General features: G+C 41.9%; 5 protein-coding genes and 1 long non-coding RNA gene across 10 annotated transcripts in view; 1 reads left to right on the top strand and 5 right to left on the bottom strand.

Annotated features, from left to right (window-relative positions):
- Positions 1–14,829, bottom strand: part of slc12a4 (solute carrier family 12 member 4) — a 15,522-nt gene extending 693 nt beyond the window's left edge. The window contains exons 1-24 of the mRNA XM_029846198.1: positions 14,577–14,829; positions 8,234–8,331; positions 8,010–8,141; positions 7,558–7,704; positions 7,100–7,154; positions 6,700–6,830; positions 6,347–6,588; positions 6,021–6,229; positions 5,767–5,931; positions 5,566–5,664; positions 5,415–5,472; positions 5,139–5,313; positions 4,902–5,020; positions 4,722–4,820; positions 4,435–4,554; positions 4,119–4,223; positions 2,960–3,128; positions 1,724–1,919; positions 1,401–1,570; positions 1,157–1,288; positions 883–990; positions 576–763; positions 337–470; positions 1–220 (exon numbers count right to left, since the gene is read on the bottom strand). The exon at positions 1–220 is cut by the window's left edge and continues 693 nt beyond it. Coding sequence (XP_029702058.1) covers positions 129–220; positions 337–470; positions 576–763; positions 883–990; positions 1,157–1,288; positions 1,401–1,570; positions 1,724–1,919; positions 2,960–3,128; positions 4,119–4,223; positions 4,435–4,554; positions 4,722–4,820; positions 4,902–5,020; positions 5,139–5,313; positions 5,415–5,472; positions 5,566–5,664; positions 5,767–5,931; positions 6,021–6,229; positions 6,347–6,588; positions 6,700–6,830; positions 7,100–7,154; positions 7,558–7,704; positions 8,010–8,141; positions 8,234–8,331; positions 14,577–14,712 — 3,279 coding nt within the window. The 5' untranslated portion in view covers positions 14,713–14,829 and the 3' untranslated portion in view covers positions 1–128. The remainder of the gene's footprint in view (positions 221–336; positions 471–575; positions 764–882; positions 991–1,156; positions 1,289–1,400; positions 1,571–1,723; positions 1,920–2,959; positions 3,129–4,118; positions 4,224–4,434; positions 4,555–4,721; positions 4,821–4,901; positions 5,021–5,138; positions 5,314–5,414; positions 5,473–5,565; positions 5,665–5,766; positions 5,932–6,020; positions 6,230–6,346; positions 6,589–6,699; positions 6,831–7,099; positions 7,155–7,557; positions 7,705–8,009; positions 8,142–8,233; positions 8,332–14,576) is intronic.
- A 5,712-nt stretch (positions 14,830–20,541) lies between these two features.
- On the bottom strand, positions 20,542–39,740 carry slc6a2 (solute carrier family 6 member 2). Of its 3 annotated transcripts, none has more exons than XM_011609695.2 (15): positions 39,452–39,740; positions 38,699–39,035; positions 37,648–37,779; positions 34,817–35,054; positions 28,674–28,812; positions 28,349–28,483; positions 27,472–27,575; positions 26,182–26,306; positions 25,146–25,258; positions 24,475–24,603; positions 23,854–23,953; positions 23,564–23,664; positions 23,060–23,227; positions 22,725–22,796; positions 20,542–22,606 (listed from the first exon to the last, which is right to left on the bottom strand). In XM_011609695.2, the coding sequence occupies exons 2-15, from the start codon at positions 38,982–38,984 to the stop codon at positions 22,583–22,585; spliced, it is 1,866 nt and encodes a 621-aa protein (XP_011607997.1). In that variant the 5' UTR covers positions 38,985–39,035; positions 39,452–39,740; the 3' UTR covers positions 20,542–22,582. The 3 variants fall into 3 exon arrangements, with proteins under 3 accessions (XP_011607997.1, XP_003969582.1, XP_011607998.1); XM_003969533.3 differs by having other exon boundaries at positions 39,501–39,739; XM_011609696.2 differs by lacking the exon at positions 39,452–39,740 and adding an exon at positions 39,122–39,397.
- Positions 39,741–46,595: 6,855 nt separating this feature from the next.
- On the bottom strand, positions 46,596–55,355 carry lpcat2 (lysophosphatidylcholine acyltransferase 2). The gene is made up of 14 exons (XM_003969532.3): positions 55,045–55,355; positions 54,568–54,710; positions 52,882–53,099; positions 52,694–52,806; positions 52,196–52,256; positions 51,663–51,721; positions 50,825–50,859; positions 50,693–50,747; positions 49,905–49,987; positions 49,492–49,617; positions 49,259–49,412; positions 49,054–49,152; positions 48,191–48,332; positions 46,596–48,119 (listed from the first exon to the last, which is right to left on the bottom strand). The coding sequence occupies exons 1-14, from the start codon at positions 55,153–55,155 to the stop codon at positions 47,941–47,943; spliced, it is 1,578 nt and encodes a 525-aa protein (XP_003969581.1). The 5' UTR covers positions 55,156–55,355; the 3' UTR covers positions 46,596–47,940.
- A 736-nt stretch (positions 55,356–56,091) lies between these two features.
- Positions 56,092–66,538, bottom strand: mmp2 (matrix metallopeptidase 2). The gene is given in 13 exon segments (NM_001037869.1): positions 56,092–57,183; positions 58,254–58,363; positions 58,590–58,749; positions 59,138–59,274; positions 61,532–61,658; positions 61,776–61,934; positions 62,159–62,332; positions 62,886–63,059; positions 63,526–63,699; positions 64,337–64,465; positions 64,992–65,140; positions 65,897–66,123; positions 66,280–66,538. Coding segments are annotated over 13 exon segments (1,977 nt in total). The 5' UTR covers positions 66,433–66,538; the 3' UTR covers positions 56,092–57,079.
- Positions 66,539–69,051: 2,513 nt separating this feature from the next.
- On the top strand, positions 69,052–119,923 carry LOC115252093 (uncharacterized). Its single transcript, XR_003890533.1, has 3 exons — positions 69,052–70,844; positions 73,176–73,258; positions 117,044–119,923. It is a non-coding gene; the product is annotated as an uncharacterized lncRNA (long non-coding RNA).
- On the bottom strand, positions 105,500–110,399 carry irx6a (iroquois homeobox 6a). 3 transcript variants are annotated; one of them, XM_029846421.1, is made up of 7 exons: positions 109,838–110,399; positions 108,672–108,944; positions 108,188–108,297; positions 107,696–107,988; positions 106,923–107,582; positions 106,647–106,758; positions 105,500–106,486 (listed from the first exon to the last, which is right to left on the bottom strand). In XM_029846421.1, exons 1-6 carry the CDS (start codon positions 109,901–109,903, stop codon positions 106,652–106,654), a joined length of 1,509 nt encoding a protein of 502 aa, XP_029702281.1. In that variant the 5' UTR covers positions 109,904–110,399; the 3' UTR covers positions 105,500–106,486; positions 106,647–106,651. The 3 variants fall into 3 exon arrangements, with proteins under 3 accessions (XP_029702281.1, XP_029702280.1, XP_029702283.1); XM_029846420.1 differs by having other exon boundaries at positions 105,500–106,758; positions 109,838–110,398; XM_029846423.1 differs by having other exon boundaries at positions 105,500–106,758; positions 108,672–108,894; positions 109,838–110,398.
- Positions 119,924–144,179: the final 24,256 nt, after the last annotated feature.

Below are 144,179 nucleotides of genomic sequence, written 5' to 3'. Positions count from 1 at the left end.
TTTACACTAATGTGTTGCAATATTCTACAAGAATATAATTAACCTCTTTTGCATTCAAAAGTCCATTCTTTACAGAAAAAACTATTGTGTTTGGGAGAAGTTCCTCGCGACCACTGGTTAATATTTGATCACGAGTAGATGGTAATAACCTCTCGACCTCCACCTCGGACCAGAAGCACTCTCTCCAGGCCTTCAGTCAACACTTCCAGAAACTCCATATCTGAAGTGCAGGTTAAAGGAGTAAAACCCCCTAAACAGCTTCTGTTTTTGCATCAAAGAAACTCTAAAAAACTGAAAGGAGACCTTGCATTTTCTGATTATGTTGGCTAAGGATACAGTTCTCATCTCCGTCTGTGTTTCGTGGCGGTCCTGGCATGTTGAGCAGCACTAATCGAGCATCGTGGGATCTGTTGACTATTACCTCGTTCAGCTTCACAGCCGTATGCATCCGCCTCACATTAGACTGATCCCTGGAGAGCAACAAGAAGTAGAAACACAGAGCAATATGGGTTTGTGCTGATGAGGAACCTTGCTGATCCCTTTTTACTGGCAGAAGATAACTGGATGCTACTGACGGTCTGAGGCTCATTAGCTCTCTGAAGTTTTCAGGAACACTGCACTTGTTCCTCTTCTCTGCCTCAACCTTCTCTCTCGTCCACGTCATCTGCACCTTCTCTGATGGGAGCTCAACCACGTCCTCTTCCTCGTCTGAGTATAGACTTCCCATGCGAACCAAAGAGTGTCTGTCCTTAACCAGCTGGGCCTGCGAGTGAGCGCAGCGTAACGAAAATTGAAATTGTCAATTGTGAGAAAGTGAGATTTGGAAACAAAGCCACATGTGCGCTGACTCGCTTTAAAAAAGAAAAAAAAATGAAATCCTACCTCTCTTTGTCTTTCTGCACTGGAGAGCCTCATCTGCCTCAGCATCTGTGACCTCTGCTCCATCATCAACGTTCGCTCATAGCAGTATGCTGAAATATCGCTGTCATGCTAGCACACAATAAAACCCAACATGTTAATTCATACTCGGACAACAAACAATATAATGCTGGTTTCAGCTGAACTTTTCAGGGCTCACAGCCGTTTCTAATATAACGAGACATTTATATATTTCAACCTTTGCTGGAATTGCATTAGTGTTAATATTGATTCTTACCATCTCCACCACCTCGACCTCAGCCTCTATTCTCAGCTGATAAAGGAAAGTGGCCAGATCTCTCTTCATCTGGATGCTATTGTCATCCATCTGGGCAACAGTGAAGATGCGCATCCTGCATTTCCTCCACACCTGTCAGTCAGTATAGCTTAAAGTTGGAAAAGAACCAACATTCTTGCAAGGAACAAACTCTATTATCGTTTAGAAATTCTGAAGTTTATAGTAAAGAAGTCTATCATCTTACTTTATGCTGTTTGAGGAGGAAAGGCAGCAGCATTAGCATCCCGCCATCGTGGACAATCCACCACACGTCAATGTTGCCTTCTGTGAAGCGTTCGTGGTTGCTCGGGTAGAGAGACACATTTTTGGGTACCATCAAGGCAAGATGGGCAGCTGTGGTGCAGCGGACTGTGCCTGTGTGACAATGGTATTACAGATAATTATGTGGTAATTACCTCAGTAAATAAATTCCATCTAAATGAGGGTTCAAAAATAAACTACAGAGTTTGCCTGTAAAACAAATTGCATTATTGCACAACCTTGTAGGTATAACAGTGAGAGGCTTACTAATGAAAGTCTTCCAAGCCCGAGGGTCTTCACTCTGTCTCCAACCATATGGCCAGCCCATCACCACTGTGTTGTGCTTCATTCCCCCCAGACCGCAGGACTGGATCAAATGGATGACGCCCTCCCGCACTTTAGATGCCACCACAACCTGACAGAAACCTTTAACTCTCTCAATCTCCATCATGTTTTTAATTGCCTACAATATGAGAAGGGGGCAAATAAATAAATCAATAAAAATCAACGACTTGGAGAGCAAACTCATTATAACCATAAAAGTGGTAATCTGGAACATGCTCTTTTTCCTTTTCCCCCCCTCATTGACTCTATTCGAGGCTCTTAGAAAATGATGCTGTCTAGAGAATAAATCATTTACTTCAAGAACAGCTAAAGAAAGTCAAAAGAGGCAGGCCAGGATCCCCACCAAACACCAACAGATCCAGGTCGAAGAGAATTTTGGCTGAAGCTGAAGAATTTTGGACTTTTTTTTTTTAGCTTTTCAAAGATGATTTACCTCTTATCCAAGAGGCTTCTTCAGTGGGAGTCTAAGAGTTATATACAGTGTTGATTTATTGAATGTCATTTATTACACATAATTCCCAGGAGGATCCAGCCTTTAATACTACAAATTACCACCAAGACAGAAGTCAGTGAATAAGCACAGCGTCTAACTCTGAGATTCCCACCAGTTAATATAGAATTGAAGAAGCATCTTGGATTACGCCAGGATTCTTTATTAAATCAATGGTGATGTGATGCTGCAGCACAAACCCTGCAGATTCAGGGACTTCTCTTTAAGTCTAAATGTTAACGACCAAGTAAGAAGTTGAGTTGTGTACTCAACAACAATTGAACTGAATACAACTTTCTTGTGTAATAACAGTAGAAATTACGTAGGAATACTCATTTGTTTGCATAGACGGCTAGACACTTGACTTCTGTTGCTTTCATTCACATCACATTATAATAAATGTTCCGACACCAGGCTATTATTTCTTGCTGAATCGGCTCATTGGAAACGCATTGTAGAGATAACAACAGCGAGTTGATTACAGCCATGTCCTTTGATTAACGTGACAAATATGTTAAAAAGGCAGCGGGGGAAGAAATATGGCAAATAATTACATTTCACAATGCACAAATGGGACCTCATTTATAACAGTTGCACCAGCTGGAAACGCAGAAATGCCACAAAACACAGCAATGCGTGGACAACGGGCATTATTCGATGGTGCTCACCTGTTCTGCCGCTTGCATTTCGCCATAGCTTTCCAGGAAGTTGCCCTGAACGACAGAGCCCACGATGGTCAGACCCTTGCCTGCCTTCAGCTGGGAGACAAAAGTGAGTAGTCGGGGATATTTGACGTGGAGGTCTTCATCCAGCTTCAACAGCACCAGCAACTGAGGCCTGTTTCACATTCAGGGAAAAAATAGTAAAATAGAGACAGCATGTTTGAAGAGATCTTGGACATTTTCATGTTACAAGAATAAATGGAATTAACGTTAATTTGATATCCAAATTTTTGGGAGAACCCTGGGATGGTCTGGCGGAATGCCCGGGAAGTATTCCTACCTTTGAAACCTCCATCACCCCTAGTGACCCCACTTAGGAATAATTGACAGCTAATCAAAGGTGGATCGATGTGTTTTTATGGAAAAGGTGACAGGCATTTACTGTAACTGCCCAGCCAGCAAAAAAACATTTATTCACCATCTGTCAACACAAATAATGGCAGCAGATCTCTTAAACACATTTTACCACATGGAGCATCAACCTTGAGGGTTTGTACTATGGAACATTGGAGTAAAAAATACAGTGATTGCAAATGAGAAGTAAATTCATGGGACTGAATGGAAAATTATTTGTCTGCAGTCAAAGGGCGTCAAATGGGAGATGTTTTATTTTTCTTTGAATGCCGCATGACAGCTCCACCCCCCCACCACCCCACCTGCTGTGAGTATGTTTTCCCTGGTTCAATCTGCCCTTGTGTTGTTTTAAAATATAATTCCGGGTGGGTGGCGGTCGCACATCTACCAGACACTCCTCTGAGGATGATTTAACACCTGGCTGTCACAGTCTACTCCCTCCGACACCTTGTTGTTTTGTTGCTTCATCTCTGGTTGTTACTGCAATTTGGGTTGTGTGTCATGCAACGGCATCCTTGAACAAATGCTCATTCAAAGGCACAACTGACCAGAACGCATCATGTCATTGATTTTTTTTTTCTTTTCATGCTAAATTTCATGCGAAACCTGTAAACATTTTTGTTCAGATTGTGTATCTCTCACTGTTTATACATCTATTGCGTCTGTTGAGCTGGGTGGGGTGAAGGCAGCTAATATATGCCAACAACCTCAGAGAGGAACCATTGCGACCCCCTTCTGTGTGTAGCCGTACCTCCAATTTTTGGTGTGGGGGGGTCCAACCTCCAGTCTTAAGAGGGCATATCGGGCACCACTCAGGGACAGTCCTCTTATCCCGTCTCCCCACTCTTTCTCTGCTCTAATGTGTGAAACACAGAGTCAAGACTGTCATTTTAAATGAATAAAACACATCCCATTATGTGGAATGATGTTCAGCAATGTTGTTTGTTTTTGTTTATTATGTTATTTCACATACGCCATGAAGCAACTCGATGTAATTAAAGTCAATGCAAAATAGCAGAAGGTGCCATTTTTCGGTGTTATTAATCTATCAAAGACTCCAAACGTACCCCTGGTACTCAATGTACTTATAGATCATCCCTGCAATGCCCATGGCCACGATAGCATAGTACCAAGAGGAGATGAACATCAGAGCCAGACACATGCTCATGCCCAGGAAGGACAGTGCCCTATGGGTGAAACATGCCTGCGGTTATATTTGTGCTCATATAAAAACAAACAACCTATTTACAAAAGGAACAGGAAGAGAGGGATGCTATAAATATCATTAAAGACTGACACTGTTTGTCAGCAAATAAAAGGAAACCACTCTAAACCACATAAAAGGGACACTCACCAGTGGTAATACCTAAACCTCGGTCTCCAGTTGGGCGTGCGTAAAAGGGTCTGAACGGCGCACGCTAAGTTTACAAAGAGATAGCACATCAGGAAGAACCTGTGAAAGACAAAGAAGGTTTTTCCTCAGTTTACTCCTGCCATCAGCTTTGTAGGTGGCATCTTGGGAATGTCTGCTTACATTGAGAGGATTGGAGCGACCATATCCAGAGAGGCAATAAGGATGCCCAGTTCAGCTATGAGCCCAGTCAGCAATAATGCCCATGTGGGTTCTCCATTGGTCTTTCCATGACCAAAGACCTAGAACAACATTAAGGAAGCTCATTGCTGTTTTAATCTAGTTACATAGTTTGATTTTGGGTGACATTTTTTGTCAAATGGAGCTTTTTCCTATCATTTTCAGTGTGTGCTGTCCTACCCTTAGGAAAGGGATAATGTTGTCTTTGGCGATAGCCTGCAGAAGTCGTGGGGCCCCGGTGAGGGACTGTAGGCCGGCCCCGACTGTAGAGAAGAACGAGCCAATGACAATTACCCATGGAGACGGCCAGGAGAGGGTTCCTACCACCAGGGTTTTACTAACAGCATCCCCAAACCTGCAGACAAACACTGACTGAATTAAACTTTCAACAGTCTTTGTAATTTTCATATAAAATAGTCCAATCAACTTTCCTAGAAAGAAAAGAAAAGAACTTACTTGTCCCTTAGCACTACTCCTTCAATGCAAGAGCCAAAAAGGACCACAGAACTTAAATCTGGATACAAGAGGTCAAGGAGATGACGCAAACCCATCAACTAAATCTAAATTTCCTAATAAAATGACATGTTGTGATCCAAAATAAGGATACAAACAAGCGAGGTGGTAGTAATAGCTAAGATAGTTCCCACTGGGATTGCCTTTTGAGCGTCACGGAGATCACCTGATCTGTTGGATCCTGCCATGATACCTGTGAAAAAAGAGACAGCGCATTTTTAAAAATGACTTTGACAGACTGTTTAAACCTTTTGGTGGGTAAAACAAGACAGTTTGCATGTTTTCATGAACCTACCCGTAGCAGATGGGAAGAAGATCCCCACGAGGACAGTGAATGACGTAGCAATGTCCGCTGACACATACATGCCAAAGTTTTCAGTGGCACCGTGGCCATTTACTGACTGCAGCGATGGTTTTTCTAAGATCTCCCCTTTCTGTAGGTAGTTCCCCCACAGGTTTTCTAACAGAGAAGAGTATTAAAGCATCACTGCTGGTCGTGATATATTCAGCTAATATGACTTTATTTTGTAATAAGTTACTTATTTTCACCTCTAATAGCTCCACTTCCCAGCCCAGGGATGCCCTGTATCTCTGACAGATTGTTCTGGAGGAAGTACTCGTCACACACGCTCATGTTTCCAGGCACACAGAACCTTTCCCACAGCTGACTGGGCACCGTGAGGTTTCCCGTCACCACAGTCTTCGAGCACACGTCAAAACGATCTCTCACCAAAGTCCTGTTTCCTAACATGCAGATCCTGCAAAGAAGGGAGAAAAAGCAAGTTTTCCTTTAAAATCCATATTCAACTAAAGTCTGAAGAATTCATTTATTTAAAGACAGATGCTCCCTTTAGGATCTGGCTCTCGGAACTTACGGGAATTCCGGCGGATGAGTCAAAGATTTGAATGCTCCAGCATAGATGGAGACGATAGATATAATGACACAGGTGAGGAAAAGAGAGGCCAGCTTGTTGACATACTTCACTCCTACAAAAACCACCACAGCCATCAGACTGAGGCAGATGGAACCGTAGACTCGCATGTTGTTCAGCATGGCACTGTCAGTCCCGTGTGGGTCTGTGGCGTGAAATATGGCAGCCTGGGGCACCAAATATTTCTGAAGGAAAATAAATCAAATACTTTACATTTGTAATGGAATGAGGAATGCTATATTTTAGACATAAAAATTTGATCTACAATCAAATCAGTTTTCTTTGAGCAAACTAACCAAGAAGATTTCAATAGCCCCCAGGATGTACATGGCAGAAGCAAATGTGGTGCCCAAATAAAAGCAGAGCCCTACAGCTCCTCCAAACTCGGGACCCAGAGAACGTGAGATCATGAAATATGAACCTCCAGCTACAAAAGAAGAACATCAAGAAACAAACAGATAAATAAAACAATCAGTGCTACACAAGTAGGCAAAAGTCCATTAGCTGAGCTGCATGGTGTTGATCAAACTGTGAACTGCTGCTGCCACCAAGTGGAAGACACTGTAAGTTTTACTTTGAATACTAAAAGAATCAGCAAACTGAGAAATTTATGCACTTCTAGTAAGAAAATATGCCACCTAATGCCATCTGCTGTGATAAAACTGCAGCGGGACTTTTCATTATCAAAGTTTTTACCTGGGACAACACCATTGGTAGCGATGGCACTCATGGATATGGCCGTGAGCATCGTCTGCAAAGAAAAATAAAAACTTCAATTATTATGACATCAGGGCAGCTCCTGTGCACCACTTCCACAATTGGCTATTCAAGGTGACAGTCGTCGCTGCTGGATTTGAGGCTGTGGAATTATCAGTGTTTCTATATGTATCTGCGGCAGAAGTTGTCAGCCTCCATGTCTTTTATTTTAAATGTTAACAGCTATGGCATAGACACTCAAACAGCAGGTATAAACATATGCTACATTTTCAGATTCTAGTTTAATTGTGGTTGTTTACATACCGCTGGATCCACATTGCAATGCAAATTTAAGCTCTCCTACCTTGTACAATCTCTCTCTATCTGTATATATGTGTGTGTGTGTGTGTGTGTGTGTGTGTGTGTGTGTGTGTGTGTGTGTGTGTGTGTGTACTAACGCAAGAGCAGCACATGAGGACGATCAGGAGGGACTGCATGATGCCGGCCATCCCGACAATCCATGTCAGTCGAAGGAAAAGGATGACACCAAAAATGTTCTGGAGACACGGCAGGTAGACTCCCATCAGTGTGCCCATGTTGGGAGACTGTAGGAGGACAAAAGCGAGAGAGGAAGGGGTGGGGTGGGGGGTGAGAAGGACCATGTGTGACCAATAGTGACCATGACATTTCAGGAAACAAGTGTATTGATCATTGGCATTGATTGGTGTACTTTTTAAAAGGTCAATCGATCGTGTTATCAGCGCTCTGCATGTATTCTGCTGCACACAGCCTTAGCTAGGCTGCAGAGAACACAGAGGCTATCAATCAATCAGCGAGTCCTAATATTAAACTTGAATTGTAATAGCGAGGAGTGAATTTAAAAGAAAAATGAGGCACAGGACACACTGACCTTGGGTGCCTTCTTGCATGAGGCCTGAGCGCTCTCCTCCTCCTCATGCTCCTTCACTCCCTGTGTGATATTGGTGTAGGTGACCAAACGGCTGAGCAGAGAGGAAACCTTGGGCCGGATGTCCATCTCCTCCTGGAGGAGAGACGAGGACTTGAGTCAGCAAACGATTTGGTTCCATCACCTGTCAACTGGGAAATATTAGGAAGGCAAACACCCCAACAAACCTCAAACAGAGCAAGGTTCCTGTCATAAAACTCATTCTTCTTGCCTCCAGGGTCAGCGCCGCTGAGGAATGGGCTGTCTTCGGTATGATTCCCATGGTCTGTGAAAGCCAGCAAAGAGTCTCATCAAAGCAGTGTTGCACAGTTACAAAAAGGTAGAAACAAATATAGGACAAGCTTATAAATATACAAAATAATCTACTTGAAAAAAAGAACGTGACATTTGCGACTCCCATTTATGGAACCTGATACAACACTGTCAACGATTGCAATTAACCATGCAAATGACTGGCAGAAGGGCAGAAAAAAAACAATATAAAATGAATAAACTGGAAACTTGTGATCAAATCTCTTATAAACAAACAACAGCTCACTAGAGGTTCAGGTGCCAGATCATTTGGGTTTTATTTTTCAATATTCAATCACTTTTTAATTAGAATTAGCAACCTAAAAGTCCACAGGTAGCAGTAATCTATAGAAACACAATTTATGCTGTTAGTAAAAGGCCAGCGCACATGGACAAATCAGTGCCCAGGTGATAAACAAGCACATAATTAGATTTTCCTCTCATTAACTTCTTTTTTTTGAAGAAAAGAATTAAGCAGAGATGAGCATGGTGCCTGAGGCAATTATAGAACGCAAAGGGCACTTCACAGCCTTGAGACACACACACACACACACACACACACACACACACACACACACACACACACACACACAGACCTTATTACCTAACAATCACAGTTCCATCCAACCAAAGCTCATTCTTCTCCAGCCACCCAAACACGTTCTGCCATCCCGACATGTGGGCATGAAAAATATTCCTCAGCTCCACTTAGATTAAGCTGATTGGACTTGATCTGTGGTGCTCACTCACCTGCGTTCTGCGTCCCACTGCTGCTGCTTGGACTGTGTGTGAGCATAGTGTTGTTGTGTGCAGTGCACGCACCACGATACAGCAGCCTGTGTTCTAGCTGGGGGAATTGTCGATTACTATCTGGGACACCCACTCACGCTGGCAGACTGCTCATTGAGGGGCATGGGCAAAAACACAGGGAGGAGGAGTGGGGAATAATAACTTTTAGGGGCGTTCGCTGTAGCGGACCCATGCAGAATACGGTCAAGACTTAGACTGATGATCAGAACTTTACTGGAAATGAACATAAGAGCTGACAGGATAAACACACTTTTTAAAAGCCGTACAGGGCACCGTCCTTTGTTATGAAACGGGGCCATTGTGAATTGTGAGCTTTTACTGCCAATGAACGTCCTTTAAGCATCAACATGTTTCATCCTTTGTAACCTTTAAGAACATCCGTAAATTACCTGTAAACTCTGAGGATACATGGACACAATTAATGACTCTTAATCTTAATGCACATTAACCTTGCGCCTCCACGGATGAGAGACGCACAAAACAGATAATGTGCACATGCCAGCGTTTTGAGGCAAAATGATTCTTCCTGTCATTGCTGTTCATTACCAATAGTATTCAGGGCTGTTTTTACACAATGTAACATGGTTACATTTACATTACATTGATTATTGAGGGTCAAGCCTACCCTGATACCTAAACCCGTTGTTTGAGCTTATTTTGCAGGCATGGGGGTTCTGCACCCATGTACAAACATCAGTTATGTTAAGTAAAATATTTCCACTCTGTTGAGGAGGGACTTGTTTCCAACTATTGTGTTCAATCATTTTCTAAAAGGAAAAAGGAAACAGGGAAGGGTTATTGGTATGAGGGCAAACTGCAGACTTCGCGCCGCTGGAGCGACATGAGAAAAGTTGCCAACAGTGCCCTCTAGTGTCACCCTGCTGTCATTGGCAGGAGATAAAACATCTGTAAGATAAGCATGAGAGCAGAGATCCTATGACATTGATTTGACCAAAAGAACCATTTGGAAAGTGGTAGGATCGACAGTATTTAAAAAATTTTCTTGTAGAATTTACTGAATTTCTGATAAAGTTTGCTTCTGCTTCAGTCCAAAAATGTCCCTTTGGCACTGTGTCCCAGCAGAAAGGAGGGGTTTCTAATAACCTGATATTAAATGCCTATTTAAAAAGATTAAAACTCATTAAGCTTGTTATAAGAACACAGAAAGGAGCCGTGCTGGGCGCACAGAGCAGCTCAGAGATTCCACAACAACATGTTGAAACGTGTCGATTCTGGCCTCAGCCGGCAGACGCGAGATGCATAGCGCAGCTGAACTTTGGGTGGGGATTGGACAGAAAGTCCTCAGGCAGCGGTGTGCACAGCATAACGCGTTCTAATTGTAAAGGATGCTGCAACTTTGGTCTGCAAGCCCTAGATAAAAAGGAACATGTGCCAGGACACGTTCAAGGCACTGCTGAGGTATCCTTGAGCAAGGTACTGAAGCCCCAAATGGTCAGATAGAGTCCTGTGATGAGCTGGCAACTGTTCCTCTTGACCGAAAGCACCTGGGATGGTCTCCAGATGGACTGCATATTTACTTATTGTTTTTTAAATGTTAGTGTATTACACCATTTCTAAAAACACCTTTCAACCATAATCATGTCCAACTGTGTCCACAAAAGCATTTCATTTTACCTGCACTTGTACCAGTGAGAAAAGTAAGCCCGTGTTTTTCTCTGTCAGCATTAGTTTTTGGCCTTAAGAAAGTTTATTAAAATAAAAAAACAGTCAGCTGAACAAAAAGTCAGGAAAATTCCATATGGACGTGATCCTTCAGCACCAGAGAGGTCTTTGCCAAAAAAAGAGGTTATTTTAAGAAATCCGGAGAGAAAGTCAGAAATACACAGCGTCTTTAAAGCTGATTAAGCGTGAACAACAAGTGCGCTGCAATTAGGTTCTTATGAAAAAGCCTCTTAGCTCCTCTTTAATAAACATTTGAGACTGAACACGGAGAGGCAGATAAGTCGGAGAGCTTAGCCCATTTTACTCTGTACTAAAAGTTGGCAACAATGTCAGAACAATCATTTGTGTGAGTGTGAGAGCGACAGTGAATGAGAATACACCCCATGTGCATATTAATGACTGTCTTTAAGCTTTTAGGCACTGTAAGGAGATGCAGTTTAACAGTTTTAAAATCATAATGCAATTTGTTATCCAAGTCGGCCTGGTGTCATCTGTTTGACTCACCACGTCCTCATAACCCTTTCCCACAATACTTCCCACCCTCACCCAACCAAACCTTTTGTGGACAGGAGACCAGATCCGTTAACAACAATAGAGACTTAGTTTCCATTAGTCACACGGGCGCAGTGGAAGTCTAACATTAGCAAAAAGCATCAGGTACACGAGTCAGTCCAGCATTTTTCAGAATGCTTGATTGTGATGATTTCAATGTCAATTCAATGCCATTCAAGTTGACTCATTATCTGAGTTCATTTTACTTCCCAAACTCCATTGTGCTTTCAAATAAATGTCTTGAACTGTGCAGTTACCCAACAACACAAGGTGGAAGGTTTTACTGGCAACATTTTAAAAGGCACAGCAGCATGTCCGACGCCTGCATCAAGGGCAATTTATTAGTGAGGTGGAACAAATAGAAAATAATCAACAGTGACACTGTGTGACAGTAATTTTAACCTTGCTAACAAAGGCTCGTCCCCACAGTGAAGCCCATCTACCACTTTATTTCAGTGGCAGTTTCCGACTTATTTGCATCTCAGCCCAGTAGAGGAATGCTAACCTGCTGAGCCGAAGAGCAGGGTGCGTAAGTTGTGAAGTGGGTTGATGAGGACAAAAGGAAAGCAGCTCACTCTGATACCTTCAGGGGGTAAAGGTGGGTGGGGGGACTATTACGCCACAAAACAACTCTGCTGCTGCATGTGGGGCTAATGAACTCGAACCAGATCATAGATACACCATAAAGAGATACATTTGCATTTATTGTATGTTTTTCCTCCTGCCAATTTTCTGTTACAGTGAAACCATTTTAAATGTGTTTTAAAGAACTCACAAAAAACCCACAACTCACAGGTTGCACCTAAACCTATACAGGCTACAGACAGATTACTAAAAACCATGTACAAAAAAAACCAACAACCACAAAATCACCTCTAACGTAAGGATATTTCTAGTCCTCACTTTCACAGCTGCACTCCCTCCTTATGTGGATTCTCAGGACTTTTAGACATTAATATTATTGAATTATTTACCAGCAAGTTCATTCCAAACATACTATTCGTAGATAAGCTTGTACATCCGTTATTTAAGTGCCTATCTTATTGCAGACCTCTCTAATACAGGACAACCCTGTTGAACTTCAATGAACGAGTCAGCCAGAATCAAAGCAGCAGATATAAATGTCTGAGGAGTCGATTAAAGTTGTGTTATGTGATGTTAATTATCATATTCACCATAGCAACCTTATATGGACCGTTGTCAACGCTGATTGAGCTGGTTGCTGCTCTGCCCCCAAGTGGCGATAATAGACAATTACCGCAAATGCGATCATAAAAAAGAAAACTCATATCAGCCTGTATTGATCACACATTAGCATTATGAGGCTTGAAAAAAAAAAAGTATTTTATGTTCTAACTACAATCAAGTACTAGTTTTACAATATTTAGAAATGTGTAAAAACATGTATTATGTTTTTTTTTTAAAGAGATGGAAACAAGCCTGCCTCTGGTTAATGCTGACGCTATAAAGTGATAATTTATGAATAAAATCAACACAGACACACTTCAGGGCAGAGGTCTCTGACTGTTGCTTCAGAGTTTCTGGTGTTGCACGAGAGTGCTGCTCCCCTACAATGACCACACTGTTGATCCACACAGACGCTATACTGACAGGACCTAACACACCCAATCCCACTCATGTAATTACACACACACACACACACACACACACACACACACACACACACGCACATCTGCACATGGAAAAGTACTGTATATGCTAAAGTATTTGGTTAATGTCTAAGAAACTGTAGCACTATTGTAGTCCTGGCTCCTAAACTAACTTTAAACTGTGTCAAGATGCCGAGTAAGCACAGTTGCACAGGTTAAAGTAACAATGCCTTTTTTTCTGCAGGTGTGAGGAGCTTGACAGAAACTCTGGTGTGTTTAGCAGCCTCACATCTTGTTGTTCCCTTCCTCCCCCTCTCCTGACATCACTTCGCGGCTCAGTTTGACAGCTGTTACTGTTGCTGTCAGTGCTGGGCGGGAGAACCTCGACAGCTTACAGCCCAGGGAAACATCCATGAACTCATCAAATCTTATATTATATATCTTATATTATATTATTATATTTACAGTTCCCACCCCTGTGTCCACAAGTCCACATTGGACACAGTACAAAGTTCTTGAACAAACAACACGCCAGGATTTCTGACACACTGGGCTGTCAATGAGCTCAGAGTGTTATGTTTATAAAATTCAATTTTCTCCTTGAGAGCGCTGTAAACGGGCGCCTTGCATGCATTCCAGAGGCAGACACAGGCAGCTACTGTTGGACACCGTGTGGAAGGATTCCTCCCTTTTGTGATTCAGACATGGGTCGCTGCGAGCTCTGCCATCGTTCAAAGCTATTACCTCATCTACGTGGAGCAGTGTGTGACATGCAGACTTGCCCAGTGAGGCCACAGGAAGCCTTTCTCAGTAAAGCGTGGGTGCTCCACGAACCCCACCCATGTGTGCCTTTCATTAAAAACTCCTTCTACAGTTGGTTCAGTCCCTCAACATGAACTAACACTTCTCCCCCAGAAGCACTTCTCATTCTTCCTTTCAACTGTCAGGGACACCCCCTCACCTCCACACACACACGCACGCAGACACACACGTAATACTGGGAAGGGACCTGTGAATGACAGAGAGGCGAGCTGAGACAGACAAACGTGCCTCTGTGCTGTCAAGCGACCGATCTCTGTGAATCTAAATCCCCCTCCTGGTACAAAGAGAGCTCCATCTTCTGTACAACTACCCACTTAGGGCCTTTCCTTGTTGTGATGTGACCCACCTCTCCTCCCCTCCTCCGAGGATCTCACCCCCACTGTGCCACAGCTCTCGCCGCTTTTGTCATTTTCCCCTTTGTCTCTCATCTGTCCATGAATTCTAGATTAAGATTCTTTACAACTCCGAAACTGTTTGGAAAAAGTCTGTGAAAATTGAGTCTGAGTTGTCTGGATGAAAAATGCCTTGGAAAACCATTTTCTGGCTTTGAGGAATTGCCATGGTAACCAGATAACCAGCTCTTCAGAACCCTGTTCAGAACCTTCTCAGGAAGCAGTATCTTCTCTTCCCACAGAAAGTATCTGACTCAGAAGACTGTTTTACCACATCGTTTTAAAAAACTGACTTTTCAGGGTTTGGGAAGAAGAAAAGTTTGAATAAAAGTTGAATAAAAGTGGCTCACCATCAATGCTGACAGTATCCTGATGATCAGAGTTGTCCTGGCCAGTGTCCCTGTAATCCACACAGTTAATCCCCTCCAAGCTATCATAGCTGGACTGAGCTTGATCCTTCACCGGTACCACTGTGAAGTGAGGCATGTTTTCATTACTCTCTCCGTGCTCAGATTTAACATAGCCGGCTAGCCCGTTAGCCAGCCTCAGTGCAACTCCCACTAATGGCAACTACATTCCACTACACTGCGCTCACTTCCTCTGAGGGGCATTATCATACCGCCCGCCCACAGCCCGCCCCTCCTGGCCTTTTTTTCTATTAACAGAGAGGGTCTGATGGGCTCAAGGATGTGTTTGGAAAAGGATTCTGCTCCCTGAAGCTCTGAGCTGTGTCGTCATGAGTCATACAGAGAGAGAGAGACAGAGAGAGAGAGTTGGGTTAACCCCCCACCCTCCCAACACACACAGGCGCACACACACACACCACCACCTCTTCCGTCTGTGTCATGACAAAGTGAAGCTTGTGTCCAAGGGTCACACAGACAGCCCTCTGTTCATTTTCCAAAGCACTTAGACAAGCAACAACATGGCAATTCCAAAAGACGTGTTGATTACTAAAATGCATGGGGGCAAAGGAGAGGGGAGAGTGGAGAAGTCAACATTTTAAAAGGTGGTCAACGATGTGTTCAAAAGTGAGCTGAGAGGAAAAGGCTGTGAGGCTGAGCCTCAGGTCTCCAAGAACACCCTCATAACATAAAAAAAACTCTAAAGCAAAGCTGTCATTAGAGCAGTTCAAAGCTTTTTTTTACCACTGCTCTGTCTGGACCGCAGCAGCTCTGTTCCACTCTTGGAAAAAGAAAAACTAAGCAAACTGTAACTTGATCGCTACAGTACCTTGGTCGATTTGCACAACAGTTTGAAAATTTAGTAAGCTGTTAACCGGAAAAAGGATGAGTAACCTTTGGCTGCTAGTTGGTTTGGCAGACTAATACACTTGAGGTGACACCAACCTTATAAGGTCATTTGACTGGCTCCTGCAGGGCCTCGAAGCCGGCAGAGTCAGTGAGCAGCAGGCAGGAAGGCAAGCCTGACGCACTCTTTTCTTCTACCGCAATTGCTCAGCCTTGTGGAAAGACATGAAAACAGGAGGGGCAGATCCCAGGAAGCTGAGGTCCAAGAGGGTCAGCTTGTGGGGGGGTGGAAGTAGACATATAACTGTTAAATATGGTATAGAGGGAAACTGTTTTGCACTTTTTCGAGAGTAGTTTAATGAATTGTAAAAAACATAAACCAATGACAAGGAGTGAAGTGTCATCTTAACTTGGTTATGGATCATTTACTCAGCAGTAACCATGTTTTGCTTCCTGATTTATTTATTTCATTTGCAATAAACCTTTCTTCCACTAGAGGGTAGCATTGGTCCTTATATATCAATTTGTCCGCTCTCAAGAAACAGTTCAGACACTTTGCAGAATTACATATATTATCCATTCACATTCAGTTTAATAATTTTTTAGAATCGACAAAACCATTGAAACACAAAGAACGAGAAATGGAAATAATCAAGATCATCTTATAGGTTGGTCATAATTATGACCTCTCGACAATTAGGTCCTCTAGACATAAAGTCATCACATGTTGACATCACAACAACTGCGAAGTCTGCGCGCACTTGTGTGTGTGTTTGTGTGTGTGTGTGTGTGTGTGTGTGTGTGTGTGTGTGTGTGTGTGTGTGTATGTGTGTGTGTGTGTGTGTGTGTAACAGACAGAGCAACTACTTATTGGTACTGCCACAAATTCAATTTGATTTTGAATACTGGTATTGCTCAGCAGTAAGCAGAAAGACACTTTCACTGTTATCTACTTGTGATTTAATTAGTCCTCAGTTAGTGTTTGTTAATGTTTGGAATTCAGTTCTGGAATTGATGTTTTGGAATTGATGTTTTGTTTTGATATTTACATGTCCAGCTACGTTTGGTGCCCTGATAGTTTCCTCAGATTTTACTCCAACCACATTTTTCCCACAGTGCTCTTTTCCATGTTTGGAGAGAAGAAAAAAAACTTCAAATACTGCCTGAGCGATTTTCTCTGTATTTTGAATGAATGGTACTTGGGTGCACGGCTAAATCTAATTGGTTGTGAAAGCTCAGCACCCCTGTCTTTCTTCTGATGACATTGATTAAGATTTTCTAATACTGTGCCCGAGGAGACTTAAGTCGATCCAATTACCTTTTGCCGCCATCATTAGCGAGGCATAGCTCCGGGGGCCCATTCTCTTGGTCTGTAGCGCTGAAGAGCTGCTTCTGTGGACAATGAATGCTATGCAGGCTGACTGCTGTGGAGACTGAAAGGTTGCCAGTGGCATTACGGTGTCGCCTCATGCAGCAGCTTCGCTCTCACATTGGGAGCAACTTCTTTTGCTGTTATTGTTTTCACCCTGTTCTCTAGATTTTTGTGCATTGTGGAAAAAAATAATACAATTAAGACTGCAGTAGGCAGTTAAGGGACATTTTCTTTTGTTTTGTTTTTTTACTAATGAATAAATTAATATATTTTCTTAACTGCCTAAAACATTCTTTTTCTAAGGTTCTGTCCATTAATGAAGCTTGTTCAGGTGCCAACTGAGGCCCCTGAAACGTGACATTAAAGCACAGATCTCTCACACATACACACACACACAGAGGGACAGTTATCAATCTACATTTGATACAATAAACCATTATTGTGCTACAAAGATCTCTTGTTTATTATTGCCTAGATTTGAATCTTTTGTCCACAAGGACAGTTCCCCCCGACACACACACACACACACACACACACACACACACACACACACACACACACACACACACAAATACACATGTGCGCACAGGAAATCTGCTGCTGGTAGACATGATAACATCAGGAGGATCTTTCTGTGACAGCTTGCAGACTTTAGGAAGCAACACAAACTGGATTAGAAATGAAAGCATGTAAAGGGAAAGAAAACAGAGGGAAAGAGCTAGAAAGATGAAAAATGAGAAAATCAGATGGGAAAGGGGATAAACTAGCAGACATCTGGGGAGGTAAATACAGAACCCCAGGCCTGGACAAAAATAAACCTTGGGTCTTCACACACACAGGATGTGCTAGTCTTTTTTCCCAGCATGCTCTGCTGTGTCTTTGTAGCTTGCATGTCATCTAACATCTGGGCTTTCGATCTCTGCTAAATGTTGCCATTTAGAAAAAGAGTGTTTGCTTTAAGATTAAATGGATCATTTTTAGTTCAGGGGGATTCATCTACAACAACACTAATTCATCAGAAAATGAGTGATGTTGCATGGAAGTATGGGACTAACCTGTTCTGGGTTTCCTGTGCATCCAGTGCAAAGTTTTTTGTTCTCTCCTCCCTCTCATGAGACTCACCTGGGCAGGTGGGAGCACCAATCAGCCAATCAGCAATCAGTTCACTTTAAAAGGCAGGTTGTGGCTTCCCTCCAGGGTCAGGTAGCTCTACACGTGTGTGCCAGCACCAGTTATTCCTTGTGATGGTTGTAGTGCTCATCTCCTGTGTTTTTCTCTTGTTTTGTTGCCTCCTGACTAACTTCCCTTGCAGCCACTTTTGTGTCCTTTCCTCACCCCTGGAGTTTCCAGCACTTTTTGGTTGCCTCTTTGTATATTTGGTTGTTGCTTCTGGGTTTAACTTGCTCTTTCAAACTTAATCTTCAGTCTCCTGTATTTATATCCCATTACATAATCCACCTGCTACCTTTCCCCCAGATCACAACATTACAATATACAACCAGAGAAGTATACAGCACCTTATTTGTCCCTAAAAATAGCAATAGTGATATAGTACATCCTTATGGATCATATGAAACTTTATAAACTCAGGCTGTAATTAAACCCTTCATGAATAGTGTTCACTGAATGCCCTATCAGCAATTATCTTAAAAATTAATTGCTAGTCATTCTTAGAAATAGAAAATAATTTAAAATGAAGATTGCTGAGGACCATTAGTCTTGCAGAACAACAAAGGAATGTTTTGCGCCCACCCCCACCGAATGAAAAGGGGGTCATAAAGGGAATCTAAAAGGATATAATCTCAATCTAAGGAGGGATATGAAATGTATTTACTGTCAGGCTATTCCCACACAGCTTTCCCTTACAGAAAGTGCTCTGCTCTTTTTGATGCTGGATTCTCACAGTTAGCCTTCCTTCCAAGCACCAAAGGTTTTATTGCCATGTCACATGGGTCACAATTGTGGCAATCGGATTATGAGTGTAGAAGTCTTCAGTCTTAAGAGGTGAATTACAAAATGGCTCTCCTTTGCCTCAATCACATTAGTGCTGCACAGAGCTGCCAATTATGAAACCCTCTGCAGTGGTCCGGTTGACTTTTATTAACGAAACAAATCTGAACCAAGTTTGTGGTTTTGACCTTTTTGCAGCATTAAATCCATTGAGCAGTAAAACAAAGGCAGTTTTATGTATGTCTTAGTGTATGTGCTGTATTTTTGGTGACAAGCAGACCTACTCTATTACCATAGTCACAATCCTCTACTTCAAACACTCTAAATATTATACCATTTATTTCTGCATGAAATGTGACAGTTCAATAACATTACAGCAGCTGTCCATCACAACCGCATCTTGGGTGTATCCTTGTAGTTTCTTGGTGTTTTGGTTTAAGCAGCACTCCGCTGCCCGAGACCTCAGAACGGTTTTGTCCATGTATGCGAGGCGTCCTCACAGAAAGATCCTCTCTTCCTTCAATAATTCTTGTAGATCATTTTACTTAGAGCTTTGATTACCAAATCTTTTGATTCCATCCTTTGAGAGATGAAGGAATTCTACAGAAGTGGGGGACATCTAGGACAAGAATCCAGTCCTCTTTCACATTATTCATACCTTCATGCTGTGAGACAGCAGAGGGAATCGACAAAGCACATAAGCCAGACTGTGTGTGAGGGTGACTGAGTGCTCGTTGATAGTCAAAGGATTGAGCAACATCAACTCAGTCGTTAGGAAACTAGAATCCCACAAAGCAACTTATCTAAATCATTGTACACCTTCACCTTTGGCCCACTAAAGCCAAGCAATAAATTAGCGTGAAACTTTTTGGTCGACACCCAGCATACATCATCCTTCTAATTTTAGGCAAGTGATTCACCCTGAGGAAGTAAAACATGAAATCTTTTACTGGTTGAACACTGAACACGTCACAAATAGAAATAGTGAGTACAAGCATCTCTCTAACGATGACCCTCAGGGGGAGAAAGAACACGGGATTGTTGACTGAAGACTCCCAGAGCAATCCAGTCAATCCAGTTTGACCTCAACCTCACTAGTAGAGGGCACACGAATCCATAGCTATGTAAAGGTCAAAGGTTATCGTCTATATATATGTGCTGCATGTGTGTTTATATTGTCCTGGGAATAAATCACTTTGGAATGTTTCCTAATGACAATAAAAACCTGGAAGTACCCTGCAAATCCAATATAAGGAAAGCAGCTGAATATTATTTTGGAAGCATATCCTCTGAAACTTAAACTTAAGGGTATGTATATGCTGGCTCTGATTCCATTTTCTTATTTTCTCAATACTGTTTAAATAAATGAGTGGGCTGTGGTCCCTACAACAATAATCAGTCAAACGCATAGTCTCAAAAAAGTGGAGACCAAGTACAGACTTACTGACTTCCCAGATCCATACATGATGGAGGTTCTCAGAGAAAAATTGAATTTAAAGAAAGGTGGAGGGGATGCTGGGATTATTTCTGAAGTCGCTTTGTTCTTCAGAAAACATAAATGGGTAAAAACGTTGATGTGGTATGTAAATGGGGGTTTGTGTGTGCACTGAGACCTGACGCTCAGCTGTATAAAAGATGTTTGAGATTAACGGCACAAAAGAAACAGAAAATGTGGAAATGAGCCAATGTCACAGGTAGTTTTCAGTCCCAATAAACCACTTTAAATCAGAGGGTTCAGACTTTGTGTGTTGAAGAAATCCTTTATTATCATACTGCATATGCTTCAAACTTCTTTAAAGATAACTGTCATTCACTTCAACAGGACATTGGTATTGTACGCAGTATTCTTGTAAACATCGTCCGTGAATGCAGGGGTGTATTTATTCATATATGTGACACTGTAGCCCAGGGTTACAATAAAGTTTTTTTTTCCCCTAAATAGTTCAACTATAGTTCCACTATACATTAAACACCATGTTATGACTCGACAGTTACATTTAAAATACTTTAAATTCACGTTTTGTTATAAACAGCTTGATAAATACAAGGTTATGTATAACAAAAGACTATATTGTTATATCTTATATATATATACTTTATGTGTGGTGTTAATACTTTAAGTAGAATTCCAGAAATTCAACATTTCATCCAATAAATAAAAGGATCAAATACATTTTTCAAAATTTCATCTCAGCACTGGATATGAAAATGGATACCTTCATAAGCCAGAGACATAAATGTGTGAGTTATTATCCTGCTATTGACATGATACAGAACATACAGTGATGTGACACTGACAGTTGACAGTCCTCTGTACTGTATAGTAACATCATAATCACACACACACACACACACGCACACACACACACACACACACACACACACACACACACACACACTTGTTATCTTGCTGTCCTCTAACAGGAAAAGCCACAGAATTTCCTCAGACAGAAGGAAAAGTCTATAAAGGAAAGTCACACAACAACAGTACAAAACAGTAACAGTGACTAACAGCCTTTTGATTTACTTGCTTCAGCATATCCAGTGAGCAGCCAGACGAGCTGGGGGTGCTCAAACAGAAGGCCAAGCAAAATCATCTTTGGATGTGTGTTTTTGCACCACCCAATATAGACATCACATATATGTAAAGGTGAAATCATTGACTACAAAGCGTGGAGAGAGGTGAGATTGGGAGGAATTGAAGCTCCATCTGAACTGAGCAGAATAACCACAAACTCACAGACGCACAATCACTCAGCATATAGTTGCCATTGCTCAGCGCATTGAAAGATATTTCGTTCATGACATGGATGTCAAGCTTAGCTCATAATTCCAAAAAAACTCCTCAAACTTGAGAACCTGCCTACATCTGACCAACCCCTCCCTCCTTCCACCCTCTTCCCCAGTGGCTAAATATAGGACCCTACAGCAGATATCTGGCACAGATTTGTGCAATCATGTTTTGTCTTTAGGTTCATATAGGAGCTCTTTGGAATGGTGCATCTTCCCTTTTCTGTTACAGCAAGTACAAGAATCGACACTGAAGCACACGATCACACCTGGCTTCTCTTCGATAGGCATCATCTGGCTGGCCTCCAGCTCTTTGATTAAGATAACAAAGTAGTAGATAAAATCATTACACTACCGCTCATAAACTATAGATTAGTTGTAATAATTCCTGAGTTAACATATCTTTTAATATATATCTATATATATATATTTTCTCTCTCTCTCTCTCTCTCTCTCTTATTAGATCGTTAAAAGCAAAGGGTCTAGCTTGATAAGGCACTGACGCAGACAAGCAGCTCTGTCAAAGTAATAGCAAGGAAAGTATCTTTCTTCCAACAAAGAAAAGCAACAAATAATAATAACATACTTAACCATAACAAACTGGGACATTTGGGTCCCCAACAGTATATTAGTCCAGGTGGAAGCTGGAATCTTTTGGTTTCGATTTTAGCTACATAAACTATACAATGATGATTAAAATAGTATAAAATCCACAATCACAGGTGGATAACAGTACATTTCCCATTGGTTGTCCCTCCCTTGGCTTTAGCTGTACAGGGTAACTGAAGTGTTAAAAGGCATACTTCTGAACTCAAAGTGCTTGAAGCCACTAGACAACAAACAATGCCTTGGATAGTAAATGCACAGAGAGAAGACAGGAGGCAGCTGGGAGAGGATGGAACCTGCTGCTGTCCTGGCCCATCCGACCCACAGGGCACAGAAGAACTCCAGATGTTCTGTGACCAACTGACAAAGGAATCCTGCACATTCATCATCAAATGGCCAGCCAATGTCGGAGCTAGAAAGACAGTTTTACAAATGATCTATTGGGCTCTGGTTAGACAGTTATTGATTATTATCAACACTATTGTCAATCAATGCTTTCATATCCACAGAAGCAGAAAAAATGGCCTTACTTTGAACTGTCGGACGTTTCCTTCAGCCACCAAATGATGTTCGTGCTCTGGAGTGATGCAATAGCCTATCCTCTGAAACACATATGTTACAGCACATCACTACACTACACTACCGGTACTTTTAAAAATCACTCAAATTCAACTTAAATGTATTTTTTTGCACAATTGGCAAACTTGACTCAAGAAGGTATGTGCAAAATCGGTGAAACACTAATTATCTCGCAGACATTGAACCTCCACCAAAACTTAGACAGAGCTGGGACAGGTCTGAAAGCCCCCCTCCATCCCCGACTCACCCAAACTAATTTACAATCTTATTTCGCTGCAACACCCACCTCCTTGAATGATCCTGATAAGCTGAAGAACTTGTATATGGCGTAAAACGGGACAAACAACATGGAGGACATGGCGACTCCCCAGCCAACAACGTTAGCCCAGTCAGGGAAGACGTACTCATCATACTTCAGGCCCGATGAGGTCAGAGTACTGGCTATTACCACAAACTGTCACAAAGAGAGACAAAGAAGTTAAATACTCAAGAAGACAACTGAAATATAATTATTAAACTTTGATGCAGTTGTATCCCCCCAGAACACCCAATTCATACTTAATATGTGGATTTTCGCATCTTAGTGAGTCTCTACTTTTCTCAATCTATGAGCCTTTTGTACCTGCAGGCATTTTTGATCCTTCAGACGAGTTTATTGTTTTTAAATAATTAAAGTGATTTATTGGCTTAATATGAGTGGGATGAGCCATTATTCCAGTTCTTCTTCCAGCTATTCCAGTCCACTCCAACTGGTCGAGTACAATAACTGCAGTGCTTTTGATCCACTCACCAGCAGAAAAAGTGGACTGACAAATTTCCAGCACAGCCTCCAGTACAGGCCTGGCTTAAATCCCATCATCCGCTCGATGTCTTCACTGAAGCGGTCCACGCCTGGAATGAGCATAGAAAGTTTCTCTCTAAACAATAAAGTTATTTGTGATTGAAGCTGACAATTAGCTATCTAATCTCTAATGTCTATATATATATATATATATATATATATATATATATATACGAACAATGGTTTTCATTATTATTAAATGATGTTTTACATGAATGGCAAAGGTAGAATTTGTTTACCATAAAACCAAGACACTCCAATGGCCTCAATCAGGACACCAAATAAAATGGAAGTCCCTGCTGCGTACTTGTCTAACAGGGTCAGGACGTAGATGCCGCCCTGGAGAGGAAGAAAGACACGAGAAATTTGGACATAACTCACATTATAAAAGTGTATTGATAGTTCATTTTGGCCGGGGTCATTCCTTGTTTACAGTGAACAAAAAGGCTCCTCATGAACTGTGAGCCACTTTCACTGTGTGCATTAAATGATGCGTATCACATTTACTTTTCTGATTGGGTGTATTGATCAATTCAATTAAGGGACGAAATCATGCGCATCACGAGCACAATCGTTATCTGTCTCAATAACTGATGAACTCTGAATAAGAAGTACAGAGCAGGTTTCCTCCCCAAATTCAGCTGTAATTAAATTATTTTTATCAAAATAAGATTTTTTTCTTTTATAAATTAAATCAGAAAATGTTATTAGCGATGTTCAATACGGTTTAAATGACATTTGTTATTTATCCCAAAAACAGGCCGTTCTCGCTAAATCTGCCTACAAAAACCACGTGCATGTCGGAATCATTAACAGGTGTGTTTGTGCGTAAGGCATGCTTTTATGACATGTTTACTGACATTAGTGACACAGAGCAGGGCGAACAGGAAGGTAAGGAAGGCTGTGGCAAATGTGAAGAGCTTCCTGTGTCTCTTGAGGATCTTGAATTCATCTGTTAGGCCTGTGATCACGGCCTCCATGCCACCCATCTGGTGGAGAGAAAGAACTTGATCAAAGACTAGTCGTCCCTATGGGCCTGGATCATATGACGATTAAAGGACCTCTTCCATGAGAAAATTATGGCTGCACAACTTCCATCATCAAATTTGGACATGTTGACTGTCTCAGTACATTATGAGCCAATAAAGGAGGATTATCAAACTGTACAGTAAGTTTTATTTGATGTTCTCTGATCCAGGGTACATTTTTCCCCAGGAGACGATAAGATATCATAACCCTAACCGTCCTTAACTACTGGCACCTAAAACCCAAGGCAGTGCTTATCTAAACACCAAATCCCTACGTGTACGTTGAAAGCATACAAACTTTCATATAAAGTGTGTGTTGTTAACTTAGCTGAGGTGTGCAACAATTATAGCATTCTCTTTACATCGATCAAGTGACCTAGTCACAAAACTATCATGACACATTTCAGTTTTCATTGATCCTCATATGTATTTGTTTGTTTCAGCTTTTGGTCATAAGAGCATGGTTCAGCTCTGTGCAGCAGCTGTGATGTTCACTGACTCACCGCACTGTCGATGCCCAAAGTCAGTAACATAATGAAGAAGAGGATGGCCCAAAACGTCGAGCCGGGAAGTGTAGAAATTGCCTCTGGGTAGATGATAAACACCAATCCTGCCCCTGTACACGAAGAGAACCACGCACAAATAATTCATAAATGGTACCGATGTATGCTGTACACTTACATTATTTACCTCTACTGACTTTTTTAGAAACTGGTAAAAACTCAGGTTAAGAAATAATAATTTAGTTTCCAGTGAAATTGAGAGCAAAAATTGTATTTATCTGTATGTTAACATGCAATAAGAAACTATTGCCAATTACTGAGAATAATAATAATATAAAGAGAAAACATTCGGGTCTAACTGACTCGGACCCAAGGTTCTGTGTATCTGAAGGACACTTAATTCCCTTTGAAAAACATAAATGACTGAAATATACAGAGACTGAGAAGTTTAAGTAGATTAGGATGTCATCTGGCTCCAAAATGAGATTACAAATTTGGAGAATATGTATCATTTGAAGACAGGGCCTCATAGTCTCAGTGACTGCAAAACAGCAACTCTACAGCAAAAGTAATATCGACTGAAAGACGACAAAATGGGCTTTTACTACATTTTTTTAGCAACCCTCACTTGTGTTTCCATTTTTAAAATACAATATCATCAATTCAAACTGGGCCTTGTAACGTCATAAACAGATATTACTATAGATATTTCAGATATTGTGAAGAATTTCCTCACATATGGAACATTCTGTCTCAGTAACATAGTTTTATTGTTGAGGTTACGTACATACATTTTCATGTTGTGTATTAAGTTTCCCAAATAATTTAAAATATCTCCTTGTTGCTCAGTCATGCTGATTGTCTCAGTGATGTTCTGAAGCCAGTTGGCTCATCATGCAGGAGAACTCTCATTAAGAACAAAAACTGCAGATCCTCTGAACTGCATGTGTTCACTTTCTGTGTTGAAACTCCTGATTCAAATGATCAACACCAAAAACATTTTTTACAAAGTCGTGACTGGAACGGCAGCACTCACCCTCTGTTGCCACATCCTCTATGCTAACCTTGTGTTTGTCGGCCATGTAACCAAGCACAGAGAAGATGACAAACCCTGAGAAGAAACTGGTGACGCAGTTCACTGAGGTGGTCAGGAGCGCATCCCTGCCGAGAGACACGCACAACAGGGCTTTTATTACCTGTTAAACACTGGGTCAAATCTGAAGTCACAAAAAAAAAGCGCTGACAAAAGTGTAAATCATGTTTAATTAAATGGGTATTTGAGATCTACAGATTCTAATGACTTGTTTCCAAATGCTTACACACTACTTCCCTTTTATCCCCCTGGCTAGTCTTCTAAGGGTTCTTCAGCTGTTGGGACTAATAAGATTTTGTTCTTAGCTCCCTCTTGGTGGTAATTAGTGAGCTGTTCTGTCTCTGATAATCTGCAATATGTGAACATGAATGGTTCAAGTTGACCCCAAGTTGTGCTGCTTGGGACAGAGGACCATTCAGCACCACTGCATTAGTTATGAGGCAAAAACATTGAAGACAAAAAAAAAGGTTTAATGCGATTACTGTAAATTGTTATGGTTAAATTTGATTGCTGTAAATTGAGTAAAAAAATCACTTTATGCACACGTTGAAGTCCAAACGCTTTCCTAATCGTGATGTGGAACAAAAACACTGACAGACCTTGATGTTGCTTTGGATACTGTAATTTTTTAGACATGCCAAGTTCACTTTGGAAAAGCATATATGAAGGCTACCAGATAATCCAGTTACATGACTGTCCCGAATAGGAGCTCTATAAGGGATGCCTTTAGCATGTGGGAAAATTCCAGTGAGAATGCAGTGCAAGTGATCTTCACACATCATACAGAAAGTGTGAAGTACTGGGAGATGGACTGTTAGGAACATCTGTGTCAGCAGAACAATGTTATCTGCTGGGTGTGTCTGCAATAATGACTCCACCAGCTGGGAAGCAAGGGTAAAAAGTTTGCAGTCATGGTGGAAAAACACCATATGTAAAATCTGTTCCTCCGACTGCACCACTGTAACATATTACAATAGCAAATGAGCCCAATGTGCGACCTCGTATTTTTTCTGAAGTAGAGCTGCTCACGTCATCGTTCAGCCTTTGGCCATTATCTTGCAACCCTTCATGGTCTGCACTTTATCTCCCCTGGGAACACCTGGCAATTTGTGCAATTTAAACAGATTAACATCCTTTCCTGCCCCGGTGAACATGGTGGAGGAGGACGAACCCTCACAGATAAGCAGATGTCACAATGCAGTCCAAAACTACAGACACAATTCAGGCTCTTACCTGTAGCAGTTGTTGTCAAATTTGTTGTAACTGGCAAATGCAATGAGCACCCCGAACCCTGCTCCTAGTGAGTAGAAAATCTGGGTGGCAGCATCGATCCACACCTACAGGGTAACCAGAAGAGTTTTTTTAAACCTGTACATTTTATGTAAATTATGGAGCAATTTTTTTTTAAATGTCTTTCCTTTTATGTGTTATTTGTCTGTTACTGCTCTATAATTTATGTACTTTCCTTCTCTTTAGAAGGAAGTTTTTGACATTATGGTTGCTACATTTAAAAGCTTTGGTCTTACAGATTTGTGGAATCCAGTGGGGTTTTTTTTCAATTGCTGTGTGTTGCAACCTTCCCAAATGACTTAATATTATACATGAGGATTTTTCTTTACAGGGTTGAGTGAGGAGATCTCATCCAATGACACCAGCATGCTGATGGATAAGTGATGCTAAACCAGAGAAGAAGGTGTGTGAATCCTTTTAGTTCTAGCTCATCTTCATGCCACCCACTGTGCTTAAATTCTTTGTATGTGCGTGTGAGACTGTGCCATCATTATGTATGTGTTGAATTAATGGACGTTTATGAGAAACCAAACAAGGGGATACATCTGGAGTCGATCTTGCATATACAGCATTTAGCAACAATGACCAACTGAGCTACAAATATGAGGAGCTTTCATGAACTTTTCCAGAACCCTTAAGGTCACAGTGCACACATGGGCTCAGCTAAGGAAGAATGACATGCTCCACTTCAGGGAGTGATAATAATTGGCAGCTCTAAAGGACTCCTGTTTAATTAAAACCCCAGATGTGAAGAAGGAAGTGTAGCGGAACACATTAACAATCCCATAGCGTGGATTGACGGCCGTAAACACTTTCTCACCTCAAGATTGTTGAGCCGCTTGAAGTCGATATGGAGGTAGGCTTTAATACCTTCCATTGACCCGGGCAGGGTTACGCCTCGGATCAACAGGACAAAGAGAACCACGTAGGGCATTGTAGCTGTGATGTAAACCACCTGAAATATACACACAGTGAACAAATAGGATGGAAATAGGGTTGTTCACTACACCATGGGCATTTTCTTCCAAAATAAAGTTCCATTGTCAGGCTTTAATTTTAACCCAATAGATATAAAGCACATATAAGACTGTTCCTTTGATCAACTTAATAATACAGGGTAAAGGCTTTAAAATCAAATCCTTTACCTTTCCTGAGGACTTCACACCTTTCCAAAGGCTGAAGAACAGAATAAAAACCACCACAACCAGACACAAGCTCAGGTCCCAGCGAGGCAGGCCCAAGTCATGAATGCCCCTACTCTCGTGCAGATGGAGAACACCTCGTCTACAGAAGCACAACACACAAACATCAGAAAACCATGCTCAGATGTGCTTACAGCAAAGATCTCAAGCTGGAGTTTGGAGTGTGTTTTGGGTCTCCCTCCCAAACTCCTGTCAACCTGTCAGTGATGATGGTAGATAGTGGGTCATCTACCATTCTCCTAAAACTCACTGCCAGATTAAAGTGAGATAAAAAAAAGAAAGAAGAAAAGAAAGTGAATCTCCTCTGCTCCAATTTTAAGATTTTTCAGATGTGAGCCCCATCTCCTGAATTGAATTTGATTTTTCGTATAAGTTTAAACACACGCTGCTGAGGTTACTCTGCTTGAGGTGTGGTCATCCATAAAGTCCTCAAATCTGGTTTGCTTCAGAATTTATTGGTTTGTTTAAGAGAGATAAGGTCTGGGTGTATGTTACATTCCTGTCATACTAGAATGGCAATGGAAACAAAAAACATTATTACATCCCCACAACTTTAAACCGTATATTATCTATAATCTATATACTTACCGACTCTTTTGGCAGGGCAGTAGATAATATTTCTTCTGTGTCAACTTTTATTAAACTATTTTTGCAGATACATATCACTTCTGGACTTAGTCAATACAATCTCTTTGCAAAGTAATTACTTCTATTATTTGGTATATTTTGTATATGTAAACTCACTTCAGCATTTACATGCAGGTCATTTTATTCTGTATTATATTTCATCCTGCAAATACAAGTTGACAATAGAGGGCAGCATTAGCCACCAAATGCTACATGTGCCCTGTCATTTCAAATGTCATTTAAATGTTAATGCCTGATTATATAACAGCACTTAGCTGTTGTTATTCTCATAATTTGGACTAAATTCAGCATCATTGTTGTTGAAATGGAACAAGCTGTTGACACTCTTTTGGATATCATTGTTGGTTTTATCAGGGAAGGGTGCTAACTTCAACACACCGGCGACAACATACACAAAAATCATCACTTGCGACCAACAGGATGTGTTTCATTGGATACCGATACTCTGTTTTGTTTGTTTGACATTCCACCAAGACCTGCGTCACGAAAGATTCAATTAGGCTGGCATGTGATGTTATGTGTTGATAAACAGCAGAACCTGATTTGGATCTGATACCGAGGTTGCTTACACTACAGCCTAACAGAAACAACTGAAAAGTTGCACTACTCTGGGAAAAAGGAGTCCGAGGGGAATCCGCGAATGTCTTCAGAATCTACTTATCTATGGTTGATAATAAATTCAAAGCTATACGGTCTTTAGGGATGCAGATAGTCGCATGAAGAGGCGGTTATTTGGGGAGTAAAATTTACAGCCAATGCTTTGACTTGGAGGAATAGTGTTGATTTTGTGTTGTAATGCCCCAAGGCCTCCTTGAACATCTGATAGCATTGATAGTGCACTGCCAGTAAATCCACACTGAAACATAAATCCAAATCCCTGTAGACCAGTTACTTTAAACACATTTACTCTTATCATCACTCCCTAAGCTGGTTATGCTATGATCCTAGCACTCAGTGTTACTGTTAGCAAGACTCTGCACAGGGTTTCCTGGAGCCAGCTCAATGTAAAAAAAAATAGATGTGTGTGCCAGAAAAGAATAGCTAAAAAAGGGATAGTATTATTTGTTAAGTGCTATTTAAGGTTGAATTAGATGGTGTGTCACAAATGAGTCATTAGTTTCTTGTTTCAAATTCAGGTTGACAATTTTTATCATTGACCAGAGAATTCGGGCTCATTTTTTGGATCCTTTCTCTTGTGCAATAATTATAATGTAAAACCCATATAACAAAAAAATCTGTCATTATCCTGAAACTAAGCTTTTGCATCTTTTATCCTCTGGAACAGTTTTTTCAAATGTCCGTGATTTCAAGGACAGTGATTTCATAGCTGTTCTGACAGAAGAAAAGCTTTATAAGGTGCATATGTTCAGCAACTGTAGCATGTTCATGCTGTTACACATACGGCAAGCTACATGCTATTAGGAATGAAGGTTGAAGGGCTGAAAAGTGGTCAGATTTCATCTCAGTCATCACTTTTAATTAAGTGTTGAGATGATCCTGTAACGTCTTGGATGCTACAGGCTAGAAAAGTCAAATAAAGCAGACAGAATTCACCACATAACCTTGAGTACAGTTTCTAAGTTAGTCTTACATAAAGTGTTTTCCTGATGTGACATGAATGACAATCTTGATTTATGTCAGACGTAATCACTTAAAAATTTAGGTCAGAATTATTACACCTTTTGAGTTAAAGAGACCAAACTAATCAGTTATCAAATCAAATAGGTTACATTAACAGCTTATGACATCCTTCCTTTTGAGAGCACTTGATGCTTGACATGCTGCTATAATTAGAAGATATACATTATAAGTGCTAAAGTGGAACCTACTACTGCAAATAAGGAAATGTTTTCATTTTTACATTTATTACTGTGAGGAAAACAGTTGTAACAAGGTTTTAAAGTGAAACAAATTCAGCTTATCAGATAAGCATCTGTGGTTTTTGTGATCCTCAGAAATAAAGACATTCACATAGGATCACTATTCAATGAAGCCAAAATTTTGAATCCATGTTTGCCAAGTCAGTATTTGCTTTTAGGAATTTGGTGGCTAAGAGGAAGCCATGCATGATTAATTTATGTTTATTCTTGTCTTTATTCTAGTGTCTCCAGACAATCGGTCTTGACCATCAGTTAAAACTGTTATACAGTCATTTCAAAACATTTTCAATTCTGTCACTCTGCAAAGAATATTCACTTGTTTGATTTTTTGTTTTCTAAAGGTTTTCCTAGGAGTGCACCACACCCCTCACCCTGAGATCAGACCTAGCAATGCTTAAAGAAAGTGACTACCTAGAGACAGTGGACAGCTTGAAGTCATCAAACAGCTAAGATAAATAAGTATATCACGAAAAAGATGAGCAGGACAGAATCTTATGGACATCAGACGTTGCTCAAGACTTCAAGACCAGACCAATGTGTGTACTGAATGGATGGGCTACAAAAGATTTTTTTGACTCAGTACCTCATGCATGGATACTGGAGTGGCAGGATCTGTACAAGATCAACAGGCCTCTAAGAATTCAGCAGGGGTGTGGAAAATTAATATAGAGGCCAAATTAGAGACCACTGCACAAGCTAGCATTAAGTGTGGCATGCAACAAAGTCACGCTGTGCAAAGGTCTGAATCCTGACAGTAAGATCATTACAGTGACTTAGATACTGCCTTGGGCAAGTATTAGCTACAGCACCTCCTCTATATGGACATCATCAAAAGGTATGCCAATAGTTAGCAAAACACGGCCTCACTGATCTACTACTATTTGGAATTGTGCTGCCGAATAGTAACAAAGAGAGGTAGGGTAGTCATATAGGGTCAGACTATTACATTAGGAACAGTGCAAATATGAAGGATAGAACAAGTACCTGGGGATACTGCAGCTGATTAGAAAGAACAAGATTTGTATGACATACACTTAGTGTACAAACTGGCAGTCAGAGGATACCCTGCTGGTACAATGATTTGGTCAACAGATGCGATAGAGACCACTGATATAAAACAACAAGGTTTCAAATGATTCTTAGGCTATTCCACCCCAAGTCTAGCACTCTGCGGTTGTACATAGAGCTGCAAGACCAAGGCCGAGTCTTGGTGATTGTCACAGTGCATTTCAGAATGCACAACAAAAATCGATGAGGATATCAGAAAGATGGTCCCCAGTGACAGATTGTTAAGTGAATACCTTAGAAACCAACTGTGAAAACCCAATGGAAGGGAAGGAAAGTTCTGGCCTTCAGAGAAGGACAAACCCCTTCATGGCATGTAACAGCACTGAACTGAGGAAGTGGCCAATATCAGAAAAAAAGCTGCATATTGCTGGGCAGAAAGACAAGACATAAGCAGGGATCATGGTTGCAGGAGACCAGGCTCTGAGATCAAGCAGCTTAGATGTGGGCATCTATCACATTGGACAAAATCTGAAGGGGCAGACTGTGCAATAAAGGCTTTGACCATGTGTTACAACAGTTAAGTTTGACTAGAGGTCAAAATGGAATACAGCTCCAAAGGGGGTGATCAAGAGATCCTGTGGAAATTCCAGATAAATATTTACAGAAGGGTGGCAATTCCAGGTGATAGGAACATAAGTAAATAAAAGAAATTACAACATCTGAGGACATCCTAAGGAACAAACGGGAAAAACAACGGAGATTTCTGTGCAAAATGTGCATTGCTAGAAACAACATAGGGACTTTAAAAGACCCCTCTGGCAAAGAACCTGGGCTTGAATGAGGAACAGATTGCCAGGGGAAAAAGAGTAGGGGAATTGATGATGTTTATACAAATGGACAGCTGGTGGGGTTATTGCCCTATTGGGTCCTCTCAGTTATGTGGTTAAATTAGCAAAATTTGGATTTTTTAAAATAAGTAATTGTATATATCATACAATGTGTTGCTGCTGTTTATCCAAGTATTTATCTATGACATCTCCTATCATGCCCTAATATTTGAAAACAGACAAGTAGGGGGTATTTATATTTTATATTTTTATTTTTTTTATTTTTTTTATACTTATATTTACATAGGTTGCAACATGTTACGTCAACCGAGGCAGCGGGCCATTAACCACGAGTACACTATTAAAGTAAAGCGGACCTAATATAAAGTTTTGCTTTATAAAATAATTAGTATATATTGAATAAAACATCTGGAATATGCTTACACGTTTGGGTAAGAATATGAAATGAATGGAGAAAAAGCTGCTTAGGCTGTTTATAAAGTTTTCATAGTTAGTCTTGACAAATGATGCAATGTTTGAGGAAATATTTACCAAATAAAAATAGATCGGTTAAATGCTTTTTTTTGAATGACAAATAGACAAATATTACTGTGAGCTTTTTCCATTATGCATTGAAAGTAAACAACAGTAAGATGGAACATTCTTTCTTTCACTTTCCAAAACCTGTGATACAGAAGATTCAAGAGCTGTGGCACTGCTCCTGAGCACAAGACTAAGAGGATTTATTCTACCGAGCGGAGCCTCACTCCACGCTTGATTTTCTCTTTTGTTGCTCGACAGGCTGCAGATTTCTCACATGTGAACAGAAGTAATATTAAGTATGAGGACTTCTGGATGGTGATAGAAGTGGAACTTTTATGGAACTTGTGTGCATTCTGAGTGTCCCTATAGTTCACATGGCCTCTTCGACTTCTCTGAACTGCACAATCACTTTCCACAGAGGTTAGTAAAGAACAGACTGTCTGAAACGTAAACATATGGAGCTTTTGTGTGCACTTCAAAGAGTCATTTTGAACTTTTTATGTAAACTTTTTTATAGGAAAACAGTTACGGCCAGAGACACCGTGTCCACATACTTATATTTAAGGGCTGTAGCTGGTTATTCTCAAGCTTGTGTTAGTGTATACTATAAAACCAGGTGCAAATCGGGACCATATCCCTGTTTTAGCATACTCGTTTCCATCCCGACGGCCCTCGGACACAGACCAGAACTGGGGAAAATAAGTTGGTCACTTTGTGTTGCCGGCAAGTTGGAAACGCAGGTACGTAGCCCATCAAGACATCTTATTTAGATGTTTGACACAGATGTTTAATGTGTTGCAGCGTGCACCTGCCGACACTTCTAAAGTCCCCCCTACGCCCTTGTACAGTCTATTAACACGATGAGAAATCACCATTTCCACGTGACATGTTAGTTGGGTTGCAGCCAGCTTAACACTCGAGCCAAGTTTTTCAAGTAAATGAGTAAAACAAACACAGATGCTTATCCGATAAACAAAACACGCCTTGACCAAACAGTGACGGTTTGTTTGTCTTAGTGTTGTTTTTCGTCAGGAGCTGTGGAAATGAAATATTTGGTAGCAGAATTATTATCACTGCAGTGATTCAAGAAGAGAATGTTCCATCAGAGTGTTTGATCAAACTATGGCTGAGAGCACACACACACACACACACAGACACACACAGACATAGACTAACTCACTCATAGAACTCTGCTGCCGGGGTGATCTTGTACTTGGCGTAAGACGTCCCGTTGCCGATTACCGAGCCATTGATGACTTGGGGGTCGGTGCAGTTTTCACTGTTCCAGCTGTTGTCACATCCTAACCACGGCAGCTCATTGGTCATGGAGGAGAACAGGTAGTAAAGGGACCAGGCAATGATGACATTGTAGTAGAAGCCCACATAGAGCGCTATGAGGATGACGGTGTAGCCCACACCTGAAGAACACAGATGTCAAGTATTACTTAAAAGACCAGAACAGTCAACTACGTGGGCATCAAAAAGTCCATTTCAAGGCTGTTGAATTGTAGTTGTACATACATTGTATAATTTATTTTTCTGAAAAGCATCTTTTGTCTTTTTCCCATCGTAAACTTTGACAAGAAGAGATATCAATCTACACAGATCTCAACCGTGATTAATGTTTATTTATAATCATAATCAATAAAGGGGTCTCAAACAGAAAAATTATAATTGTATCAATTATCCAATGATTAACCATAATTGTCCAAAAAAATGAAATTTCCCATAACTGAAGGACAACTGACGAGCTTGCACAGTTATGTCCTGTCCTTGTCTCGCTGTCTCGTTTTCGTAAATATGGGGACTAAAGCAAGACATCAGCTGGACTGAGATACATATAAACCCTTCCTCCAGTGTACTTTCACTTTTTCAAAACTTTTCACAAATCTGTCCAAGACATTTTCAAATGATGGGATAACCTGTTTTCATCCCACTGGAATGTGATGTCGTTGCAAGAAAACAGTCAAGCCATACAGCATGAATTTCCCATTTGAGACAGGAAAAGACTTTTAAAGCCTCCAAAGTGCTGCTGCCAATGAAAGCAGTCACAGTGTCAATTTAAAATTTGCAACTGGAAATTTGTATTTGCTATTATTTTGAAATAGTCCCTGCAGCACATTAAAACGCTTCAAGCATTTGAAGATGCTTGAGTGTGACAAAATCTTGTGTAAGCATAGTTTTAAATACACGCAGACAACTTTAAATAAAGACTTAACATACCTGGACAGACAAGACTGACAAAACAGTTCTCTTTGCATTTTACTGCAGTACAATTTTTTACTGCTTTTGAGCTTAGCATTAGTCAGGGGTTGTAAATTTCAATCCTGGCCACAGCCCTGAGCAGTAGATGAAGTGTTGGTAAGTAGATATGGGCTGTGTTCAAAACACTTCATAAATGACAAGTGGGAAAAGCCTGTGATGTAAAAGCCTGTCCAACGCCGCACCTGTAACCTCAAGATATAGAACAACCATTGTATCAGTGGAAACGCAGTCTTAAGTTTGATTCCCAGCTGACTTTGCATAATTTCCATTACAGTTGACTGTGAAATGATAAATTCATACACAGGATAGCGATACTATTTTAGCTTTTACATCATTTATTCATGTGAAGACTGTTTCACTGTAAATAAATATGGGCTTAATTAAGAACACATTCAGTGTTTGGTGCTATGGGTGTTATCCCCAGTCACCCTTCAAATGCACAGATCAATACATCAATATTTCACAAATTGCTCTTTCAAATTGGGTCAAATTAAACTGAACATCGCAGGGTGCTGGAAGTGCCATCTGTTTAGATGTAGCAATGGTGGCACATTTTGCTTCTTGTAGAATGTTTTGAAACCGCAAACCTGTTTTTTTTGGTGACTGGCATGGATTATTTGGACTGATTTGGGGGAAAAATGACAGAACTGAGCAAGTCGATATATCTCATCTAAAAAACTGGAAAAACTGAGCACCCCAGGATACTGCTGACATCACCCTATTTCTCAATTTCTCACCCTGGCTTCCCGGGGTCTTTGGGATCAAGTTTCAAATGAAAACCTTTACACGTAGAGCCTGGCATAGGGAGACCGAAGCGTATGTGTCAGATTTACCCCCTTTCCAGTCGTCTGCAGGTTTCCCTATTATTATTACAATTATTTCTTGCACTTAAGTAATATCTAATTTGATTTTAGTTAGAATTTAGAATTTATCAGTTTCGCTTTAATCTATACTGAGCAGTGAGCCTATAATTTGCATCGGTGGAACCCTACTATTCCACAACTATTCCATAACAAACCAGCTTGGACTAAAGATTCATACATCTAAAATGAACTCGTGCATTATGTAAAACTGCATTGTAAAATGTCATGGCATTCTGTGTTTTATATGTTCCACATGGTTTTTTTTTTCATAACTATAGATGGTTTTATCCATCAGTTATCCATATCTGGGTCTTCAAGGATTAAGGGAATAGTCCAGTCTAGGTACTTGCAGTAAATTTTTAAATTAAACATAATTTATGAAAAATAATAGCAGGAACATCGAGTCCAATCAACTCCTTCATGTGTGATTAGTGGATTTATTACTTTAACTGAAACTGGAACTGAAAGGTTTTTTTGGATAAAAACAACTTCTCATAAACTTCTATCTGGCTGTACATTTTTCTGGCACCAGTTAGTCTTATAATGCATGTGTACTCTTGATATGGTCCTGTTTAATGCAACCAACATTTGCAATAAATAACAGTTTGTTGTAATCAGAATGTCACATGAACTGAACATTAGGACAAAGATTTGGTCAGGCAAGTACAATAAGGCAAAAAGTTAAACAATCCAAAGAACTTAAACAGAGAATAAAGTGATGTGACAGAGAGGACAGACACTTTGGAACCTTAAAGGGGAAAGAACAATAACAAAGCATTGAGGTAAAGGGCAAGATAGGGAAAAAACAATTTAATAAAACTCTAAGTGCAGTTTAAAAGGTTAGACCGAGTCAGAAGTTCATTTAGGTATACGAGCATCTCACCTTTAAAGACGGGGCAGATTTTCCAAACTGTAGCTGCACCTTCTCTGTTGTACTGACCCAATGCAAGTTCCATGTAGAACAATGGCATCCCCGCAATCACCAAGAAAAGGATGTATGGGATCAGAAAGGCTCCTGCAAAGGAAAAAAGATGAACACGAACAACACACACGCACACGTACACACACACACACACACACATTTATAAGAGCATTTTTAAGGGGAAAAAAGGGAGAAGTACACATCATTGTAACATTGTTGGAAAAACAATATGTTATAACATGACCAGGAAGGTTCACAGTCCAACCAGCTCAAAAAGGAAATGACCTGTCATGATCATTTTTTGAAATACTGTCCAACACAAACATTGTCACATTCATCCCCCCCAGCACTGCACTTAATCCATTTTGCTGTGGGCACATGTTGACTTTTAGCAAGTGAAAGCACGCACCTTCTAGTGAGTGCTCCGCTGTCATCACTGAACCAACACGGTGAGGAACAGTGTTTCCTTCACCCAGCTCCACACATACATGTGCATGTGCACACACGTGCAGTCGAATGTTTTTCTCCCCTCTCTTTCCGAGTGCAGTGCTATGTTTCAGCACTTTTTAAACCAGTGCAAGTTCATCATTAACTTTATTCAGACTGACTGTTCAAACTTTGGCACCAGCATTTTGTAAAGGATTTAATTAGTTAAAAATGAATGGCAACTGATTTAATAATAAATAATCTTAAAATAGAATATTACAATATTGAACTATTTGTAATGTTTATATTTTTGATTAAATATTGTATTACATTCAAACCAGCAGCAGGTGTGCAACAGCTCAAGATAGAAATATATAAACAAACATCATACTTAAGGTACATAGAGAAGTCAGCAAAGAAATGTTTCAGCAGTTTAAAAAAAGGGCATCAGCAGTAAAGATACAGCTTTGAGAAATCTGCACTGATTTTAGCATCCTGCTGGCGCTTGAGCACGACTTTGTGTCTCGTAACTGTTTTAAGCATCATTCACTCCCAACAATCTACAAAAATTATAGAGTTTACTCACCCCCTCCGTTTTTATAGCACAAGTAGGGGAATCTCCAGACATTTGCCAGGTCCACCGCGAAGCCAATGACGGACAGTAGAAAGTCAATTTTCTTTCCCCAAGTTTCCCTGTTGTCCTCGGTTCCGATGTGCCCCACACGGTCGCTGGGGGAAGGGATGATGGAGGAACTGGTGTACTGGACCCCATTCTGGTCCTTTACCAGTATCAGTTCAACCTCCTTTTTCTCCGCGTTGCACTGGTTTAGCGGGGCCACCGACGAGAGCTTGTGTTCTGGCATAATATTCATCTTCTCTGGTGCCTATGATGTCCAGGCTGCTCTCACGGCCCCCTGTGGGTTCTGGAAGAGCAGATAATCAGAGACGGAGTGCTTAAATAAGGTCGGGAATCACGTTGACAACAAACGAATAAAGAATTGTTCTCCACCGAGATTAGAGCAAAACGTCCGCGCACATGGGCTGAAAGGGAAACACTGAGTTTGTACGTTAAGTTTCACAACGGGTCTCGCAAGAATTAGGAGTTGCTAAAAACCCGGTATGCTTAAGTCAGTATATTATTAACATGAAAATAAATGGATCTATAGTCTGATATAGAGGAGGCTTCAATGACAGAGCATTCTTCTTAATGTCACCGCGCGCACTGAGCGCACTGTGCGCAAAAACGGATGTTCACTCTACTAGCTGATACTTCTTGACACAATCAAAACAGCACTTGTGAATAAATATATAAAAACAACAGACTGTTTAAATACGTCACCTATGTCGAAATAATTAAAAGCTTGCCCCTGAAGGGGGTTTGTCCATACTTGTTCAAGCTAAGAACACCTCTCCATGACCGCACGCTGCGGTTGTCCAGATGCGTCTGAGGGGAGACAGCCCATTCTGAAAGAACTACAAGACTCGCCTTCTTCGGCAGAGACTATATAAAATCGTCAGAAGCTTTTAAATCGGTTTCCTCTCTCTCTTCCACGTGATATTTTATAATTGAGCACTTTCTCTCCAGTTTGATGTGAAGTTGACATGCTGGGCGCTTTTCGGCGGCGCTTAAGTTCCCGTAAACGTGCGCATCTCCGGATTTGTCCACGGGAGCGAGTTAAACAGCGATCTATTGGTGACGGAGCACACGACACATTATGACATGATCCATTTGCAACTTTTTCTAATAATGAAACATTGTCACAAAACCTTCACGTGAACTTTGTAATCGTTTGGTGCGTTTAGGGGTTTAGTTTCAAGCGCCTCATCGTATTATCAGGCTTGAATTTTACATCACACAGATATTTGATCACTTTCCCACAGTTTTATATTACTACTTGAACATCCCATACGACCAAACTTTCTGATATTTTAATTTGGGCAAGTCTATCTGTTTCTTCTCTGTGCTAACCAGATTGAATTACAGTTTTCTAAGAAGCCGTAAAAGCATTGTGTTCCATGTGTAATTCAATTTTACCGCAGCTTTTGCCAGTGGCAATGATTTCTATTAGATATGGTTGATCAGTTCATGCCATTAAAGTCAATGAATGTCCTTTTTGCTCTGCAGTGCTTGTTTTTACAAAACCCTAAGAGGGTTGGTTTGGGCATTTGGTTGGTGAAGATTAAATAACTGCAAAAAAGCATCAAAAACAAACAAAAAGAAGTTTTAAAAAAATCAGGGAATCATTAACACTGCTGTGTTTCAAATTTGAATGATTGTTCTGCATTTTCATGTGGAGGTGTGCAGAAGCAATGAATGCCTGAACAGCTTCTACTAGGTGGGGAATGTATTTCTAAATTTATATTTCGGTTTACTTGCAGTTGTCCATGAGAAGTGACCAGTGAATGTATGGTAAGTGCGTGTTTTGAGACATACTGAGCACAGACACTAACAAGTGTAGCTTAACCTCTAACCTGAAGGGGAGTGCACAGCTCAAGGCAAAATAATGGCTTTTACCTCGGTCATCTAGGAACTCTGAACGCTCTGAGATGTTGACCTAAGGGATGAAAGCCTAATAAAACTAGACGGGAACTCTCAGCAGTCACCCGATGACCCTTTAAATTTAACCCCTGCATTTGGGCAGGGTCACGACGACAGTTGCCGCTTCTGCTCCCGTCTGATCTTTAGCATGGTCGAGAGTTTTACAAGCACTCTCTGCTCCATCATCCCAATTTGTGTTACTAAATACTTCCACTCCACTATGATTAAGAGGCAAATACACGTGTGTGTCTGTGTGTGTGTGTGTGTTTGTAGAGACACCCTGTTGAGTAAAAGTAGCCTTGTAAATTCTCAGTTATTATATCATGTGTTTCCTTAAACAAAGCTATATTTTATCATCAAAACAGCACATCTACCCTCGTTCACAAGCAAACAACACCTCAGTGTGACCTTTTATTCACCTCTCAGTATATAGATTACCTTGATGTCTTTTTTCATCCCCCTTCTAATGGCTATGAACTCTGCCCTCAGTAACAAACGCTAATGAAGCGACTTTGCCCCTGCTTTCCTGTCTAAGACGTATTCACTCTGACCTTTTCATCACTCTGAACTTGAAGTACCAGGTCATTACAAGATTGGAATCAGGTCCCAGTATGAGCGCTGACTGGAGTTTATTATGTTTTGCAAATAATTACAACTTGGTTTTGAACTCTCCTGGCCTCAACGAGGGAGGTGCGTCATTAGGCTTCCTTGTCAGGGCTTCAGTAGTGTCTAAAAAGATTTAAGCACCTTGGCAACGTAAAGTAATATTGTCGCCATATATTGGAGAAGAAAATGGAGAAGAAAACAGCAACCTCGTGCGCAGTTGTAAATTTTGATTTCTCAACATCTGGAAAAAGTGTGATGCCAAATGCAAAGTGAAACCTTCAGTAACACTTCATTTTTACTTAACCTGAGCTCTACGACACATCTACGAGAAATATGCCACCATTAAAGACACATTTTGGACATGTATCCTGATGATTCAGATTCTTCATGCTGCCATTGAATTCTGAAAGAGAAAACACTTGTGACAGTGATTGAATATGTTGTTTTTTTTTGTATCACAGGAGGAAAGATGAGATGGGGTTTGTTTGAAACGTATAAACACTCCCGCTTCTTATATGGAAAGTCACTGGCAAGTAACAATTAAATATCCTTTTGGCATTTTCCACAACCTAACTCACTTTTAGATAACAACTCAAAGAAAAAGGGGAACAAAGGAAGAAATACAGTGAGAAAACAAACCTGGCCTCCAAATCTGAAGCCAGATATGAGATAAGGCCAGCTTTGGTTCATACAGTTCCCCAAACATCGCCCTCATCAGGAATCTTCTCTCTTCCTATAAACTACCACAGGAGATGAAGAACAATCCCTTTCCTGAGAGAATAATAGGGGTGAAAAAATCAACAAGGTGTCATTGAGTACGATAAGGAAAAGCAACAATGGGGTTCAGAGGAACTCCCGACAGATCTGACGGAGGCCGCTTGCCAGGTGTAGGGCCGGGGCAAGCCACGGGTGATTCGAGATCTGTGCGTCGAAATGTGTAAATATTGACACCATTCGGGATCCATCTTGGTAACCACCCATCAGAGTTCAATGAACCTTTTGCACCGAGCAACTGGATGGCCCTTCAATGGCAGAAGGGCCGTGGGTTCACCTTCATAGAAGCATGGCAGGCTGCCAAGCATTGTTCCAATTCAGAGAATGTTATTGCAAATTATGCGGGAACATCCAAAATTTAACAAAATATTCTCATCATGTTGAATTTGATTTGAGACTCCTTCTCCCATGTGCTCATCCTCCTTTAGTCAGATTGTTCAGTTACAGAACTGTTGTTCTTGGATTTATCTCCCCCATCACTACAGCCAACACCATCATACTTTTCCATCCATCATTTCAAGATTCCTGGTACACACTTGAAATAACTAGTTTCTTTCATTTTAAATCTTTCCATTTCAGATGAACTCCATCCAAGCAAACTGTACGAAGAGTTCCATATAAGAATATATTAAATAAATAAATACACATAAGACTGTTTGAGGATATTGTTCCTGTAACAAACACAAAGATATTCCATTGTTTTAAGGAGGAAGGTTTAGCTTATAAGAAAGATATATGGTTGAATGTGGATTAGACTATTTCCATTTTATACACCAACAGGCCAATGCAAGATTTTAGTGTAAAGCCTTCTGTAACTTTGAATCAAAATGATACATGTGGCACAAAGTGTGAAAAATGGGCGCCCCCAGGACTGATCCCTGTGGTACACCACAAGACAGATGAGGCTAAATTTGATCAGAGAGGAAGGAGACAATCCAGTTTACAAATGAGTCAGGGTAAGAAGATCAACTGCATTAAAGAGAACTAAGGTCAAGAAGAGGTACAAAGCAATTAGATGCATGAGACATCAGTGTATCATTGTTAACGTACACTCAGGACAGTCGAAGCTGACACACGAATCCGTTGTGTTTTGATAGCTTTGCTAAAACTGGTAGTTTGCATAGTAGTCTTTGGTTTTCAGGACAAACAGAACTTGAGCTAATTTACCTCATTATAAGATGGGTATGCCCGAATTAGAAAAAGACTTAACATTTTGATTTTTTTTAAAGAAATACTGTACTGTAGCACCAATTTGTGTTGCATTTTTAAATGAAAAATTCAGTAGGTAAACAGAGTTGTTGACTGCCTTGCTTATTTGCCAAGTTTTTGTCAGCAAATTCTTAAATACAATGAACGAGTCATGTACTGCGTGGGCATTGTTTGCCGCAGTTTCACATATGACAACAACTCTTTAAGACTGCCAGAGGCGTGACTAATTACAGCAGTTGCTGAAAGCAAGTCTAAATTTACAAAGATGAAAGGAGACTTTGACACTTAGGGTAGAGCCTGAGTGACTTTATAAAAAAAAAGCTGTTGTTGCAGGAAGTTGGGATGTTTGTCCCCTACTTCAATCAACACGAGATTGGAGGTGGAGGGACATGCATGGAGGGACATGCATGAACATACAGCCATGTATAAAGAAAAAAAGAGGGACATCTAATCACAAATGGTAAACAACAGCGTTATATTTGCATTAACATATATGATGGTCCCTACATGTTGGATGGACATATTTTTTGTGCCAAATGGAAAATGCTCTACAACTTTAATCTGATTTTCTGGGTACAATTACTGAGATATGCTAGTAATTTATGAATACGTGTTTTCTCTGTCATATTATTTTTAGAACAAGAGGCCCCTAATTTGGACATATTACGTCTATGTAAATGATGGCAATGATCTGTGAAACAAGCATAAATTATTTAGTTCTGAAATTACGCAGTGGAAACTACAATTAGCTAAGGCAGCACCAGCATGACTGACTCGTTCCTGCAAAGTTCTACAGGTCACCTAAGTAGAATATGTGGGTTTTAAGAAAGTGAACAACAATCTGGCTTGCATTACTACTATGGGGTGTGTTGACCATGGTGTAACATCAATGCCAACAACTAAAGAAGTATGAAATCATATCAGGATGACAAGAAGCAGCCTGCCAATAAGTGAAACAAAGAATAAGCAGCAACTATTTAAAACAAAAAGGTGGATGAACCGAATCTTTACACAAGCAACAATACTGCTCAAGATGCAGAAAGATTTCATGAGCATTTTGACCTTGACTCAAATGTGTCTGATTTATATTTACGTGTGTAGTATCTCACAAATAAGCAGCTAAAAAGGTTGTACAACAATGCTGTAGTGAACGATGCTAAACGAATAGCACAAACACATCCACAGTATAATATGCTCCAGAAAATACCAGGAAGAGGTTTGGAGTGTACCAAGATGTGACAAAACTGGGAGCGTGCATGAGAAAACCAGAAATGACCAATACAGAACAAAAATGCACAAACTACTGCATTTACATTCAAAGACGATCGAAATCCTGGATCCTTTGACCGATGCTGAAACCGTGAAAGGTTTTTCCTGGTAAAAGCACCTGAAAGGGAGTCTAATAGGAATGATTAACGAGTGGGCTGCCCTGTTTATCTTTCTACTGACTCAAAGAAGGTTTCCCATAATGTGTGCAAAATTTAAGTCTGTGTAAGGAAAAAGATTTATGGTGGGAAAAAATGATATGGACGACCAACTTATACTGTTGACACCTTTATTTTAAAGCAATTTACAGTGTGAAAGTGATTGTACCTCTGGTTACCTTGGCAGGACGAGAAGGAAGCAGCTGGGATTTACAATATCTTTGTGGACAATGCCTTCATTTTGCAAAAATATCTGTTGAATAAGCAACTAAACCAGCTGATTCATGATTACTATCTAAGTGAAAACTGCCTCTATAAGAGTGAAAATGAATGAAAATTAAAAACTTCAGACCCCTAGAAAACAATCTCAGCCAGGGTTTATCCTCATTTCCTCCTAGACAGATGGGGTACCTGGTCAAATGGATGTGCACAGTAGTGTCACATCAGTTTAACAGAAGACCTGTCGTTTCTGACCTTTCCATCCAGCCTGGCACAGAAAGTCCCTCATCCCCATGAAGCCCGTGTCCAGTATGGTTCTGCAAACAGAGGCCGCTCACTCACTCCAGGTCCTGAGGAGACCAAATCCGATTTACCAACACATATCTCCCACAATCTAGTGCGACAGGATTACCCTCCAGGCAGGGCTGAAATGGATACAGCAATATACAACAGCCATGCAGAAGCAAGAGGGGACGGGGAGGAGAGCCGGAGCTCCGAATGGGGACAAAGTCACACTTTGGTAAGCACGGCAACAATGTCACTTAATTGATTTCGTGCCATCTCATCAATTTTGATTCAAATGAAATGAGCCTCCGTACATTTGAAAAGGTTAAAACAAATTGAAGGTGGAAATCACAGCTGGTAATCACAGTTTGTCCACCATTGGGCTTTTAATGAAGCAGCCCACTCTTCATCACTCATTTCTGCCTCCCGTTTGTCCAGGGCCAAGCATAGGGTTTTGGTGTATGTGTTTTTTGGTGTATGAAGCCACATTCATGGCCACATTATAGCTCCTCAGGAAAGGGTAATGCCTTTATGATAATACTAATGATACTAATACAGCACCTTTCGGGGGAATGATGCTTAAATGGTGGGTTTTTTTCGGGAGTTGGATTTCTTCCTTTGTAAAAAGTCCTAACAGACCAAAGAACCTACCTCCATTTGACCTGGGATTCTTCCACGTGTCTTTGGGTGAACTTAGGCAAATATTTATTCATTTCATACTTTTCACTACCCTGTAAAGGCTGTTCTGGTGAAGAATATAAGCACCAGCTGTAAAATATAAGCAACAATTGCTGTCAGCTGCTGAAGCTTGAAGTAATCAAAGGTGTCTTGGTGGTCTCCTCCCAGGTTTGTTTTTTATGGACACACACACACACACTTGCATTCCTATCTTTGTGAAAACCTCCAATACGCAGCTCCTTACCCAACCATCCCAACTAACCCTAAACTTAACCCTTACCTAATCCCAATTATAATCGAACCTTAAACCCGTGAATTACTCTCAAACAAGCCACATCACAAACATTTGTTCATTTTGAAAGTGCATGTGTTTTCTCATTCTTGATTAGTAAAATATTCATTCTATTAGCTGCAGGACTGCAGCACTATATCAGGACAGGTTAGTGGTGTGTCCAAGGTCAAACACATCATTAACACTGGACATGTTTGAAGAAACGGTGTGGATCAGGCAATCAGGTGACCTCGGTGAAAGTGAGTTGAATATTACAGAATTCTGTGACTTGAGACTTATTTTTCATGAAATTTTTGAGTTGAATAAATCTGTGTTAAGCTTGTGATATTAACAAGCACAAAGCAATGTCAGCTTTTAATAAATAGGGCTTTTCAACAAGGTTCTGTGTTGAGACGAGAGTGCTGTCATTGGGACACAGTGGAAAGACGTTCACATAAACACACACAGCAGATTTGTATTTCAATTAGTTTTTGTTTTCGCACATTTTAAGGAAAGATCTATTTGCACTTTTACCTCCCATTGGAAATACAGTGGGTCACAGAATGACATAACACTAACAAATAAAGTATATTACAGCTTTTGAATGTTATTTATTTTATTATAATCTTAAATAAATTGTTAAAAATATACCTATTCATGAAATATTTGACAAATGACTTACAAAAAGATAAAGTATGGAGGCGGGGGTCTCGTAATGCTATAAAGGACAAAAGAAATACAACAGAGAATAAAAGCGACGGACAACTGCTGCCACCTAGCGGTTACTCGCACACCCACAGGCAAAGGCATCATTACAAAACACTACAAATCCCCACAGTGGTGAATATAAATACACAGGCAGGGTTACAATCGTATGTCCTTTTATTTTAAAACTTTGCAGTGCTAACAAAAAATAAAAACAAATCCACATAATTGAAACCACCTAGCAGAATAAATAACAATGCTGCTAGTTAATTTGAAAGCATACCCCACCGGTACATGCTGCTGCGAACAAACCCCGTTGCCTTTTTGCTCACAAATTGCCCTATTTTCGGTGGCTTATTTGCCGTCGTAAACTTAAAGCAGCGTGGACGCATCTGCTGTCTCAGCAACAACAGTCTTCAGTAGAAATGCAAATGGGAACACATGCAAAGCAAACCTCCGGCTAATTATACATCCGCCTCACAATGTCAGCGTCCCCGAGCGCTAGAAAAGAGTTTAAAGCGCAGGGTGAACGCTCTTTGCAGATGTAGAAGAACGTCTGCGGGTGAGCAGAATTCTTTAAATTTACTGTACACTAATTAAAGGAGAAGTCCTGGAACGCTTCATTATATTTATGAAGTGTTGGTTTCTCTTTCTTCTTTTAGCAAAGGGAGACCAACATGTACGAGAGGCAGCACACAGTTCAACCAAGCAACATTAAAGCACGGAAAAGGGGCATCAATGTCATGGGGCAGATCAGAAAAAAGACATTTGGTGATCACAAAACACTTACTAATTTAAGATTTTGGGATTAGATAGACCCAGTACAGAGGTTCATCAGAGGATTAGGTTTATTTACTTATAATTAATGGATGTGAACATGACAACAGCAATGTGAACACAGGTTTTCTGCTTACTGGCTTGTGGAAGTGGTTCGATAAAAATGTCTATAAGGCACTAAAATCGAAAGCAGAAGCAGTGTAATAATAATAAAAACCAGCATCATAAAAAGGCAAACACGTCACACAAAATATGGCTCGACTCAAAGTCGTCAGGGGACAAATGACACCTCAAAATGTTCCTCTCCAGTGTACGACAACTTTTGCGTCCTCCCCTCTGTGTCAGTCGTCTTTTTTGTCAGAAATGCTGTCTTCCTGGTTTTCCCTCAAACTGGCCTGACCGGTTAATTCCAGCTCTCCTGGACTGGCCTCCTGGATGGCCTGGTATCTCTGCAGCTCCAGGTATGTGGTGAAGAGTTTGGCGTACTCAGGGTGGGTGATGGCGAAGGCTTGAAATTCGTCTGAAAAACAAAATTTGGGTGAAAATGTTAGAAAAGTGGGGACAGATGTTAAGCTCACAGCCTGTACTTACTGAAGGTGATGAAACCAGAAGCGTCAGCGTCGATCTCCTTGAAAAGCTTGGCCATGTTTATGTCTGACACGCCCAGAGCTGAACGCAGCAGGGCTGTAAACTCCTCTCTGGTGATGCGTTCATCCCCGTCTGTGTCAAAGAGCTGCGCGAGAGAGGAAAGACGAGAGGTTGTACAAGGTTAAGAAAAGGTAGCAATATAATGGCATTGATTCTATTAAGCCCGACAGGGAAAAAACAGCCTCTTTCACTCATTTCACTGAAACACCAAAGCATATTTTGTTGTTTTTTTTCAAAACCACATCTGACCTCATGACACAACAGACACACAGTGTTAAGATTAGATGAGTTTGTGAATGCTGCCTCTGTTCTGCTGCTCTCTGCTGCTCTTCAGTAACAGCAAATTTCCGCTTTACTGTAATTTAGTACTGAAATTAAGTCCAATACTAATACCAGTCAAAACTTTTCTCAATAACATTGCTTTTGCAACAAGCATTGGTTTAACTCGTGATGTCAACTGAAAGACTATAAAACTAATAAATGACCAGAAATTATGAGAAACTCCCATATGTTGATTTATCCCACAGTCAACAAGTTAGGTCAAGAAATCTGGAAATAATCACATCGAGAAGATAAAATCAGATCAGCAATTTTACAATTTCATTACCTCAGTATCAAGATGTGACATCATATAAAGCACAAATCAAATACTAAAAAGTGAGCAGTTATGCCTGGATGACCAAAGCTAAACATTTGTGCAGATCATCATGAGACGTCCTGCCATCCTCTCAAAGTCCACCTCACATTAGCTGACAGAGAAAATGCTGAAATTCCTCTTGGAAACTGATGGATGTGCCTCATCGTACCTGGAAAGCCATTTGAAGAACATCCTCCGTGTTCGCCGGCCGGCAGAGAATCGTCACGCCGATGACGTACTCTCTGAAGTCTATGGTGCCATCTCCGTTCTTGATGGGATGGGGGGACAGCAGTAAGGAGAGAACGGTGTGAGGGATAGTTTTACATTCCCTGTGCTGAGACACCATTCTTTAGTGCTTCTGTTGGCACACTCACTCTGTCGAACAGTGAAAAGAGCTCCTCCAGGGCCGAGCTGACAGGCAGCTTCAGGAAGTGAGCAAACTCCTCAATGGTGATGCGTCCTCCTCTGCACGAGCTGGCCATGGCTGCGAAGCTCTCCAGCTCCTTTCTCATGTTGTCCCACTTCAGGCTGAGGAAGCAGGGGAACACGTGTTACTGTCACGGTATAATCTGTCTGCCTTTGCCATCATCCAAAGAGCTGCTCCTACTTGAGTTTACGACTGATTTTGGTAAACTCGACCAAGCCGGCCTCCATGGGCAGCGTCAGCTCGCCAGCGGAGATCATCAGACGGCAGTCCTCGTAGGTGTGGTCCGTCACGGGGACTCGAAGAGCTCTGCACACATGTCAACCCTGTGATTTAGTTGAATTTCACTCCTGAATATGTCTGACTTCACTGCTGTCAATGATCTGGAGCATAACAGCTCTCAGAAGCCACTTGGGACAGTCAGTAGGTTTAATTTCAGTATAGACGCAGCCCTGATCGTTATCTATTGAACTGATCACTTGTTTTATTTTTTTACTCAAATTCGATGCAGTCAGGAGTTGTTTGTGACAGTGACATGACTGTGCATTCATGCCAACCGGAGTACAATGCGCTCTCAAAAGCAGTAAAACACTCACTGGGCCATCGCCTGTCGCACTCTGCAAGCAAACAGAGCCGGAGTCTTCTTCTCCTCCTCTGTGGGGATTTGTGGAGGCAGGAACTGTAAAACAGACACAAACGGACCAAAAAAGGTCACAGTTACTGTCAGGAATACCAAAAGTGGTCCGCTTGGTATTCTTCAACGTCTTGGACTAAATCATAACATTCAGTGACTGTACATCATATTTCTGGCTCAGTGTTAGTGTTAGCCTGCAACATTATGACTGATTTAAAAGCTGTAGATGAGAATGATGCCATAAACAACCATCTGAATCCAGCTCGCCAGGAAAAAGCCCAAAGATTTCAACAACTAATGGAAAAAAATCAATCAATCAATCAAATCACCGAATCTTTGCTTCTGGATGAACATCCCTCCACTTTAAGGGAGGTTTTTACTGGGACCTTGTTCCCTTGGAACCACGTTCAACACAATTCTGTGATTTTCAAGAATGGACGCCTTAATGTCGAGCAGACGCTCTCACACTGTACTCACAAAACTTGTTACTACGGTAACTGCAGCACCACCAACCAAGTCCCTCATTTATAGAGCTCCACTCCATTAGCAAATAGTGCAGTGTCCTTGTGCTCCTCCCTGCTTTTAACTGACCTCATCTCATGAAAAGTTACATTACTGTACCTGCAGTCAAACCAGCCAGTTCAATATATTTCTCTGTTCCCTGTGTGTTTGCATTGGCGTTGAGAGAGCATGTAGTTATCATTTATTACCACGTGTGAGTCTATAAACACATGGGTTGCGCCCACTGACCTCTATCTCAACTGTGGTGTAGAGCTGACTCAGCGTCAGCAGCAGCAGCGCCCTCCTGCAGAACACACACGTATAATGCAGCTTATTTCACCCATAGATATGTGACATGGAAAATGCAGGAAACACACTTACGAGCCGAAGCCCTGCCAAGTCCAGGTCACCGTATCCTGAAGGAAGAAAGATTATGGGCTATTAACAGTGCGATGTGAACACCAGAGTAGATCCCTAATAGCTCTGGGACATCTGTAGCTCGCCACAGTAAACTGAAAACTGGATGAACCTTAGAACATTGGACCCCAAAACTGTCTCTTTGGTGCATAAATGGGTCTGTTTGGTTAGTTCTCCGCATGATTGCGTCATATCTTGTCTCTGCCACCAAAGTTGTTGAATTCCTCCGTACAGGTTCCTCCTGTTACTCACATGCTTGCATATTGTGACAGCATGGCTTTAGCATTAACTAAGTTAACAACCGTATTAACTTTTACTGCTGTTGTGGAGTGTTTGCTGCTTATGCCAACTCATATTTGCTGAGTCACTTCTAGATGAAACTTCGGTATTTAACCAGCTTTAATCCAAAGTCAACGCTCCCTCATTTCTTCACACTTAAAATGATTGAATGATCGAAATTAAACTTGGTCAACATCACCGATATTACTATTGTTATTGCTGGGTTATAATTCTATCTTTGAGAGGTCATCTGTGTAGATTCTCTTTGAGAGGTCTTATCTTCAGCGAGCTGAGCACCCCTCAGTTATTTTTCCTCTCATTTTGACGCTATTGCTCGTAATTGATGGGCAAAAACATCATTCCATTGTGGGGTACTTAAGACTGAATGATAAAATCCGAACCTTCACTACCAGGATGGGAACAAATACTTTGTGCTGTTTAGAGTGCGTTCTCTCTGTGTTAACAGGATGTTTGCTCTTCGCTCTGCCAACATAAACTTTGTGTTTTGATGGTCATCACTCACCAGAGTGTTGGGGTATCTCATCAGCACCGGCTGCACAGGGACCCCTGGGATAAATGCACCTAGCAGAGAGGGAAGGCGGAAATATCTGTGGTCGACTTTATCTGTGGCTTTAACTCAAATGATAAAATGGGAAGTAATCGACTGGAGTGTCTCCAACAGGAGCCCAAACGGAGTGGAGGAGTGAGGAGTCGGCAGGAAACAAGCGGAGCACCGATATGATGTGGCGGTGCCACGAATGAAGCCACGAGGAGACTTAAAGAATACGGTAGTCAAAATTGATGACAAAAGGCTGACAGATGCAGCTCAATGAACTTGACAAACCCACCAAGACGGGGCTGATGGTGCCATCGCCTCCAGCCTGGGGGAGATGATGAATGTATGATGCAGCAACCAGGGTTGTTTCTGCACAGCTGATTTGATTTAAGTGGAAGTATTGTACATTGGCCCAAACATTCTTTCATTTGTTCAGTCTCTTAAACTTTAATGTCTCCGCTGTGACAGAAAGGGTAAAATTACATTTTAATGCCTCTCACCTTGTTTGAACGTGATAAGACAGGATCGATTTGTGCACGTTCCTTCTGGAAATATCAGAACCTGAGTAAAAAAAAAAGGCAGTTAATAAAGGAACAACATTAGGACCTAATGTAATACCATCATGTGTGAGGGTTGTGGCTGGGGTGGCGCTGACTCAGAGTCTGATTTATGAATTTATAAACCCAACAAAGTAGCATAGTCACCCTGCAGCCTGAACACTGACGACTACTTATGTTTCTTATTTAAGGGACCGTCAGACAACCACTCATCTACTCATTCAAAACTCAAAACAGAAAGAGCAGATTTCAGGTTTGACGAGGTTTGACCCAAAAAAAAAAGAATATCCATAATATACTTCTATATCCATGTGCGGTACACTGATGCAAATCAGGGATTAAAAGCATATGAGGATTTATAAAGATTGTTTATTGATTCTAAAAGTTAAGTGTGTTTCTTTCTGGAGCAATGATGCTCTGAGCTCATACGTGTCTACTGACCTGAGGCCAGTGGCCCGCTGACTTCGCTCTGCTCTCGATCTCCTGGATCGTGTTTTTCCTGGAGTCTGGGTCCTTTCTGGACACCAGCACCGGCTGGAGACAGCGCACGAGCCCTGCACGCGCACCCACAAACATATTCAGAGATAGAATCTCGAGCGGTGAAGCGGCAAAGCGAAAAAGCATCTCACGGCCAAAGATGGGCGTGGCCAGGTTCTCGACCCGGGAGACAGTAGAGGGCAAACCGGCGACAATGCACACGATCCCATCAAAGAAGGTGGAGTGGGGGGCCACGGCCAGGATGGGGGCCTCGCTGCTACTGACCTGGGTGCCCTTAATCACCACACGGAAGCCCATGCAGAAGAAGTATGCCCGCCCCAAGGCGGTCATCACTCTCCGACACATGAACCTGCAAACAGGCGGTACCGTGGTCCATTTTAAAGTGAAGATCATGAATGATTAATCTAACATTTACTCAGTAGTTGTTACAGGATGTTCTCCTTCCTCGTAAGATTACTATCTGTTAAACCTCAGTGATGGAAGAGCTGACAACACCGTTTGGTTTCCGGTTATTTGTCATTGCAAAATTCACTTTGAAACTTTGTAAAGTCCCCCAAATTTCTGCCACGAAGACATGTTGGGTCATAAAAATGTGCCGTCATGTGTCCACAGGTACAAACCTGTTAGATATGAGATAGGAGTTTCAGTACAAAGCAAATTTAACCCCTTTTTAGACCTATTTATTCATCACACCTCCCCAAATTTAAGCTTCAAGAAAGATTCTGTGTTTTAAACACACATATTGGGTGGGGGTTTAACTTTGGTAATTCAGGAAAATGACTTTTTTTTCTCAGTTCCTCTGTGCTGAAAACTCATGCAATAACTCGGCGCTTCCCTTTCCGAGAACTCGCGGTGGGGGGGGGGGGGGGGGGGGGGGCTCAGTTTATGAAATGTTTTTTGCTGATACGATCTGCAGAACCATGACTCTGCAAAGGCAACTACACATTCTTCAAGTCTTGTCAAGAACTATTATTTTGAGAATATGCTGCCTTTGCTGGTTAACTGCTTCTGAATCTGCTTCTGGAGCCAGGAAATGTACCCCTCCGCTGCTCCTCCTGCCAATACTTCCTGCAGGATAAACCAGTGCGGCGCTGCAAAACTAGGAAACGCTGCAATGCTGAAACTGAAATATTCTAACGGCCGCTAGAAGGTCAAACTGGTCTAGATTGAACAGAACAGCAAAGATTTGCTTAACTTGGTGAAGAGTTGGAAAAATCTGCGTTAGGGATGCAGATTTACCAATTAAGTATGGGACATCAGATGTTCTGATCAGATTATGTGAGTTGACACTGGCGCCAGGACAAATTAAGTCAACATTTGCAAAGTTTTAATTAAAAATGATAGAATTTTCTGAATTTTGGTGTGCTGGATGTCTTCCATTCCTGCTTGTGTGCTCTCTCTCAGTCCCTGTATTAGAGGGTTGTCACCTGGTGCTTTTCCTCCCACCGCCCCAACGACATGCACGCTAGCTGCAGGTGAAGCAGGTGAGCAAGTGAGCAGGTGACCTGTTCCGAGTGTATTCCCGCCAAACAGAAAATGGAAAGAAGGACTTTTATTCCAATGACTTGAATGCAAGGTGGAAGCATGAATGCATCCAGCTGCTGCAGCAGCTTCATCACACATATTCATGAACTGTAGGAGCAGCAGGGTTATTACATAATCCGCTTATATAATTTTGTCTCCCACAGTTGGGAAACTGTGAGACGATGGAGATTTTTGTCTTGCTATTAAAAGAGCACCCATGTCTGCCTCCCTGGGAAGGACGGTCCACACTCCTGGGCTTTTTAGACCCTTGTCTGTGTTTGCGTTCCACTTACTGTCTCCAGCCCTTCATGGGCTCCACGGCTCCTTTCAGAGGACGATTCAAGGTTATGATGAGAGCCACCGGCCAGGTCACCATGAGGACCAGCGACATGAGGATGGCACGGACAGGGACCAAGACGATTCCCAGGAGGACACACTGTATGGAGAGGGATACGCGCGCGCGCACGCACACACGCACGTACACAATGTAAAGCTGGCTGCAAGGAAGTTAAGCCTTTCTGTTAACATTGTTATTTGCAGAAATTAGCATGTTTTTCTGCGGGGTTCTCTGGAAAGCACACAAAGGCTCTTGTTCTTTGTCGCCCACATAAACGACCTTTACAAGCCGATTTCTACACCGCTGTCGGAGATTATGGGCCTGCGCGTCAGTGTGTGCGTGTGTGCAAGCGTAATCTCGCACAGGATGTGAAATACAGACAAAACAGCGTTGGCGAAACGATTCGCTCGACATGATCGTGGAATTTACTCACTTTAATGACTGTAGATTTGCTTAGCTTGGTGTCTTGAACAAACGGGTTGATGACGGCGGGCAGCAGCAGCGACTGCTGCCGCGGCAGAGCGGACACTCGCTGCGGAGGCATCGCGGTCCTGAACGGAGCCAAGTGACAAGATCTGCTTTAAGCATGGGTGCCGGGCTGTTGCGGCGCCGTCATGTTATCATGCCACTTCCTCGTCGGGGGACACCGCTTCACCCCCCAGCAGCAGCAGCAGCAGCAGCAGGTCAGGCGAGAACTCTCTCTCACACACACATACACACACACACACACAAACACACACGGGCTTCAAAGACGCGCGAGAGCGGAGGACAGCGACGTGGCTCAGGCTCCGCCCCCGACGTACGAGCGTCGACTGAAGTCGTTTCAAGCCGAAATTGGGGTTTATTCTTACGGTTTTCCGATTTAATGAGACGATATTTGTGGGACTACACCACAAGCAAATATATAAAAAGCGTTCCTGCGGCATTTTAAGGAATAATGACTATATAGTGACATTGTTATAGCACATATCTTCGACGCAGCTTTTAAATCTCCACACGGGGGCGCCGTTTCACAAGCGATTTATTTTTCATTGTATCGCGTTCGATAAAAAATGAACATTCTTTCAAGAAGCGCTTTTTCACAAGGCTACACTAGGATTTGCATGCCAAATAATACCAATGGGTTTGTCAAGGAATGTTTCACTTTTGAAAGGACGTTTACAACTAAGTAATAATACCGAATAGTGCAATAAAAATAAATAAGAAAACATTTTAACAGTTATCAGTTTTGTGCTAAGTTTTGTTCTATATGTTCATTTATATATTAAACTACATTCAACTATTTTCAATGTAATGCTCATGAACTGTTTACTTTTATTCTTTTATGTAATATTGTCATTATTTGTTGTTATTACCAATAAAGGATGTTCTTTGAGGTTCTTTAATAAACTGCCAGTACTATTCAAGTAAAACAAACAAAAAACGCTCTTCCCTTAGTTAGGCTGCCTGATTTGCACGCTAATTGTTGTTCACTTATCCACATTATATTTTTTATTGATGACAGTAAAAAGTGCACAAGTATTGCAAACAACACAAAACACAATTACTGTATTGTTAAAGTCCACAAGAGGAAATACACTAATACAAAAAAAAGATGATCAAAAAAAAATGCTATGGCAGTACTCTTGTCATGATTCCATCATGCAGCTCACCAATACAGAGGCAACCCGTGCCTCTAAACGTTCTGTAAGATGAAAGAAAATAAATGAGGAGCTGCTGTGGCTTTTCTCCACATTGAGCAGTTCTCTGGTACAGTTCTAGTACAAAGTGCTATGATGTATGCCTGCAACCACTACTGTTAGTCACCTAGAAGTTATATAAATGTATGCATATATACTTCTGTTGGACTATCTGCAAAAGCAATGTCTAAAGCACCATTTTCGGTCAAACTTAACGTACAACTTCTCTTTTTTTCCCAAATGTATTGCACAAAAACAAGAAAGCCTTTAATCAAAACTGGCACATTAACAACACTTGTAATGGACATAAAAGTAATTCTAAGCCAATATTTTTTTTCATTCAAAAATGTCTTTTTTTAGCCTTTTTTAAGTAAAATTTACATAAAAAAGCAATATTTCGCAGTGCTATAAAGCACTGTGCTCAATGCAAAGAGGACATACCTGATGTCTGAATGACAATCAAAGAAAAAACAATATTATTAGACAATAAAACAAGGGCATATGTATTGTATTAAATCTGCATCAGCATAAGAAATGTGTCACATGGTACTACAGCAAATATCCAGTTGCTTATAATCAGCCTGTGTGTCTGCTCCTGTGGCGTCTTTCTATGCACCCGGAGGTTGATTATACAGGCTGGAAGGCGCATGTCTCCTGCGGAAACATGCTGGAAAAAAAACACAAAACTGTGCAATGCACTGACCGCAAGTAGAGTGTGATACAAAAGCAATGTCCATGTAAGGCCAGTTGTCGTATCAGGAGTCAGCTGCGATGCATTCTTGTAAACGCTCAACAACCGAGCCAATCTTTTCTGATCTCTCCCAACTTGACGATCTTCAAGCTGTTGTCTTCCAGTTTGAAGTAGTGGTTACCCTTAAAGAAGTAGCTGTAATCTGGGAAACACAAGCATAGCACGCAGATTAGCAACGTTTCCGGGGTAAAGCAGACCAAATAGGTGATGAGTATTGAAACAGGCTGCTCCTGCAGAGGTAGGGTTAGGGCGCAACGTCGCACTTCTCTCTACTAATCCTCAGGACCAGGAAACACACAGAGGTCTTCTGTAAAGTGCACAGTCTTGCTTTATGAGAATGTTTATGCTGCTGTACGATTACAGTCGTGCCTGTATGTCAGGAGGGCAGTAATGGAAAACCCCCTGCTTGCACGCCACAGACGAGAACGTTCGAACCACTGCAGCGGAAGTTTACCAGCTGCAATCGTGATTAAACCAGCCCATCCATGAGCCCCTACCCTCAGAAATAATCCTTTTAAAAAACAGGCTCCTCCAAACTGTCTATAGCCCCGACAATACGCTGCATTATTGTTTGCTGGGTTGTGCCGTAGGAGAAATGACCAAAACCAATGCACGAGTGGTGACAGAACACGTATTTACAATAAAAGAAAAACAACCACAACATTCTTTTTTAACCATCTGGCTTTCTTGGACCCATCATTTAAGTCATTATTGCTTATTTATATTCTGGTTATCACAAATAGTGATTACTACATCGCTACAATTATCTTCACATAGTAAGAGCCGTCCAATTGGAAAGCTTTTTATATAAAACATGTGGCCTGATTATCTTCAGCCATGCTGGCTGTTTACGGACAGTAACAACCCTAAATAAGGGCAAGTGACTCTGGGAAACTGGATAGATGACAGAAAGCTAAATGCTATCCTATATTTTCATGTTTAATGACGGCAGATAGCTCAAAGATTTTCTAATTTTACTTTACTTCTATTTGTACTTTAAAAAAGATATATATTATTAGAAATTGCAATATTTAATGGCTAATGAATGTGTATTCATACAGTATAAACCTGGTCTTGTAATATGGAAGAATGCTTTTCCAGCACCAATCAAACAATTGAATCTTTTCATGTTTTCATGAAGTCAGATGTTGATTATAAGTGATACAGAAGATGATCCACTTTAAAAATGAAGAAGTTTTTTGTTCTTTTTACCAATGCCATTGAGACTGAAGGCAGAGTCGACATCATCTGGAATCCCATTCCAGGATTCACCGATGAGTTTGGGAAAGCTGGCCTCCATGGTCTTCCTGTCTTCATCATATCTGTAGCAGCAGCGAGATTCATTTCATGGATTGTGACTTATCACAAACATGCGCATGCACGCGCATGCACACACGCACTCTTAAGGCAATAAAGGTTTATTATTCAACACTATAAATCCCAGTGTGGTGCAACAGTGACGCTGCCGTGGCTGGCAGATCACAACAAACACTAATTACATCCAGACAATAAGCTGTATGCTTATATTGATGTTTTTCTCATCCTCACCTCCAGAATTTGTCCCCAGCAAACAGGTACGTCTTCTTGTTCTTCCTAAAGTTGAAAGCAGCATCAATGTGCTGCAGGTCAGAGGGGAGGCCGAGGCTGGACAGCTTCTTGGGATAGCCTCTCTCCAACGCATCTGCTTTGTACACCCACATCTCATTTCCTGTGTGGAAACAGCAGATAACAGCTCTAATAACGCATGCTTCATGTCTGTCTCTCTGTTTGTCTGTCCAGTTGTCAGAATAAGGACTCAGAACTTCAGGTAACTAGCGCTGATGTTGATTTATACAATGCTGATAAATGCAGCATCTGCTTTTTTCGCCCCATCGTTGTCCCCGTTGTAAAAATCAAAAGAATGTGCCATAAACCACTCTTAAGTCAAACGGAAAATCCCAAGTATCCGAAAAGTGCAGTGGTCGGCACTGCTGCTTCTTCTAATGTTTCGGTTTGTTGGAAAGTAAAACCGTCCACATTAATCACAGAGCCCGAACTGTGGCTCGCACCGGACTGCTGCAGCTTGAAACATGATTTGAGCTGTTTTTCAAGCATACCTGCGAAAAACACCGTTGTTTCATCCACTGGGTTTTCATAGGCAGCGTCGATCTTGGAGGGCAGGTCTGGCCAGTAGGTGGCCACCAGCATGGGGCCAGTGGGCTTACTTCCGAAGTTGACTGACCTGAACAGGAACCTGGCACGGAGAGAACCAGTGAGTGAGCATAAAGTTGATGAGCCTGGAAACTGTGTGTGTGTGTATATGTGTGTGTGTGTAGCTGTTAGTGCGAATGCTTGACGGGCTGAGCCAACCACAATGGTCTGATTCATGAGCATCTGGTTCTCGTTAAAACTAAGGCTGCCGACGCCAGCAGAACAAGTCCGATCTTGACTGGTTTTTAGTGCACAGCTGCATAACAATAGCAGCTTCCTCAACTCTTTTCCACTGACCTATTTATTTTTTATTTTCTTTAAAAAATCAGCTAGTTCCAAACTGCTTTTTTTTTGCCATAAAACAAAATGAAGGTGAGATCACTCTAACAAAACAATGATGTTGTTCAAATTCCATGATCTTCTGTGGCAGCTTTGATGTGTATTCCTAACCCACATAAACAAAGTACCGGTACTTAAATTAACGATGTATTAAATATTACATTATCATTCATCTCTAACAGCAAAACCGACTGATGAACCTTGATGAATTTATTGAACTAAATGAAACCAAAGCCCTAGCAGGATTTCTTTCTCAAACAATGGTAACATTCCTTTCAAAACACTGGTTTGAGGTTTAAAGTCATCAAGTACGTGTGTGGTCCACATGGATGGCTCGACACACAGTTTGAGCTTAAAGTCCTCCTTTAGTTCATGTTTCCAAGGCTGCAGATCTAAAAATACTTACTTCGTTGTTTGGTGAAGGCTGAAATTCTGTGTTGCTGTGAAGTAACATAAATTCAGATGATCTCCAAGGAGGAGTTATTACCTATCACTCTCAACCTAGGTCTGAAATCATTAAAATGTTGGCATCAACGTGTGAGTTTATTGAGAGCCTCTTACTGTCTCAACAGCCTGAAGCTCGTGTTTATTGGGCTGCTCCATATGTTTAACCATGCTAGATGCTACCAGGTTGAAGTGAGGAATGATATCTGCTGGACTTCACTCACAACCATTGGTTGCCAGGATACAGATATATAAGCACAGGTTACTTGTAGCATTCTAAGCCAGTAAGCTTTCTTTCATGCTAGGAGACTCAATAATTGCATCCTCCTCAATTCCCAGACACCTGTTTTTGCTGAGCTGAGGGAATTCTAGCATCATTACCTATTGTATCATGTCCAGATTTGTCCCGTGCACACCATAAACATGCCAAGCCAGCAGGTGGGGGAGGGTCCTGCTTTTAAAGTGTGAAAGACTAAGTAAGCACTTGAGGGAAGACCACACTTGTTCTTTGAAGCTTAACTTGGCTGGTGTCAGAGGAATATCAAATCAAAGGCTGCCTAAGTAAACTGTGCTTGTGCAAGACAGCCAGCGGGCTCGCTGCGCTGCCAAACATGAGGCAAAATAGCTTATTATTGTCAGGAATGTCTTATATAAGTCATTATCTTCATTTCAGTAATTGTGTCTGCATGCCTGCTTCAGCTGCTGGGAAATGTCACCCTGCTCTCACGTCTTCCAGAGTGCCCATGAACTAAAAAGACAATAATCAATCTCGAAAAACTTCCAGAGCTATTTTAAGTTGAATCAACAAACATTGATCAGATGTCTAAGTCTTCAGACAAGTTTCAGATCAAATGAAACTGGTAATATACAGATAATCCGATAAGCACCGTGTTGCTCTTTTTTCCTGCTGGTTCCGAACTCAGAGGGTTGGGCTGACTGTTAGAGCCTCTTCAGTGATGCGGAATTTTGGCCTGTTTGTCTTGGACTCCTTTCCAAAATGGCCACGACATACAGTGAGCGCTCTTGAAATGTGATTTGCAAGAGGAGACCTTCACTATCGAAACCACAGCTGTTTCTGTTCAAATAAACCTTTTAAACAAAGGCATATCCTCCCACTGGAAAACGCGCTGACTCGTAAGAACTGCACTCGATCAACACCCGTTCACAAGGTCAGTAAACATATCGAGCTCACACGACTTCAGATTCTCTGGCGCCGGTGAAAGAAAGGCCTGTAGACAGTGTTTAGACCTGATGACTACTTTGGTCGACGCTGTTTTGCCAACTTCCTGACACATCACAGAGTGAGTCAAAACACCAATATGAACAAAACTAAAAAACCCTCAGTTTTTCAGGGAAATTATTATGAAATCCAATTTAGGTTCCCTTATATTTTCTTGCCTATTTCAAAATCCCAGACATGAAATTCCTGCTGTGGGGTTTTGAGATAATGAGCAGATGTTGCTCATTAACTGCTGATGTCCTTGCAGACTCATTGTCCATGTGTCCCGTCTCATTACCTGTCCTTGAAGAAGAAGGTTTCACCCCTGATTTGAGCAACGGCATCAAAAATGACTGCTTCTTTACAGATGTCCATGGGGGTAACTGGACCCTGAGTTGGAGGAAAGGGCTTGTCTGTCAGGACCCCTGGAGATGAGAAACTGGCGCTCACCAAACACATACTCATCCATACTCAAATTCTAGGTTTAATAGTTGTTATCTGATAGCTGATAGTTTGTGCTGTGTACATGTGAGCCTTCGTACCACCATAGAGCTCCTGGATGCCTTGGATGTCATCGTGAGAAAGGCGGAAGTCTTTGGTGAAGGTGTAAACGGGGGCCATCAGAGCTCCAGGGTCCTGAGAGTGCTCCAAACCAAGGGCGTGACCGAACTCATGGGCTGCCACCAGGAACAAACTGTAACCTATAAAACACACAAAGAAATGGCAATTCCATCCCAATGGCCAATATTGGCACTGCTCTACAATTATTTATCCAGTGTTAACAACCAGAGGACATTAATAAAGAGTTACTTTTACTTGCAAAATGGGGAAAATGGACAAGTTAAACTTCAAGAAGGAGTTACAACCTATGTCTCAACGTGTCTCTGTTTTATCAGCTTTTAAAATGTCCACAAACTCGTCGCACCTTGATCGGGACAGAAGCCCCATTTGCGGTCGTCATCATAGCTCTTGGTGCTAGCGCACCACATCTTGCCGTCGCTGCGCCCGGACGAGGTGCAGGACTCGTAGGTGTTTCCCAGGAAGGTGAAGGGAAAGACGCACGGGCTCCCCTCTGCGTTTCCTCCCACGGTGGACATCGCTGTTGGGAACGACAACAGGATCGTTCACCGCAGAGTCTGATGAACCGCTTCGTAAGCAGCATTTTCCTTCAGAACAGCTGGTTTGTGATTCATTGTGAGCGGAGAAGATGTGGAAAACAGCTCTGGCAAGATGCGCACACATCAATAAGTAATCCGCTGGGCAATAAACCACCAAACTACCGCCCACTGATTTTCTATCAAAGAGAAATAATGTTTAATCTGGCATAAATCCTAAAATGTCATCTCATCTGTGCTAAAATACGTTGCTAACGAGAGGCCGATGGAGGCTGACTTTGGCTATTCCTCTCTCTGCCAATCTATCTCCAGACCTTAAAACCAATCCTACTGACAGAATGGAAAACAAGTCTCGCCAATGAACATTAAAGTACTTTTACAGACGACCACAAGCAAGCCCCAGAAACCACAGCTGGAGCAGCGGGGCACGCCAGACTGACCCGTGCCAGTAAAATGCACCATATGACCCTTGAAGATCACGGGATGGTGCGTACGGACAAGGAAGCAGATAAGAATAGCGTGTTTTGGTTCTCATACCTGTTTCAGGACAGAAGCCAAAGCTTTTGTCCACATCGTAGTTCTCAGTAGTGGCGCACCAGCGGTAGCCGTCGTCCCTGCCGGATGTGGTGCATCCGTCATAGTTCTCTCCCTGAAAGGTGAAGGGGAATTTACACGCTGCCCCCTCAGCGTTACCACCCAGGGTGAAGAGCACTGCGAAACAAAGGTGAGAAAATGCAAACCTATTATATAGGTTTTTGTTACAGGCAAATCAGAGCTGTTCAGTGAAAACGAGACTCAGGCACGATCGAGTGAATAAATGCGGGATGGATGGCATCAGCGCAAACTAGTTCTCATCCTATGAAACAACTGTACATGTGTACTTTGGCGCTTCGCTGTAATCGGCATGAGATCATGTTAGGACCATGGACAGCAACATAACACAGATAAACAAAATGTTTAGCAAAACCCACAGTTGTAAACTGGGGCAGTGACTTGGAAAAGAAATGTTCCACAATCCACTCCAAAGGAAAAAAAAAAATTCCTGGCATGAGGCTCAACCTACTTTCTCTCCATCCAAAATCATCTGAGCAGCTTTGGAAAAAGCCCGAATCCAGAACCCGGCATAACTCTTCTCCTACGTCAAACAAAAAAAAAAAAACGCTTCTGAAGAACTCACGTTCGTGGGGGCAGAAGCCGTATTTGCCGTCTTCAGAGAAGTTGTAAGTGGTGGAGCACCACAGGAAGCCGTCGTCGCGGCCCTGAGACGTGCAGCTGTTATACTCGGTGCCCATAAACAGGAAGGGGAACTGGCAGAACTCTCCGTCGGCGTTGCCGTATTTCACCTTCACCACTGCAGGAGAGGATCAAGGATCAATGATTTCCAACCTTTTAGAACAAGTGCACGTCTTCAAAAGAAGAAAAGGGCCTGTCTCTTAAAGGACCTTAAAGGACAAACAGAATATATTTCCTCCCTTTTATTTAGCTCTGCTGTGTGTAGTCTTGTGTGTAAAGTCATGACAAAGGTAGTGCTGAGTCTTGACACATGACTGGAAAGCCTTTAAAAATGGCAAACAGTTCAGATGTCGGTAGTAGAAGGTATAAATCCTGCACAGAATTCCTATTCAAATGTTCTTCCTAAGCGTCCTGAGACTTCTTTTCGTGCCGAGAGATAGGAAAATGGGCTAAGAGATTATTTCTGAACAAATGATGAATTCAGCGGAGAGGCTGTGAATAATGGGTATCATTAAACTATCTGGGTCAATGTGTGCAGTTTGAATGCACACAGCAGAGATTTTCCCTTTCTACTCAGCTTCCAGATGGCTCAGATTTCTTCTATCGAGCGCCAGGAAGTTCAGATAAAGTTAATTAAACCTAAACAAAGTAGCTGAAAGTCAAACACGTTCTAAAACTGTCTAAATATGCATTAATGTGGGGTTAAATGGGAGCAGAGGATACGTAGAGACGCTTCCTTAAAGCACTTGTCCTACCTTGTCCCTCTCCCAGTGTCCACTGCTCATCATCATCAAAGTGAGAGTCGCCGCCAATTCCTGCTCCAGGAGCAAAGGCGTGAGCCAGGAGGCCGTCCTTGCCATCAAAGGGGTACCCATCGCCGTGTTCTGTGGAAACCAGTCAGTCTTAGTGGAAATAAATATTTTCTGTTTAAAAGCACAGATGTGGCAGATGTTCGGCCACTGTGCAAAACCGAGAAGTGGCCCAACTATAAACCCTTCCAAAAATGGGAATTTTATGTTGCCATCTGTTCAGGGAGTTAACTTATATGATCGTAATGATTACAGTGCATACATTCATGCTTAATAGTTATGCGGCAATGTGATTAATATCTCACATTAAAGGCAGTGAGCAAGGATGGATGCTTCCATGGTTAAAGACCTCAGCAGATGAATAAATATTAAGGACTGGTGACATTATATTTGTTTAAATCTGTTATTTCTGGGTCTGTTTCTGGTGGAGTTTAATTCTAACATGTGTGAAGGAGAGCCTGTGCCAGTATTTCTCGAAATATTTGTGTAAATAAATACTGTGCCTTGAATAATATGGGTATTTTCGCGTAATATATGTGATTTCTGACGATCCTAAAGAGTGGAGATCCAGTCTGGTGTCTGCGTACGATCGGCGCGCTACCATTGCGTCCAAAATTGATCATGATGTCGGCCTCTCCGTCCATGATGCGCTCGAATGTGAGCGGGGTGACGTCGCTCCACACTTTGAAGGCCCTGAAGAAGGCGTCGTTGATGACTTCCTCGTCCAGATCGGGACTGTATCCCAGGATTCTGCGGAGTGGAAAGCAGGGTGTGGCGTCAGAACGTTCGCGCTGACCCTTCAGAAGATCACAGAACGAACCTCAACGCAAGCAGTCATGAGTCACCAAGGGCAAGAGGCAAACCCCATCATACATCTGTCTGCCTGTCTGTCTGTCTGCTTGCCTGCCTGTCTGTCTGCTTGCCTGCCTGCCTGTTTCTCTGTCTGTGTAGTCGCCTCCTACAAACGGAAAACAACCAAAATCGCTACATTGGTTTCGTCTCCGTGGGCTCAGCCTTTCCTAAAAAGTTCTAAAGAGACTTGACACATACTGTGTAGGAATGCTGCTGCTAGCGAGACACAGTGAGTGCTGGGTGGGGGTGGGGTGAACTGGAAGGTTGGGGGGCGGTGTCAGGCTGTGGTCAATCTCTCAAGCAGCCTGTGGAGCTTTCGCTGCCTTTGTGCACTCGTCTCTGGGAATTACAGCTGATTAAATTGCGTGTTGCAGCGAGACACATTCCAGACCATAATTCTTAATGCTTATCAGCTGATTCTGGGTTGGGTGGGGTGGAGACCTTTTATTTCATTACATGTTGTTTTTGTGATCGGCAAACACGATGATGATGACGTCCAGATGTGGCTGTGCTAACGCATCCCAAACTACCCTGGTAGCCGTACGGTGCCAGTGTCATGCCAGATCTGGTGATGTCATCGTTACGCTTTCCACCTTTACGTGCACGCTTGCCTGGATCTTTGAAAATCTCTGTAGGGAATGTGAATTGGCTGACCTGTATGTGATGTCTTTCTTCTGCCACATGGGCTTCCTATGGAAGAAGTTGTAATTGGCCACATCTGGGACGCCGCAGCGAGGCTTTTTCATGATTTCCACGGTTTTGGCATCGATTTCTCCGGTTTCTTGCAGAGAGAAGAACTTTTGCATTTTCTTCAGCGTGTCCTTGAGCACCATGAGGTTGCATCTGTCTTGTGGGCATCCATAAAACTTATTCAGATAGTGCTAAAGGAGAAACACCAACCATGAACAAAGGCAATGTCAATCACCCACCCAACCAATCAATCAATCACTCAAACAACCAACCATTCAGTATCTATGCCACCTGTTGGCTGACCGTAGGTAAGAAGGGAATTTTCTGGAAATGCTGCGTGAACTTACCAGAGCAACTTCTTTGTCTGTTTTTGGTGTATCGTCTCCAGGAAACCTGATTATGGGGGACGGTGCAGCGTAGGTCGCCTGAAAAGCGACGAAGTGCACTAAAAACACTTTTAGAACAATCCGCCGACAGCTGAATATGGTCGACAAGCCCATCGCTTTGTCTTTTAACGATGCGTCAACGGAGGTGGAAAAGGCTTCACTTCGTCTTTGCCTCTGCAGGACTGTTCCTCTTTTCCTGAACGGGACACCCTGCACCTCGGCTCAGGCTCTATGAACTTTCTCAGTTCTGCTGGCACACGCACTTTTCCCCCCGCGAATCCGATGTGCGCAATCGCCTGACCGAGAAATACGAGCAGGACGGACACAGACGAAAACAAGCGTAATTCCATAGTTACTCACAAGTTTGATGGGGTTGTTTTTCTAAAAAAAAAAAAGCCTTAGCTTTAGCTTCTTTTACATCATGTGATTTGAAAAACAAAACGAGATATTTGGGCCAAATCTACCAGAGAGATGTGATGGATTATAATAATTACAGTATTGTTTTATGTTGACAGATTCTTGCTTCTAAGAATCGGGCAGTAACACCATTAACTTATACAGCATAAACATTTCCCAAAGCAGTTAATTCTACATTTCAAAGGTCCCACAATAATCTGATCCTTTTCACTTGCTGAGTTTTGTTATTGTTATTTTGTTATAACAATGCTGTTACAACAAATGCTGCAGGAAGTTGCACATCGGGCACTGAAAAGCCCCTCATTAATCCTGTACAAAGATATATGACAGGTAAATACCGTAACATTATTTCACCCCGTAGGTGGGAGCGGGTTATGTTAGGCGGTCTCATGACATCTGGTGGTTGTATGTGAAATCGCAACCAACAAACTTTTTAGCCCACTATTTATTTATTTATTTATTTATTTATTTATTATTCGTGTTTAAATGTTTTGACATAATGAGCATGTTTTAAATTGGAAATAAAAATAGCCTTATGGATACGTCTGTAAACTCTAATTAAACGACTGCTTAGATATGTATTTTTTATTGATGAATTAATTTATCTATTTATTTAAATGGTTAACTTCAATGTATTATTCTGTTTTTACTACTGTACTTCCATTATAATGATCATTATATGAAAAAACGCGTTTGTGACCCTGAACTTTGGTCTGAACCACCGTTTAGAGTCAGCGGAAAGTGCAGTTTTACTCCCCTCTGGCGGCGACTAAGCACATCGCAGCTGCCTGCTGCCTGTCCTCGCCGTCTCTGTCTTTGGCATAGATATGAGATTACCTCTAACTCTCTTTGACATCTCTTTGTTTCTGCTCTTATGTATCGTTCACAGTAATCCACCACGACTCTTAAATGGAGAAAACTGGGAGCTGATTTTATTTTTTTTTGCAGACATCTGACAGATGGATAGCTTGCAAACAGGATTTTGTGGTATATCTAGCAAAGCAATTTCCCTTCCCTTTTGCCAGAGTACAGTTAATTTTTCATACCCGGGGCTGCTGTTGGTGGTTGCAGAGTGAATTTAACATCCATTTGCCAACAACATCCAGAGCCTGTCACTTTGGAGCAGGAGCTTAATTTCATGCACTGATACATGCTGCCATGTCCTCCAGCTGACACACTCGCAGTGATCTCAGGCAGAGCCAAGGAAAGAGAATGGCTTCCGATTAAATGTACATGGGCCTGCCTCTCCAAATAGAAAATGCTGAGATGTGAAAAGCTGAAGCACAGCTACAGTAATTGAAAGCCTTTGTGCATATGAATGCAATTTTGCAGGTGAAAGTGGCACACAGAGATTGAGACGATATGCTCTGATTTGCATGTAAATTGTTTTCTTTTCCACTGGATGCTTAAGCTTTGTCTAGATTAGAGTGCCTCTTAATGTGTGTGTGAGCGTGTGTGTGTTTTGTAAACTCGGTCAGCCGTCAGCTGCGAGTGCCTCTTTTTCCTTTGTATCTGTTTATTTGCTGAGGCTGCTGATTTTCGGTACAGCTTTTCTCGATTAGAGCTAATTTGTTCCTCAGCATTTACACTACCAAGCATGCACACGCACATGCTTTCTGTGGTCCTCCTCCGCACAAACTCTTGTCATTAATTATGAGAAGAAGTAGCGTCCTCCGAGCACCGGTACGGCCTCCTCTTGCGACTGGGAACGGGACATTCTGGACGCAGAGGCCAGTCGTGTTATGGCTGTCCAGCTGGCTCCGGATCCTCAGGCTCGGTGATTGACCCAGGTCCAGCTGAACAGATCGCGGCCTGCCTGGATGTCACCGTGTTCCTCTCACCCTGGGCCTCAGACAGATCCTCTGATGGGTCATCAAACCAAACTCCCTGTGTGGCTGGCGAGGACCGAGGCCATGAATGCTAAATGTCGCTGTTGCTCTCTGCTTGAGAAGAGTTAGCCTGTGTGTGCAGTTAATACTGACACTGAGCGGTTCTGAATCAGTCTAGCGACGTAGTTTGTTTTGTGTTTTTATGTGCTTTGCAGCAGTAATTATGCAACGGCTGCTGAGTAAATGAATGCCACCGCAGTCCTGTCGATAAATCTGTTTCAAGATAACTTAATTTGGCTAAGCACTGTGTTACAGAATACTGCGACACATATTATATCACTGGGTTTGAAGCATTCTGATGATGAATTATTGAGCCTAAATCCATTATCTTGAACATATTTTATTTATGAATGCACCAAGACACTGGAGGACTTGAACACTGCAGGGTAATTATTGTTTCACATTGTGTCACCACTCTTCTCTCAGATGCAATTGCCAGAGCAAACTGCAATGAATCAAAGAACTGCGAGTTTTGATTGACATTCAGTGCGCGCGCAGGGCCCAGAGCGACATTAGCCGAATTGCTTTACTTAATGCTTTTTCCCACATTCTGTTTCTCTTTTAGCGCGCCTTGTAAACACTGATGCAATAATGCATTCCATTATACAGAGGATGGGAGACAAGTGTCTCTCGTGGCTCCTCTCCATCTCAATAATAGGTCAACAGCTGTATTTAAAAAATTCATCACATTCTTGGCAGTCGCAAAGGTTAGCCGCAACACGCCGAGATGCAATATTGGAGCCTTGGTTCGGCTGCAAGTCTCTGCGGGGGCGAAGAAGAGCTGCCTTTGATGAGTACAGCATGTAAATGATTTGTGTGTGTTTATAGGACACGGGGCTGGCCCTGCTTCGCTCCAAGGCGGCGGTGCCGGCACCGCTCTGTGGCGGAGGCTGGCAACGGCAGATGGAAGTAAACAAGTGAGAGGAGGGCTGACCCCGCCACGGCAAGTCTCCCTTGGATTTTTGTCGCACGATCTACGCGCGTGTCCTGAACTACGACAATATTAGCTGACTGCTACTGAGCGATCGGGGCCTTTTCTGCCGCCTGTTTTAGCCTGACTGCTGAACAGCTTGTTTGTTCGCACCATATTACCTGACGCAGAGCAGCGTAATGTTCAGACAAACACGTGGACACAAATATTGATGCGGTTTTCACATCCGAAACAAATTTCTTGCAAGGATCTCTCAAAGTATGAAGACAAGCAGATGAAAAATGGATGTCTGCCTGGGATTGCTTTTAGTAATTGTAAAATATTCACACTGGTATTTTTGGAGTGCTGTGGTGTTGACGCGCAAGCTGACACACAGATGAATTTTTCAGAAATGATCTGATTTGGCCCCGTCACAGCGAGCGCACGGCCTCTGGAAGTCAGGTGCGGCGCTACCTGGATCCTGGGATTTCGGGGGGGGGGGGGTCATGATGCAAGTGGGTGAAAGTGTCTTTGAAATGTTTCTGTCTGTCTGATGCTCTTGACACTCAGAGCTGTGCCGTTGATCAGCCATTAAGCTGTTTGAACACGTCGGCTGGCTTAAGGCATCTGGTTGCTTAAAGCTTCTAAAATGCAAGACTGACATTGGCAAATTTAGAATTCTGTGTGAAACATGGAAAAGAAACATCACGTGTGTGTGTGTTTTTTTAAATGCACCTTCAAATATTGCACTGTTGAACTAAAACTATATTAATATAACTTTATATTTATTGGCTGGACAGAAAACACCCCCTTGATTGGGCCTGAAGAGAAAGAGATTAGCACATAAAATTGGCAGCATCTTGATGTTCAGTCATATAAATGGCCATAAAATTATTCCACAAAGTCAAGAAAGGTTGCAATGTAAGAACGCCTTCCAGTGACCTTTGACCTACGAGGCGGTATCAGTAAAAGAAACTGCCGTCCGTGCTTTGTCATTGTTTAACCTCTTGCTAAACAGGCACAATGTCAGACCCCCTGATGCAAAATAGCACATGGTTAAGCTGGGTATAAACATTAGCTAGGTTACATTTTGATTAAATCAACACAAGCTTTGGAAATGCGATCTTTGATCAGTGAGGTGAGGTCACCGACAGCACGACCCTCCCGGCTGGCAGTAGAATCGACAGTACAAGCACGTTTAATCTGTTTGCGGTGAATTTGATTTGATTTGATGTGTATCTTTTGGCCTCCTTCCTTTATGTAAATTTCACCAGCTGGACTTAATCTTTTTTCGTCTCTTCTCCACTCGGGTGAGTTATTTGAAGTGGTTAAAAACAAATCCCAACAGTGTTTTTACTGAATCTGCTTCCTGGAAGATAACAGTTGTACCTCCAGAGGACCCATCTACTGTAGCTCTTTCATTATTATGGTTTGGGCCCGCTGTCACAAATTCCAGACAAAAGTGAATTTCCTATTCCTTGTCAATAATGAGCTCAGTATCCCCTCCAAAGGGTAAGAAGCATAATTCAATCAAGACTTCTCTTTTTTCTCTTTGACCCCGACTCACCCTGTGAGTATAAGAGAGGCTTAAATTACAGGGTTTTTTTTTTTTAACTTTACCAACGAACCCTCCAGACTCCCTCTAATACAGCATCTCAGGGACGTATTTTCACTGTCCAAACATGTTTTAAACCACACAGCAAAGTAAATCTGTGATGGCTTCAGCAGTTTTTCAGCCCTTCGCATTATCTTTTTATCACTGCGGTCTATTTTAAATTCCTCGTCACATACGTATGTGAAGTTTGCATTCCGCGCTCCCCCACCTCGGCTTGAACCGTCACGCGTGTTTCAAGGCAGTCGCGTTGTGTGATGTCGCAGCAGAACGCCGCTGATGTGCGAGCTACCGTTTTGGACTCGGAAGCCGTGCCTCCTCCTGTTGCCGCTGCCTGTGATCTCACTCCTGTTGGCTCGCGTCTGTCCGCAGCCCGGAGGTCTCGTGGGCTTTAGCTACCGGATAGCGTGCCTCGCCACCACCATCCACGTTGGCAGGATATTGAAAATGACCTCTGTCAGGAAACAGAGGCCCGGCGGCTGTCAGGGAGCCGCGGTCACGCTGCTCCAAATTACCATCTCACCTTTCCCCTTTAATCTTAATCTACTAAAAACAAAGGCTGGTGATATTTATGATGTAATCTCAGGCATCACATATTATAAAATGATTTATAACACTGTAAGATTTCTATTTTTCGTTAAATATTGCTAGAAATACATCAGTTAGCTCTTTTGATATTACTATGCAAACCTGACAGATGCATCACAATTATAATTTAGATAATATTCCACACAGAATCACTTTTATAACAGCGGAAGGGGTATTTGGCCATATAAATTAATTAAATTTGTCTCTTTTCTAAGTACACCAATGCATCAAGCCATTATCTCTGCGACAGATGAATCATATTGGATATTACGCGGGACAAATGTATTCATGGTGCATATTTTTCTAATTTTTCCTGTCCGACCATCTGTGCGTGTGTCACGTCTTTCCAAGATTAATCCGGTGATCCTGCTGGGAGAGAGGGCAGGTGTTTTCCTTTTCTCCCCCCGCTAACACACCAGCTGATATCGAATCATAATCCAGCACAATATATTTTAGATATTTGTAACATATCAAGGACTGATTTCCATCACTGGACCGTATTAGGCACTAGTGAGTGTGTGTGTGTGTGTGTGAGAGAGAGAGAGAGAGACTAAGCTAAAGGGGGCAGACCATAATCAGGAGTGCAACACTTGTGAATATCAGTGACATCTGAAACATTAGTTTATGCCCTTGGTCCTGGGTACTAAGTCACTGTTGCAGAATGAGGGTTAGGGGGAGGGGGTGGATGAGGGGCCTACAAAGGTCACCCTTTGTTGACGCCACCTTCCTTCTGTCCACAGCACAGTAATTATATTTCATAGGAAAGCTCAATGTCGTGTTTTAAAGCTGCCACCACTCCAGTAGCTGCAGGTCCAAGGGAAGGCTGAAGATGATTTACAGGGACAACATGCTGTCCGGTCTGTTCCAGCCTCTGTTTTACACGCGCCCTCTTAGATTCACTTATGTAGAGTACTTGTCTTTCCCAAGGCAATAAGCAGGACGAGTGGAAGCGCAGACAGATTGCAAACTGGTGTTAATGACCGGCCTGTCAGGCAGAATCTGTACTACTTAATCTCCCGCTCCTGCTGCACATGATCAAAGCTAACACAAATGCAAATAGCGTATTGATTTCTTCAGCACCCGTGCGTTTGCAGCTTTATTACTCCTATTGCTGTTAGCCACAGTTTCAATCAACAACTCGAACCCATTATCATTTAAACAAGCTTCAACAACTGACCTGCTCTTGCCAATAACTTGTTCGACAGTGAAGAAAATATCTTATTTTTGTACAGTAGTTTTATTTGATTCAGAAATGATCTAAATATTGATAAGGAATGTATCAACTGACACAGTAAAGCACACATCTTAGTTATAATACCAGTACCATCACTTTTGTGATCTAAATTATTAAGAGTCTATATATCAATAGTCACTAGAGATGCTGTTTTTAACCAGAATTTTTGCTATAGCTAATTCAAATTCTTTGTTGTTACCCTTAAAGAATATGGCCGGACAACAGAGAATTTCAAGTTCCGTTCCAGAAATGCAAGCAGCGGCAGTGAACTCTCTGTCACAATGAAACAGGTGATTAACACAGCCAGTGGGAGATGAAAATGATTTTCTTTGGCTCTGAAAAGCCCTTGTTTGGAATTGTCACAGGTCACCCTCTCAGCTCCCAATATTTGCAACGCATTATCATAACGAAGATACATTTCATGCATTATGAATCAGGATGTTTCTGCCCACAATGCACTAAATGATATTTGGGTAAAAAGAAAAAAAAAACACTGGATCAGACCTGACTGATGTCCTCAAGGTTTTGTTTGGAATATCAAGATTCACGTGGGAGTACCAGGGTTACGTTTCCTTTATAATCTTACTGTTGTCATTGTCAAATATACTTTATTCTTCCAAAATACAAGAACTAATTTTCTCGGTCCGCTTGGGGGCAGCAGAAACAAGCTGTCAATACTTTGACTTATCAACCACCTTCTAGGTCAGACAAGACATTACATTAAGCAGAGGTGGAGGAAGGATCAACAAGTTGGACTTGTGTGTGTGTGTGTGTGTCTCTGTGTGTGGGTGTACAGTCAGTTTATAATTTAATATAACTTAACCTTAAATATATACCTCTATTGTGTGTTTCTGCTGCTACATTCATCACTTTATTCATCTACTCTTAGTTTAATGTACACTAAGGCCAGTCAACATTAAATAAAGCATGTGTCTCTCCTGACTTTGTAGAATAATTTTATGTCGTGGAGAACCGGATCAAAATGATCAAAATTGCCTGTATGAAACTGGCTCGGGGGCAGAATTCTTTGGTGCATTTATCACTTTGAAAGACAGAACTGCATTGAGAGTATGTGAAAAAAAAGGCCTTTTGGGGTCTATTAAATGTACCGGTAATTTATGGAAAACCTTTTCTTTCTGCTATAATGTCAGTCTCTCTCATAGTGAGATTATCTGTGTTATCTGGGAACATAAAATAATTAGACAGTTATTTTAGGCATTGGTTTTATTAGTGAAATGCAATAATGAGTCACCATTTTCCACATTCGTGTGTTTGCCCTCCTGTGTTCTTTTCCCAGATGTTACTACTCAAAACCACCTTCTTTGTTTCATTTGCAGGAGATATTTTACCATTTTGCTAAGACCTATTCTGTTTAAACAAAAACAGAGAGGAATGTAGTGTGCTGAAAGAAGCTATCGTATGACGTTGTTGTTATTAGTACCATATGACTGTAGTCCTGCAATCTCTTCAGCAATGGTGTCTGATCAAATCGTGCCCAAATAATAGCCGTGCTTGTGTGTGAATGGCTCCCTTTCGTGTTCTAATTGATGACTACTGGGCGCACTCTGATGGAAGCAGTCTGCCGGGAGGAAGTAGCAGCCAAGACTACGTCTTCTGTCAGATCGCTCTTTCAACTTCAGGCCTGCGAGCTGCTGACACGCTCGGACTCTGCATGGTAGTGTACTCCAGTGCCTCTCGCCTTCCTTCCTCTGCTCAATTCCAGAGACCTGGCAGAATCTACAAAGTCAACATTACAGTCTAAAGAAGGGAAATATCCCGCTGTTTTTCTTTCACAAATGTGTGCATTCTCAGGTGATTTGGACTTACCTCTAAATGGAAACAGTGTTGCTTCTTTCCTTTCATGCAGCCACCAAGCAGTAGAGCAGCGTGTCAGACCACGTTCCTCTAGATAATTTCAGGCATTAGAGACCAAGGTTCAGACCTCTCGAGCCCCCCTTTGTCGACACAGTCTGGCCTTCATTTGGCTGAATTATTGGTTGCACATGGCTAAAGTGGACTTTGTGTTTATCCTCACGCAAAAGGTGTGGAGGAAATTGCCGAGTTTTCTGTCCTAAGACAAGTCCTGAAGGCGATTTCCGAGGCTTGCTTTGCACGCGTGGCCTGGAGTCAGCTCGGTGGCACTGGGAATAGTGGGGCTTATCATGACAGGGGTCTGGCAGGCCTTCATACAAGAAACCTGATATCAACAGTGGGGTGCACACGGAGCCCTGAGGGCTCTCTCACACCATCCTATAGGAGATTACATTTGCTACTTTTCACCTTGTTTGCTTCCTTTTGTAATTTACTGAACCGATAGTTCACTCAGTCATCAGGAAGGCATTAAAACCGATTAAACAATCACACAAAGTAGGTGCTGTAAAGATTAGAAGTGTGGCTGTAATGATTTAACTACCTGCATAAAAAAAATTAACAGACCTCTCCCAATTTAATGTAGTCTATGTTATATGCAAGACTAATCCGTAACTTTTTGGAAGAAAGCAATATATTTATAGATTTTAATCTACATGGGCAGGTTTTTAATGTGATGCCGAAGGTGAAATTCTAAGAGAAGTGCTCCGTGAATCATACGCTTGAACTGAAGAAGCAGTTTGCAGTAAAGAATGTACTGCAACAAAGCCAGATTCAAGCAGGCGCGCACATGCACAGACGTTCTTTTATTATGTGTTTATACATCTTCCTATGTGTGTGCTCTTGTGCCCTGGGTGAAGATGAAAAGTTTTTTGGACTTGTAACCCCTCTTCCCCTGCCGGTAATCACCCCAGAGCCCTGTAATCCGTGGCGCATGCAGATGCCGCCGGGGGAATATTACTGTTCATAATATTAATCTGCTCTCAAATTCCTTTCTGTTACCAAGATGAGGGGCCTTGTGCACCATGTTCTTATGGGTATTAAGTGTGCTACAAGAGATTCATCGAGAGGTAGATTTTGACTCGTCAGGGATCAAGCCCAGCCTGAGGTCGTATCGCTGCTTTAAGGAACACCCGCAAGCAGGCAAAACCCATCTCCATATTCTCATAAACAGCCTGACATGAAAGACGCTGTGCCACAGCGGGGACACAAATCCACACCCAGCCCACATGAATCATGTCAGCCTGATCCAGAGGAGGGTTAAAGCCTCTTTAAGGTGCTTGGTCCCTGGCTGTGATACCTGTCTTAGCAGCAGGTAAACCCCCGTGCCACAGGGCTAAGGAGAGCGGCATTGTCTCCACCGGGCGATCAAAGGCACAGCAACACGCCACGCAGTCCTAAAACCACAGGAACAGCAATGAATAGAGCCCCCGCCAAATGGATTGAAACCTTTAACCCATTCAATTGCTCCTCATCATCCTGTACCTGGAATTTGGCATTATAATATTTTGTAGTTGTACAAGGCTTAGCACGGCGGTGGATTTGGGGCTTTTGAAAGAGCTCCGGCACAACAGGGGAATCATGCTGAGCTTTGGGAATTTCTGATTAAAGTAATTGTGGCCATTAGCCGTGCATGTTTTTAATAACAGAGTAGCTGTCTCCGAGGTGTGAAGACACACTAATGGGAGCTAAACAACTCAATGACGACTCTTTTTTTTTTATTTCTGAGGATTGTTTATGTGCCAATCCATGTCTGTGAGTATACCATTAGCTAAAAAAAAGAAGAAATCACATTTATGAAAATGTCTTTATTGCATGTCCCGCTTATTTTTCTCATGTGCATGCAAGATGTGTCTGCAGCTGTGGAATGGTATGCATTGTGTCCACTGTGTCACTAGGACTATTCATGCAATGATGAACAGAGCAGGCCGAGGATCGTCGGTGCCAGCGGTGTGTAAAATCTGCCAGCAGGACTGACACTTTGATGACGGATACCTGAAAAGACATTCACGCCTTTGAGAGAGACGGATTATTTGTCTAGTGTTACTCCAAACACTAGGCGACACTGCGCAGGGATCCCATCCTCCCCCCACAGTGTACGAAAACCCATGTCTGAAGTTAGTCTGAGGTAAAATGAACAGGGAGGCCTCTGCTACAATGTTCAGATCATTTTGATGTCTGGGAAATGCACATTCAATTATAAAGGCAGCGCCGCATGTAAAGCTGTTTGTTCAGTTCCCTCAGCAACAGCCAGGCTGAGAACTTGTAATGGAAAGTTGTTCTTTTGAAAGAGTGAGCATTTATACATGCCAGGTGTTTGTGTTCTGCCTTCGCAGGAGATTGGATGGAAATCTACATTATTTCTACATTACGTTCTTTGCCGTGTCTGATCTTGTAGAGGGGAACAAAGAAAGATGGAGGAATTTGTAATGCAGCGTATTGATCGTGTTCGCTGGTGTCTCTGTGTTGTTCTCCTGTAAGTGGTGTGGAGTGTTACGACCCCTAACTTCTCTCCACAGGGGTATTAGTCACCATTAGCTGTTCTAAGGTCACCTTGCAATGAGCCATACTGTCCCGGTGGAGGTGACACTGTCCGAGTGTCACTTGGCATATGGAGACTTCTATCTTAACCTTGACCAAAGAAAATGTATTTTCCAGTAGTTAAAGATTTCCAATGGGGCCTGAGGCTATAATGCCGGCAGGATTTTACTGTCATACCCCCCTCTGCTTATCCTGCTGCATACCCTGTTAGCTATCAGTATAAATGCAGACCACCAGTCATGCATTAAGTGCATAATTATTCCATTTCCAAGATAAATCTGGTGTATAGTGTCATATCCATCATGGCTGTCACCTTCTACACTAAGAGTAGGGCACTAAATGAAAGCCTTTTTGCTCATATGCACTTCTATAAAGTCATCAATTTTGAGCAGTCTATCCATTGTTTGGTTTGACAGACATGAGTTAATAATGAATGATCAAGCAGTGCCCCTCAAACATGAACAGCCAGAATACACAGAGGAAGAGGGGTGTGGGTGTGTGTGTGTGTGTGGCAAGGGATTTCACAAGAGACAGGGCTACAGTACATAAATTCCTCATCTACATTAACTATCTTTTTCAAGGTTGCTGTTCCAGCAGTAGTCGCAATGTCAAAAATTTGAAGAGATCAATATTTGCGAGCATGTCTGATCAACAGGAGGACCCGTATACAAGTGTTAACAAAGGGCCCAGGCCATAGCAATGCTGGTTTACAGCTTGTATACACTGGGTTATGATGCTGAAACAGTGGTTCAGCCCCCAGCTGGTGCCCAAATTGGAGCTCCGATCCTAGTCCTAGTCTTGTTTCACAGCAAATAACATCACTTGTAAACTCAGGATGGACATGGAAAAGAGATTTAGGCCTTGGACACAGGATGATGTTTATTTTTTTCTGTTATCATGTATTTTTTCATTTAACACGGGATTTGGCATGTAACGGCTGATAAAAAGCTGCAGCAAGGCTTCTGGGCTGATTGAAAGTAAAGCAGGTTATGTGAAGTACATAATAGGAATATTTAAGCAATATTGGGGTTATTTTGAAAGGCTTAGTTGTGGACAGGATTACAGAAATCACTGAGTTCACAGCAGTTTTCACAGGAGCCTTTGGTTTGAATCCACGCCGTGACGTAACGTAAATCTCACATAAGCAACTCTGCAGTTTATCGCAAGCATCCATCCTGGTTTCTTTTTTCATTTATTTACCTCATGAAAGGACATTTATCCATGACCACATGGTTGCATCGTATTGAGCATGTGGTTTAACAAATCTGGCCAGGTTTGTTAACTGATATTCATTTTTGATAAAAGACACATTAGAAATGGATCTCGCAAGTGTATTTGCGAGGTATTATGGATATCAGTTTAGAATTATGCCGGATTCTGCACAACAGAACGTCCAAATGGTAGCTAGCCGAAATGAGAAGATACGTCACGTGTTACATGCTTCACTGCTCCTGTTGCATCTACTGTAATTGATTCTTTTCAGTGATTTTAAAACGCTGAGGCCCCTGCCGGCATTGCATGTTTAAAAAGGACTGGAGGCCGGTCACGCATGACTAGCACCTCCACATACGTTGCTTTCTTGTAATTCAATCTGGTCCGTCTGCACTTTAACAAAGTGATTAGCGGCCCAGACGCAGAAGCACCCCAACTTCCTGTCCTGACTTATTTCAGGCATCACCTATTTTTGATGTCATGCAAAATCACAAACACCTATTCATTTATACATTAAGCCAGATAACTCAGTGTTGTTTTTCTTCTATTTTGCATGACCAAAGCTCAATATTTCAACAAGGTCTAAACAAAAGGAACTGTCCTTCTCTTTTGAGAAACAAAACAAAACACATTTTGGCTAAAAAATCTATTAATCTATTAATTGTTATTTCCAGAACAGATCATTCGGAGGTCAGGCTTTGTCTGCTCTCTTCACCCTTAAACAATCACGGTAGAAATAATGCACACACAGTGCAAAAAAAAAAAGAATGCGTCAAACACACTACAGTTCAGCTTTATATGTGCTGGTAAACAACAGAGAAGTTATTTTAGAAATGAAGCAATTAGGCAGATCCAAAATGAACACAACCCCCCCGTAAACCAGCACATGGCAATGTCATTTGCATGCCTTTGAATAACTAATCTCTGAGGGGAGTTCCTTCAGATGGAATTCTCAATGCCATGCGCCCTTTGTTTTAAACACAGCAAACAAACAAACAAACAAAAGCACCGCAGGTCCAGAGTTACTTCAGCTGCCTTCCCCTCTACACCCACCTCCCCAGAGTCTTTGTCAGATGACCGACAGCTGATTGACGGTGGCTGTGCCGGCCGCGACTGCGCACTACCGTAAAAAAAACCCACAGATGGAGCGTCCTCTGATGAGATAAAAAGACGAAGCAGGGAGACCAAAAAGTCAAACAAAAAACAAACAAAAAAACTAAATATGACCTCTAGTTCGGTTGAGCTTTCTTTTTTGTTTTTGAGTGTAATTAGAAACACCATCCATCATGGTCACAGCATTTCTATTCATGCTGCTGATTGGGGACATGACAAATGTATGTGGGAATAAACGGAGTGTCAGCCCGGGGAGGGAGATGGATGTTCTCGCAACGGGGGAGAAGCAGGAGAAATACAGTTAGTGCTGGCTGAGGGCCAGGCCTTCTGTGTCTCTCCACACATCGCCCCGGGGGCCAGAGGCTGAAGCACGCCCCGCTCCCGGACCCCCGTTTACTTCTTCAGTACATGATGTCACAGTGATCCAAATTTCCACAGCTCACAGGTCCAAGCCCCAAGTCTCACATCATTAAACTGTCCCTCCATGTCAAAGTTCTGTCTGTGACTCCTGTGGGTACACAATGAACATTTGGACTTGTACTGGTTTGTGTTGGTTGTTGTCATTGTGAATCCAATGTAAAAACACAGAACATTAGGAGAGGACAAATTAAAGAGGGTTTAGCACAATGCTGCTCTTGGGTCTGTTACACTGTGTTCTGGTGCCGGAGGGCCACCGGTCCATTCATGTGTAAAGCACAGTGAACAGTGCATATGGTTGCAAAGTTCACTCTGAATTAGACACTATTAGACAATGTTTGACTGACACATGGCGAACCCTGTCTTCTTCTCACATTATCAGCAAACTCCCTTTGATCTTATTATACAGCAGACAATTGTTATTCTAGAAATGAAGAAAAAATAATAACGTTATAAAGATTAATGCACCCTTACGCCTCGTTCTTCCATCCTCCCATTTCTGCACAGACCCTGCACTAATATAAATTTGAATTGGTTTTTCAATTATTAGAGTGCCTCGGTTCACTCAGGCTAAACAAAGAATTTCAATCAGATCCATTGAGATGGAGTTAGATTATGAATTACCGCAATATCCAATTTAATAACTCCGATTTCCCTTTATTGTTTTTTCTGTTGGCATTGTATTGCTTTAAATGACTGAACCAGGCTGGATGATGGGCTGGCATTGACACGAATTCTGCAGCCTCGCCTGACAAAGACGTACACAGGGCCCCCATCAATGGTTGAGAGCAGGAATAAACCAGGCCTTCTTCAGTAATGATGACAAAAAGTTGAATTCGTAGTTCCACTGACTTAGTGGAGCAGAATAAATGTGGTTAAATTAATTATAGAGAAAATTATTGTCTGTGTCAACTCAAATAGCTTCAAAAATAACAGTGATTATTGTCAGTTTGTCAGTTTAACTTCAATTAATTATATTTTAATCACATTTCATCACAAAGCTTGTTCATTCTGCACTATTCTGTCAGCTCACCGCCTTTATCTCCAGTTTGAAAGAGCAAAGAAATGATCTCCGGCTAAATATTGAGGTATCTGGTGATATCCAGCACGCGCCAGCTTAATTCTTAAACGGCCGATCTTTGCTCACAAGGATCTCTCGGCTCTCTTTTTCAAGAAAGAGAGCATGTCATTCGTGTCAAATCAATTTTGAAGTCTTAAAGTGATTGAGCTGCATAAACAACCTGCACAGGAAGTCAGAGTCCCTGTCACATGCAGACACTTTAGTTTGGAAACAAAGAGAGTGGAAAAAGGGATTGTGATCGCAGCTCCGTGGCATATTGGAACAAAAGCCCCACCTGAATGATTTATCTTTCTCCCCACTTTGAAGCAAGAAACACTGTCTCCCCACTGCCTGTGTTTGAGCTGCATTGGCGGAGTACCTGGGGAGGGCAGCACCAAGCGAGACAGTCAGCTGTGAAGCTCTTGCCCTCTTATTTAGTCTATGCAGAGAGACGGTGCACACAGAAAGGAGAGGGAGTGCAGCGGTTCCAGCCTGAGGCTATCTGGTGTAGGACTCCCTGAGCTCGAGCAAAGTGCGTGAGACATTTTCAAAACACAGATGCATTTTGTTACAGACGAAAAGAATAGATGAGGAGTAATAGCAACTCATGAAAATTAGAAAACGCTCTGATGCATGCCATATTTCAACAGGATCCCCAGCTGATTACATCGTGTTGAAATAACCAACTTGATGCTTGCCATGTCTTGCCGCCATTAAAGCAGAGACAGTCATGCTAAATAAGGCTATTTGATACAAATATGTCATTTGAAAGCTCCGGTGGTACCTGACAGCACATGATGTAAGAGCTATTGAATTTGTAGGAACTACATCTGCTGCTTGCCAGACTAAAGTTTCCATTTTAGCATTTCTGGGGGAGGAAAAAACCCCAAAACAAATGATTTTCCCTATTTATACAAGACATACAATATTCTGAAGACATCTGCTACGTTATTAATTTCACATAAATCTTAAGCTCCTCTATGCTTGAAATGAGGCTTCATTCAGGCTGAATTAATGAAACATGATTGTAAGTCCCTCACGTGGAAAGGGCTGTCACACAGTATTGAGATGCTCATAATCACTATGTAATCTCGCTGTATGCCAGGGGAGGGCGGCGCAGAGGCCCCACGTAAAACAAAGTCTCGGGGAGATCAGATGCTCCATCTGTATCTGGCAGGGTAAAGAGGCAGGGAAATCTCTGGAAAGAAAGGGGAGAAAACAACCCAGTGGTCCTCAAGACAGCAGACGCGAGCTGTCATGTGTACTAATTGTCGAGATCAGAGTGCTGCCTGTTTGGTTGAACTTGGGTAATTGTGCATCTCTGGCAGTGGAACACTGATGGTCTTCCCACGACTGAGCGTCGCCAAACAATCCCAGCATTTCACTTTTCACTCTGTGGTATGTGTTTGACATACATTTCCAGGAAATGGTTAAATTTGTGTTATTTGGAGGCTGGCTTAGCTTTCGGAAAGACACGCAAGCTAAATAGAGTGTTCCCTGGGTGAAATCCTTGGGTACCTCACACTTCCATGAATGACACTGTAGCTAACAGGTCTGCGTGCCTGCTTTCACAACTTGTCATTATTTTTTTAACCCGCTCCATGGGTGCCACTTGGCGTGCACAGTATAATTCCTGGCTGCTGTGGCTGAATTCATCACGCTCATCTCCGGTGTGCCGATGCGTTTAGTGTCAGTGACACAGACGGCAACAGTCAAAGCACTTTATCGTACAGACAGCCTCTGTTGTCGTCCTGGCCAACAAGATGACCAAGTGGTGCTTGTTACCCTTTACATTATAGCAAGACTTATTACACACCTGCACAGTAAAATACTTTTATGGAGACATTCTTTAAATTGTTCTTTAAATTAAACACTGTCACACCAAAACATGGCAGTGAGTCATTTAAACCCAGTGAAGAATAATGCACTTCATCCCCTACATCAGTCAAGGGAACCCTGGGCCTTATCTACCATCCATCCACTACCTATGCTCCATCCCACTCTAATTATTTTTCATGCAACACAAGAGGAGCGAGTGACACAAAAACACAATTGAAATTGGGATAGACCTCATCTTTGTTTGGCTGTGCCCACGACTTAATTAAAATGCACTAGGAGCTGTGCTCCTTTGTTCCCTCTGTATTGCAGCATTGTTCATCAGAAGTGAGCAGCAGTACAAATAATCGAGTGCAAACATTTCCTCCGGTGTAGCCAGCCCTTCCTCTAGAGGTTTACCCTACTTTACTTTTCAAACTGACAGAAATGGGTTGTCTCAAATCTGCCACGGCATCGCTTCATTAAAGAAGTAGCCTGCTTTAAAGCAAATAAACAATATACCCACCCACCCCAATTGCTGATGCCCCCCCCCCCCCTTCCCCCCATGCACACACACTCACACACAAGCACGCAGACACGTGCATTCTTGCCACCCAACTGATCCAAAATGTGTCACATCCCCAGCAATCTGTAATTTTGGACTCCAGAGGTTAATTGCCTGCCATGACATCAAAGGAGAGTTTTGATGTGTTTTTGAGGGCTGTCTTTAGCCAACTTAAGGGAGTAAAATGGATAGAAGAGTGTACAAAGAGGGAGGGAAGGGGTGTAGCAAGAGCAGACGGAGAGGAGGGCACACGAGATTTCACTCGCGGCATAGCAGTGCCGGCGTCTCCTCAGGTAATCCTGCCTCTCAAAGGCATTATTGAATTTTCTTGTTTTTCTTCTCTTTGTCAAGGCAGGGAGGAGTGAGTGTGTGCAGAGGGAGTAAAGGGGTTTGTGTGTATGTGTGTGGGGTGTGTGTGTATGGGGGGGGTGTTAAACAGAGAGAGCCTGACTTCAGAAGGGTCTGCAGCGGGTGCTTGATTCTCATTCACCTCTGCCGATTCACGTCAAAACACAGTCAGACCTTTTAAGGCACTCAGTCTTTGAAGTGAGAAGAGCGCCTCAAATCCGAGCTCTCCGCCACATATGCCCAGGCTGAAAAATTAGCAGCCATGCCTGCTTCTTTGAAGTCCTACGGACATGCTCTACTCCCCATGTTCTAACAGCAAAATCAGAAGGTACGCCGCCCGACTCTGAGATTGAGGATAGTGTTCATGCTCGGTACAGACGGCAAAACAGCCAACTTGTCTCTGGCTTTTGTTCAGTCAGATCATGAAAACCTTCACCTTGTTAGTACTGTTTACCCAACCCTTCAGGATGGCTTCGCACCGTTGAATCAACAAGTCAAATAGTCAGTTGTGACAAAACCTCTCTGTGATCTGTCTGCCATGGATCTGAAGAGGTTTGTCAGAATCAAACCAACAGCAGCTGCACATTTCTAACAGGCCAGAAATTCTCTGCTAATAAAGCCTGTGGAGAACCTCTGCCACCTGACTACCAGATCTCTGTTGCTGATAAAAGGTAAAGAGATCCTCGTCTTTAACCTGTTCAATGCAAAGTGACTGTAACTAAAAGGGCAACACAAATGAAAAGGCAGAGTATTTGCCCTGAGGGAGGTGTTAGAAAAGAGCTATGGACTTAAAAGACTTCATAAACCTCATAGAAGCTGTTGGAATATAAGGCTTTTACATAAAAAGAAAAATAGTGCAGATCTAGATATTTCATAAAGTTGCTTAATCCCCTTTTTTCTAACCTACTTTGTGAAAAAGCAATTAAGAAAATAATTTGCATTCTCTTGACGTAATGCAATCCTTCTTCACTTGTAGGAGGGCCATCGAGAGTGGAGCATAATCTGCACAATGTGCTGAAGCTGCTTATCCTATTGTAATCTGACCTGATTGGAAGGGTTTGATTAAAAGCGAAGGGGGCCACACGCCTCCTAATCCCACGGAGCAACGCTCCATGACCCCATCTAACCTCCACAAATACCAGACCCCGCTTGTCAAGACGGCTCAGTGTGCGGCACCAGACGGTGGGGTGTGCTTGTGCGGGAGTTTGAGGCCACTAATCCCTCAAGCTTGTCTTGTCCCTTTCTCTTCTCATCCTCATCAATGAGACTTTCTCTCCTCGGAAGGAGATTTGGGAGCTGACTGCTATTTTGGTGGTAGAAAGTGAAATAGCCCCTAGGGACTGTGTAAAAAGTGTGACTTAACGTTAACTGTCATAAGACGGGTTTTCGGCTAGGCACTACAGATGGAAGCAAATCCGTATCTTGCAACGAGGGAATCGGCTGAGCCAAAGCCTTGCTTAGTGACACATCTTGTTGTCAGAGGGTTCGTCTAAACAGGTATCACAGCCGTAAGCTGTCGTATCACTGTGCATCATTGGCATCCTCTGAACTTAATGTCATCATATCATCCAAACAGTTTCGAGAGGAAGCATCAGCATCAGGGGTTTCAGGGAGAAACATCATTTTAGTGTCAGCAACACAGGAATAACATCTGGATGAGAGTGCACCTGTGTGTGTTCAAACAAACGTGCATTTAGGCAAACCCCCCACATCCTCAAGAGCATCTTTAAGGCGCTGTCTTTGCAGTGAGTGTCGGAAGTTATCTCTAAAGCCCCTGAACTCCCTCCTGTTTGGTGTCTGACTACAATTGAAGAAATTGTCAGGTAGAAGCAAACTAAAAGTGTGGTTGAGAGTCAGGGAGATGAGGGGAAGAGATCAGTTCACTGCCGGTGTCAGTCTCAGATGGTTTCCTGTTAGAGCACTTTAAAAAAAGGGGGTGGGGGTTATGTCAGTATGCAGTGTTTTCTCCACATAGAATGCATGCATGCTAATACATATGTTTTAAGGTATCATGGTGTTGTAGTATCGCTGCAGGAGTCCAGGAGTTCAGTTCTCAAAGGGAGCAGTTGGCTGCTGGGTGGGTCCGGTTCAGGTGTCAGAAAGAAATGGAAAGAAAGATTAATGACCTCTCTGGAAGGAGCACCTTCCTCTGGTCTCCTCCACCTTACCTGTCAGGGAGATATCCGCTAATGTACAGATGATCGCCTAGGACAGATAGGCTGATTTTTTTCCCCCCAAAGCCTCTCTGCTGATTAGTGTGGCGTGTCCTGTGGAGATGCCACTGATTGATGGGGCGGGAAGGAGACAGCAGACTGCTTTTGATTCCCCTCTTCAAATATTTCCCCTTATTTATGGCTGTGTCTCCAGCAAAAGAAATGGAAAACAGTTTAAGTTTGTCATGAATTCCACTAAACAATGAGGATCTTAGAATCGTAGATGTTATTTTGTTTGCAAGCGCTTGCGTAACAATTTGTACAAATAGGAAATATGTTAAACCCAAGAAATGAGGAAAAAAATATTAAGAGAGCACAATCCGTGATATACCGTAGTTTGGCTTCAAAAATCTGTCAGTCAACAGTAATGCATCATTCTTAGAAGCTCTTGACCTTTGAATGCCCGCCTATGACATTATATGCCATTAGACTCACCATGAAGATGACTGCCAATCAAATGACCAAAGTTGGACAAACAGGTAAAATGTTGAGGAAGTATATTAGAGTTCAGCAAATTAAACTGCATTTTCCCTAATAGGACAGAGTTTTGTCATTTTTAACCCATTTCAATGTTGTAAAAGTAATTTTACAAATGGCAATAAGCAATTTATATTTTAACAATTTATAATAACCAAATCAAATTTGAAAATAGCAAATATTTCATGATGTGCTGCTAGCAGTGGCTGATTTTGCAGTGACTCTTGTAGCCATGATTAAAAAATAATAAATGCAGTTTTTCCCCCAGATTTGTGTGCTTCTTCAGCAAATAAATGTAAATAATTAACAATGCAATTTAAGACTAAATTACTATGCTATTTTGTGCCTGCCCGTGCCTCTGGGGTCTAAAAGGAGGCAGAAAAATTGTTGAGCAGTGCCAGTTTTATGAAGCACTTCTAATGAATTGAATATTCAGTGTGTTTAAGGTAGATTTAATTAGAGACAGGCACTCAGGGAGAGTTTTGTTTTCATCAATACTGTCAGCAGGGAGAGACAGGGGCCGTTGGCAGGAATATGCAAGAGTCTCCTGTATAATGCTTTTCAGAAGCTTCTCACCTTACATGCTCACACAGGATCAAGCAGTGAGTCTTTTGTACAACTCAGTTCAAGCACTATTGCCCATCTACTACCAAAGCTATTTTGTGCTTGTCAGAACAGCTTATTTTCCTCTCCCTGATGGACACATTTTTTGGCTGTCATCACCATAGTTGGAGTCCTTTATTGCATAAACATGTTGACAAATGGGCCTTTGTAAACTTTGTTGCTAGCAACATTTATTCGGTAACAAAGCAGTTACTTGAGCTGCTCCCTGGGCTTGCTTTCCATTCAGGCTAGTGATCATTTTTCTGCTGCCTGTGGCCCCTGGGCTGTTAGCCCACCCATAGTGGGAGGCTCCATGAAGGAACTTATTTATAATTGCAACAGAGGAAAGGTTTGCTAAAAGCATTTTTTTTCCTTTGGTGGAGTTAACTGGCACCAATAGGTTGGTCTGCAGCCAAAAGGTTTCCCTATTCTTTAGTTATGTGTTACTACGATTTCTCTTGGCAACATGGAAAAAAAGTGAAATTGGCACAGAGAATAGCCATGAGCTGGGATCCTGATGCCAAAATTGTCATCCATGTTTTTACTTTGAGGTGGGGTTGGAGGAAAAATGTAATTAAGGCCATTGTTGCAGTTCTCTGTGGGGGAGCATTTGCGTTGGCTAAGCCTTGTAATTATGAACGATATCCTCTTTGGCCCGCTTTACTTTCTGTCCCAGCTCCAAAAATTGGATTTGTTCCACACGCCCCTGCAAGACGGAAGATAATCTCTGACCCGAATTGTTGTCACCTGTATTCTCTCCTTAGAGCAAATCTTTTCCCACTCATTTACCCCATTCCCTTAAAAGCTCACCATCTCTGCAGCGACCCAGCTAACACGGTGATCACATCAAATGACCACCCTGCCTACGGAGATTGAGTGATCCCATCAGCGTTGAATTACCTCTTTGCCCCCCTGCTCACTGTACCTGTTGAGAGAGACATTATTGCGGTGGTATGCTAAGGCAGAATGGCGAGATGACCCCCGAGGGTTTGGTTAACGGTGTGAAGGCTCCTCCAGGCCTGAGTGCTCTCTCTCCCTAAGGGTGTCTCGCTTGACCTGGCCAGTAAGGCCTAACACAGACCAGGCATTCATCCCACCCAGCCCTGGGGCTTTGACTCCTAATAAAGCTAGCATTTGATCCCCTTGAATTTCCAAATCGTTCTTCTTTTGATTCCCTCTCAGCTCGGCTGCTGTTTTTCCACTTTGTTCTGAATGGAGGGTCAAATTTCTGCTCCCAGTGACGGGCTGTTTGACGAGCTGAGCGTGACTCTGTGTGTTTGGTATCCTGATAACATGAAGTATGGCTCATTGGTGAGATAATAAAAAAACATTGCTGAGTTGTTGATGACGATAAACATAAGCATCGAGTGCAATAAAATGTTTTAGGTCAAATTGATTCTGGACTTGACAGAAATGAATTTACAAGCACCAGGTTGATACATGTTTGATCAGTTGACTGTATTCCTTCACAGTTTGATTATCATTTTCCTTTCAGCTGCATAGCAAATTATACAGCACAGTTAAAACTTAACTACATAATAATGGCTTAAAACATATTTTAACACATAAAGACATAGGCAAGCTTTAAAGTTTTACTAGGATAAGCAGTAAAATGATGTGAACAAACCAGTAGACTTCACAGGCAGAGAAAATTGCAGGTTTGCTTTTAAAAGACGTATTTTTCTCTGGTGTAATGAGAAAACTACACCCGCAAATCAGCAGAGCTGTTTCAAGGTAGGGCCCAGGTTGTCAGGACTGGGGGCTGATTTCTTTTTAACACCCCTATTTATCTGCCAAGGATGGTGTTTAAGGGGAATTACACCTTACATTGCAGGAACTCCCAGGATTTTTCATAATTGAGCACTGTTACTCATCATTGATGAAAAACTGGCGTAATTATTGGAAGACTGTTACTTTAGAAACAAAACTCAAATTAAAATGTGATTTTTTTCTGAGCAGTCTGTCATTAGATACCTTGAAGAGTAGATCTGTATCTCAACTGTGTACAGATCATTCAGCACTTCATGTCATCCACTGTTTTATGTATTATGAGTTTATAATCACAATTGTGGAATGTTATTACTATCTAGAAGTAAGTTATGTCTTTGAGTAAAAAAATCAAAGCTATTTTTTATTTATTTTACATAATATATAGTTGCTTATAGAAAACATCAGTCAATCTATGCTCTTGAAATGACCCATTCAAGGTTGCCATTATCACACTGAATCCTGACTGTATTTCAAAGATAGAATTATGTTGGGACGATACCATATTCCAGTCCAAAGGAAAAATGTGGAGGACATGTGCGTATAAAACAAGAAGGCTCTGCAGCCCATATTTAATCAGAAAGAGCCCCCTCATGAAAATAATCTGTTTAATAATTTTTAGTGAGGTGTCACATTACTGCTCTCGTTCTCATATGCATCATTTGCAGTGCAAAGAAAATGTCAGGGGGGAATGGACTCCAGCCCCGCTCACTCAGATCACAGAAAAGTATTTTCTGACATGTGTTGGTGACTTGGCCTGTACCCGTGCCCTGCTCTGTGCTCTGCCCGTGGAGCTCGGCTTAAGAGCGGCAAATGAAAGCACTCTTATGCTGGTGCCAGTCACAGATGCCTAGTTCCACCACCCACCCACATCGCCTCCTGCTCTGTCTGAGTTCCCCTCTGACACTGTCCGGAAAGGGCCCTGCACCAACCTGCAGGTGGCCCCATTACCAGTGAAAAGTATGTCAGTGGAAGTACCCTGGGAGTGTGAATAGAGCAGGCTGTTCTGGATTTTTGGCTCTACTGGGAAGATGTGATTAAACAAGCTGATATGGAATATAGTTAATAATTGGCAATTGATGTGTGTGTATGTATATATATTCTATTGATCTAAGTTATACATTTTAATCAATTCTTTTAATGATTTATTGGTGTGTTTTGAGTCATGCAGAATATTTAGCCATGAGGAGGTGGGCCTGTGGCAGACAGGCCAGATTTTATGGCTTCAGCAGTACAGTATCAAGACTCCAGCAGAGCTAGATCCAGGCCCAGCCTCATAGCTATCTGCTCCACAAGCTGAGATCAAAGTGTTGGAGTTGGCAAATCTGCCCAGACTCCAGCACAGCCTTGCTCCAGCAGCTGCTGAGCAGGAACAGTCCCAGCATGCCTGGTTTAGGTTTGGGAAGGGAGCTGAAAGATTCATGGGCTGGATGTGTCATTAAGTCACTGAGATTGATGCCCCTGATGGCTAATAATGTCACAGCTCTGGAGAAAATAGCACATACTTTCATGGCATTTCTTCTGAACAGAAATGGAAAAAACAACCTACATATCTTGCAGGAGAGGAAAATGTTAAGCACATGCTGAAAGCCGGATGCAGAATGCAAATAGGGAGTCAGGGTAAATATTTTCCTAATGAAGGAAGATGCAGAGCAGGAACAAAAGCCTGTAGACAACAGGAATCTGAGACACAGGACTGCAGATGACCACGGCTGGAAAGCAGGCAAAAATCCCAAACCAGTTTTTAATGCACTATTATCAACACAGGAAGGCCAGTAAGGAACTGTGCAGGTGAGGGAGTTGATCACGAGGGTGTGTGAAGTTGGAAGCAGAAGCCAGAAGAAGGTCAGACCCATCCAGCCTGAGAGCAACGGGGAGGATCTGGAAACAAACACACAAGCAAATCCTAACACAAAATACAGTTGATTTGCCCATTTAAAAAAAAGGTGAGCCCACACACTGCCTCACGTGCACGTCCCCAAACTACGTGTTGCCACGATCAAGACTGCAGCCTCTGTGACAATGAAGAGGAGATATCTGCTGCCCATATAAAAAAGAATTCCCCAAATGGTCTGAAGTAGTGCCAGTGTGTGGGTGTGAATGATATATAAATAAAGTGGATGTTACATGTATAGGACATGTTGGGGTTCCACATATTGATGTAAAACCACAAAATTTTTTGTGGCTTTCAAAGTTCTTTGATCAGCTTTTAGCTCTTCTCCTTGCTAACACAACACATTGTGACATGTCATGTTGCTGCCTGGTAAATTCTGCCCAGTGAATCTAATTTTTTCCCTTTTCAATAAAGGGCCTCCTGAGGCACGGTGGTGCACGGAGACAGGCATGAGCTTTTGGCCGTCTGTGACTGTCTGCTCATTAATTAGGCCAGGGAATTCCATCGGCCCACGTTCTGAGGGGGAGCAAAGGTACCAGATGGACATAGGGAGGGGTGTGAAAAAAAAATGAAATGGACAGACTTACGGAGAGATAGAACAGCAAAAGATGCATACACACCCATGCACAGACATTACAACGGTGTCAAGACCATGAAAAACCAGTCAGCCTACACACCCCCAACCATGCACCAATCCTATAAAGTTCTTACAGTATGACCTATTAAGAATCAGAATTAAGTGCTATCAAACTGCTATCAAACTGAATTTGTGCTGTCTCTTGAAAAAAAGGGTCATAAGCTGCCATAAAGCCAGCTAGGCTGTGTTTGACCCATAAATACGCTGTTTGCGTTTTGCCACAGTAAATCCTCCACCCTCTCCGAGTAAATGCCAAGTCAAAGAAGCTTAAGGAGAGATAGAGCAATGAATTTGTCGCTCATGAATACAGTTAATGTTGTTTTTTCGCTTTTCATATGTTACTTGATTTGATTTTCTGTTATTGTAATTTTGGCTCTTAATCTTCTGGGAGTGGAGCGGAGAAGTGCGTCTCCTCCGGGCCGAAAGACAATGAAATTACCAGCACACTTGGCACTTCCAAGCAAACACTAAGATGTTTACTATTTCGCCAAGCGAGATTTGAAACAGAATGGATGTTTTTGACAACCTGCAAATCTGCCACAAGCAGCAGAATTCAGTGTGAGGATAATATTTTGAAATAACATCACGCTGGTCGTGATTGGCTGAATCTGAATCTATGGCTCCCTGTTTATTTGTCCTCTCCAGTTTTCTCAGTTTTCCATATTGTATTTGAAAGTTGTGGAAAAACACAGCGCAAATGAAGGAGAGACAGGTCAATATTTTTTCGATTGAAGCCATTTCATTTTCATTTCGGGGGAAAGGACGTGATAAGGAAAGACTGCTGAATTATGAGCAGCAGGGAAAATGTGACAGACTGAAAGATTCCCATAAAAACAGAAGATGACAGACTGAGATGGAATGGGCCAAGAGATGAGCGGTGGAAAAAGACTGCTGCTAGATAAATGTCAGTGCTCATGGAGGAAATAGTCTTGAATAAAGAGAGGTAAAGGGGGTTCTTGATTGCCAGGCTTGGGTAGGTTGTCTGGTCTGTGACAGCATGCTCCTGTTTCCACCATACGGCGTGTCTCCTTAGCTAACAGCCCAGCTGCACGGGGAATGTCCCTGGGCCTGACATTTTGACACGGGCGCCACGTTGACAAATAGCTGGAGTTTTCACCTCCTGCTACACTGTCTGCTTCCCGCTTTACCAGTCCTGGTTGACTGTATCAAGCGAATGGGCGGGAGGTCTGACAGATCTGCTGTCAGCCAGGGCTGGGGGGGGGGGGGGGTGCTGCTCATCGAGGTCTCTGTGGGTGGCAGACTCCTATGAAGCAGGAGGGTGGCGTTGGCCATTGACAGAACACTTGAGCCAGTATTTTTGTGCGTCTTTGCTGGTGACTGCAGTTATCTCACACATCAACCTCCTCCAACGCCCCCCCTGATAACTCCCAGCTGAGAGGGCCTGTCAGTTTGGTGTTGGCGAGGCAGTGGTGTAGTCACACCACAGCAAGGCATTGTAGCACGAGAGGAGTGGCCACGAGAAGGCTCTGTAAGCCAAAGTGGATTTTCTTTATTTGTATTATTTTCTATGAAATGTGCAATAGAAATGTTGATCGCTTAACTCTGCCCAGCTTAGGGAAAGGAATGTCCTCCACCCAGAGGCAAATTACTATATTATTACCAAACCATTGTTCAACCCCAGTTATGACAAGCAGAAATGAAGTGGTATTAAGGTGACACGTGTAATTATCCCCAGTTGTTTGGGTTTACTTCTGTTTACGCAACACACAATGATCCCTTCCTGGCAGGAAGTTCGGAGATGAATGTATTAGTTTTGAAGCTGCTCCACCTTTTTGCCTGAAGTGTCCTCGTGCTCCCGTCTCTCACACTGTCTTGAATCAGAATTGGACAGGTGCGTGCATGCTTCTGCCATCATGGATCTGTGAGCAGGACTTAGGCGAGGCGTGTTTGGCACCGTTGGGGCTTTAAGCCGCAGCGCCTGGCCATTACGATGGGGCTGTATTGATTAATCCCCTTGCATGTATAACCTCCAGCTCACTTTGAGGTGTCCCCAATGTGCCTCTACCTACGCAAAGCACACAGTGTGATTAATGTCCATCCACCGAGTCTACCACGTTACAGAGTAGCATGTCAGGCCAGATTTGTCAGCTCACAACTATGGATTAGTCCATGGCTTCTGCTCAGTGTTGGAGTCGCCAGTGGCCTCCAGTGTAAATCTGTCTCTTCCTTCCGCTTGACCCCGTCCCTTGTGTGAGTCGACGGTTGATGCATTAAACAGCTCTCTTAAAAGATAAGCTACAATACACTTGACTCTCCTTTCTCACTCCCCACGCCCCCCTTTCCTCCCCACGTCCTTCTTCCGACTGTTCCCTCATATCTCCCGCTGCCGAAATGGAATTGGATCAAAGGCGCGAAGAAGGGGGTTGAGGTGGAGGGAGGGGTCCTCATTGGGTTTTGTTGAAATATTTATAGGTCAGGGTTGACTGGTTAAATTGAATATCTATGCGGATCTCACTTGCCTGTTTAACTTGTGCCTAGGCAAATATGTTTCCTAGGTGATAACCTTTTATGTACCAGACTGACTTCATTGAAATGCATAGAGATAAAAATGTGTCACACGCGGATAGGCAGCCGCCGATGCTCGATTATTCTAACGATAATTGACCCCCACCTGTAGCTTGCTTCTATTCAGTAGTCAATCACTCCATCCACTGTTAAGATATGGAGAAAATACATTCTGTAATTTACATTACAAACCACTGGTGAATGTCAAGTACCCCAGGCGCGCCATTTGTGTGGAGAAGAATGGGAAAAATATATGGGCAATTATGATTTTCAATCTTTTTAATAATTTAAATGCTGTTGATATGTGAATTACTGGCAGCATAGCTCTCGGTCCTGTGCCCTGTCTATTCCCTAGCAGTGTTATTTTCCCCCTAACAAATGACTTGATGTTAATCTTCATATATAATTTTCATTTGTCTGATATAATGGCATCTAGTGGCTTGCTGTCAAAGGCTGATAAATTGAAGAGCAGTGTCATAGCACTAAAATCAACAATGCGGGAGTGTTTGTTGGCCAACACAGGAGGTTTATTTTTTTCTCCCTCACCGTAGGGTACTCATAATAATGAATAAATGCATATTCATGTCCACACAAACACGCGTATGCGAACACATTCAATCATCTGATACCGCCGCGTGAGCTTTGATCCTCATCATACCTGTTCAGGGTATTTCCTGCAAACCACCCATGGCTTGTCAGTTTCTTCTCAGCAAGACTCACAGCGTTACCGTGTGATCTTCGTCAGCATTAGCAGTGTGTTTTAACATTGTCAGTCTATCGAAGAAAACACCCGACACGGATGCTATTTGCATACATTTCCAAATGGAAGGTGTGAAAGCATGCTCGGCAACTGCGCCTGTTTGTTTAAAGTCAGCCAAAGCTCTATAATTAGCAGTGTTTAATTATGGAAATGGCTTCCGAGGAGAATTTCAAACACACTTCATCCCTGGATCATTAGTCACAGGGGCAAAAAATGAAATGCTTTCAGCAATGAAGGGTTCATATTTCAAGCTTATAGCTGCTAAAAGGGTGTACTCAGAAAATCAATTTTATGAAAGTCCGTTCAGCACTAAAGGGAGTTCCATGCAACTAAGCAATTTTGAAATAATGTTGGTGGGGGCCTGATTCATAGATGGTAACGGGACTTTGCTCTCCTTGACTGGGACATTATCCTCTAAGTCCAGGTCAGGGGTCAGCTTCTGGTTTAAATCAACCTCTGTTTAGCATAAGTTCATTTTTAAACCACTCTTCCATGGTGAATAGTAAAGAGGCTGGTGGAGTGCACCAGCTTAAAGTTTTTACAAGCAATATGAAATATAAAGCTGGAGCGGAAAGAGCTCAGGTAACCTGTGAGTGGGGACCCGACCTCCATGATGCACCGCTTTGCCACAACAATCACGACTTAATGTTGGCCACAACCTCACACACTGACAGTCAACACATGACTTCCCTTTGCCTCCTTCAACACAGGCGCTCCCCGCACTATAAATCCTCCATTGCTTCCTTGATAGACCCACACACGCCCTGCTACAAAGGATATGGATGACATGTGTGAGTGTGTGTGTGTGTGTGTGTGTGTGTGTGTGTGGTAGGGGGCATGACATTAAAGAGACAGGACTCACAGACACCTCCTTTGAAACCACATCACCCCCACTCAGCACCCACATGCACCACAGGAGGCCCCTGTTCTAAAAGCGTGTTGTGTGGTTTGGTGTAATATGGTGAGTGCGGCGAGTCTGGAGACGACCTGGTGGCTTGTTTAAGCTGGGAGGACACATATTAGAAAGGCTACAGCTGCACTGGGATGGACGGCCCACGCTCCTCACAGGGGATTCCCATTAGGCAGATTGATTGTTTCCTCTCCTCCTTTGATTCATGTCTTCCATCTGAGCTCTAATGAGCCTTCGGCCGTATGGCACCTCTCGGGGCATCTGTGCACCAGCCCATGTACTGTACACACACTGTACAGTATATTCACACACAAGGGACTGCGGTTCCACCTGGGGTGAGTGTGTTGTCACCTTGTCCCCTCCCACAGGAAAACCCCATCTTACAAAAGTCAGAGCTCTAAGTGAGTTCAATAAAAATGGAGTGACTTCCTGTCTGTAAACATCACCAACTGACCCCACAGAACAAAGCAGGTTTCAGTCAATGCGTGCTGAGCATGTGCACATATGTTATTTATTCTGACACTGAAAATAGTAGGCAGCTTTACAGCCGTCCGCCACAGCCATTATTTACATCCCCAGCCAACCATGTATCCTCCATCATCCACTTTTATAGTACACACAGAATTACAATTATGATAACAAAAATAACTACCCATATGAAGTCTCTTTACTGCTGTTGGGAGTATGAATGAATGAATGACTGCCAGATGAATACATAAATGACCAAACTTTCGTGATGGGTCTACTCTGTGTTCTTCAGCAGAGAGTTGAATCACGCATCCATTTCCCTTCAACTGTGACTGGAGCTGATATTGATTCATGGCTACGTTTGATATGTTTTATTTAGGATAATATTCCACCTTGGCAATTTTGCAGTGGAATCCTCCATGTCGAATCCTTTGGCATGTCTGAAGGTGCCGTATAATCGTTTTTCTAAGCTATAGTCTCTACTTTTATTGTGCAGCTGAAGGTAATACTCTCAGTGGCTGTCTGTGTGGTGTTTTGTGCATCAGAATGAGCTGGAAATGTGTATCTCCATCTGCTTCCTTATCAAAACATTTTGAATTTGTGAAATGGAACCATAAAATTATATTTGGCCTCCCGCATAATGCTTCAAAGAGTTTAACCGGCATCTTCAGGCAGTCAAATTTTAAATCATGATGAAAAATCATGTGTCTCTCTGATTCTTCATGATAAAAATGATTATACAAATAATCAAACAACTGGTGTGTGGGAGATGGCAAGAGAGTAAATAGCAATAGAAACAGAATCATTGATTGGATGGGTATCCCAGCGTATAGAAGTATTTCAGCTTCAGCGAACTGAGCTCAACTGAGGACAGTTGTAAACACAAGCTCTGCGTTATTGATCGGGGAGATGCAGACTGACCCAGGGGTTTATGTATTTATTTAAATGTAGAAGAATACACGAGTACTGGAATGCACTTCAAAACAGGCGCACATTTTAGAGTGTTGTTTTTATCTCATGTCTGCAGGCCTTTTATAGTGCAGCTGTTTTGCACACTCTCGTACGTGTCCAAAAATCACTCTGATCTCTAATCTCACACACACCTTGTCTTGATTTGTGCCGAACAGCTCAGGTTGCCTTCCTCTGTATGTGTGGAGAACTGTCTCTAGAGGTCACTGCAGTTCCATGGGTGACTGATACAGCTGAGGCCAGCAGCCCCGTCCTGCTCAACACAGCCACTTAGACTATAGGTGTCATCTCTTTGGACATGGCAAAGTTGCCAGCTTCAAGTTGGCAGACACACATGAAACAGAACACACTAAAGCGTCAGGTGCTGTTTCCCTGCTGTGGCTGAAAGCTCAGAGGTGACTGATGCTGAAAGCTGTAGTAATACATGTGACCTCTCATTATTCTGGTCACCTTTTGGTCAAAGCATTTACCAATAGTACCATATTTTAGGGCCCTTGTTCTTTGTTTATACTCAACATGCTGATTGTAACTTTTGTCCCAGTGTCCCAACAAATGGATTATATAATTTTAGAGGGTACAATTTCAACATTACACTTGAAATCAAGTTTCAGTTTAGATTCATGTAATTCTAATTCACAAGAGTCTCTCTGTAGCTACAAATAGTAGTTGACTGGTGCTAATAATAATTGGTTGAGGTAGTTGTACAAGTACTTGATTCCACTCAGATTATGTAGGTCTTCCCCCTCAGGCCACTGGTACTGGATGTTTAATTCACCTATGAGAAAAGGAGTAAATAAACACCACAAAATATGTACAAGACAGTTAATCAGCCTCAAAGAGAAAAACAAACCCACAGGCAAAAAAGTGGACATACCTAGAACAGGAAATGAGCATAAATGTTTAAACTCTAGCAAGTCTTGACATTTGGGAACTAGAAAGTACAAGCAAAAATGGGCTCTGGCTGTTTAAAAGGAAAATTCTGAGGTAGATAGCATCTGTGATATGTGTAACTCTCTTTTTGCAGAGTCATTTTGATAGCTAAACTGTAGCCAGTGATGAAAATGATGGCTGCACTTTACGGACTGTAATATGATGATGTCATGTAATTTAAGTCCTGAAAATTTTTATTACTTAAATTCACTTAATGCATCAAAAGACAAAGATCATAATATGCATAAGAATATCATTACAACATAAAACTAAGCACGTCATCCTATGAAATCACTTTCAGACAGTGATGTAAATATGTTTTCCCGCTCCAGACACACAATTGCCTTTCTCAGCAGCAGAAACACAAACGCGACCTACTCTTTCCTTTTTGCTTAGATTGTACTTCTCAAGCTATTATTTTCTACTTGTATAAAAGTCAGAAAATAGCAGTGAACATCCTGCCAGGTGCCTTTTTCCTACAAATTTTATTACACTGGGTTATTTTTAAAACTTCCTTTTCTAAACATTTACTGTCAGTACTACACTGGGAGCTGATGTTCCACATGCTTTGTTTGTATTGTGGTTGTGGTCGTGGTGGGGCCGAGCCCGCCTGCTTCCACTGAGCTCGTGGCAACAGTGAGGTCCACCATGCCAAGTTTAAAATTAGTAACAAATTTAATATGTACTGTGCTGGCATCTGCTCTGTTTTGTAGAGCACAAAATGCTCGGCTTATAGTCGGGGTCTTTCTGGAAGACCACAACCAGCCCCAATATAGCCATCAGAAAACTTAAACATTAGCGCAGGATCACCAAGACAAACTCGGCTTTCACAGTGTCCCTTCTGTTGGCGAGAAGAAAAAAGCGTTTCTCTTCCCAATGGCCACAGCCTTAAGCTCAAGCTATTAGTCAGATCTAAATGACAAAAACATGTTCATGTTAATGGCACAATGGTGAAGGGACGTGATTTATGGGTTTCATTTTTAAGGATCACTCTCTCGATAACTCCTATTATGGAGGAAAATATCTGTTTTCACTAAGGGAGCCTTCCCATAATGCCTCGTAGGCTTTAAAAGCATGGAAAAGAACATATTGGTGTCATAAATCTAGATCTCAAGCTAGACAGCGTAAAACGCAGTGTGGGATTATGAGGATGGGAGTATAGACGTTATACGCAAGCAAAAGTTTATCTTGACTGGCTTGGATGCAAATTTGGAAAAGTTTGAGGTGATTTCTATTAATAGAGCTTCATCAACAGATCTTTTCCTGGCTCCCCGTGCCATCCATCACATCCTCAGCTGCCCATAGTAATAAACAGAGGATTTACGATGCATTTTTAAAACAGACGGGATTTGTCTTTAGTCCTGACTGAACGCTACAAGCAAAGTTTTAAAAGGATTTGGACTCATGGGACGGGGATAATTTGTCCTTAGAATGTATTACATCAGTTTTTATATTTGCCCTTATGGTGTGTGGATGTAATTCATCAAAGCTTGAATGTGTTCAGAAGGCCACAGGAATTTTCACAAAACCTAATTTTGAACATTTTCAACATATTCACGACAAACCTCTTGGCCACAACCGACAAATCCAACAGCTGTTAATCCGTTTTACTGTAGTTTGGCCTCTGACCAGTAGAGGGAGGTCATTGATTTGTTTCTGCTGTGTTGCAGCAGGGATCTTTTTAGGTTTTTGATTATGAGCGATTCCAAGGAAATGTGTCAGATATTATTTTTAGACAGCCCCATAATGCCAGCATAGTGGGCCTTTTGAAGGCTCATTTATTACAGAGGAGATAAGCATGTTCCAGCCGCCATATTCTGCAGGAACAGGTCACCAGACTTGATTAAAAGTGACTCCCCATCAGGCAATAAATATTTGCCAGCCCACCTTTGAAATGTAGGCGATTTGTGGCTCCTCTGCCTGTTTTGCCACATGAAAGTGCAAATGGAAGCACTTAGGGTTTTGGGAGCTGCATCAGTCATAGCTGGAATAAGATGGCCAATAAAAAGGGTGTAATTATGATACTCCATCATTTGACAGAGCTCAGGGGTTTGAACTGTTTGCCTGAACGCCATAATAGAAAGAAATCCCACCCGTGAATAATAGAGACCTGCATTTTATGAGCGTTTAGTAGCGAACTTTGAAAACGTGTGGTCTCTGTCGCCTCCCTGCGTGGCTCCCTCTTCTCCTGTACACTGCTGCTGTAGGAGCCTTTCAACTGTCCTTTTTGATGGCTTCTTCATCATTGCTGGCACGCCTTCACCACAACACCGCCTTGTTGTCAGCTGACCTGTTTGCCCATCATGGGCCTTACGGTGATGTCACTTCCCGTGGGCCTATTGGTCTTGTTTGCTAGGAACAATGTTTTACATTCAGTGAACTACAAGCTAACTCTCATTTTGAACAAGGGCATGTTAATCAAAAAGACATAATTCCATGCATACATGTTTTATAAAACAGCTCTAGTAAAAGATGGTAGAAGGGTCAGCTGACATGACAACGATTTCAATGGCAGTCTAAACCTGGGAGGCTCTCTAAGGCGTTGTGATATTATTGTTATCTCTAAGTTGGTGGCTTTTTCCTCTGTTCGGCATTTATCCACTGGGCCAAAACCCAATGGACGAACTGAAGATAATGTGCAGAGGCGTTTAAACATGGGAATAATTTAACTCTAAACTATCTGGACATGCCCAATTTAAGATTCACATACTACTACTACTACTACTACTACTACTACTACTACTACTACTACTACTACTACTACTATTAATAATAATAATAATAATAATAATAATAACTTTAATCATATGTTTCAGAACATTCATAAACAAGATGCTATGTTTGGGGTTTTAAATCAAAAATTGACTCCAGCAGCACATTAGTATTTGTTCCACATGAGTGACGGTGTTCTGCCTCTAAAGATCTAGAGAGAACTGATGTAGACATCACACAAGTTTGGTCAATCATCGTATTTAGCATCCGTTTGACCTTACACACCAGTGTCTATTCCTTCCTTCCTGGGAACTTCACACAGAGCCTGTTGGAGAAGAGCGCTGCCGTCAACATGCTTTTGCATCGTTTCACTGCAATTTCTCCTCCTGTCTGTGTGATGCCAATAAATCTAATGCAGTGGAAATACTCGGGCAGAAGACAATGTTCATTATTGGTGCTATGCTACAGTTCCTCATCGCACAGAACATCTGTGAGGATTGACTTCGAAACCATCATGGGCAAAGTTTCCTGGAGAGACAAGCTGCTGTCTCCACATGCTAGATTTCATCTGTCAAACCTGCAGAGGTTGGTTGGCAGGGGCAGAGCTCACGAAAATGGAGACATAAATTGAGGAGAATTGATAACGCCGCTGCTACATTGCAGAATACTGGTTTTGCACTGCTGCTGTCTACAGTCCAAATAAACTGCTCTGGACTGAGGAGCTGGTATAACTTCACAGAAACAAAAAGTTAGTGTCAGTGGCCTTCACTGACTCTTTATAAGGCAGACTCAGCTAAAAATTTGACCCAAATCTCATTTTTCTCCACATAATATGAATCAATGTAGGTGGCTCTTATTGCTGAAGTGCACGGTTATCATTATTTTTGTATACTTTAATATTATTTCTCGATTCTACAAAGATTCTTTTGTGTTTAAAATATGCTTACATGGACTTAAGGTCCGAAGCACATTAGGTAAAAATCCCCCTGATGATTGCACCACCGATAGCAACCTGAGTTGTTGATGCATTCAGACACGCAGCATCTATTTTGTTTGTTCTGACCATGCCATTACCCATGAGATCTGGCATTATTTTCCAATCCCCTATTGTTTCAATGAGTCCATGTCAGTCCACTCATAGCCTATTTACACCCAGTATGTCGTCCTGCCGCTGCTTCAGCTCCAGGGTTTAAGGTGCGATACATTAATCGATGCTCCTCTCCCTTAATATATCTTCTTTTCAAAATAAGTGGATAGTTTAGTCATTGTTGCCATTCAGTTTGGCCCTTCTGCTCTGACCTATGATATTTAGGCTTTCTAACATTGAGAACAAAATACATATTGTCTCTGTCACTGTGATTATGCATAACACTCTCATCCAATCTGGCTGCAAAAATAATTCCACAGCCATCTCATTCATCTCAATCATTTTCGTGACTCAGTTATCTCTCATTCAAGTGAAATTTATAAAATTTAGCTTAAATTGAGAGTATGCATCGTGACCCCTTTTAAAAGTTACAGAGACGGGCAAAGTAGACAGCAGGAGCTAAAGGCCAACAGATGCCAAATATGAAAGGGAAGAAAAACAGAAGGAGAACAAGAGATTAAAAATGAGATGCTGGGGGGATTATTAAAGGGCATTAAAATGACACACAAGATTATTCTGATGTTGGCAACAGCAGCCTCAAGTGAGGACCAGTAAACTGCCAGTCCAGCAGACAAAAACAAAAGAACAAACAAGGTAGCAGAAACAAGAACACACACAGTAGGGCCTGCATGTGCACAATGCAGGGATTCAGGCTACACAAGAAAGCCCTTCTGCTACCGGCAGTTAACTACCATTTTTTCCATCGTACTTTCATGAATCTCAGGCTCTTATCATCTCATTGGGGCATTTTTACATGTTTAAGCCTGTATTTTCCATTAACTTTGCATTATCATTTTCCTGTAGATACAGATGGACAAAGAGTAATGTAGGCCTACTTTATTGAGATGAAATTAAATAAAAAACCCATTGTAATGATGTATATTGTCAGGACCAGAATCGTCTTGGGACATATGAAACAAGACCCTGGGAGAAAGCAGCACTAAGATCACTTTGGGCCGCGCTTGAGCCTGGCACACCGGGATCCAGTTGGGCACTGATATGAAAAGGGCAAAGGTGCTGGAGCAGATTATTCCGCCTCTAGCAGAGCATCAATGATGGAGCGGGGGCCCGGATTCTTTCGGACACAAACAACGCGGGTCAAACACAGGGTATAGAAAGAAGCATGGGTCACAGTGCAATATACCCAAACCACACAAACCAGCTTTTCATGCTTGCTTTGGCCATTCCACCAAGTCCATAATTGTCTTTGACAAAACTCATTAGCAGAGGCCTTGTAGTAACATTGGTAATCAGAAATTCCATGGATGGAGACATGCACAGAAACAATGTCCCACACACATTTCATTGCGCCTTTTGACAAAATGTAATGAAGTGTACATATTGTCCCCTTCATGTGAACTCAGAACAACTGCCACAAAGACTTTGTATCATGAGCTTTAGATGCCCAGCGTGGGACACATCAAATGGCACCTCCAGCCTGGCTCTTTTGCAAGACCACAGGGCAAAGTACTGATTTAGATGCCTTCTGTTGTTGTTACATTTATTTTCTATGGATGCACATTGATATTAACTCAGAGGCATCCTTATTCTCAAGTCTCGTATAATCAAATTGTTGAGATGAATCTTGAGTGCTTGTGTCAGATCAAATCCCTCAAAGAGAGAGAATATTACCTCCTCCCAACATAAACCAGTTTAACAGTAACAACTTAAACAGTCCACCCCTCAGACAGCATGGTTAAGAAAACAAGCCTCTGAAAAACACTGGCATTAAACGTCACTGCTTCTCATCGATGCCCTAATAGACTCCAGTGTCTCCATATTTTCCAGCATTCAGCTGATTCAGTTGATGTTGATTGAACAGTGGCAAAGTCATCCCGTAATTTGGTCAACTGGTAAATATCACTTTCCTGACCAACAAGGGAGGTGGTTCCTTCCTTCTATAAGAGCAGGAATATGTCGTCTTCTGCCCATCACTGGGGTAGAAAGCATATAATCATATGCCCAAAGCATATAAAGTTTAAATGTAAAGTTTGCCTCTGTCCAAACTTGCCTCAGATGGCTCCAACACTTGATCACCTGCAGTTTAATGGGGGTTAGATCGTGTCCTATACTTTAACAGAGCACCTACCATTTGTGACTGGCTGCCAACTGGCCCACAGACTTGAAAAGAGCAGAGAACAGATGCAGCAACTTGACCCACAAAAGATCAATGAGCCATAACAAAAGAGGGGTGGGGGGGGGTTGAATGAATGTGCACTAATAGGTTTGAGTTTGATATAAGAGACAACATCTGATACTTACAACCTATATAAATATTCATGTTTACCATAGCTTGTTTTTCCTCCCCACTTTTCCACATGTGTGCCTCATTCATAGATTATAAAAAATCTGTTTTGGATTATGCAAACCCTCAGATGCACCCATCATCTGCCCCTCCTTAATGAAAAATGTAATTTACCAAAAGGAAAGACACGTATTAGGAAGATTTAACTGTTCTTATATAGGCTACCTAAGCAACTTATTATTTTGTAAGATTGTAGTTTGCCACAGATTTTATGTCTCGCCTGCAGATTAAACATGTCAGACAAACAAATATATTGTGTTAACACCCTCCCTCCTGCGTCCCACCAGCAATTACTCCACAATTAAGCTGAATATGTATTGACTCGGTCCTCCATACTTTCGCTTTTGGTTATTTTGTGTTGCTCATTACGTTTCCTCTGTAATTTACGAATGGAAACCTGACGAACAGCCTCTGACCTGATGTGATTCAGAACTGCTTCTGTTGGCAAATATGTTTCCCCATTGGCCCACATTTAAAGCATCGTATTGAGCATCCCATAATGGGATATAGCAGCCATTTATGTATGTGCCTTGTCACAGGTTCATCATGTAGCAGCATACATCATTGCCTTCAGTCCATTTTTTCCGCATGAATTTCATGCAGTTGTTAATATTGCTGCATAATTTTAATGTAAAGCACACATCAGCAGTCACAGGTTACTCTGCAGTGTCAACAGCCTGAAAACGACATTTGTAAATAAGAAAATATTTAATTCCAGCAGATGCTGTGTTAAACATGTTAAACATGTTAAACAGTTAATAAAATCACACCACATACAGCCGATATAAAAGCTTCAAAAATGGAAACATTAAAAAACTATTGCTCTCAAAGTCAAATACTTTCAGAGGTTTGAATAGTGGTATTATAAGATACAGATGTAAATACGCAGTTAAAATTGGATATTTGCCTTTTCTTCCTAGTCTTATTGCGTCATTATTTCCTGACCTACATCACAACCGTTTCTGTGGCTTCTTCTAGGACGGACAGACAGACATACATAAAGGACATACTTCACGAAGTCGTGAAGTATGCAGTCATTTATCAAATATGTGGTCTGGACCGTATTTAGTATAAGGTGGTGCCACTTGTGCCTTTCCTTTTATTTTCAAGCATTTTCCCCGTTAATTCTTACAGTGTGTCAGATTCTGCGGAATCATGTATTAAAATCAAGATCACACACCCGCGACAACTAGTTTGTGTGATCATTTAATTTCAAAAGTTGGAAATGTCGGATCAGAAACTTTCCCAACGCGTCGGCGCGGTTTACGCACTACAGTGATCATTTTATTGCAGCTGTCACAAGAAGTATCGCGGGACGAGATGGACCGGACGCAAAATATAGAAATCAAAGAGACTTTGATCGACGATGAGAATTTCCGTGCCGGGTTTGATCCTACAAATGACCTTTTTAATCAACACTGCGCTAAGTTGGTTCCGCGGCTCGCTACACGGGGGACAAAGCAGCATTCACCCTCCGGCCCATGCCTCGCTCCTCGGCCTCAACAGTAACAAAGCGTTTGATGCCGCTTCTGATTAGATGCTGACAATGGAGCAATGATGTCCCCTTTCTTCCGTAATTTCTCATTTTGCGCACGTCCCACGTCTGAATTTTGACCTCCCATCAGTGTCTTCCAGAGCGGAGTCAAGACAGTAAACTTTGATCAAAAAGCACATCGGCAAATGTTTTAATTGCCACTTTAAATAAACACGAGACATTTAATGGAAGTTTTTTGAATAGAAATGTATTCCTTTAGAAAATATCATGACTGACAAATACATAAGAGGCGCACAATTGAGAACACAATGACACAATTCTTAGCGCAAACAGGGAGTCCGGTCCTTCATCAACCTTGCAAAGACCGACTTTTTTTTTAGTGTTTTACTTTGTTACATCAAGTAAAATGACACGGAGTCACAAGAAAACGCAACATTTAACAAAATAGTCAGGATTCAACCAGTAAACACGACAAATAATAAACAGACGATATAACAAAAATAATAAATACACAGCGAAATAAAGAGTCTTTTTACACAACACGACTGCCAGACACAGATTCACCGATTTATCAGTGGCCATTCTTCTTCCATTTCATTTCCATAATTTGCATAAAGTCTTTGACACCTCCAAAACAAAGTTGTGCAAAATGTTCCACAGATTGACAGCTCCCATGTGTCACACTGAGGCCGCTGCTTACCCACAAACTCTTTTAGTGCATAATAAATATAACATTTTCCCACTTTTGCTAGAGTTTGAAGTGATCTAGAAAGTAAAACACCAGTCTTTAATTTCATTAAGCTGATCTGTGCAAGTTAAAGATCAGCTCCAAAATTGTAAATATCAATAATCCACACAAACTAAGTAAATGTTGGAACTATTTGGTACTGGTTTTCCTCCAGTTCAGCTGGGTGCAGACTCTCACCTGCTTCACCTCTTCATCACTGGTCTGAACGCAGTGACCTTGTCATCCTGCGTGGTCCCGCAGGCTTCGCTGAGGTCAGTAGACTGTGACTCTGCTTTGCCCCCAGAGAATCCTACACACCCAAATAAAAGCATGTCACAGAAACTGGCACAGCACTTGAAGCACTTCTAAAGTTTCTTGGAAGTGTCATGCTGGACTTTAAATTCTGTATGTTGTACAGAGAACTTGTAAATACACATATTGGATGTCAGAGCTTTCAGAGAGATGGTGACGTACCCTCTATAGTGGAGTACTGGCACGTGTCGGGCAGTGTTGGGTATGACGAGCAGTGCAGCTGGAATTCTTTGTGACTGTAACTTCCGTAGACTTTAGAGTGCAAGGATGAGCCCTCGGGGAAGGGGCTCTCAGCGTTGCCTGATTCGTGAAGCCCCCTCAAGCCCCCAAAGTGTCCAGTTGGAGCTCCAGTAAGCCTGTTACTCTGGAGTTGGCAGTCCCCGCTCAAGTTACCTGTCCTCAGCTCTGACCCATGGTGCTGAGGGCTCAGTATGATTCCTGAAGCTGCCGTGCGAGCCAAAGACCAAATCCGGGGTTTATCCGATGTTTCAAAGTGAGACAGGGACACTGTCCCCGTCAGGCCAATCGAAGAAGGTGCCTTAGATGCTACTGGATCCAGGAAATCCGATGGGAGAGGAGGGAGAGTGGTGACACTTTTTATGGCGCAGGGAAATGAGTGGAAGCTGTTCATTAAATTCAGTTGCAGGTCAGAGCTGCAGTCTTTTTTTTGAGAGCCTCCAGATGCTGCCATTGCCCTCTGGAGGTCTTCCTCATCTGGAGCCACCTTTTCACAGTCATTGTCCAGCTTGTCACAGTCGTCCTCATCCATGTCCTCCAGATCACTCAGATGTAAATCCTTCTCCTCCTTGCAATCAACTGAGTCTGGATGGAAAAACAACAGCTATAAACACTGGCTCTGATCATTGAATTACAATTTTGAATTGATTGATTAAAAATGCAACATTTCGGCCATCAAAAGTTGACAGAGGCTTTACCTTTAATGGCACCGTCTTGGTCACTCTTCAGGTCATCTTTCCTGTCCTCGCCAGCCTTATTCTTTGGTGACCAGGTCATCTTGTTCTCCTTCTTTAGCCTCCGTCTTGCATTGGCGAACCACGTGGACACCTGCGTGAGGGTCATTTTGGTGATGATCGCCAACATAATTTTCTCCCCCTTGGTGGGGTACGGGTTCTTGCGGTGCTCGTACAGCCAGGTTTTCAGGGTGCTGGTGGTTTCTCGGGTTGCGTTCTTCCTTCTGGCTGTGCCGTTGAAATCTACTGTCCCGTATCTGGAAAAAAGACAGATCAGCATTCCCAAAGAAAGCCCTAGCGCAGATCATTTCCATCTGGGTGAGGTGCGCATCACTTAAGTTCAGTATGAATTTCCACTGTGACCTTTGATCCAAATTTATGACATCCCGAGTATAAATATTCACTCTTACTAAGGCTAATTGTTAACTGTTTCTGCAAAAGGAGCTGAACACAGACCTGTCATACTGATACTGTCCCAATGAGTGGTCGTAGGGGTAGTATGTGGCTGTCTGAGAGATGCCAGAGTGTAAAGTGCCCGTGCTGTCCTTAATGTCATATTGTGGATTCTGGAAAAGACAATGACATCATTTTAAATAAACACCAATTGATAATTTAACATTTAAAAAAATGATCCTACACATTTTATTTCCTATGTTATGAATGACATAAATAATACTTTTTTTTAAATAGTTCAATCACTTTTATACATGAAACAATGAATGAGGGATGTGTCATGAAAGGTATCACGAAAAAAGTAAGATGCAAAACGATTGTGTACTCGTTTGTAAATGTAAAATAAAATGTACAGGATGCTGGGTGGCTTATCTAGACAGACACGTTGGCAGCACGAGATAAATTGATGAGAAAACCCCCGGTGATCGATCAGGATGAAAACCTCCCAACCTCCCCCTATTATGAGATGAGGCTGAAGTGAGCCCACCAGAGTGGAGTAGATAGCGGATGGATCTGTGCTATAGGGGAAGTAATTGGCGTAATTCTGGCTGGCGGCGGCCGCAGCGGCGTAGGGAGAGGTGTACATTCCAAGCGCTGCGTTCAGCTCCGACCGGCTGCTCGCCAGGAGCCGGTTCTCGTAAGAGGGACAGCAGAAGGAGGCGGCGGCGGCTGCGGCGGTCTGGGAGGTGCCTGTCCCGTCAGAAACCGACCTGGAAATCGAATCGCAGCAAGTCGTACTGGGGTTTGCCGACACGAAAAACTGCATGAAGAGAAGCGTGGACACAGATGGTCATTCGCTGTTTCAACCCTCATTTGGATGTGATAACTCTCAAGTTGCCCGATGTTGCCTTTTTAAAATTCCTAACCGAGCAAGAATTTCAATGTCTGTTTTTATCTGTCTCCATCAGGTCAGTTATAGTAAAGCAAGTGTTTTTTAATAGTAAATTGTGACCTTACTTTAAAAAGGTAAGTGATTTTAAAGATAATTTCCAGAATGGACTCAACTTAAAGTAGACAAGCGGTAATATTTAATAATACCATTTTAATTCTGCAACAATAAAACGATATCACTGCGATATGTATGTCTTTAAAGTTTCATATAATAACTTGGATCCGCGAAATATTCGAAGTTCAATGACAACTTCACGAGGGCAACTTTTTCCCTCTCCCTCTTAAACTTTTCCCCAACTTTTCATTAGCCACCACAATAGTGTCTGAAATCCAAAAACAATGATTATAACTGAGCTGAGCTTCATGAGGTGTCACAATTACGGCTAAAATCGTATCCGGGGGGTTCTAAAGTAAAATCTGGAGACGTGTCCTCTCAGTGTGCGCAGCGCAACAGCCAAATTACACCTATGTGACATTCATCTCTATTGTCATCAGAAAAAAACACGTGAGTTCATTCATAATTCAATGTAATTGGACACGAGTGCGCGTGTATCGATATTTGGTTTCACAACAAAAGCATCACACGCAGCAAGCTGTCAATAGTGTCAAACCGTCTGAGAAAGTCTTCTGGCTATAAGCGATGCGCAAACGATAAGCAAGAAAATATTTTCTTATGAAAAGTGTGCGCGCGTGTATATGTCTACGCGCTCGTGTAAACAGCAGAGGTAACGTTAGAAATTAAAAAGAAGCAAAATGACTTACCTGTGAAGTTGCATTGTAAGGATATCCAAACTGCGAGAAAGACATAGCTGCTTCTTTTGTTACCATCAGCAATATTCTTCACCCTTGATCGATTGCAACCAATTCTACCTCAAATCCACCGTCTTACACACATTTCCACGCACGGCCTTTCGCTCAATAATAGATGACTTCAGTCATAGGAGAGAGACTTTAGGCTGGCACCAGCTGCAGATTGTTTTATATGAATGAATAATCCCCCCGAGGACCCGATAAAAATGAAATTAAGCGTCATTAAGTAAAAAAAAAATGTTGTTTTAGCTGAAGGAGGCTTAAAGGATAACGTAAGACTTGCAAGATATGGACTCTGCTTGTGCTATTATTTGTGGCTCTATAGTTCTTTAGCATTCATCCATGCAAGGGTATCAGCGTGACGTCACTGTAATCCCGGAACGGCAGGGTACCATGGATAGAATAATGTCTTTACCAATCACGTCCAACGCGGTGTTTTCTTGAGATGCACTGTACACAGCTTTGTTCTGCTTTTATAAGAGAGATATTTACGGATTTAGCCCGATAAAATCTCCCTGTCCATCTCTGTTTATCACAGAGACGCAGCAGCGCATGGACACTGAAGTTAGACGAACTGGGAGAAAAAACAAACAGAACTTTGGGGTATTCAGTGATCTGCCAAAGAACAGCATAGATTTCAGTTTTTATTCAGGTAAAGGCGTTTCAAATATGTATGCAAATTAAATCTCAATCATTTATGTTGGATTTTAAGGCTGTTTGTGCTATATTCAAATGCAGCAAAGGATGTTGATAAAATGCAATATTTCATTTTCCTCTCTTTTTTTTCTTAAGCTCGACCTCCGTTCGCCTCTGGCTCTCTGGCCAAAGGTCCATCTCGGAGTTAATGAGGATGATGTTTCTATCTTTCTCTATTAGAGAGAGGGGCAGTCCCAGCAGGAGCGGATAGAGGGGTTTTTGGCAGGTCAATAGACCAGTGATTGATGCGCGCCTGGAGACCTACGTGACCATTACGCGTAGTACGTAATTGTATCAATTAACAAATGGATACATGCCCTTGTTTAACCAACGCGCAACACAGAGAAAATATGCCTTAGATATGCCTGGGGTGAAATCAGAAGAGCTGTGCTAAAAAAAGAAAAGAAAAAAGAGACAGAGGAAGCCCTCTAATTAAATATCCGTGGATGTGGGCGACGAGAATTGCATTTTAATTGAATGATGCTGACTTAAGTGAGTAAGGAATGATAGTGCCTGGCAGAGGATGAAAAAAGAAATTATTTTATGCCGAATTAGATCAGTAGCTCAACCATCAGCAGCTCTGTAACAGTTCCAAACGACAGTCCCACCTTTACCCCAAACTTTCCATATATGATGCTGAAGGTGCGTGGGGGGAGGGTGCTCTGGTGCGCTGCCAGTGACGTGTGGATCGGTCCCACTGAGTCATCAGCCTCTCCTTGTCAATGTAAAGCTTCCATTGTGGCGACTGATACGTCGTGCCTCCTGTGCTGTGTCCTTCCCTTCCACGGCGGCATGTATGTGGTGTTTCCTCCCTCAGAGACTTATCTGCGATTATGGGCTTCCTCTCTGAGGGGCGCTAAAGAGCCGCGTGTCAAAGATGAAGATCTCCTTTCAAGAGATGGTCCTCAGAGGATCAGTGGACAGAATGTCCCTCTCCTGTCCAACACACACACACACCCACACACACACACACACACATTTTTTGGGTCTTTCATAATGCTGACTGCAATCAAGGCTCATTTTTTCACTATATACAATGAACAAATGTGTGAAAACCCAAATGAATGTACTGATCCACATATTCTTAACAAGTTGAAAAAATGGGAAAGAAAGTAATTTCCATTACTTTTGAGAATAATTATCACAACCCTGACAGGATGACCTAATATTTTAACTGAGAGATATTTATCAATAAAAGTGTTCAATGCTTTACAGAAAGTATTGACATTTTTAATATGATAAGGAATAAAAGACTTATCTTAGTGCAAAAGGAAAATCAAGTAAATGTAGTTGGATGTGTTGGTGGATGTATTTCTACAAGGGCACACATGATGGCCCAAGTTCATATAGACAGACTCATGCATAATGTATGTCCAGCAGTCAGAGTAGATCTCAGTGAATCGGGCAGAAATGAGCACTAATTGTAATGACACATTGACCACAGTGCCCTTCACTCAAAATCATGTGACAACCACACAGTAGTCTTTTTTTTTCCTTTTTAACAATTCTTACTTTGTTATGCTTTCATTTTGTTACTTTCTGCATTGATGCAGTTGCACAGAAATAACTTGAGAGAATTACTTTCATCTTTCATTATGATAAATAGTCAACAGATCTTCATATACTTTCATATATCATATTCTGCAATGGTGTGCCTCCAGCTAAAAACGAATATTAAACATGTTACATTTTGAAAAGGAATTTATAACAAGTCAAGGCAACATTGCAAGGAAACCATCGGGAGATATTCTCTTGATACAAAAAGCTTGACCCAAACTCTAGAAGTTGGAACTTCGACATGTGTCCCATGATAACCAATGTGACAACAAGCAAGCAAAGGCTGTCACCCCAAACACCTTGTTTTGACAGATCCATACAGCTACTAATGAAATTGATCCATACATCTTCCATTAGAAGCATCCCTTGCTTGACGAATGAGAGGAGATAAAAGTATAAAGGTTAAGTCAACACTCAATAGCTCCCAGCCCAATTCTCCTACTTAATACAATTCTGACTTAATGAATCACACAAAGCCTTACTGGTTTTCATCAGAAGGGGTGTTGATGTTGGAGTTGGGGGGGGGCTGCTGCATGAAATGGTAATAAGGGCAGACAGACAGATAGAGGGGGAGAGAAGCCCCAGTCAAGAAGGGGATGAAGCAGCACCTACCTGGAGGTGTGTGATCTCATTAAAGCCAAATTGGTATATGCCAATAAATCCAAGGCACTATGATCTGATATTATTACGACGCATACGCTGCATGTGTGCAAACGTTCCGCGTGAGGAACATTATTAGCACCTCAAAATTATCCAAAGTGGAAAGAACAGTAATAAATATTGTAATGAGTAATAATAGTGACGGATCTGGTCATCATGGCGGGTTAACACCAAAACAAACGTCTCCGGGGCGGAATAATTACAACATGATTACAGCTTCATCAGGTAAAAAAAAAAATGAGTATGAGTATGAAGATGAGTATACGATGTCCCAATAGAACAATCTAGAGAAAAAGCAAATGTTATCTGGATATGATGATGGTACAAGTTTTATTTTTGGATTAGTGCTGCTGTTGTAGTAAGAGCTGATTGGTGGTGTGAAGTATGCAACCACTCACATATCTGTTAACTGCCTACCTATTAGCAGTCCATTGCTTTAATGGAAAAGAGTAATTGCTGGTTAATTTGTGTCCCTGTCACTTTGAATGCTGGTAGTAGGTGTGTATTTAAGTCAAACAAACCCTCGGCATATTTTTGTATGTGTGTTTGGAGGCACGTATCCCAGAGGCCCCTGGGGCTCCTGGGAGAAAGTGTACCGAGTGAGCGAGGGGAGAAGGTGTTTGCTGTTTGTGTGTGCTGGCTGGCAGAGTCCCCCTTGGGGCTTTACTGTAAAGCTATCATCAGCAGTGGTGTCGGGGATTTGTAGCTTGTCACTGAAGAGAGCGAGCGAGTGCTGGTAGTGACATTGGGAAATAAGTGCTTATGTAGAGAGAGACTAGGTCTCTAGTTTATACAAGTTTAGGTGAGAGAGAGAGAGAGAGAGAGAGAGAGAGAGAGAGAGAGAGAGAGAGAGAGAGAGAGAGAGAGACTAGTAGTGTGCCTATTTTCTCCCTGGGGTGCCTGGAGATAGATGGGCAGGCGCATGTGTGTACGGGTAGACTGTGGGTCGATCGTGTGATGTGAGTCTTTCATCTCTGGGCCTGAGGCTCTATATATGCGTTTTCATGGGTGACTGTTGTGTGTAGGCCGAATATTTCTGTTCTGGGTGTGTCAGAGCTGCTGTGGTAGGGTTTTGTGGAGCCACTCCACCTCGTGAATTGGCATTCACATTTGGGCAGGAATACGATCAAATATGTAGTTTGTCTCAGTGCCAATAATGAGCCTGTGCAGAATACCTCCCTGCAATTGTATTTGACCATGTGTGGTCTTCTCCTTGTAAGATGTTGAGTTCAAACCAAACTTTCCCTCAAGGCGGGGAGCCAGCAACAAAACGCTGCTGTTGGGTGAAAACAAGTATCTACAAAAAGGAACAGAAGTTCCTGCAGAATGACAAATGGAGGGCTCATTTTCTCATTGACAGCCATGTATTTTTGAAATAGCATGCTGGCAGTTGACCAGGTTTCAAGGGCCCGAGGGTCATGGAACTCACTCAGCTCACGAATGATCATGTCAGCGTTAAAATGGAGGAAGGGGAAAAAAAAAGAAGAGGATGGAAATTGCAGTTACATGGTTTACGTCTGACTGCAGCTGCTAAATCCGCGGCAGCATTGTGGCCCATCTCTAGGGCCCACAGAGGCAGAAAGACGGCTCCTATTACTGTCAGTCCAATTACTGGCCACAGCTCAGCCGCCGCTGTCAACACCAGACAGGTCATGGTATGCATCAGCATCTTTTCTCTCATGTAGAGCCATTTTTTCTAGTCAGGGGAGCTCTCAAATGCAGAACAGCTGGATAATAAAACCGTTATCAACCTTTAATCTTATAAAATAGCCATTATGTGAGGTCAGAAGTTGAGTGGGATGGGCAGGAAATGATGAAAGGCCTCGCTTTCGACACAGTGTGTCTACATCACAGCTTGCGTTGAACAAGATTTCTGAAAATGGCAACACAAAACTGAAATGGTTGCAATATTTTCCCAGTAGTTTAATGTGTCCCCCCCCACACACACACACCAGACCTCACCCAACCCAACACTTAAAGACATTCAGACCTGGGAATGTAATGAGAAGTGGTCTAAATATTGAAACACTTTCCATTAGGGTAGCGCTATGTGATCTGACACTGTTTTAGGATCACACTGACACCGAATAAAAACCCTGTTCTATATGGTCTTGGTTCAGCCTAGTTTACAGAAAACAAGTGAGAATGCCAAGACTTTTACTTGATGATTGCGTTCATTGGTTGTTTTGTAAGACTTCCCCAAGTTTGTTTTGTTTGTGTGTGTGTGTGTGTGTGTGAGGGAAAGATGGGAGCCAACCATCGCAGGATAATCTTCGATGGGCTGACAGTTTGATTTGCTCTTCTTTCAATTATTTTTTTCTTTCTTGAAAGATTGCATTGATTTTTCCTCTGGGTCGTTGCATTTAAATTTCCAGGACTTGAAGCAGTGTCGAAGAATCACTTGTGCATGTATAGCTCTTGCACATAACTTTGATATGCATAAAACCTGCTGTGCTTTTCTGGCACAGTCTGGAAATCATGGGGAAATTACATAGCATAAACTGTGTGGGCATGACCTCTTACTGTATATTTTGGTTAAAATAGACATGGCACCGATTAGTAGTCATAATCCCACAGTTCTAGTTTTGCTAGAGGCACTAGCTTGGGGCTAAATAATATCAGACAGATTTATTTTTCCTCTATGCATATCCCCTCAAATCTCGACGAGAGCCACTAATAGAATGGAAATCCTACCTCTACCAATGACAGTTCAATCGTTGCGGCCCACTGTTTCACATTTGCTGCTTAGCCAGTGGGGGTCCCTCTTTGGTCAGCTCTAAAGTAGATCCAGATGCAACTAGAACCATTGCTCGCTGCAACATTTGTTTTTGTCCTCATCTCTCCATCTAATGTGTCAGGCCAAGAAGTTGATGATGCTTTATTTTCTTGCTGTAGTGTCTCTTGTCCAAAGGTCCCATCAATAGTGTTAAATCAGATCACACCAGGTCGTCCCATATGCCTTTATGTTCTCTATGCTTTTTTTCCCTGTTCATCCCTGTTAAATGTCTCAGGCGACATGCCTATAAGGTTTTTGGCATTTTGATAGCTATTGATATGGATCCGCCTAAAGCAAAGAATAAGGCTCCCACAATCCCCTCAACCTAAAAGCAGATGTTGTGTGTTTTGTAACATCAAAAGCTTCTATTACTGTAAAAAAAAAAAAAGTGAAATCATATAGCTTTGATTAGCCTCTCTCTGCTTATTGCTAACAAGCTTTCTACATGGTTGCTAAGTGAACCTTAACCTTGGCTTCATGGTTTGGCCTTGTTAAACCTAATTTCTGATTTGCAGATTGTCAAGCTTACTTTAGGGAAAGTAAGAGGACTGGATCGAATCTCCACAAGCCCCTCAGATCCGCTGTAAAAGAGACGCCTCTAAATAAGGCGGTGGTACACTTAAGGACTTTACTCTTCTTTCCCTATTTAGCTCAAGATGTTTTCCATTTTGAGGTCAAGTTATCTAGAATATCCACATGTCTTCTATCTGTCTGTAGGCTATTTATTTTCAGAACAATAAGGGGTAAAATATAGAGTTAAAAGTCATGGTGGTTGTGATGATGGGGAAAGGCACAGCAGTAATGACATTCTTTTGACAACTGTAGTGAAGTGCTTTTTACCTTCTGTCCAGGATATCAGACACATGTAATGTTTTTTTCAAAATTCAGTTTTATAAGTCTTAAATATTTAATATCAACCTAATCTCTTGAAAGTATTCCAAAAAACTACAGTTCATAAACAGAGCCTAACTTTAACCCTGAGACAAGGCTACATATTAACTGGGAATAATATCAACAAGCTCATATTAACAGTAGTATTCCTCTCGATTGTCGATAAATAGAATACAGAATGAAGACCATAAAAATAAATTGCTGGGCCAATGCTAATGCTGCAGTTTAGATCCTATTCCAATTGTGATTTAATTTACCTCTACCTCTTTATTTCATTTTACATGTCTTTTTTTAAATTTCCTTTTTTCAAAGAATAACCTTCATGTCTACACACCAGTCACAGGGCTTATGTACTTGTCTACTACACAAATGGCTGCCAGTTGTCTGGGAAGGGTCATCAGGGACAGTAGCTGGTCTGAGCACTGAGGCTGAAGTCTTGTAGCCCCCAGTCCTCCCCCAGGGCACGAGAGCCTTGCCACAGGCTTATCTCTACACACACACGCATTGTCATTTCCGAAAGTCTCACCCCATCCTCTTCCTTCCACCTCCCTCCAATCCTTCCTCTTCTCTCTCCATAGCACCTCCTCAAGCTGTCGGCACGCTGGTTCAGAGGTTTTTCTCCAGGAAGGAGAGGTCCATGTTCTGACAACAGGCTGATACAGGAAAGTTGATAACCTCATAGCCAAGTGTTGCACTGCCAGTTGACGTGAAGCAGATGTCCTCATGACTGCCTGCTCTTTGAAACGTAGAAAATCAAATGAAAATAGTCGGCAGCTGAGGAGCTCTGCTGACAGGAAAAGTTGCTGAGGAAGTGCTTCTATTTGAGCTTTGTTACGGTGACAGTATTAGCATCCTGTAGCTATTGCCATTAAAAATTACAGCTCCACCAGGTACCCATCAATTGCTGAAAAAACGAGAGAAATTTGAGACTGTGGGTTCTCATGGGTGCCATTGCAACAAAAGGCAAGCTACATCATAAAGTTACTAACCATAGTGTTCTTATTCAGGATAACAATAGATTTATACATGTCTTAACTTTTCTGGCAAGTTTTAGGATACTGTCTGCACAACATATCTTACTGACAGGTTGATCATCACATATTGTGTGTGACATTACAGACATATGCTTTCCTATTATACGGAAATGATGTACTGCATGCCCTCAAGCTGAAGTTATCCTAAACACACACAAACATACTGGTCACCCTCTTGGGAAAAGAGGTGAAGACGAGCGTGCACTGAGACCTTTCAGCCCCGTGACCTCATTACTATTCCAAACCAGTGGTGAGAAGATGAGTGCTGCTGTGTTCCCAGTGCAGCTCACCCTCAGCTCAAGGAGATGATGTGCATGAATGGGAGGGTTGTGGGGTGAGTCGCATCTTCTCCTATCACCCCCCTCCCCTCCCACCACCACCACTGCATGCGCACTTCCTCTTGGGAGATAGTCGGCTCTGCTTACTGTCAGGGTGTCCTCGGCCACAGACCCGTGGGGTATCTCACTTGGTGGGAATCTAGTCCTCCTTTTCCAAAGATACAACCCCCCCTTCCTACACATGAGAAGGAAAACAAGACCTGAGGATGGCACTGCGACTCATCCTCTGCTGTCCTTTCCCATATCACTTTTGCTATCTCTCTCTCCTACGCCTACATCCACTTCCCTTCTTCTCTTTCTTCTGCCCAGGCGATCAATGGCGTTAATTGGCTCACTCCGTCACTGCATTGATTGCGGTCACTAATAAAAGGGCTATTGATTGGCACTTTGTTTAACACTGGCCCATGCAGGGAGAGCTGCCCTCTAATACTATACAGACAGCAACCTTTTCCTGTTTGCCAGTCTCTTAATGTCATAAATTATGTCGGTCGATTAAGCAGATATTTCGTGACTTGTGTTTATACTACTTCTGTCTAAAGACATGATTAAAAGGATGTGTAGCACCTGAGAGAAACATCAATCAATAAACTTGAGTCATAAGCTGAATCCAACATGCTCATATGTTTATCTACTTTAAATACACGTCTGTTTGAAATGATAATTTTGTTTTAATTCTTTGTATCTCTCTTCTCTATCCACATGAATATCCAATGATAGCATATGCAGTATCCTTGAGTGATAAAAGGGAAGCAGAGTGGATTCAACAGAAAGATTACTACCAACAAATGTGCACCTCAATGGGATCATAGTGGAACCTTCTGCGCTACTGATGCCATTCTGATATTATGAATAAAGTATTTAACACTGTGACACTGACGTTAACATGTTAAAATGTTGGATCACTTTGGTTGCAATTATGTCAGTGGCACCATATGTTTCTCTGTTAGAGACAAATCCTAAAGACTGTATGCTCTTGGACACATGGGATTTACACAAAACTACATTAACTGTCATACTGTAGAAAACTGTTACAAAACTAATCATTCTATACATTTCTGTCTTTTTTATGGTAATTAACATGTTACTATACCGTATTTGTCATTGTGTAGAACTAATTATATGATCAAGACAAAAAAAAGCCATTTAATTTCACATATTAAAGGAGGCCCTTTCACACCTCTGGGATGGAACACACATGGTTGACAGAAAAAAGGGTGAGAGCAGAGGTTTTGGATGCACTGTTACACTCTTACACTGTTACACTGAACAATCCAGGGGCTTCAGTGAGATAGGCCTCTTGAGTAAGATAATGGAAACTGGAAATGGGGTGTAAGTACCTCAATGAGAGATTTAATTATCTCCATTAAATATTCAATGATCAATAGAATTTGTTTTAGCCAATCAATAGGTGGCCAAGCCTGCGAAGGACAATGTGCATAAGTTACTATTTGCATTTCAAAGCAGCTGTCACGTGGCCCCATTGGAAATCCATACCATTTTGTTAAGCTGTATTTCATATTTAGCTGCTTTATCCCCTTATCACTGACTTCTATTGATCCCTTTCCCTTTATTTACTGCCTAGAAACTGCCCTGGGTTTAAAATGTCAAAATGTTTTTAGGGAATCCGATACACCTCCATCTGCCTTCTTCATCTCATATCTGTATTTCTCCCTAACTTCCCCGTCTGTCTTTCCTCTCACTCCCCCCTCCTCTTCTCAATGGAGTTGGAAATTAAACACTGTCATCTTCCCACCCACTGTACCCGTCTCTGCTCACTTGAGTGTGAATCTGCACATTATACAAATAATAACTCAGAGGTATCAGGGAATATTCCGAGCCACTTCAAAGAAGCCCGCCCACCCGCAGCCCTTCGACGTTACTTGTTCTTGCCGGAGTCCTATTTTGTTTACCTGAACTGGTTTTAATGGCTCATTTTTTGCTGTATCTGTCACACATTCAAGAGCATTTAGCCAAGTTCCAATGCAATGTTTTGATTGTTCTTCATTTGTAATTATGAGGTCTAACTTTAGATGAAAGCAAGATTCTCCTGTTTTTTTTCTGGTGTTCTTTCATAGCCTGAATTAAATCCTCAATTTCAAATTTGTGCAACTCTCTTTTTTTTGCAAATAAAGCATTTGTCTTACATTCCTTTATATGACAGATGTATCTATGAAGGGCTTGTATAATTAAGGGCCATGTAAACAGAGTGGCTTTTTCAGATTGTTAAAAGATACAAAGCATGAATATTCGCTCTACAGAACAAGTACAGTACACAAATTACGAGCCATGTAGGAGCTGTAATGAATCCGTCATCTGTATCTCTGTCCAGCCATATCGATGAGCTTAACCTCAGCTCTGGAGACCACAGGGGCCAAGAGTTAACCTTCAGAGGCTCAAGGACTGCATGAAGCATCACTGCTGTCATCGGTGGATGCAGAACCACTGCCAGCTGGGTGGGGTGAAACTTGAAAGTGCTGAATGGGTCCATCTCTGGACTGGACATTTATTAGTCAGCACATCTGTGGTGGTGCTGCACTGCTGAGGGTTGGCAGTGATGATGGAAATCTATCTATCTATCTATCTATCTATCTATCTATCTATCTATCTATCTATCTATCTATCTATCTATCTATCTATCTATCTATCTATCTATCTATCTATCTATCTATCTATCTATCTATCTATCCATCCATCCATCCATCCATCCACCCACCCACCCACCCACCCACCCACCCACCCACCCACCCACCCATCCATCCATCCATCCATCCATCCATCCATCCATCCATCCATCCATCCATCCATCCAGAGACACATCATTTAGGATCAGGCCAGGACACTTTGGCTCGTATGTTTAAATTGCTCCCAGTCGTATCCTTAATCTGGGTAGAAATCAATATGGCTTTTACTGTCACATTGGAGGGGCGGCGACCACATATTGATGTTCAGATGTCATTTCAGGGGGATTTGATGTTTCCGTCCTCGGTGAGAGGAGATGGCATGATAGATCAACCGATGGTGTCGGCTTGCTTCCTCCAGGGTTTTGCTGGAGCCTGGCATTGTTCAGAATGAAACAGCCGATGTTTAGCAGAGTGACAATGTGATGAGCTCCCCAAGAAAAACGGGAAGGCTACGTTAAGGCAATGTTCTTATTGATTATTTCTCTTTGGCCTGGAAAGCTGTTTGAATTAAAGCCTGATAACTTAATGGGGTTATCACCTTGAAATCGGCCACATACAAACACACACTTTAATCGGACTTTAATCATTTAACAAGAATTCACAAAATATGAATGCTTACTTTCTTCTTCCTTTTGCAGAAATGTATTGACTAATAGACAGTGATTAACATTTACAGTGGCGTTATACACATTTGCCTGTAAAAAAATAAGTCCTGGTTTCGCTTTTCAATGAAGAGGTATTTTTACTTGATAGCGTATGCTAAGGTGTTAGCAGTCACTCTGTACTATGGATAGATGTGATCAAAAGTACAGGACTCTCTGCATCCTCAGTGCTCATACTGTAACACTATAAGAGCACTGATACACAGACCATAATGTCACTTGCACTTTGGCTGTTTTAACAATGAAATGCAAGAAGACCTTTTCGTATGTGTCCTTTGAAGGTTAAAACATGCTTGTAATACTCTGATAAATCACAGTGAATGCTGTAAGTTATCACCTAAACTCCCTCTAGTTTCTCCTCCCCTAAAATCACATTGATAGATTTATCTTTTCACCAAAATGTCAGTTCCTCACTCCCTGCCCTGTGTTTTCCTCTCTGAGGAGTCTTACCTCATCCCAGACAGCCTGTGAACCCTAGAGTCACATTTCAGGCCTGGCTGCTACTTAAAGGCCCATAATCTGTTCAGAGAAGGGCTTCAGTGTGGCGGCCAGAGCAGAAGCAAATTATTCTCTTTAAGGACTCCTGCTGCTGTGGGACCTGGGGCTAGTGGCTGATGCCGTTAACGTTAAAACACACACATACACACACACACATATACCGAGTGTGCAAGCCATCATTATTTATTTAACCCGTTAAGTGTTTAAAGTGGAGGTAGTCCATCGGGACGCAGCGTGGCTGATTTAATTATTCCACATACACACTGCTATACTGTATATACAGTTTACCTCAGTGAGATGTGCGATTAACAAGAAAATATAGCCAGATCTGTTTTTTCTTACATTTTCCAGAACTGAGAATCTTGTCACCCAACAGCAGACTTCACGTTCATTATTAAATCCATCTTAATGCATTTATTATGAATGTGTGTACTCGGTATAACATATGGCAGCAGCACTTTTATGCCTGTCTGTCAAAAGTCTTTGCTTCTTTTATAGCTTCAACAGTTCACCTGAGTTGTTTTGAACCCTGAACTTCAGTTTCAGCCAGAAGCTGGTGGTACTTTTGTGCGCATGCATTTCTGTACCTAGGAGACATTGTTTGATCACGGCAATGGTCAGGGAGGTGGGAATATTTGTTTTCACTGTTGTGTGTATGGAATATGGTGACCCAACATTAATAAGTAATCACTGGACATTGGCCCATCCATAACATGTCTGGCCAGCAGCACTTGCCCCTAGTAATGACACAATTACAGGACTAAACTAGCCAGTGGAGACTACACCTCTGGGGATTGTCCCCCTGCCTCCTCATCATAAGGGATGGGATTTGGTTCTGTGCACCCTCAGTGCACTGGGGCCACAAAAATGTCATTTTAACTTCAAATTTGAAAATACGGGTAATCCTATTTCAAAAGAAAATATTGACGTTCAAAGGAAAACCAAAAATGGCAAAAACAAGTCAATATTTTGGAGAATGTAATGCCAAATTAAAGGAATTATATGGAACTGGTTTACACACAACTGTATTACACACAAAAATAAACACATAAACTGACGTCATCTGTATTTAGCAATATAAACTAAATGAGAGAGAGGCAGACTGAGAGAGATAGAGAGAGAGAGAGAGAGAGAGAGAGAGGGGCGACTGAACAGATTGAATGACTAATGAAATGGGTACCTCCAGGCCTGAATAAATTCTCTGGTCTGGCGATCCCCCAGGATGCTGGCCTCCCAGGGAGATTAATGACCACTGGGCCATGGTATAATGAAGTAGTTTGCCTTGGCAATGTGCTTGTGAATTCATCACAGTGTCCACAAGTGGGTTGGCCGAGCACAACATCTTTATAAATCCCCTGCACTCTTCACTCCTGCTGGTGCTGATTTATGGTCTGCCCCCCCCGCCCTCCAAATGGTTTGGCCCTGCTCACCACACCCCACCCTGGCTGACCATCGCCATCCCGCCGAAATCCAGGTCATTGCACTGATGGGGAAGAAATGGGAGGCTAATCAGATAATGGGAGGTGAAAATGGGCAAGAGTGAGAAGGAATCTTCAATCTTTCAACTCAACATCCTTCTCCCAAAGGAGATTAATTCCGTTTGCATGGTCTCGACAGATTCAGTGTTGTTTGCATTGCATGCATTTTCATTGCCTGATGCTCTCTATGTGGTATTTAAATGAAATTGAAGACACCCTGCGGAAGAGCTTTATCCACAGAGATGGTTAAAAATAGCCAAGTATTATTAAAGTATTCCTAGACCTTAATACTGGAAATTCATTACCAGATATAATTATAAATAGCTTTGATGTTTGATTTTCCTGAAAGGGAGGAAAAAGAAACAGAAACACTTTCATTCTAATTTTATATGGAGGGATTCAGGTTCAGTTTCTGGTAAAGCTATGTTATGGCCTAAAAGGGTGTCTAGTTATTCTGTATGTAGCACCTATACTGATCAAATTAGAATCTGGGGCTTTATTACTGTTTCATCATTCACACAAGTTATACATTCAACGTAGGCCTGACTATTTGCTTATCGCAGCAGGTCTTCTTACTCAACGGACTGTTAACACTAGTTAAACTACGGTGCCAACAAGAATCAATCAATCAATCAATCAATCAATCAATCAATCAATCAATCAATCAATCAATCAATCAATCAATCAATCAATCAGAATCCCAGGGCCTGACCCGCAACAAGCAATAGTGGCAAGGAAAAACTCCTCTTTAACAGGAAGAAACCTTGAGCAGGACCAGGCTCATGTAGGGGGGCCCTCCTGCTGATGGTCGGCTGGGTAGAGAGGGAGGAGAAGAGGGAGGACAGGTAGAGGAGATAATAGGTAGAACATAGAGATACATTATATTAATTAAAATAAGCTGATGGTAGAGTCGGGTTGGGTGGGTCAGCGGGGTCGGAGATCAGTAGGTCAGCATACAGCTCTGAAGGCGGTGATACGAATACAGAAGGGGGTTGGGGGGGCAGAACAACTACACAAGAAATAACATCACTGGTCTACTTAGTAAGGAGGAGAGAAGAGAAGCAAATATCCCAAATCTGCTGTTACCAATCTGAATTTATATGGTAAGATCAAAGAAAGCACAGGCTACTTTAATAGTTATCTTTAATATTCTGTTATCAGGGTTAATGGGGACTAATAAAAGTATGATTTTCCTCATGGTACTTTTTGCACATGATTCTACTTCAACTTCATGCAATTGATATAACAACCTAAACCAAGAAGAGAAACATACCTACCTTGTTACAAAAGAATAGAGAGAAAGAGAAAATAGAGCAGAACAACATACAGCTGAAACAGGATTTAGCTTCAGTTTTGGTTTAGTGTAAGTTACACTAGTTATTTAGTGTAACTAACTGGGTAGCTAGTTGCACTTCTTTAGTGTGTGCATGGTGGGCTTATTTTTTATGAAAACTTTAACTGTTGGTGTGTTTCACAAAGAGATTTTATCATATAACACCCCCTTTTGTGTAAATAATTTCCCCCTTAAGTTAGTTATATTTACATGTGAAAACTCTCTATTGGCTGTGGTTTTAATATTTGATTTTTTGTTGGGACCTGCTCTGATTGACATGATCACCTTCAGCTGGGGCTGTTCTGCCCTGTTGCCCCTTCTGCATTTTTGTCACTTGCTGCTATTTGTTACGGCAAATACTGATCTTAGAGAGCGACTCAATGTTTTGAAAGATGCTAAAATATGTTTGAGAGCAGAAATGCTGTCCAATGTAGTGAACCAGCAGTGAGTTTTCCAACTGTATTTGTTACTACTGTGGCTTGTTACTTTTACAGATATATTTCCATCTACGAGAAACATCAGCCTGTTAATGATGGAGGACTGATGAGCGTAGCTTTACAGCTTACCTGCTTGATAACCATGGTTCCATATGGAATAGCGGCATACTGAGGGATGTTTAGATTAAACTCTTTTAATCGGGGTTCCTAATAAAGTGTTCTCACGCTGCTGTCAGTTCTGCTGTGGCTCTTTACTGAAGCTTAATGGCGGCGCAGTCATGGTGAATGCAGCCTAACCTGCTAAAATAATTAAAAAGGGCAATAAAAACAAACTATAATAGAAAGTTATGAAAAAGGGAACGCTGCAGTGCAATTGAATGAGTATTAAATTTGTTTACCATGAGGAATCTTCACCCCAGCAGTGTGTATTTGGCAATTGTCAAAGGCTTCACTTCCCCATTCTTTCTTGAAACAGCTTATCTTAATCTAAAGTGTCTTTCTTGGAGAAGGATGGATGAGTTGAGTAATTGTACAGTTGACATCGGCTTAGACAACATCATCCCCTTAGTCCCCAGCTAATCCTACAGTCTGATAACAATAATGGGAATGAAGAATGGAGATATTTTTTCCTACAAAAGAAGATATGGAGTTTAATTTGTAATTATCTGTAGAGGTCAGAGACTGCATCCCCCATCTGAAGGTTACCCTCCCTTATTTTCCTTTTTTCGTCTCCAGCCTGTGAATCTGATTGTGACCTTGTTGTAAAGAAGTCAAGTGTTAATTTTTGTGCACCTGTGTGTGTTTGTTTGTGCGCTCAAAGGAAGATCAGTGAATAAAAATGAGGCTATTTCCCACATGATTGCTTGACAGTGGTGTCTGTTTGTGGAGGTGTGTTTGCTGACAATTGCAAGTGTAATTTATTTTGTGGGGGTTGTGACCCCGGATCCTCATCCACCCCATCTGCCCCCACCACAGACAGCTCTGTGTAGCCCCCACAGGGCATCTGCAGGTTGTCGTTTTTGCCCATATGTGGTTCAGTTTGTGTGCAGAATGCATTTTTACTGGCGTGTATGTGTGTGTTTTGGCACGCACAAGCCTGCGCACCAGTGCTAGTATTGATCCCCCCCTCCTTTCCTATAATGAAGTGGAACTACAGCTCCATTATGAGCTGCTCTGCTATTGGCTGGAGGTAATATGAAATTAGCTAGCGTGCCTTGAGCCTGTCAGTATTGATTTCACTACCTAGATTACTTGTTACAAAAGAATAGAGCTGTCTGTGGCGTAATTGAACAAGTTAACTCCTTGTCCCATAAAATGTAGGCCTGTATTGATTGTTACAGGGGAGAGCTGTGTAATATGCAGAGAGAAAGTAAGTTGTATGGGTGTTAACAGTAAAGAGATGCTGAGGGTTTTCTTTTTTCAAGCCTGCCAATGTCACCCTGAAACCCAGATCAAGCTGTTTTTTGCTGAGTTGCAGGGTGGCGGACAACATGTGGCTCGCATTCAATCAGCCACGCTTTACAACGTGCAGCTTGTGTTTTTCCTTCCTCTGTCATTTTTCATTTTGTTCGTCTCGGCCCCACTTTCAGTTTATTACTGTGTGTAAAAGGTGTCAGAGCATATTTACTCTGGTTTATCATGAGTGACCTGTTTGCTCGCAGGGCTGCCATTGTCTGCGTAGCGATGAGGAATGATGATGATAGCCTCAGAAACCTCTCTATCTCACTCTCTTTGCTCGGCTGATGAACTGAAGCGCGCTGCCCCCGTTTAATCACACTTGGCAGATTTGTGCCATGGAAAGCGAGCTGTTTAAAAGGCATCCATCCATCCAATTAGCAAGGCTCCCCCCAACTAAAAATGGAAGAAAGTGTGTGTTTAATAATGTAGAAGGTCTAAAAGGGAATTACAACACCAGCATTGGAAAGACATGGCCGGATCCGCTTTAAAACACATTTACGTGCATTTAAATTTACGGTCCACAGTTTAATGATCCTGCCATGAAGCTTCTGTTGAAGATACGCTATGTATTTATCCTGGGTAATTAGAAAATGGGTCCTTGGGCAGCAATAAATTTTCCATGATTGCTGCAACAGTTTAGGAATCTGTGGAAGCCTCTGACCAGCGACACCGTGAAAGAGCAGCTGATGAATTACTGGATATTCTGATCATTCTGTTGTCCTTAAAAAAAGACGTACAGCATTTCCTCCCTCCAACAGGGCAAGGGATTAATGAAATGCTCTTCCACGCGCCAATTTCCTGCACTCCACTGCTGAGTGATAAGTAGCTAACCAACGAAGCCTGTAATTACAATCTTACAGAAACCAGCCTGATCTGTATATAAATCTCGCCATCCAATTACAAGATGTAATAATTCTGCACTCAGGCTGGTAATGAGGTCTAATACTGGCGCATGTGATAATCCCCTCTGGTTGCAGGCTTGATCAGATGTTGGCTTTGTAATTAGACTGGCAGAAAATCATTATTTTGTGTTCGGAAAAAAATGAGGTTGGTGGGAAGTTAATTTCCTCCCCATTCTCTGAAGCATAGACACAAATTTAATGATTTAATCATGATTGTTAGCTATTTTGCAATCAATTTGTAATGATTGTGTCGCAACAGAGCCTTTCAGGGGGAAAGGTCTACGAAGATTGAAGGTGTCATTGATATACTGTAACATGGTCCTGTCAATAGAGCTATGCAATGTAATGCTGATACTGTGGATCTCTGACTGTATACACTTATATGTGTGTCCAGGGGTGTGAATTTCTGCAATTGTGTGGCCTTTTCTCTTATTCAGGTGTGTGTATGTGCCACAGGCAGTCTGATTAGAGTTAGCTTTAATTGTTTAACAAGCATAAGCTGAGGATTACTTTCCTCTTTTCTCCATCAGCAGCAGAAATGAGTATCTGCATCCTGCCGACTCGTGATCAGTACATAATCAGTGAAAGTGGACACCATTTCCATCAGCAGTTTTTCTTTATCCTGGACTCTTTATGATTCAGATGACAAAGCTTGATGCTTTTAACCAAAAAGGTAAACAATCAAACTGAATAATAAATGGGAAAAACTGAAGAGAAAATATTATTTCAAGTAATTGCCAGGAAGATATAGCAAACGGTATTGTATAAACAATATGAAGTCCCCTGAAGTTGCTGTGTAAGGCTGTCTGGGATGTAGCTACTATATAATCTGCATGGAAACGTAGCATTGGACGTGATTCATGATGCAGAAACATAGCATGTCGGAGCTCACAATAACTTAATATGCAACAAGTAAATGTGGAATAATCAGAAACCTTCAGCTGCAGAGCCACATGTAAAAACAAGAGCCTGCAAGTTGTGATGTAGGTCATCCTATGCTGGTAATTGTAATGATCTACAGACAGCTGTTGTTCTGCCTTATTTCTTTGTGCTGGAAACATATCACCTTACATCTATATCACCTCTGAGTAAATTTTTCTAATCTGTTATTGTCTTCTTGGCCCATGTACACTTGTATTAGCTTTAAAATTTCTTACAATAACATAATTATTTGGTGACAGTTTGTGTTTCGGAGAGGTTAGCTGTGTATTAGCAGCTTCTGCTACGTAGTTGTCTGTTGTTTGATTAGAATACTGTTTGTTTGATCATATAGAGCTGCTTGGTTTACTGGAACATCCACCACACAGTCGATTTAGGGAGTTCTGAAGGGGTTTGCACTTAGCTCATCTCTGCTCCTAATCTCTTGATGGTTACAGCCGTATACGTTATTGATAGGGAATTGGCTCCACTCCTCTGAGCCAATTTCTATAATTGATACAGTTTGAAGTTGCTCCCACAAGAGGGAGAATTCAAAGGTTCCTGATCCCTGCCTTTTTTTGATCAATTATATTAAAAGACAGATTTGGGGAAAAAATAAATCCAGATTGAGTCAATATTGCTTTCCAGTCTTTTCTAATTCTGTAGAGCTGATATTGAAATCAGTTTTTGTTGCTTTTAAACTGCTTGACAGAAGAATGAGAGGTCCTTAAAATATGATTTACTTTGTTTAAATCAAGACAAAAGGATCAAAACAGACTTGAGTAAATGCTGTAAAATTTGTCAATTGTACTCAAGCATCTAGTTTCCACTTCCACTCCTCAGGGATTTTTGACTGGAGTTCTGGGCCACTGGGCCTTTGGACCTCAGAGGTCTCAGCTCCTGTGCACTGGATAGAGAAAGAGGGAGCTGCTTTGCCCAGCCCTGCCCCACTTCCTCTCACAATCCAATTCCACCTGCTCAGTACCCCAGAAGAGCTTTCAAGTGCTCTTTGAAACGGGGAAACGCAGGAGGGGAAGAAGAAATCAGAGCCTGTACTCTTCTAGGCGTTCAATAGCATGGCACTATCCTCCCGCAATTCCCCTGACACCACTCTCCTGCTCACTTCTCTGTTCTTAGTGTGTTTCGCTCAATTTATTTTTTTCTATTTCCTTTATTCCCTAGTCTCGGACTGACTTTCTTCTTCTTCTTCTGGCATTTTATTGCAGTTACAACTACATAACGCATAAACAGAGCCCCTTCTAGATACAAAAAGAGGGCAATAGTAAATATGTATATCCCATATAAAATGAATGGGTCCTAAATGAACTACAGAAGTGAGGAATATATTGGCTATCATTCCATAGTGTTGTTATTTACACAGCCATTATGGATTCATGAGTACTTTTTAAGCCAGCTTAGCTTCACTAATTATTTTAATTTCCATATGTTCAATATTGCTAACGTATAAAAACAAAATAAAATATAGCCATCAGACAGTAAAGATAATTAGTGTTGTCTCGTCTTTTATCCCTCCCTTGTGATTAAACATGACCTCTCTATGTTTTATGGATGCTAGCATAAACCCCTTCACTCCTAAAATAGATCGCATACAGATATATGAGGAGGGAAGAGCTTACTTCAATCTGGACACAGGCCAGCAGAAATCACATTGTTGTGTGGTCCTATTTATATCATTGTCCATGTTTGTGGGGGTGTAGATGTGTAATGAACACTGAACATTAGTAGACGCTCTTACATATTTGTTCAATGTCAAAAGTAATTCCAGTCCCGGTGATGTCTTCAGTGTTGTAAAGTTAAAACTGTGCTTGGGGAAGCTGTGATTTGAAGATATAAGCCCAAGGCTCCTCGTTCCACTCTGCTTCTGAACTCCTCTTATTCTCACTGATACTGAGACACATTATAAAGTCCCTCCCTGTAGCTCCCCTCTTATCTTTGCGAGCTATAAAACCATCTCCAGAAAATAGGACGGGGTTAAGGTTTGAAGTAATCTGTTTCTTTTTTATTCTTCCATGAAACATATGCCTGCTTTGTAACAAGGGGAAAACTAATTATAGGCTTGTAGAAAGAAGATAATACATTTGTAGAGATTGCTTTGTATGCAGTGTTGGGTTTGTGCCGACAGTGGTTGCTGTTTCTAGCCCCGGAACTCCTACACACACTCAGAATGCCTTGTAATTGCTCTATGTTTGATGCCCACAGAATGGCAGATAAACACTTGTGCACTGGTCACTGGGAAAGAAATAAGCACCAAGAGTCCATTAAAGCCATTTCTCGCTATGATTGTGTTCCGCTGCACAGATTGTGGTGTGGGCAGGGGCCTGCGTGACTGGCAGCAGGCACAGAAAGCGAGTACAAAATACAGAAAAGTTTGTTTGCTGAGGCTGGCCAGTTAAATCCTCACCCAGCAGTTTACCCCACACTGATCTTGCGGACAGAAAGCTGGATGACTCAGACGATTGAGTTGTGCTGTTTTTCCCTTGGACCACTGTTAAACCTGGGGGCCGGTGAATATAGGATAAAGAATAGCAGCATTACAGGTGAACACATGGATCATGTCACTACAATATATCTTCTTGCTAACTGTTTCCTTATAATTCAGGGTTCTGTTAAATACTACCTTGAGGAGTGCAGTTTAAATCTCTACAGGTCAATAGCTTTGGCCATAGCTAACCAGCATGTTTTTAGTTGAACATGAGAGTGACTATTAATGCCTTTAAGAAAATTACTGACAAACATGGAAGTCAGAGTTAATCAGTGCTGGTCTGTTGTATTGAGGCCTCCAAAGCATTTGGTTCTATGAATCCCGAGAAAGAATTGCTAAAATTATGTTCCTGAATGCACTGGGATAATATACTAGTATGCCTACCAGTCAGTCCGTCCATCCTTCCATCTTCTAAATTCAATTACTGATGATCTGTCTAAGCAACTGATAGCCTGAGGTATTCTATGTCTCTTCACTTGTTTCATCTAAAAAAAAAATGAATACACCCTGTATCTGATGTACTTCTGTTGCTACACAGCACAGCACAGATTTTCTTTGACCCTGACCTTGAGGAGAGATAAGAAGGCACATTTCACCTCATCTGGTTCCAGTCTTCCCTGTCTCCATTTCCCAATTGTACTGAGTCAGTGTCATCCAGCCGTGAAGCCATTTGGTGGTGAGGAGGACGAGTGAAGCGGGTTAAGGTCAGTCTGAGGCTGACATGGGTGCACAGAGAGGGTCCTGGCTCCATTAACTGTCCTGTTTTTATTATGGAGGGGGCACCAGGGATTTGGTGGCATATGCTGTAGCCCCTGGCAGGACTGTGACGGAGCACTTACCATGGGGGCAGCAGACCAAGGCTTGGTTCAGGGGACACTTGGAGGCTTTTTCCTGAGGCATGGCTCCTGGGTCAGAAAGGAGTGTAGGCAGGCTGTTCCTTTTCCAAGCTAAAAGCATTCCAATTTTTGTCACTAGTTTCAAACTGTACAAGCCAAAGTCTTTTTTTTGCTTGAAAAAAAGTAGGTGATTAATAACCTGTTCTGCAATCTCCTGAAAAGTGAGCTCTGCAAAAAATAGAACTCTGCTAACCATGCTAACTTTACCATTTACCACTACCCCTCTAATTAAATAATTAGGCCCATTTATTTGCGTATACTGACCTGAACTCAGCCACACATTTAAAAAATAAAAATGGAATCCTTCTGTCTTTAAAGTAAAAAACCAAACCATATGAGTCGAACCAAAGTCATCTGATGAGTGTTCCCTACATTAGAATCTCGTTGAGTCAGGGTTTCTATTTGCAGGACATATTTTCTAACTTTTTTCTTCTTATCCCCATTGTCTTTTGTATCCAACAACATTAAAATGTGCAATTATTTATCTTTTATTATGTACAGCATAGATATGAACTGCAGCTACTTTACCATGACAACAGAGCACCAGAAGCTCCGTCAAGTCAAATGTACAACCAGTGTCAAATGTTGGTCACAGTATATAATCATAATTTAATATAATAAATGTAAACATTTGCAGTGGTTGTGTCTTTTGGGGAAGAACGTATATTAGCATTGTCTCACCTGTACTTGGTAACAGATGACAGAGTATATTTTATATTTTATTCTTTTTTTGAAAAAGTACTTAAACTTTGCTTTACCAAAAGTCCCATTTGGTTAAATGTAGTGTTTCCTCGCTAAAAGTTTTGAGTATGAAAATCAAATAATGACCATGTGTTAGCTTTGTTTCTTATGTATATGTATGTATGTCATTAGTCATTTAAACCGTGCCATGGCTGGTATTTCTATTATTTGGGTTTGTGAGCAACACAATATTAAAGTGAACCGTTCTTTTTTCATTGATTCACATCATCTACGACATTATTATAACGAATCTCTAGCAGTCTGGTTTCAGTAGGTAAAGCCTTTATGTTAGGTAAAGAAACTGCATTTTTACTTGTTATTGCAGCGATCACCCAGCCCTGTACTGCCCCGACTCTACTGTTGTGTTAGCATGGTATAGGAAAGAAATCAAACCCGCTGATCAGTTTTTCAGGTCAGTGAAATTTGGATACAGTTATCTTGAGAATGCATCTTGCAACTATAAGTTGCAAGACAACAGAGTGAGACATAGAGGACATTTTGCTATGGAGCTCTTTCAAAATGAAAGAACAAAAGAAGTTCTCTTCTGCCTTGTTCCTGAAGGTAGACCTTCCGTTGCTCTTCGTTAGCGACTTTGAGTGGCCAATATTCGGCAGAATGGAAGATGGATAATAACTGAGTCTGCTTTTACCTGGCCAGTTTTAAGACAACTCTGTGGGAAGCCGTCTTCATTAGGACCCTGTTAGAACGTGTTTCACCTGGCTGACTGACAGACTGGCCGTGATGAGGCTTCATTAGACCGCTGCACATCTCTCTGTGGACTACCCATTTACAAGGTCTCCCTCTTTCTCTCCCCCTCCCTCATTTCATTTCTTCTCCTCTTCCTCTCTTGTTCTGTCTGACCAGGCTAACCCCTGGAGCCCCCTTAACCCACAGTGGTTGAGAGCCCAGTCAATCAGAAACAATGATGTTAAACTCTTCTCCAATGAATACCTGGTCATCAGGGAGACTGTCTGCACTGGGTGTCTGATGAGGGGGTTTCAGTTCAAGGAGGCTTTACCATCTTTCTGAAGATAGCGGTTTGTTATCCTGTAACTGTGTCCTTAACATGGCTGCTTCACCTTGAAACAGAATTACCTATAATTTTGCTCCCAAAGCAAAGACAACCATGTGCATTAAGATATATATGTTGCATGAACATTCAATTTAGAAAATGCCAAACACCCGGCCCTCAAACTGTAAACTGTAATCAATTAACAAGTAAACTTACTTGTAAGGTTGTGTTGGGACAAGAAGACAGGATAAAAAAAATGACTTTAATGCTTCTGGAATCCCTTATGTCACACACTTACAGGCGGTGATGAAAATGGTTTATATATCATCCATTGATCTCCTTAATGCATAGCTTCCTGTTGCCAGAAAAATGAGGGAGAAGAAAAGTTTGAGGTTAATCTCTGTCACTCTGTAAAGAGGGTAGCTGGCACAGGGTTTGATCCCACTTGGCCTTTTGGTTCAGCATGGAAAGATGCTGCCCGTGGTGAGCTATGGTGTCTCTGTCAAACCAGACATATCAATAAGCCTCCCATCAGCCCTCACTGGCTGACAAGAGTGATGCACCACTGGAAAGACTGAAACTGGACTCTGACCCACCCTTCGTTGCCTGTCATCACTTGACAAGTGATATAAAACACAGATGAGAAGAGTATCAGTCCCTCCATAGCTCTGTTTAACAGCCATCAACCTTCTCTCCCTATTAACTGTGCTATTGTTCATTCAGATGTGATGAATGATACGACAATCTAGAGTGAGACCTGTCTATTGTGATCTTTCTGCTACTCATCCAGACTCTCTAGTAGTGGAATATGTAATTGCCACGGGATTTTGGTTAGTCAGCTTTAAAATAATTAAGTCAAAGGGTGTTATGGAAAAGGAAGACTGGGCACTGGAAGGTTTGACTATATTATTTGTTGGTACTTTGCAACATAATTGTAAAAAAGTCGGTGCTCTTTATTACTAAATAACTGGATAAAATGCTTTTCTTTTTGTGGCCATCCACATCTCACGTTCTCTGGCTTTGTTTACTGAAACCTGTTTTATTCAAATTTATTCTGAAGAATTGATATTATTGCAAACTAACCATTCACTTCATCTCTACAGTGCTGTAGATTCCAGTAAAGCAGAATCTGAAAACCTTCCTCTATCTCCTGGAAATGTATGTCCAACAGTTCTGAGATCAGAGAACATTTAGAAGTGCTCTTAAAAAAGGAACAGAGATTCACCTTCTCCTTCTCACGCAGCTCCAGGCCTTCACTCTCATCTATGTGGGAAAGAAGACAGAAGAGGAGGACAAACAGTCAGCTGTGATATCCAGGCTCTGAGTGCAGTTGGCTGGCTTTAAAAACATCTTTTATCTCCTGATATTCTCTTAACAGGCTTATGCAGGACAAGACTGTGTTTTAGAAACAGAGAGTGGGCATGGTGCACTGTAAAATCCAATTTTGAGAAATCTGAATATTTCAGGGCCAGTGAACGGTCAAAAAATGATTAAATATTCTCCCTCTTTTTATCGAGTTGAGTACAATAGTGAGTATATAGTGGGAATTCTTTTCTTTTAAGAAACCTGTAATGTACCACATGTGAACAGGAAATTCCTGTAAGAGGCCCAGCTTGTGCTCTGTGCATCTGTAAGTACTAACCTTATTGCAGCTGATGTTTTGGTATCAGTCTAAGATTTATTGTTTTCCTGTTTTCTTTTAGAGTTTTGTGTGTTTACAGGCAAGTTGGGACTACATTCTTAAAAAGACAATGGAGAATTATCCACTCGTCAACAACATTCTTTTTAAAGAGGATAGTCAATAGGATGTAAATGACCAAAAATAAATTAGATATGAATCCCCAACCTATTAGTGTTTGGTAATACTCTGCCAAGCTGTCTGTCTCTCTTTCTCTCTCTCTATGACTTTCTCTCTTGGAGAAGGCACAATTTGGATTATTACTTATAGTTTTATATTGCAATCAGGCTTTGTAATTATTTTCAGAGGAAATTGGCTGTTATGTCCTTGATAATTACTCTCTTTTTCCTCTATTAATGTTATTACGTCCACCGAGGAGGTTATATGACGGCAAACATTTGTTTGTTTGCAACTCAAAATTTTATGAATGGATTTTAATGTCATTTTTAGGAAATGTTGAAAGCGAGCCAGGGAAGAGCTCATGACATTTTCTTGATGTTCCAGATTCCAGAGAGACTTTGAACTTTGTTCTTCCAAAGATCAGACCAAAGGGCCTTTGATCATAAAGCAACACTGTTATATAACTGTGTAAACTATACTACAGATGTAAGTCATGATCTGCTTGGCCGAGGTGCGCACTCTCAGTGTCTTTTTCTCTAGCTTTTATTATTGCTTCTGCACAAAGGTCCGTAAATTTGTCCGTTTAACCACATCTCCCTGTTTTGAGCCCCCATGTCAGAGGTTAAAGGCACCATCAGATGCTTGCCTCCAAAATCTAAGCAAGCATTTTGATGACCTTTTAGTACCTGGATCTCCTCGGGGATCCATTTTGCCCATCAGTATTCAGTTCCACCACCTCAGTTCCGTCTCATCCTATCAACCCCTGGATTTATTTTCATAGTATGGGAGTATGATAGCCACTTAATAATTCATATTTAGAGTGTATACCCATGCACTGAGAAATTCTGATTCATCCTCCTGAGTAGCTGCCCACACTCTTGCATCATTTAAACCTCCAAATCTGAGCTGTGACTTTCTCTCTCACACTGTCAAAACTTTGACCAAAGAATTGTGCCAACAAAGTTACAGGTAGCATAAGAAAAGATTTCTAAACTGTAGAATGACTTTCACATATGAGTCTCAGAATTTAGATGAAATACATATTGTTTAGAAGTAGTTTAGAGTTGTTTACATAGAGAGATCAGAATAGAGAATCCTTCGGTTATCTAATAAAAACCTTTTTGAGCATTTTTGATTATCAGGCTGAATTAAATTAACATTGCAAAACTTTTTTGTTGCACGCAAAAATACCTGCACGGAATTTTTAGTTTTTATTTCCAGCTGGACATAGAGTGAGAGGATTTTTCAATCTGGTTTGTTTCCGACCAGCTGCAGAAACACAACAGAAGACATGAAGAAACAGAAAGGAAAGAAATGTCTCAGAAAAATAAATTCTCATTTAATGGAACTCTAGTTCCAAATTTGTTCCACAAATGAATCTTAATGAAGAAATATCTCATAGTAACATAGTTTTAATCTGGAACTCTAGTTGTTTTAGTGTAATTAAAAATTGGCTTTCTACAGACAAATGGATTACTTGAAAAGTAATTTCTTATTTACTTGTTTTGGTGTATTTTTTTTTCAAATAGATTGAGGACATTCAATTAAATCATCTTCACTCATCTCATCCGCAAGAGAAAATGATGCTTTGAATGACAGAATGTGTGTATTTATTTATTTTTTTTAATCAAATTGGTCCCTGCTGGTGCATGAGATTGGCCGTTTTACTGTCCTCCATCAGAGAAGAGCTAAGCAGACATGGCTGCATTTGAGGCATTCAAAAGAACAGCTGAAGATCACATATAAACATGTAGAAACCTGCCAAAACATGTTAATGCTGATATACTTTCATCCCAGTGTTAGCAGGACTTCCCACTGACATTTGGCAATCAGCTAATCTTTGCTTATGTAACTGATGGGAACAAAACAAAGTGTAAAGTTTGCATTCACGGGACTGGAGCCAGCATTACCTGGCTGCTCCTCACGTCACATGTGGTGTCCAGATGCATGCGCATGTGTAAACAGAGATACTTCACATCACCAGTTCCAAACTATTTGTTCTTTTTATTATCTTGATTCTCTGTTTTGCCTTTGTGCATGAGCGAGCGCATCTGTGCTTTATTAGATGGGAACTTTAGCGTGTGTGTCCACCAGTCAGCCAGAAAATGTTTATAAAAAGTACGTGACTGTTGGAACGTTGCATCAGTACTCCGGCGTACAGATTGGCAGAGCAGTATATCCATCAAAGATATATAGACATATTCCTGAGAAAGAACCAGGAATGAAGAGTGGTGGAGCTTTTTCTTTTTACACTATGTTCTCTTTCAAATCCTATTTGTCAGGGGAAAAAAGAGATAAATATAGTTTATGACAAACCGAAAATAAATGGGTGGGTTCAGAAATGCAGAGAACAAGCTGCTGAGGAAGATGTGGGCTCCACAGGCCACAGAAGAGCAGCCTGCATGTGCCAGTGGAAATACATGCTTACATGGAAAGAAAACAGTTGTGACACTTTCACAGTGATTATAGGCTGAAATCCTGTTGCTGAGTCCTTTCATACAAACTTTCACAATGCTGACTGACTGTATTTACATTGAGCTATCCTCACAGTGATGGTTAACCATATGTAGTAACAGTAAAAAGGGACACCTCTTCCGCTGAAAGAACCACAGCAGAACGCTGGTTGTGGGAAGAGCGGCAGGAGATGATGGGGGGTCTCCCATGAGGGCGGTGCCCAGAGGAGGCGCGATTAGGAGGTGAGGCCCAAACGGCTCGCACCAAATGTGCTGGTATGTCATGATAACCCCAGGCTGTTCCAGGTTAAGGACCGACAGGCGGACCCTCTTCATAGCTGTCTTCAGCTGCATTGTTTATCATCTCCCATAGCTGGGCTTATGATGGGGCTCCTGTTCTCCTCCTGATGAGTTGGAGCCTGTACAACCCTGCAAACCATGGCACCGGTCGCACCTACAGTAAAAAAAAATCCTCTTCATCAACAAAATCACAACTCATGGGTCATTTGAAACCAAAAAACTACTGGGAAATAATACAACTGAATGTGGAGGGGGACATGCTCATACATGATCAATTTGTGCACCAGCTTCCAAAGTTACATTGGTGGAATTTAAAAACATAATAACCCTTTGTAATTTGTTGAATGACAACACCAGAGATGAGCAACAATGATGTGGGTCACATTGCATCGAGCACGCAGAATGACAGTTGGCTCACTCATGAGGTTAATCACTAAAATAGACAAGGCTTCTTCTGTAGCACATTATAAGTTTTGTCCGTGTTAAAGTTATGGAACTCACTCCCTGGGATTCAAAATTTATGTTAACATATTAGGTTCACCCCAATGAGTTTACACACACACACACACACACACACACACACACACACACACACACACACACACACAGATCTGCTTTCTGTGCTGTGAATAGACCTCTCAGTGAAAGACAAAGCATGGTGGTTACGCTCCATTTCATTCAGCACTTTATGTCAGGTGACAAGATGGCCGTCACTGTGGAAATACCTTAGATGTTATTGCAGCTGGATGTCTCCTTTGTTTTTGCATTCTTCTGTTGTGCCAACACCGACAACGCTGATAATTACAGCAGCAAAATGGGCTTTTTTGTGTGTGTGTGTGTGTGTGTGTGTGTGTCAGCTCTTCAAATGCCTGCCGGGCCTGTAACCTGTGTTTGTGTGAATGCACGGTTGTTTTAAATTTGACTGTAATTGTAGATGACACATACTTTAGTACCTTTCATGCACAAAGAGTTTATGATATACCAAAGCTTTTTGACTTGTGGGAAGAAGAACAATCATCTCAACAGAGGGGTTTCGTTTTCCCAGACATAATTTGAAGCAGGTCAAAATTGAGAGCATCATAATATGATTGCCAGGTGAATTGAACAAGGCCAGTGGGCCAGGGGCCCTCTTTGTTTTTCCAGCAGCGGTGGCTGGGAGCTTTTGATGGATCCTAATTGAACACATATTTATTGTGCTCGGTTCAGCTGGAGTGTGACGGGTGTGATGATGCCTCAATTAGAACCATTAACAGGATGACTGTGCTTGCCTTTCTGGAAAGTTAGGCCAACACTGTTTTTTGTTTGTTTTTCTTCTTCATCCTTCCATCTGTGGTCTAGCTTTCAGAGCACAAATACACAACGGCCTTCTGGGAAAGTCATAGTGTGATAAAGAGGATGATGCTGACTTGAGTTGTTGCTTGTCGAGGTCAAAAACAATCCTTTTAGCTTATGAAAGAAATATGCCAGGATGTGTGAAACAGCCAGTAGAGCGGGAAAACTGTGCTTTGACATGTCTGTCCGAGAGCCTAAACCCGAGCACAAAGTTATTGTCACTGGTGTCTTCAGGGCCAAATGTGAGCAGTCACGGGAGGCAAGCGAGTGTCAGAGCCAGTAGAGAAGTCATAGCTTGTTTAAGGCTTAGTAGAGTGTTGTGACCGTAGAGGCCTGTGTAGCAGCTGATAGGTTTGAGTGTGTCTAACCCTGTGATCTGTGTGCTAACATTGGCCTACTGGGGTAAGATCAGTTCCTCAACTCTGAGCTTTTGTCCCCTGTGAAGGGAGGCTTACCCAAGGACCCCCTGTTTACTCTGGCCTGCACAATGGTAAAGTCTAAACTCCCTTTGTCGGGCGGATTTAGGCTAGATTTACTTCAATTTGATCAGGGAGGGCCCCTTTTCATCAGCCTGGAGGTCTAATGCCCTTAACTGGCTTAACCTGGCTCCCCCTGTGAGCCTAGGACCCACATGCCCACAATCTCTTGCCTCTTTGCCACTCCTACTTATCTTTTTTCTCTCTGCCATGCCCTCAAGTCTCCTGGGAATCTTCAATATTGGTGGGCTTTGAATGTGGCAAACCATGCAAGGTGCATTCACGCACGGTTGGTGACATCAGAAATGTATGTTTAACATGTAATAAAGGTGCTAAAAAAGTTGTATAAAGCATTTGCATGCATTTATGGAAATATTGACTTCAGCAGGTGTTTTTAAAAGTAAAATAGGGAATATTTTACAGAAGAAATGCCACTCTGCTTTTCACAAAGCTTAGATATTCATGAAGCTTTTTTCGAGTTCAGTGTCCACTATGGTGTTTTTGCACATGAATAAAGATGAGACGTGAATATGATATTTTAACCTAGCGACTAAAGGAGAATGCTCTCTCAACCAGAATGCAGTTTCAGAAAGCACTCAGGATGCAACTAGCAAGTGAAAGAAACTAGATAGCCTTTTATCGTAGTTGTCCTATTCTTGTATACCGGTGGTGCTTTTCCATGAATTACACTGATGGGAATATTATTTTGTTTTTAATAATTTCAGTCTGTGCTTGCTAGTTTTCACAGGAAAATGTAAATATTTTTTGGCTTTAAATTGGCGGTCTAGTTGAGATAATTGACAAGATAAGGAAAAAATTATCAACATTGTCTTCTAATTTCCCACATACCCAGCCTGGTTTATGTCGTTTTAGTCCCAGCTAACCAAAAATGCTCTCCTGTTGTTGCTGTCTACATTTTCAACCCTGCCTCCCAAATTCTGTATTCATGAGACGAAAAAATATTCTTTTCAAAAAGTTGTTTTGAATTGCAAATGTTCTCAAATCAGCACCTCACAGAACACAGTTAGAGCAGAGCAAATTCAGGGACAGTGTGGCGCTTATCCGCGTGTCTGTAAGCTTCCACACTGAGACGCCGGCTGCCAGTGCTCTGACATATGTGCCCAAATTGTCATGGAATAATTATGTAACTATTAGACCATCTAGATTATTCAAATACCACCTGAGAGTGTCATCTTCAATACCGGCGAGGCTCTTGAGACCTGTCACCTTACTGAATTCAAAATGGTTAAATGTTGAGGATGGGTCGATGCTCCAGCTCATTCGACCTGCTCCCGTCTCTCTCTCTCTCATTCTTTCCCTCTTGCTTTCTCTCTGTCTCCCCCCTGTAGCTTGGCCTAATCCAGAGGCACCACGTCACTGTAGCATCAGTCTTACCTTTGATGGGCCCGGATTAAAGCAAATCTGCATTCCTTTGGTGGATTTCAAACACTGCCTGAACAATGATGCCAGCCAGAGGCGAGTTAATGAGGCCTGCAGTGGACTGGCAATGACTGACTTAAAAATCAACCTGATTAGGGGCAGATTTTATCTCTGCACCTCCCTCCTCCTTTGGCTCCTTGGCCATGTGTGTGTGTGTGTGTGTGTGTGTGTGTGTGTGTGTGCGCACTTCTCTTTTTCATTGCCCTTTTTGTTGTTTTTCCTCCTCAGTTTTCCAGTCTCTTCATTTTTTGCTCTCTTTTCCTAACCCTGCTCCTCTTTCACCCCACTCTCCCATTACTCCCTAGTGAGTGAGGCCTGACTTAATTAGTGGGCTGGAGTGTGAATGTGCCTTTCACAGGGTGTTAATGAAAAGCTTTGCACTTTCCCTTTCAGTGTATTAGTGACTGACTACAGCCACCTCCCGACACCCTCTCGGCTTCCTCTCCACGTCCTCCTTTTTCTCCTCCTTTCCACTTCTTCCGAGTCCATCTGCCCAGAGGGAAGAGTTATTACAGGGCCTGTTGACTCGGTGGCTTTAGGTTTTCAGTCTCTGTTGTCCCAATCTCATAGTTTAATTAAACAAGTAAATCCGATCTATCAGACATGGTTTTACAACTATTTGATGTGTAAGTGCCGTGTCCTGTCACATGTTTTTTTTTCTCATTGTCTGTAAAGCTTAGAAATCTAATTAAGCAACATCAACATAAAATACATGTTTTTCCAATTTAGATAGAAAGTGATTCGTGTAAAACCACCAACAAACAAAACGGTCTCTTTTTCTATTTAGAGACAGTTAGTGTCTGTTTCCTACTTGTATGTTCCAGTTTATCTGTATTTCCTAACTTTTTATCCTGATTCGCTTATATGTTGACATCTTTACATTTTTGAGGCCTTTCTTTGGGTGTAGTCTTGTGTTTGTGTGGTTCCATTACTCATGCGAATCTATCTGTATGACACAGTGAGAAACTTTCTCATGTTCTGCATAAACATACCTCAGTTATTCATTAGCCTATCTGCCTTCAGGCGAGGGCCAGGCTAAACCCTGGGGAGATTGCCAGCTTGTCACAGGAGAAAATATGAACAACCGTTGTCAATCACATTCAGTCCTACGGCCATTTTAGAGTCACAATTCACATGTCCAACAAATGCATGTCTTTGGACAAGGAACCAGAAAAAGAAAAGCCCCCGGGTGAACCCAGGACCTTCCCACTGTTACGTGACTGCGCTAGCCACTGCACCTATCAGTGTACACATACACAAAGACACAGAGTCAAGTCACTATAGGCAAAGGGTATTTGGAGTTGTGCTGCTGTTAATATTGTTGAGGGTGTGCAATTAATTATTTATTGCATGGCTTTTTATGTGTATGTCCAATAAATTTAGAGTAATGTTTTATTGTAGAGCTTGAAAGAGCATATCAGCAAAAAGATCATGTGGTTCAATTCCCTGGTGGTGTCAAATATCAGAGTCATCATCAAATTCTTCACTCTGGCACAAGCAGGCAATGGTTTTACGTGGGGAGCGGTGGCACATTTACAGCAAAGCCTGACATTTAGCTTATTTTATTGTCATCTGCCCGTCCATGATATTTGATGAAGCTGTCTGTCAAAGGGCAACCCCCCCAGCCAGGAAGCAAGCTAATCCTGTGTTGCAAGGATGTATAATGTCATCCCAAGGCACTATAGGATGTTTCTCTCGGCATGGTGCCAGCTTCCTGAGCCCGTTGTGCAACTCTTTATGTGTCCTGGCCCCACCCCAGACCTGGATGCAAGCCACTGCCTTTAGGCATGGGGTTGGTGCTTTGTCACTTCCCCAAAGCAAAATACAAACCAGTGGCACAAAGAACAATTTCTTGGCTATTGCTGGTCATTAAGGTAAATGAGGAAGGAGGGTGATTTTGGAGTCTGTTGATGGTAGGCATGTGAATACAGCAGAGGGCAAAGCTCTTGATTGGCAGTGGCCATGTGTGAAAAACGGGTATCTCAGTGTGTCGTATATGCATGTTTGTGTGTGTCTGGGTCTGTATGCGGGATAATCCTGCAGAATCTCTCTCTTTGAAGGGGAACAGATGTAGATTTACATATGTGGAGGGTCCCCAGTCTGTGATGAGATTAACTGGTTGGGATCTTTCTTCACAGCAACTGGAAGGTGCATATTTAATAAATGCCTGGAGCTAGGCTGGGGCGTGCGGGGCTTGGCCCTCAGAGAGCCACAGGACAAAGGCAAACGAGGCCCATGGCAGGCTGGCCCATATGGGAGCAGGGTTTCTTACAGATTGCACTGGCCTTTCATTAGCTGCGAGAGCAGGGTTTAAGGGTTTATATACAGAGAGTTGGGAGCTCTTCATGGGCCACTTCTGCATCCTCTCCATAATGAGAGGTAATAAAGGGATTTTGAGCTTGTCATGGCTCATCTGTGTGCTTGTTTGCTTGCAGTGGTGCTTGTGTGTGACAAAAGGAGAGAGTCTAATGTGTGTAGAATGGTGCGGGTGGTTGGGGATCCAAGCTTTTAAATTATAAGTATGCATTTCATAATAAATATAATTGCATTTTTAAATGTGCAGTAACACTCAACTGTGGTGACTTTGCTCTTTGTGTGCATGTGCATGGGTGCGCATGTGCATGAGAGATTTAGTGAAGTAGACTGGCAGTTGTGAACATATTTAGCTCATCTCCCTACACCTCATTTTGTTTTTGAACGTATTTATACTCTTCTGCTTCAAACGTCCCAACGTACACAAAGTTGCTCCTCAAATGCCAAAATTATAATAGTTAGCTTGGACTAAGTTATATTTCCCTTAATCCATACTTACTATATCATTATTTCAAAGGTACCAGGTACTAGTTTTAAACTTTGGATGGAATTTTTCACTGGAACAATGTACATTTGAAGTCCGACAGAACAGAAATTTTAACGTGGTATTTTTAGTTGTCAGTGTCTACATAAAGGGCATTTTTATTGGTCCATCTGTCCATCAGTTGTCTATTTTGTGAAGAATTACTGTTAAATAAAAACAATAAAAAA

Source organism: Takifugu rubripes, chromosome 13 (genome assembly GCF_901000725.2).
Source record: "Takifugu rubripes chromosome 13, fTakRub1.2, whole genome shotgun sequence".
Lineage (NCBI taxonomy): Eukaryota > Metazoa > Chordata > Actinopteri > Tetraodontiformes > Tetraodontidae > Takifugu > Takifugu rubripes.
This window is presented reverse-complemented; position numbering and strand designations above follow the sequence as displayed.

What these genes read in the sequence shown, in the direction of transcription:
- slc6a2 (XM_011609695.2), bottom strand. Translation starts at nt 38,984, where the DNA reads ATGAATATTATGCCAGAACACAAGCTCTCGTCGGTGGCCCCGCTAAAC. An exon ending in CTTTGGGCATCGACAGTGCG is followed by an intron (nt 24,604 to 25,145) that starts GTGAGTCAGTGA and finishes TCTCTCCACCAG; the next exon opens with ATGGGTGGCATGGAGGCCGT. An exon ending in GAAACGTCCGACAGTTCAAA is followed by an intron (nt 22,607 to 22,724) that starts GTAAGGCCATTT and finishes CTGTCTTTCTAG; the next exon opens with CTCCGACATTGGCTGGCCAT.
- lpcat2 (XM_003969532.3), bottom strand. Translation starts at nt 55,155, where the DNA reads ATGCCTCCGCAGCGAGTGTCCGCTCTGCCGCGGCAGCAGTCGCTGCTG. An exon ending in GCAAATCTACAGTCATTAAA is followed by an intron (nt 54,711 to 55,044) that starts GTGAGTAAATTC and finishes CTCTCCATACAG; the next exon opens with TGTGTCCTCCTGGGAATCGT. An exon ending in TCTTATCACGTTCAAACAAG is followed by an intron (nt 51,722 to 52,195) that starts GTGAGAGGCATT and finishes CCTCTCTGCTAG; the next exon opens with GTGCATTTATCCCAGGGGTC.
- irx6a (XM_029846421.1), bottom strand. Translation starts at nt 109,903, where the DNA reads ATGGTAACAAAAGAAGCAGCTATGTCTTTCTCGCAGTTTGGATATCCT. An exon ending in CCAAGACGGTGCCATTAAAG is followed by an intron (nt 107,583 to 107,695) that starts GTAAAGCCTCTG and finishes TTTTCCATCCAG; the next exon opens with ACTCAGTTGATTGCAAGGAG. An exon ending in CCAGTACTCCACTATAGAGG is followed by an intron (nt 106,759 to 106,922) that starts GTACGTCACCAT and finishes TTGGGTGTGTAG; the next exon opens with GATTCTCTGGGGGCAAAGCA.